Below are 131845 nucleotides of genomic sequence, written 5' to 3'. Positions count from 1 at the left end.
AGTTTTCGTTCTCCCGTCGCTCGTCGTCGTCTTTCAGCCTGCTGAAAGACAACAAGGAGCCTTATCAGGGATTCACAGCGGGATACAGCTAAATACTATTGTTTCAGCTGTATCCCGCTCCCTGATGACAGGCTGACTATGAAGAACACAGCGGTCCACCTCTGTTCTCCATACTCCGCACAGACACCCCGCTTGTATTCTGCATCCTCCGCTGGGAGCGCTTGGCTGTATGACAGATGGGCACTGCCAGCGGGGAAACAGCTGTATGCAGGACACCCCGCTTGTCTTCTGCATCCTCTGCTGGCAGCGCAAGGTGATCACTCAACTTGAGCGATCATCTTGCGCTGTAAAGGACACAAAGATGATCGTTCAAAAGTCGTTTGAGCGACATCTTTTGAGCAATTATCGTTGTGTCTAAATGGGCCTTTAGCCATTTGACAAGCACAGATCAATTCAGACTATATGGGGGACAAACAATCATACATACAATTGTTCATCGCTCATACATTTTCATCATTGTGGGCAGAACATCTCCAGTTTGATTTTTTCGACAGTTCGAAAGATATGATCAACTGACAAGAGAGCATTTGATTGTTTGTCGGCTGATCTCTGCCCTATTTACACGGGGCAACGATCGGGTGAAGGAATGTTTGAATAAACATATGTGCATGATCAATGGCCCATGTAAAAGGTCCTTAAAAGGGTTTTCCCATAGCTTGAATTTGCTTCACAACCACTCTGTCCTTTATTGTTTGTTGCTGCTGACTAGGACACGTAACTGCTGAAGCCGATGATTAGCCACAGCAGTGACCTTCTATAGCCAGTAATTGGCTTCAGCAGTCACATGTCCTGAGCAGTAATCAGGAAGGACAGAGTGGTTATAAAGCTATTTTCTGTAGCTGGAAAACCCCTGTAAGGCCTTATTCACATGGGCGTATATCGACCAGGTTTTTATGCTGCCCCTCTGATGCATTGGCTTACAATGCATAAGTGCACGTATTTCCGCGGCGTTAAAGCTCCCGACCGTGCGCTTTCACGCCGATGCCGGCAGCTGCATAGATTCCTATAGGAGCCTATGCTAACTGCAGGACAAGGGAGGGAGTTTAGCAGTGTGACTGTTAAACTCCCTCCCCCTTCTCTTCTCCGCCCCTTGCCGCTGTTTGCAATGGGAGAGGTGGAACGGGGGCAGAGCTCAGCTCCGCCCGCTCCCATTGCTGGCTGCAGACAAGGGGTGGGAGGGGGTTGGAGCTTAGCTCCGGCCCATCCCGCCCCCTCCCATTGCAAAGGGCTTGAGGGGAGAAGAGAGGAGGTGCACTGGCGAGGGGGAGGCAACGGGGAATGTCTCCCCAGGAATCATTAAAGGGTAATTACATTTAAAGAGTACCTGAGCATTCACGTTCGGAGGGCTAGTTCCTTTTATTTCCTCAATAGCACAGGGAAAATCAACTGATGTTCCATCTACTTTCTGAGGGAAAACAGATAAGAAATAGGAATTCAAAAGTTCGGCCTTCTAAACATCATATTAAACCAATTCACCATTTTCATCCTGTAAACACCCTATAGCATCTTTAACTTTTCTTTTGCTGCTTTTGGCCTCTGTTGCAAGCCTCAATTCATTATTATCTTTAGTTTTTCTGACACTTACCCTACAGTTTCTGCAGATTGCATTATATTCCTATTTAGATATCCCCCCCTCTTTCCAATATATTTAATTTCAGTCCATTAAATTCCGCCTATCTAAAATCCAACCTTGAAATCTGAGTCTTGTAAAGTCTTCCATTCTTTGTAATCCAAAATCCTTTCATCAACTAGATTATATATGACATACCATTCACATAGAGTGCCAAATATTCCCCTGGTGGCATTATTTGGTACTATTTTTCTTTATTGGAGAAATCTGAACCTCCATACCCCAATGAGTATACACACAAACATTTATTGGGTTCTGCCCCATAGTTTTTTTCGTTAGGGACCTTTGGACACCTCTAGTTTAATTATGATCACCTTGTATGTATGAGAAAAAGATAAACTAAAACTGTATTGTTACAGATCATTACTCAGTTTTACTTTTTCTATTTTTTTTTCCTAAGCCAGGAAATGTTTCATTCTTATGGCATGCCAGTAGGAGATGATACAATGCATCTGCAGCGCAACCTATTAGAAGGCAACTTTTCTCCAAGTCAATGTCAGACCTTTTAATAAGCATTGTAACAATGACTGGGAATATAAGCCAAAGCCAGAGTCTTCTCCAGAAGGAGGAGGTAATCCTGTACAGGCTTTTTGCCCCTCATCAGTGTGCAGTAGGTTTCTGGCTGGGTGAGAGGCCTATGATGCGGGTTGGGAGGGGTATGGTTTCTCTTTATGAAGAGCACTAAGTAGGTGGGAGGAAATTTTAAAAGGCCATACAAGCTTCTTTGAGAAATTTGGTATGCAATAGGAAGGTTATACAATGTGGGAAATTTACTAAGCCCATCATTTCCATCTCCAGTCTTAATTTCCCCTGGCGCATGACGCACCTAATAAGAGGTGCATGCCTCTCCATGTATTAGGAGCATCTTGGCACCTTTGTGTGTCTACATGGAAGTGTATGCCAGGTCCAAGTTAGTGTACATTTCTGGCATAACATACATCAGTTTCTGGTGTAAATTATTTAGGTCTGTCGGTCCAGGGTTGGCCACGCCCCCATCATTACAAACCCTGCCCACTTTTCAGAAAAGTGGTGAAGTATGCGCAAAAAAGTCACAACTTTTTGCTTCCCCCAAAAAATCTGTGACTATTTTGCACCAAAATTCTGGCGTAAAAGCTTTAGTAAATGTCTACGGATGTCTCTACAGCGCCATCTATTAAAAGACAGCTTGTTATTTTTTCTTTCTGGAGAAAACTCTGGTTTTGGCTTATATTCCCAGTCATTGTTACAAGGTCTGTGGAAAAGAGGTTGAACTTAGACTCTGCCTTTGGTCAGCATCTGAACAGTTAAATGGCCGCAATCGGAGCTAGAGCAATCTCGGCCGTTGCTGGTAGCTGTCAGCTGCATACAATCCTTGTAAAGTATACATACGTATGGTGAGCATGAAGAGGTTAAAAAAGTTGTCTCATGAAGACAACCCCTTTTTAAATATAGGCTAGTACTGCCATCAGCTAAACACCATCTGTCCAACTTTCTTGATTCCTAGCTGAAAGCTGTTATCGCCAGTGGAAGCCACGCCTCGGCATACATTTTCCTGGCACCAGTTACTGCTGCGGCTGCGTGGTATTACATAGCAGCCATTGAAATGACTGGCCCTTCATGCAATGGACTGGGTCCACAGGAGAGATCAGTCTTGCTCATAGACAGCAACTGTTACAGCCAGTACAGCACTGTCCTGGGGGCCGAAGTCTACATGACCGGTGTGATAGTGTTACGGCTGACCATATGGACAGTTTAGGGAAGGACTTACAAATAGAGCACTTTACCCCATAAGTCACAGACTGCTGGAATCAGTCAATACTTTATGCTATGCTCAGTGACAGCGGCATAAATGACGTGACAAGTTCCCTTTAGGCTTTATCCATGCGAGCGAATATCGGCCGATATACGCTACCATCTGATGCATTGGATCACGCAGGCTTATTCCCGTGGCGTAAAAGTGCCTGGCTTGCCAATATAGTGCCGGGCACTTTTAGGCCAGGCAAGAAAGATAGTCCTGAAACTATTTTTCCCGTCTGGAATATGGCCGCTGCCATAGGCTCCTATGGGAGCCAATGACAGCGGCTGGAGAAGGGAGGTGGGAGGGAGTTTAGCAGCAGGGTTCCATCTAGGGTTTTGTCTGGATGCTGTTTTGGCCATCTATGTAGAGTCATAGGAGACCAGGGTTTCAGTGCAATGTTAATGAGGCCTTAATGACTTTATTATGTTATGTATTTACTCTTCTATTTCAGAGAATCATTAGTTATTACTAGTTAGGATGTATCTGCACACTCTTGTCTTCCACAGCATGGCTTTTCCCCTATTTGTGCGTTTCGTGTATGTTCTCCATTCATTTCTGGCAACTAGGAGAATTGGCCATAAGTATCATAAAACAGTGTGAGACCACATTAGTCAGAAGGGCTCCATGCTACTTCTATGGGGTATTTCCGCAGAGAAAGAGAACTCATGAAACTATTGGCCATTTCAATGGCTGGGAGCATGGGTGCGTGTTATTTGTGCATGACATGCCTGGGCAAAGTGTAGTAAAATACACCAATGTGCATGCAAATATGCAACACTCATTCCACAAAGGCGTGCAAATACATTTATGCTCATGTGAATCCCGACTAAATGTGGCTTTATATGAGACAACTGTTGGGACCCTGACAGTCAACCCAAGCCTTATGACTCCTGGTATCAGTCAATGGAGGTTGAGCACGTTCTCCATTCTCTTCTGGCTCGCTGCCTTTATTCACTGTAAATAGGTAGGCGCTCAAAGATGAACAACTGCCTGTTTACACTGAGAGAGAAGTCGCTTTGTTACATTGAGCTGAAACAAAGTGACTAGCAACCATTGGGAGATTTTTCGCTCAGTACCCTATTGGGTCTCATGGTTACATGGGACAAATATCACTGAAAATCGTTCGTTTAAGCGATTTTTCGCCAATAGTTGCCTCATGTAAAGCCACCATTAGAAAGTTTTTACCTTTTGAAAATAGTAAGCAAACTGGGGTTTTTATGCCTGTTAAACGGAAGTCATAGCTGGTATAGTACAGGCAGACTGGCTGGTAGGGACCATGCCCCTGCTATGGAGGATTGTAAACCGCAGCGCAGCCAAAAAAGTGTGAAGAAGAAAGGGGGGGAAGGAGGGGAGAATTGCACCTGTAATCTATGGCTTACTTATGGCTAAGCAAAATTCTGGTATGCTTTAAGTAATGCCTACCCTCCTATGGAGTGATCCTACAGAGTAGTAAAAATTGCCAGCATCTCATGGGCATATTCATTATTGCACTCCAAGCATGCTCTGAGTTTGGAGATCATAGAAACCATTACTGTGGTTATAGGCAATGACTGCTGTCAACTCTCTTCCTCCCACTCCTGGCCGGCTGTACTCTGCCGCTTCCCTGACAAGTGAGCTCACTGGATTTGTGGGGATTAACCCTCTGAAGGCAAACACATCCTCAGAACCTGTGATCTTTATAAATGCACTCAGTACATGCACCCATCAGAGGGTTAATCCCTACAAGTCCAGTGAACACACTTGTCAGGGGGAGTATTAAAGGGGTATTCCGAAACTTTATTTTTTCTATTGATGACCAACAGAACATTAATAGATGATTGGCGAAGGCCGCCCCTTAGATCAGCTAATTCCCAGGGCCGCTGTCACTGCGGTCAGCGCAGGAAGCAGAAAGGGCTGACCATAGCACATTGGCCTGGGGTGGTATTGTAGGCAGAGTTCCCATTGGATTCATTGGGTCCCCATCGGTCATCAACAGAAAAAAATGTAAAAAGTCCTAGAATAGCCATTTAATGGTAGTGATGTCAGGGAATAGGCAGAGTACACCCAGACAGGAGTGGGAGGGAGAGCGCTGGCAGCAGTCACTTCCTATTACTACAGTCCGAGTTTGTTTTCCATGCTCCAAGCATGCTCTGAGTGCAATGATGAATATGCCTCATGTCATAAATTCATTCTGGAGAACCCCTACTAACATCCAATCGCAGTATGAAAGCAAGAAGTGGACATTCTAATGACCTACATAAATATTGAAGGTTTTTAGAGTGCTGCATGTTAGGAAGAGTTAACATAAACTATTGAAAGTCAGAAGAGACAGCAGGAGCCAGAGACAGTAAAGATATCAGACAAAGCAAGATCTGACAGTTCAAGTTGACAAAAATAAATCGGGTTCAGGCAAGTCCAAAACAAATACGCAGACTTTCAAGTGACTGCCAAAATATGTGCATAACATTGTAGTGACAGAATGATGGTGCAGACGGCAATCAGTAACCTTTATACAATGCAAGGAGCACCGCTGACTAATACCTAATACAGATGTTCGGTGGCTGATGAACAAGATGGATTATTGGACATATTCAATACAGAGGTCAGAAAAAAACTACAGTACATGGAAACACTTGAGCATCGGTATACACCACCATGAGGTCTACAATACAATATAGGCTCCCAAATCTCCAAAATGATGGCAACAGGTATGTGTTGGCAAGCAGCATCACACCTCAAATGTCTGAGGACCGTACAATGCAGACACCACATCTTTAGCTACTTTTACATTGCAGAACCCCAAATTTCTAGCCCAAACTGCACAACCTATCACCCCATCCCCCCACCCCACCCCACCCACACACTCTGCTATGATACTTCACTTTGCCTATTTTTATTTCTGGCTCTTTTTCAGCCTCAGCAACTACAATTAAAAGAAACTTGTCAGAATGTTTACTTTCTTCTCTTCTTGTGATTAACAGCTTTCTTTCTATTACTGTGCATAGGGAGAAAGCTGTCAATCAGTGTTTGGTGGGCCTTGTGAAAGAGCATATTGACTATACCAATTTCATGTAACATAGACGGCACGGTCTCTTGTAAACAGTAATACAAAGATTGGTACATCCAAATTGACAGAAGTGGTATCTTCTAGCAGGTGGTTGTTTTACACAGTCCCTTACTAGGAGGGTATAGGCAGTTAATTAGTCCAACTACATCTTCCAGCTTGCACTTTAGACCTAAGATTTCTTGCAACCCCTGCCATGTGGATAGCTGTTTCAGGTTTGGTGCCTATAGCCCAGCCACAGCCCCCTCTTCACTTCCCCAGCAAGTATCCAGTATCAGGGCTATACCACAACTAGGCCTAACCAAAGAGGGTGGAGAAATAGGACTCCTAAATACAGCATACTTCAGTCCACATGGGACATGTAATGGTTTATGCGACCAAGCTGGTATAAATTGGGCATTTTTCTGTATATGATTACACACAATTAAAAAATGCATCAAAAACCTGCATGCGGTTAAGGAAAAACAAAATGCATGCAATTTTTTATGTGATTTTTAATTGTAGTTCAAAAATGCAACAAAAAACATGAACCGAGCCTAAGGGACTACAAACAAATGTTACGTAGTGCAGGAAATGAGTCATGTTTGGAAAGCTTATGCCAAGGGGCTAGATGATGTATGTAAATACGTTTTGCAGCTGTATGCAGCACAGTTTAGGTATGGGTACAGGTACAGGTAATGGGCCTGAGCTAAAAATTTGCACCCGGGCCCCTGAGCCTTTAGCTACTCTCCTGCCACTCATCCAGCCTGCAGCTCCAGTTCCGTGGTGGCAGTGCATTGTCTGTGACCGCTGACCTTTTCCCCCACTTCCTGTGTGTGCCGTCCTGTACGCAACGAAGAAGCCGATATCTGTGGTACCAGACTCTGTTGGAATCACTATGGAGGAGCTTCTTCTTACCCTACACCCTGATCAGGGCTTCATCAGGACACTGCTCAGAGACACTTTGCAACGCAGTAAATATCTGAGCCAAATTATAACATTGGACCAGAATTATAGAAAGCTTTACACCCCCCCCCCCCCCTACACCATGCTTCTTTAAGGCAGGAGCGGCTTTAGGGGGTCCTCTACAATAGTAAGGTTGGGAACCACTGCCTAGGGGGAAAGATATCCCATTAGTGATGTCATTATTTTACTCTGACTTTAAGACCATTTTCTTACTGAATGAGAGACAGGGAGACTCTTCTATCACGTAAGTTGCTGTAAAATGGATATGACACCACTGGAATGTTTTAAGTTTGTGGTTTTCTGACTGGAATACATTCCCAGACTGCAGACTTGTACATAATGAGAATTGGACAGTCTCCAGACCACTTTTTGCATTGGACTTTTTGTTGTTGCAATAAGGGTTATCAGGAGCTCTACAAATAAAGTTGATGATAGCGCTCTTCCTGGAAGGGGGTAAGTCAGCGGTCAGCCCGCCCAGGGCGGTGTCACAGGCGGAGCTCCTAGTGGACCGCTTCATATTAACAAGCACCTTGTCTGCCGTTGCTCTAGAATTGTTGCATATAACACACTATAAATCCAATATACCTTTTATCCGCACCCTTTAATGGAGCGTTCATTGTTTCAGCAACTGATAACAGCTTCAGTTACACGTGGCAGACCAGCGGCCCAGCGGTAGAATACGGCTTCTGACGCAAGTGAAGTTAAGGTACCCTTACATGGGGCGATTATTGCCTGAATAATCACTGGAAACAGTGAATTTGGGTGATAATTGTTCCCTTGTCGGAGTTGCTTGTTTTTTTTAACTCAGCGACCATCAGCCTGTGCAAACAGGCAGTCATTCATCTACGAATCAGTGAATGGAGGCGGGCGGCCGGAAGGGATTACAGTCCCGCTCCACCACCATTCACACAACGACTAATACATTGCGGGTGTGCATAAAAAAGAACATGTTCGATTTGTCTGCATATTTGCGCACCAAAGCTCCCCATAAAAGTCAATGGGAGTGGGTGCAAATGCCTATGTAATACGCAAAAGGATGCGTGAGACACTGCGTAATTGTGCTGGAAAAGGAATACAGCGGAAACTAATTAGGCATTTCAATCGGTGCGTCTTTGTTTGCTGTGTGCAAATGAACATTTCTTGTGGGGGCAAAAAGTACCGTAAAATACACCAATGTGTGCACAAAAAAAAAACTTGTTTGTTGTGCAAGAAACTTGCGCTGAGGCGAATATAAGTGTGCATACGCTTGCGTGTACCAGCCTTAGGGCTCCTTCACACTGGCGTATTAGTGCCCACAAAATTTGCACAAGCGCATTGATTTTAATGGGCTCGGTCTCATTGTCCTTTACTGCGTTAGCAAAAAAAATAGGACATGCATTATTTTTGTGTGCATTTTTTCACCAAGTGTCCTCATAGAAGTCTATGGACAAATGCGCAATATACATGCCCTGCATGCGCAAAAAAAGTAGCGTAAAATACACCGATATGCTTGCAAATGCGCTGTACTGAAGCATGCAGAATTGTGCATACATGTGTGTGAAGGAACGCTTAGACTGAAATTTCCCATCTAGTCCTGTGTATGACTAAACACCAAGAAAGCCTACCCCACTGAAGCGAATGGAGCTGCCGAGTATCTCGGAGGAGACCCAGTGTGCATTTAGGATTTATTAGCCCCTTCCTTTTTATGCCATAACTTGTGTCCCCTGAACAATACAGAACAAAGGGCTGTCCGTACAGAAATGGCGATGATGGGATCAGATTGGTCGTTGTGGGGTCCACTAATAAGTAAAGCTTCTTCTTTTTATGGACTGACACAACTCTGCACAAAATACATTAAGAAAAAAATAGTGAACCTTTAGTGTGACATGAACCGCGGTAAACGCCATCACGTACCATGAATACAGGTGAGGGTTAATAGAGATGCGCTGCAGTGTATTATGGCCTTAGTGAATCTCTCAGGGCCTGGCAATGATTCAGGAATTTGGACAAACATTCTCATCTTCCTAATTTGGCCATATCTTTAAGATACTACCATGGAGGGACTAAAACAACTCTTAGCAGCCGTTTGGTTGAGCAGTGTTGACCTCTGCAGGACAGAAGCAGGTATTGCATGCAACTGTCCAATGCTGCAATCACACAAGCAGATCGTGTGCCAGTCTTCTGAGCCAAAGCCAGGAGTGGTAGAAAAGGAAAGATGGATACTTTTCTTCTCTTGATCCACTCTTGGGCTTGACTAAAAAAAAAACTACCACAAAAACTGCACATGTGATTTGTGTGTTGCAAGACTACTTTTGGGTGGACTTAGGTCTCCTGCACACTGACGAGAGCGATATCAGGATGTGATTGACGCCCTCATATTGCTCTCGCAATCCTTCTTAAAGCCCTGGATGCGAGGCGTGTCCGCAGGGAAACAGCTCCCCATCCCTGCAGGGCTGAAGGAACCTCCTGCTGCGGCTGTCACAGCCAATGCAGGAGATTGCGATTGTCTCTCATTGATTTCAATGGTAAGAACAGCAGTGGCAGGGGACTCTCCACGACAAAGATTTTTTGGGGGGCCCTACCCCGAAAAACAATAACTGTAGGAAAAAAAAATAAAAAGGACACATCACCTGGGAAGGAATTCTCTACCATACCTGTCACAGCTGTGGCAGACGTCCGCAATGTACTTGTGCTGCTGCCCGCATTGAGAACAAACAGTGATATCACAGAGCTTTCTCTGCCCTGCGAGGCAGTGGCTATCGCATCACAAGAAAAAATATCGCTCCCGGGTAGGCACCCTTTAGGCTATCTTCACACGGGCGAGTGCGATATGGGGCCATGAATCCCATCCCCATTTTGCGCTCCCTACCACGTGAATTCTCTGAGGATGCGAGGCGGTTTTTATGTTAAAAAAACCCTCACATTCCTTCGGGGAAGAAGCAATCCTGCGCCGTGCCCGACAGCCGCAGCAGGTGGATTGCAGAGTTTCTCCTCTTGCTTTCAATTGGAGACCATGCGCTGCTGCCGCCGGCCCCATTAAAAACTATGCGGCTGCGATGTGAGATCGCGCAGAGAGAGCGAACATGCTGCTATTTGTTTCTTGAATCGCATCACAGTGCCATACGGGAAAACATTGCTGATATGCATGACCCCCTCCAAAAGAATGGGGCTCATATTTGTGCATCTTGCAGCATACAAACCCTGGCACGGTTTTTATGCTAGTGTGAAGGCAGCCTTAGTCCTGTATGTTGGGTGGGGCCCTCATGGATTGGGACTTGTTTTCCCAGAACATCGTACAGATACTTGCTTGATTGGATTGAGATGTGAGGCCATTTTCATACGGCCAAAAAAATCTTGTGAGATTTGTGTGATGCGAGACGCACAAATCTCGCACAAATATGAACCCCATTCCTTTCAATGGGGTCATACCCACGAGTAATTTGCCCCACATTGCATCGCACTACAATGCTGGAAACAAATCGTGGCACATCCTACCTTTAGGCGTACCCTCGTATCGCCCACTGTTGTCAATGGGGCAGGTAACAGCTTCGCACCACATTCGAGAAACTTCACAATCAGCTGCACGGCGGTTTTGATATAAAAACACCTCGCATCTGCAGGAATATTGCACGCTGCTGAGCATGCCAGGTGATGTGTTTTCCAGCCTCATTGAAAACAATGGATGATGTGTTCCATGGGATCGCCCAAAGCTAGAACATGTGTATGCCCCTATTCAAAAGAATGGAGTTCATATTCGTGCGTCTTGCAACACACAGATCTCACACAGTTGTCACGCATATGTAAAATCGGCCTTAGGGCTTATTTAGACAGGCATATATCGGTCAGATTTTCACGACTGGACGATATACGCTGCCCCTCTCTGCAATGGGAGGGGGCGGGACTTAACACCGCCCTGCCCCTCCCATTGCAAACAGTGGCAAGCAGCAGAGAGGAGGTGGAAGCTCAGTGCACTGCTCCCGGTCAGGCCCCTCCCCCCCCCCTCTCTTGCAGAGAGGGATAGCGTATATCAGCCAGGCGTGACAATCCGACCAATATTCGCCTGTCTGAATAAGCTCTTAGGGTGGATTCATACGAGCGATAAAATTGCACAATTTTTGTGCAATTTGAGAATGAGTAAAAATGCTAATTATAAAAACAATGATTATCAATGGTTTTTCTTTACATTTGCGATGTTTTCACTCATGCAATGTTGCAATGAAAAAAAAATTGCAGCATGTCCTATCTTTCTGCGGTTTGCGTTTTTTTCCCATTGCCCCTGTTTCCTTATGGAGCCTCCTGTTAATCGCATTGCAATGCACGAACTTGCACTTTTTGTGCGATGCGGTTTTAACATTAGAAACTCCTATTAACTTTCGCGCTAAAAATAATTGTGAGAAAAAGCAGCGCTGATGCTCAAAAATCCCAGGAACAAAGATGTGATTTTCTTGTGGCAATATTGCTATTGCCCATGTGAAACTACCCTTGGTAGGAGAGATAAGACCGTGAACAGACATTGCAGGAGGGTGATGGACTCATGGTGCTCGTAAAATGCTATACAGAGGAAAGTGTAGGAAGAGATACTTGCACAGGCATTCCAGCAGCTGCCAGATGATTCCTCTCTAATGAAATCACATCTACACTGCTCAGTACTTCACTATTGTCCTCCATGCTGATCTTATTTTTGTGTGCTATAGAGTAAGGTGACAGGGGGAAGAAGGAATGTCTCCCCTGGCCCACAGCAGTGCAACCTCGGTGTATAATCGCCGGGCCCTTTGCCGTTCAGGCATTTTTACCGCGCTGGCGGGCGCACGTAAAATGCCTACAGACGTGTAAATGGGCCTTGAATGCAAGTTTTTTTTCTGCGTTTGTCAGTGTAGGTTATTGTATTTTTTCTGCCCACAGGGCATGTTTTTTTGCGCATGGGACACAAATCCACCGATTGAACCGGCTAATTCATCGAATGACTTCCAGATGTGTGGAATTACTCTACATATTACTCATCTCTGCACGCAATGGGGACCTTTGGTGTGCCAATATGCAGGAAAGTAGAGTATGCAGCTATTTTTGTTAACATAGCATGGCTATGGACGGCTATTGCTGCAGAATCCACAATGCGTATCTGACCGGGAATCCCGCAGCGATTATCCGTCCGTGGGCATTCGGCCTAAGTGTGTGATCCAGGTCTGAAATTCGCCTGTGTCTGGAGCCACTGCTTCCTGCATTTGAATTCTATGGCTTTTCAGTAAAGGTTTGTCTCAGTCCAAGGAGCAGGAACGGTCTCTTCTGTCTTTGCAATGATCTGTATGGTTTTAATGTATCTTTTCACTCCTCCTAGTACCAAACTAGGTTTGTAAGAATGTGCGCCTGAATCTCCAAGTCTGATCAGATTTAACAACATGCCGAGGTACATTAGACACACTACTTTTTACTTTAAGGCTGCTTTCAGACAGCAGCAGTCTGCTCAGGATCTGGAAGCCTGAACCAAAGTGAGAGTAGACTTGAAAGATTTGCACTTCTTCTGCATGTTGGACTCCTGGTTTTGGCGTACAAGAGGCCTCAGGCAGCAGAGTCAGGGCACAGCTCCAGTCATAGATTAGCACTATGCACCCTAAATGTCAAGCATGTGGAAAGACTTTCAATAAAGTTGCTGACGTTCTAGTGGTGATGCAAGATTCGGGTCGACCTCGCTGCCCTGAAAATCATCTACATTACACATACAGAAGAGATATTTAAAGCTAAACTTTTTTTTTTTTTTTTTTTAAACACCCTCCACCTCCTGAAGAAAACGTTGTGAGTCACTTTAAAGTGTGTAATAGGGTTTCATTGCTGGTTTTCAGTGCTGGAAAGAAAATAGTATACTATTTCGCATCGCCTTGATTTATTTCGTTTTCTATGTCACATTTTTTCTATAATCACCAACTCTGAAGCTGGCAGTCGGCTTTTAGCCACCTGTCAGAACCTGCCTGGCTTCTGATTAATAGAGATGAGCGAGCATACTCGCTAAGGGCAAATACTCGGGCGAGTATTGTCCTTAGCGAGTACCTGCCCGCTCGTGAGAAAAGGTGGGGGGTGAGCGGTGTGTTGTGGGAGTGAGCAGGAAGGAGCTTGGGAAGGAAGGGGGGGGGGCTGGGGGAGAGAGAGATCCCCCCCTGCCGGCACCCGAATCTTTTCTCACGAGCGGGCAGGTACTCGCTAAAGGACAATACTCACTCGAGTATTTGCCCTTAGCGACCATGCTTGCTCATCTCTAATTAACAATCTAAGTCCCATCCCTAATAGGTGACTGATGGCTATTTCCCTACAGGAATATATTCCTATTTCCACAGAGCCTTGACTGGAGACAAAGCAATAACTATCCCTACGGCTGCATGATACCAGTGTGATCCGCAAGCAATATGGCAGAAACTGGCCATTAAAAAGAAAAAAAAAAAAAAAAAAAAAAAAAAAAAAGAGTCAAAGGCATAGGGAAAAAAAAAACTAAAAATTCTTGGATACAAAAACTGGTACGTTAGAGTTATCTGGACCATCTAGCATGAAACTATTATGGAAAGGCCAGACTCACATGGGTGTATTGACATTGCGCATACGCAATACACAATGCCAAAAACTCATTGACTTCTATTGGGCCACTCACACCTGAGTTTTTGGTTTGTTTTTTTAACACAAGTAATACGTCTGACTAAATTGCAGCATGGACTGTCTTAGCCCATATTACATGAGCGTACAGACCAAGATAGTGTATGGGGATTGGCGTACTTGCTGTGTACCTCCGCACGAGGTGTGCAGCTACCCACGGCGGTGTGAGCCCGGCCTAACACTTCCCAATAATTGTAGTTTGCTGATACAGATTTAATACACATTGGAGAACTGCTATAAGTCATCCAGCCCATGGGCTACCCAGTATTGCAACTCATTTTCAATCAAGTAGAGGGCAGAGCTGTAATACCAGACACAGCCTCTGGAAAGCAGTGGCACTGTTTCTGCAGATCCTTCTTCCTATTGCCTGACACCACTTGTAATAATTAAACTTGAATACATTAGAGCCGCGACTCCTCCTTAAGAGCAAACTATAACACAATATATAGTGCTTTCTTACAGCCGCCTGGTAAAGAACCGCTATACCCTCACCGGTACGTGAGGCTGGATTCACACGAACGTATATCGGCTCGGTTTTCACGTCGTCCTCATCTGCAGGGGAAGGGGGGGGGGGGGGGGATGGAAGAGCCAGGAGCAGGAACTGAGCTCCCGCCCCCTCTCTGCCTCCTCTCCGCCCCTCTGCACTATTTGCAAGGAAAGGAGGTGGGACGGGGCCAAGTTCCGAGAATTAGCCCCATCCCAGTCCCGCCTCTCCCGATTGCAAATAGTGCAGAGGGGCGGAGAGGAGGCAAAGTGGGGGCGGGAGCTCAGTTCCTGCTCCTGGCTCTTCCATCCCCCCCTGCCTGAGATGAGGACGACGTATATCGGCTTGGCGTGAAAACCGAGCTGGTATACGTTCGTGTGAATCCAGCCTGAATCTAACAATTATCAAAGAGAAGTTACAGCAGGACTTGACTACATTTGCATCTAATTTGTGGTTTGATATTATACATTTTTGTACAATAAGTATGTTCACGAGGGCGCTACGGGGAACAGAATTTCAGAGCACAGCGCTGTCAAGAAAAAAAAAAAAAAAAAAATATGTTACAATAAAGTAATACACAAAAATATATTTTTTTTTAAAGAAATCAAAAAGGACTTTGATGCCAAACTAGTAAAAAAAAAAAAAAAAAAAAAAAAAAAACACAAAAAAACCTAACCCATCAACCCACAGGGTAATCCACACGGTTTATGCTATTGAAGAAAAAAAACAATATATTTGCCATATTCCGTTCATCCTGCTTCTTCTAAAATGGAACAAAAAGTCGTATGTAGCCCAAATTGGTACCGATGAGCACTATAGCTGGTCCTGCACAGCTGTGCCGACAGGACAACTTGTCTTTTTTTTTTTTTAAAGTTATGGCTTTTCATATGTGTAGAGGAAAAAAGCAAAACAAAAATGGACACGTCTTTAAAGCAAAGCCCCCTGTCTCCCAGTCCTGGACAAACAAAGATGGCCACACCACTGCTCTGACTACCTATCGATAGTCTAAGACACTACATACTCCCTGACTGTCCAGCACTGATCATGTGGGCAGCACTGGCCAATCAAAGCAGGTGTAGTGGCTTATACTAACTAGGCATACTAACACTGCGTGCATCAGGCAGTCAGAGAAGCTAGTGCGGCCATCTTAGTTTGTCCAGGACCGGAGGATCACATTCACTATTAAACTAGTTAAACAAACTTAGTCCTATTTCAGACGAGCGCTGTTTTAGCGCATTAGAGGCACGTGAAAAGATTGTGTCTATTAGAACCAAAGGGTTCCTATAGAAGCGTTCACATGAAGGAATTTTAGACACGCAAACTACTGGCATCCAAAGACAGGACATCTGACTGCGATGCTCGCATCTAAAGGTCCGTGGTGCAAGATAAGATAGGACGTGACCTATCCTTGGTGCATGCTTCCATAGACTCCTATGGGAGCTGGATAACATGTACCACACAGTTCCGATCGTGTGAACGGGCTAATTAAAATTGCTGGAAATCACCCGTTCACGCCGTCTTTAGTGCAGTATAGATGCAATCTTTTCACGAGTCTATACTGCGCTAAAACAGCGCTCGTCTGAACGAGGCCTTATGGTGACATCACATATGTATGGCTGATTGCTAATTAGTGTGCTGCACAGGTACTTGCATCTGGAAATTATCAGTGTAGCTTGGCAATTAATGGTAATCCACATGCAGTTATCATGGCGAAGCTGCACATGTAATAGCATCCCCAATCCGTGTGACTTAGTTGTATGTGAAGGTGTGGGAAGGGAGTTCAAACCATGACATAAATTATGCTGTGGCGCGAGAAACTGGATGAAGATGACAGCAACTACATAACAAGTCATGCTTTTTATTAATGTAGCTTTAAACAGATAGTGTGTTTCACAGAAACCAGAGATTCTGCCCCTCGGCCCCCCACAAAGGAGAGCCCTGCGCTACTACACCAGAATCTAGCTAAAAAAAAACAAAAACGAAAAACCCCAGGATTCCATTTTTTTTCCCCTCAACCTAGTAGCCTATGGGTGGCAGATGCCAATGTTAGAGCCTCCTTGTAACGTATACGGCAGCAGATGTGCCCGGGGTATATGCCAAAAAAGAAAGAGGGAAACAAAGAGACACCAGAGAACAAATAAGTCCAAGAGTCCACCATCCGTTTGTAATGTTCTTCCCTCAGAAGTCCATGGAACTGGTGGCCAGGTAGTCCTTCCTCCCAATGGTGCTGACTTGCTTGGTCTGCATGGCCTCCAACTTGGGACACTCTGTAATACGATGACCCAGGCCTCCACAAAACGCACAGCCTCGTTCCTCTAGGAATACAGAAAGCAATATTACTACCCAACCACAGTATACATTGGTCATACCGCCGTCCTGATTGTGAAGCCAGGACTGCCTACTATGGAGGCATGACTGCAGGAACTACCAGAAAAACCATTTAAAACCCAATAATGTGTATTTTGTTTTTCCTGTCCTCTCTGAGAAGGCAGAACTGGTTTACATCTTAAGGGCATTCATTAAGATGACTCAAGATGACTTAAGATATTCAATTCAGTGCAAGAAATAAGTCCTTGTCACTTGTGGAAATCCTTAAAGAATGAGTTACAAGTAGACACAGCTAACTCAGGGAGTGGTCTGTATTACTCACCTCCATTGTCCAGCATGTTCTCGTCGCTGCTGTTGAGTACTTGTAAGACAGGGGGCACTCGCTGCTTCGCCTCCATAAGTAAAGCCTTTAGGTCCATCAATACAGATTCATCTGTGGGGAAAGGGAGGTAAGTCATAGAAACGAGGCAGCATGGGCTTACCTTATCAGCCATACACCCTGTCCTACCGGCGTGACCACTTACCACATGCCTTGTTAATGAAAGTGGTTGCAATTCCGGTGTTACCAGATCGTCCTGTACGTCCTATCCTGTGAACTACAAATAAAGAAGGGTAGTTAGTGCCAACAAAGAACCCGTGTCAAAGGGATAGAAGACCTGTGTCAAAAGCCCATATGAACCTATCCATGGGACAAAGACAGGAAAACAAAAAGAAAAAGCAAAAAAAAAAAAAAAAAAGTGTCTGCCACCTGGCAACCCTGCTGATTAGCTGTTCACTGGATCAGTGTGCCTGCATACTGAGCTGGTTTCTACAGGAAGCAGAGAGCTCCGTTCTCGCTGCAGTGGCCAGGCTTGGTATTACAGGCAAAGTTGTCAATAAAGTAAATGGGTGTAATACCAAGGCTGGCCACTGCAACGAGGAAGGAGCTCTTTGCATCTTTCAGAAATCATCTCTTTGCATGAACACAATGGCCTGGCAAATAGGCGATCTGTGGGGATCCCAGTGTGGTGGACCTCCACCAATCTACTATTGACACGCTATCCTAACGTTAGGCTATCAGTAGCTTACAATTGTACAACCCTTTAAAGGGAATCTGTCATCAGGAGGAACAGCCCTGGACGTCTATGATGTGTGGCTAGCTGAAGAGACCGATTTAAAAGATGTAATTATTATCACTAAACTCACTTTCACTCCCACGCAGTAAACCAACACCACACTGCATGCTCCGCATTGTAATGTATCCCCAGGACTCAGGAAAAAAAAAATCTAAGAAATAGTACAGAGGACCCCTAGATGCTTTACACACAAAGATGATCGCTCAAAAGTTGGCTTTTGAGCGATCATTTTGCATAAACTACTACTTAGTACTAATACCTATTAGTACCGATCAGTAGCGTGTGAGCCTCTGGGAGCTGTAGTCAGAGAACAGACCACCTGCTGTTCTCTGAATACATTCCCTTTGTTCTGCCACAGGGCTGACAGCTGAGACAATGTAATCCAAAGGTAGTACAGAGGCACTACAGATAAATCCCAAGTGGGAGAGCAGAAGTCTCGCAAATAAATTGCCCGCTCTGTCAATGGATCTGCACAGAAGGATCCATGTAGCCACAGTCTACATATCAGAGTTGCAGAGCAGCAGCTGAGGTACTGTATTAAAGAATATCTCTAATACAGTACCTCAGCTGCTGCTCTGCAACTGATATATTAGCTGAGACAATGTAATCAGCGCTCCCCGGGCAGAACATAGCGTGTGGTCATTTTGACCAGCTGTTCTGCCAAACAATGAATTTTACGCCGAACTGAAATTCATCGATCGGCAGAAAAGTGAAAGATGGGCACATTTACACGCAAAGAGTATCGCTCAAAAGATGGCCTTTGAGCGAATATCATTGCGTGTAAAAGGGCCGTAACTGTCTAGGCTTCAGTTTTACTACACTGTGTAAGAAGTAAGCAGACCAATGTTAGTTTACATACATACGGATAACAAAGGCTGTAGTTTTAGAAACAAAGCCTAATATTTTATAGCTAGTATGCAGACAATGCTACTCCTTGGAGTGCTTGCATTCAACCCCAATCCCTATGATCAGCTATCAGCAGCTACTCCAAAACTCACCATAGTTCTCAATCTCTTCAGGCATATCATAGTTGATAACATGTTGGATAGCGGGAAAGTCTAAACCTTTGGAAGCAACATCCGTAGCAACCAGGACATCCTTTTTTCCTTCCCTGAAAGCCTCAATAGCTTTGGTTCGCTCCTCCTGGTCTACAAAACAATATAACAAACAGAGAACACCTCAAGATACGAGTAACCATGAGGCAGAAGGAAGGAATTGTAATACTTGTGGAAGCTCAGAAGATGTTTAATGGTGATCCATAATAGGCCATCAATGTAATGGAAGCAAGTCCTTGGTGAAGTTATGCAGGCTGACAGGAGTTCCTCTATTAAAAAATGTGCATACTGTAGAGCAGTAACCCAGAACGGATCTCATTTGCCAGTCATGAGAAAAATTAAGTATACCCTCTTTGAATTTGTTTTACATATTAGGTTATAATAAAACACACGTGGGGGAATATTTATCATTTATGACTTCTATGTGCAACATTGTGGGTACATACACGTGGGTGTTCTAGAATATATTCCTAAAAGTATCTTTATAATTGTAATGCTAGAGATAAGAAATCATTAGGCAATATTATAGTGGATTTAAGTATTCAGATTTAAATATGTATAAGATATTAGAGTGAAGGCCCGTTTACACACAAAGATAATGTTTCAAACAATTGAAAGGTTGACAGTTTTAGCGATAATCTTGCATAAAATGTTAATGGACACTAATGTCCCATTAAAACTTTATCACTTTCATTTGCGTGTAAAGGGGCCACCGGGAGCTGTTTGCAGAGCCCAGCATGAGGGCTGGGCTCTGCACACAGCTGCATTGCTCTCACACGGGCTGTCGGCAGAATATAGTCCCCGGCACCCACTGAGAACACAGCATGCAGTCTGTGTTATCTCTCTGATAAAGGCCAATGTGTGGCCGAAACGTTGCCTGAATTGGCTACATGGATCAATAAAGCTTTTTTTATGTTGAATAATTAGTTGCACACTTATAGGCTGCCGCATTTGCATACTTTGGATGACGTTGAGGTTGCAAGTTCACAACCTTTTGTGGCGTTTGCATTTGTTTGTACTAAAGAGGTTCCTCCCAACGGGGAGCTTTTTTTGCCAAGCAGCGAGTGCTGCGGGTTCCTATTTTTTGACAAGTGTGTTATCTCTCTCCGGCTGAACAATGGATTTTAAGCTCATGGCCACGTTTACACGCAACGATTATTGCTCATTTGCCATCATTTGAACGAATTTTGAGCGATAATTGTTGCATGTAAATGGGCCTTTAAGAAAACATGTTTTTGCTAAATAATTATTGGGGCATAACGAGATATAACAGCACAGAAGCTTATCTATACTACAGATCAACAGACTTATGCAACCTAAGCAAGTTGAAGTCATAGTGTGTTATTAAGCTTCTTAGGAGTGGGACACAAGAAGACCACTTTTGTTTACTTGTTTCTGATTGGAAAATAAGAACAACATCTCTAGATAGATAAGACATTCGGCACACCCTCACTAATGCTGTACTATTTGCCAGCCCATCTTTTAGCATGGACATGATCAGTGACCAAATGTCGTCTTTCAATGGATTTGTTTAGTGTTAGTTTCTCCAGGCCCTGTTTTTTTGTTTTTTGTTGTTTTTTTTTTAATGGTGACTTCAGACCTTTGAAATACAATTCCTTCCTATCACTACATCAAGATTTTATCCATAGGTATAGCGGGACAAAAGAGTCAATTTTTGAAAATATAGCCATCTCTGCTTCCATGGATGTGTAGGACAGAATAACAACCCAGGTCTGATGAGGATTCTGTTATAACCCAACTTCGCCTGTGTAGTATTTTACTGCGGAATGCTTTTTTTTAGAACTGTCCAGGCAGATCCACAGACTGGCGTTTCGTAGGATGGTCTTAATAGGATTACTGATGTAGGAAGATGCGTGTAAAAGTAATAAGAGGCGAACTTCTCTTAATATCTTGGGCTGCCCATGCGCCAAAAGAAGAAATCTACAGCTGAGGGCTGGCATAGAATTGCGGTATATTTACACCAGCCATGCCCCCAAGTTCCACCCCCTTTTAAAAAAGGCGCCAGACACAGCGTAGAGATTCAAAGAGTCATCATTTTTGGTGCAGTCTCTTGGGCCAAAGCGGCAATTTATGAATAGCAGAATTCTAATGCAAGGGAATTAAATTTCCACTCATGGTATGTGGATTTCTGGACTATACCAATGTACCCAGAAAATAAATACAACTGTATTGTATTAACGATGTCTACCTCACTAATGGCCAATTAGAACTTCATTCATTCCTAAAGTTCCTAATATGTGATTTGATAATCGCTATTTACACTATTATCAGGAGGATTCAGAAGAAAATCTACTTAGAGCAGTTGTCTGCCTTATTCCAGAAATAGCACCACACCGGTCCACAGGCTGTGTCTTGTATTGCAGCTCCGTTCCACTGACGTGAAAGGCGCTGCATGCAATAGCACACTGCCAGTGGACTGGTCTGGGGCAGATCCTGGGAGAAATCAATTATGGTTCTTCTAATCTGGTACAGCTCATTTAAATATAAGGTTGGCTAGACTATTTCACTTACCTTTCCCTCCATGTATGGCTACTGCCTCCACTCCCTTTAATAGAAGATATTCATGTATGGCATCAACATCAGCTTTCTTTTCAGCAAATATCAGCACCTGGTAAAGGATGGATAAATACAGATATATATTATATGGCTACATATACTAATATTGTCAGTGGTGACAACCTTCCTTATTAGTGATGCCCGTGGTCCAGGCAGCATGAAACTGATGACTGGACAGAATCCCTTTAACTACTTAACACAGGACGTACAGGGTTTGTATGGAGGGAAGCCGATCCCACTCTATATAATGCAAGTACCGGCTGCTCCTCACAGCTGATTGACAGCAGCACATACAGGGTTAACAGCCACAGTTTAAATCCCCCACTCGCTTTTGCGTGGTCCCAAACAGCCCCCACAATGAAATTGCGGGGCGGTGTTCAGTTTCCATGGCAGCCTGGGGCCAAGTTCAAGTCCCCAATGGGGTCTAAAGAAAAGAAAGAAAAAAAAACAAAACGCTAAAACTTAGTTTAAAAAAAGTTCTATTCGTTATTAAAACAAAAGGTAATAAAAACTAAAACCACCATTTTTCCATATTTATAATAAAAAATACAAAACATATTTGGCATCACTGTGTCCGTAAAAGTCCAATCTATAAAAGTAACGCATTTATTCCGCATGAACGTTGTCTGAGAAAAAAAATACATATACACAATGCCAGAATTGCACTTGTTTGTCACTTAATCCCTAAGAAAAACTTTTTTATACAATCGTACATACTCCAAAATGGTACCAATAACTACAGGACGTCACACGAAAAAAATGAGTCCTAACACAATTGTGTTGACTTGCTATGGTTGTCGGAAGATGGTGGCAGAAAGTTTTAGGTTTTTCCAAAGATATTTTATTTTTTAAAGTAGAACAGTAAAAGATACAAAACAAAAAATACTATATAAATATTTGGTAACATCGTAATTGAATAAAGTTATGTTATTTTTGTATGCCATAAAAACACCCTCCCGATCAATGAGGGCAAAAGGGCAGGATTTGTGTCTGTTAAACTTCAGTTAGAAATTCTGTAACATTTTTCAGTTCATTAAATAGCGCCATTGAAAAATACAACTCAGCCCGCAAAAACTCTCCCTCAGACAGCGACGTCAATAGATAAATAATAGTTTGGATTTTTTAAAAATGTGGAAAAGAAACTGAAAAAACCCCCAAAAAAACCTGTATTCTTAAAGTGAAGCCCCATATTCAGGCAGGACTCACAACTGAAAAGAAAACAAGGAGCAGAACAAAGCAATGATTATAGTATAGGCAACAGAATGACACGTCGGCTTATTCTTCCAAAAGCTGTAAGGGTTACTCACAGGAGGGGGTGTTTTCTGCAGACACTCCAGTAAATAAACCATCTTGGCCTCTTCCTTGACATATTCTACTTCCTGGAAGGAAGACAACAAGGTGATCACTGACAATGTCCAACACTCCTACTTGACTAAACAGAGAAGCAGCTACTTATGGGGTTATTCTTTCCTAGAAGTAACGTCTACAGCATCAGATATAAATAAATGAGGGGAGTTCTATCTCTGATTCATAAAGAATCCAACAGATAAAAAAACACTGCAAGTCTTCATATGGAAGCAGTGCAGTGTCATAGAGATGCAACAGGGCACATAGCTGTCACTGATGGTGACCAAAATGCTCACCAATGTGCCCATAATATTGTAAATGGCAACAATTTACAATCCTGTTGCCATTTGTGAGGGTGGTTTCACATCTGCATCTGTCTCTCGGTCTTAGTTTTCCTTTTAAAAAAAACCTGAAGCATACTGGACCCATAAAGAGCAATAAATTGTTTTGCTCTCCATTTGCGTTCAGCTTGACTCAGCACTAGTCGCTTTTAGTTTTTCTGAAAGGAAAAACACAGCTTGCAGCGTTCTTGTACCACACACTAGGCACGTCTGCTAGACCAATCTATAACGGTGAGCGCCGCCTCTGCCCAACTGTTAGAACACGAGTCTGTAGAACTTATATGAGTAAAGTAGTGGACCTTTAGTGTTCTTGAATACACACCCCTCACTTATATTGGCAAAACACTGTCAAGTTTTTAGAATGAACTGCTGGGAGTTTGGGAAATTTAAAGAGTGTTGTCCACGAAAATACTATTGATGACCCATCCTCAGGTCCCATTGATTTCAATGAGTCCCCAGACTGCAGTTACAAGCAGCAGCCACTCCACAGGGATCGGAGCAGCAGCTTCCTCTCCAACTCCAGTGTATACTGAAGCTGTCAGCAGGCACCTGATCAGTTTTTCCTACATAATGGTGGCAGACTGGGCCCGCCAACAGCTGAACACACAAAAATGAAAGGCTGATTTACATGCAACGATTATCACTCAAAATTCATCCAAACAACGGCTTTTGAGCGATAGCCGCTGCGTGTAAATGTGAGCTCATTGTGCACTCTTCGTCCATCGCTGAGTTCAGCTCAGCATGAAATCCGTCATCCCCGATAAGAGGGACGGCATGCGGTGTTCTCCACGGGCAGCGCCGATAGCATTGTAAAAGTGATGTATTTAGAGAACAGACCACCCACTGTTCTCTAAATACATGCACATAAAGCTAGTTAGTTACTAATGGTCTGATTAGCCCAAGTTCCCTGCACGAGTTGAGTGTTGGTCATGTGTATGCACAACCACTGCATTCATCTCAACAGGACTGCCCCAGATAGCAAAATACAGTGGATACATAGTTTTGGTGGGAGATAACCCTTTAAGTTGGAAGGTGCTGTGAATTAATCTTAACCCCTTAATGACGGCCCAAAAGTGTTTTTATGTCCTGCCATTGCAGGATGTGTATGGAGGAAGATAGCGCTGCTATCTCCCACCATTAAGCGCGGTCGTCAGCTGTTTATTACAGCTGACACCCGCAGGCAATAGCGGCGCAGTCGGCCGCGCAGCTATTATCCCTTTAAATGCCGCTTCTTACAGTGGCATTTAAATCCCCCGACCGATGTTCGGGTGTTGTGTATGCCCCCCCCCCCCCACACACACACACACACACACATAGCCTCTGAAAGAGGGGAGGGGGAGCTGAACTAATATGCATTCACAAGAAAGACTAGCTGATCAGTGCTGGGAATGCCACCAAACCAAAAACTTGGAGAGCCTGAAAACCAAAATTACAAGGCTTTCTAAATTATGCATAAGAAGGAAAATCCAATACAAAATTAACAATAAAAGCACTTAAGTGTATATTGGTTTTTTTCATGAACAAAGGTCTCCATAGCTTTTAAAGTATTCTGTTCTGGTGACGGATTTCCTATAAATAAGTCAAGCTGCAATCAATAATGAATTTATAGACTGTAAAAATGCAAGGGAAGCAACAAAATCTCTCACCTGTATTACATCTAAACTGGCTGCACCCGCTCGCCCAACATTAATAGTTATTGGCTTCACTAGAGCACTTTTAGCAAAGTTCTGGATCTTCTTGGGCATAGTGGCACTAAAAAGCAGTGTTTGTCGCTGACCCTATATTAAATTTAAAAAAAAGAAAAAAAGTCCTTATACAAATACGTTCCGTAAGTGAAATTGTTGAGTTACCAATGCGAGGGTACAAAGGAATGTACCTTAAAGTAAGAAAATATTGTCCTAATGTCTTCCTCAAAGCCCATGTCAATCATGCGATCAGCTTCATCTAGGGCCAGATACCGGCAGATGTCCAGGCTCACCATCTTTTTCTGAAGTAGGTCCATAAGTCTTCCTGGAGTTGCGACCATCATGTGCACACCCCTGCGGCAAAAACATGCAGATCTGTTAGATTTCATAAATGTAAACTAAGTGATCAAAACATAGTTGGCAATAACTTTTAAATGGGTTTTGTCTAAACTGCATACAGAAATCTGACATTCAGATAAAATGACATAAAGAGACTGGATGGATATTACCGGGTAAGAACAATTACACTAATGTAGGTGAAAGAAGATTGACAAGTGCAGACTTCTCACCCACAAGTCTAAGTAGACAGTCAGTTGGGTGAATAGGCTATTAAAGAGTTAAGTATTAGGTCACTATCAAGCAAAAACATGACAGGCAGAGATTTCACCCAACAGCTAATTACGTTCAGGCTTTTGCATATTTTAATGATGCGCTCAAGTATGAGCAGGTCAGCTAGCACTAGTTCATGCATGTCTACCGTTATGGTGGACTGCACTGCAACATACCGTATAGAAGACTAGTACCAGTATTTCTGGTGGCGCAATATACCACTTACTAATATAATATAGTGAAAGGGATTGGAGTTGGTCAAAATATTTCCATACGCTGCACTTGATTTATGGACTTCAGCTGGTGGCTGAGGTTATATCGTGGCTTGCTGCTGAGTCATGTAAGCTGCATTAGCTTCACGGCGGCGTTGATCCCTCTGTGGTGACATGTTTACATGACAGCGACGGTTTGTTTCAACACTGGATAACGGTTGACGATTAGATGAAGGCTGGACTGGTGTTGGCTGCATTAGCACTTGAGATAACATGATATCATGTTCAGGAGATGTGAAGATAGCGGTGAAGGACTATGCTTCAGTGTTGTTGGTCAATATGCACTGCCAGCTATGTATGTGGACATTTATGAGGCGTCATTTACTGGATGGAGTCTCCACACAGGTGTGCAGCGGTCTCACAACCAGCTACAAACTGCCAGACTGAGTACTCCTATATCCATAGCAACTGAGGCCACGGGGGTTTGTGGCAGGTGAATTCCACCTGTAATCCCTCATTCAGTGCACAGGGATGAAGGACCTGTGATATTACAGTCATGTGATCAGGGGCGGAGCTCAGATCCCCAGTGACTGATCACATGACGGCGACACCATCACATGTAGCTCACAGAGTCACACATCACTCAGACAGGTGGTAGTTAGTATTTTAATCAGCGTTCTGCCGGCTATTACCAACCACATATCTAAACAAAGCAGAGCTTGGCCTAATCCTTACACTAAGGGCTCATTCATACGGGTGTATTTGCACAGCGTATTATGCAGCGAATAGAACTCACTGATTTCAATATATTTATTCACATGTGCGTATTTTTCACAAGATGTTAAATGTAGACACTTCAACAGCAATCTGACATAAGCAATATTAACCCTTTCCAATCCACTGTCTGACCTTTTCCAACATTCTGATTGAAGCCTGTACAGCTCCGATGTCGGAAGACGTCCGGCACGATATTCTTACTGTATATTACTGCCCGCTCTGTTGTCGGGGGCCTCTCCGGCATGTCACATTCTGCAATACTGGCTCTAGCCAGCAGATGGTGCCATTGTAAAAAGGCAGAAAGAGAAAGCCCCCTAGGAAACCCTGAATCCAAAATTAGATTGCAAAGGGTTAAAACCCTAATAGTTGAAAAGAACTTTACAGTACACCCCAAGCACAGTTCAGGCAGTGGGAGCTACTATAGTCTAGTGGCACTATGCTCCGGATAGATTGCAACTAGAGCTGTAATTTTGGTCTTCTTTTAAAATCAAGTATCTTGGCTTTAAAATGTGATAGAGATTGCTACTATAGCTGCACTCAGCCAGAGCGGTAGTAGGTTAAAGTAGAAGTTGCATATACTGAACTCGCAGCTCTCATTTCAGCCTGTGAAAAGACAAGAGGCGGTAGCAGGAGGCATGCTGGCATTATGCAGGGAAAGGACGAGGATCTGTGAGTCTCCTTTAGTCCTGTAGGACTCTGGATGATTCTTAAAGGATGTAACGTGGACTTTTGTTCATGTCATTACCCCCTTACTTAGGAAGTGTATTTTTTCCAGAAAAGAAAGCTCTTGCTCATCTAATCACTCCCTTGTGCCCATTCAATCTGTTTATTGACTCTTAACACGAGTTATGTGACTACCCATTTGCTTGAGACAAAAATTAATCTAGAATTAAAAAAGTGAAATTTTCAGGTTGGTTTTTCTAACTTTAAATGTGACTGCTAGGGGTTGAGAGGGTTATCTGTTCACAATATTTTATGGGGAAAAAAAATTTAAAATTATAGTATAATCCCAGAATGCCACCATAAATACTGATGTACTGATACGAAATACACTGGCAGGTATAAGTACCACATCCCTCAGCAGACAGACAGATTGCTATATGGAGGAGCATTGCACAGGTGCATAATACTGATGAACAACCACTCACACACCTACCACATATTGAGAGGAGTGTCTGCTTAGTATTATAGTCGCACATAGATAAAGTTCAGGCATACAAAGGGGGCAAAGCCAGACAATATGTGTAGTGCATCATGCAGCTTTACAATCTATTATTGGTACCACATAGGATGCAGCCCAGCAGATTGCCCTGCACCTCAAAAGTGAAGCACACTGGCACCGATACCTTGGGTCCCCCCAGAGGACCCTTGATGTTGGCTTGCAAGCTTATGTATTTTGGCCGAAATATTAAATAATACCTTTTATTTTTTATTACTTTGCAGAAAGCAGTCTGACTTTAAATACTGGGGAAGCCCAGGGTGGCAGTACCAGTGTGGTTCACTTTTGAGATGCAGGGCAGGATTGTATGCGGCATCATTAATAGGTTGCAAACCTGCATGCTGCACTATAGATATCATTAGGCCTGACATTATTTGTATGTCTTATCTATGTGAAGTATAATACTAAGCAGCCCTCCTCAATATGTGATAGGTGTGCAGGTTGGTGGTCGTCAGTATTTTGCACCTGTGCGATGCTCCGCCGTATAGCAATTTAGCTGTGTGCATGCTGAGTGATGTGGGGGTCTAAACCACTGAGACTTATGTCAAGACAGTTGGCCAGTTGGAGTGTAATTTGCATTGGGCAGTCTCACTACTGAAGTGGATTAGAGTTTTAGAGACTGCCAATATTTTCAGTAATCCCCAGTCAGCTGAACAAGGACAGCCCATTCATATGTGGCTTGCTTGCCCATTGTACATTGGGCTAAATGTGGTTGATTCTTCAGAATACCAGGGGGTCGCAGTGATCAGACCCCATCACACAATGCTTTAAGGCCTAAAGAGAACCTGTGCATAATACTCTATAGGTAAGGAAGGCGAGCAGGACTTACTGTTTGATAGTTTCCATCTGCTCCTTGACAGACATGCCACCAATGCATAGTGCTGTACGTAAGGTTGGGAAGTTATCTTCTTGAAGCAAGCGGCAATAATACTCAATGATGCTGTGTGTCTGACGGGCCAGCTCTCTCTGCAAGAAGAAAATGGTCAGCGCTTAGTAAACAAATGATCAGTAAGATTAACGGTCCGTTTATGCCAAGCAATGTCAGAGTTCTCTCGGGCAGACTGTTTATACATCGTTGGCTCGTTCAAACGAGAAATCATTCAGTCGTTCACCTTAACTGTATCAGTGAACAAGCCAATGATATGTATCCTGCTTAAAATGAGCAACAACGAAAGGTGAAGGATTTATCGTTTGTTGTTCAGACGCTGGCTGCGTTTACACTCAGCGATTAGCTTTCACTTTTGCTCGTTTAAACTATTTTTATGAACGATAATTGTTCCGTGTAAAAGGGCCTGTACTTTACACGCTTTTTGTAGTAGTTTTCTGGGGCCTGGAAAGAAATGCCATGAAATTCAAATATTTTTTATAAGCCATTCGTCCAGTCACAAATGTTTGACATTTTTTTTTTGTGGACTTTTCTTTTCAGGCTTTTTTCCAACAGAGAAATCTATGAAAAATGGCCACACCCAGACATCTCACTTAAACATCCCCCCCCTTCCCTTCCACACCAAAACCCATCAATCACTGTCAATGCCTCCTCCACATTCTCCCCAGCCACACACATCTGCTGTCTTGGGGTAACTTGTATTTACAGGGTAAAGGACTTGGCGGAAACACAAGCCCTCAACCTCAAATCAAGACTACTACAGCATGCCCGCAACTCCTGCCTAGGCTACTGTAACACCCCTCTCTATACCCCCCAATTCATTGCTTTTGCACCCCAATTCGAGCATTCGACTCCCCCCCCCCCTCCCGTTACTCACCTGCCTTTCATCATTTCCAATCACTACACCGACTACCTGTTGTCCACAGAATCCAATTTAGAACACTACCAATGACCTAAAAGGCCATGCACAACCTGTCCACTCTATAAACATCTCTGACCTAATATCCCAATACCTCCCCACACAATCTCCAATCCTCACAAGGTAATATTACACCCCATCTAACTTGCAATTCCATCCCCAGCGCCAGAGGATCACATTAAGATTTTTAAAGGGGTTGTCCCGCGGCAGCAAGTGGGTCTATACACTTCTGTATGGCCATAATAATGCACTTTGTAATGTACATTGTGCATTAATTATGAGCCATACAGAAGTTATAAAAAGTTTTTTACTTACCTGCTCCGTTGCTGGCGTCCTCGTTCCCATGGAGCCGACTAATTTTCGCCCTCCGATGGCCAAATTAGCCGCGCTTGCGCAGTCCGGGTCTTCTGCAGTCTTCTATGGGGCCGCTCGTGTAGAATGCCGGCTCCGTGTAGCTCCGCCCCGTCACGTGCCGATTCCAGCCAATCAGGAGGCTGGAATCGGCAATGGACCGCACAGAAGCCCTGCGGTCCACGGAGACAGAGGATCCCGGCGGCCATCTTCAGCAGGTAAGTATGAAGACGCCGGACCGCCGGGATTCAGGTAAGCGCTGTGCGGGTTGTTTTTTTAACCCCTGCATCGGGGTTGTCTCGCGCCGAACGGGGGGGTGGGGGTGGGGGGTGGGGGGTTAAAAAAAAAAAAAAACCCGTTTCGGCGCGGGACAACCCCTTTAAGCCATCATGCGGAAAAAAAAAATAACACAATTTTTAACTCAATAGCAGCCACTTAGCAGGACAGATATGAAAAGGAGGGCACATAGTGAGCGCTGATGGTACCTACTGATGGGCAAATAATGAGTCCATACGGTCCTTCCCGCTTTGTAAAAGGCAATCTTTTTTCTTGCTCCAAGCAAAACATGATAACCGGTAGTGTAAAAACCAACGTTTTCCCAGAGCCGGTGAAAGCAATGCCGATCATATCCCTCCCAGACAGGCTGCAAAAAGTATAAAACACAAAACTAATAAGGACATATCATATTCTCCTATTGTAACAGCCCTACAGCTGTCAATGCATTGGGAAAAACAAGACAGCAATGCTTACATTGTCGGGATGCCTTGGATCTGGATAGGGGTGGGATGCTGAATTCCTTTCTTCTTCAGTCCACGTAGAATAGCTGGGATTACAAATCACAAACATTAAATAGTACCCTCCCCAAAACGCATCATTTACTCAATTCCTGGTTTTAGTACTAGAGGACATTCTCAGCTGAAACATTACTCTTACTGTGCTTTTAGGACTTGTACAGGCTGCATAATCTTACAGAAATATGAAGGAAGACATTTGCATCATAGGGTGTATTCAAACACAGCGGAATTAGTACAGATTCTCTGCAGCCGTAAATTTGCACCAAAATCCCCCCCATTCATGGGGACTCAGATTCAGTTGCAGATCCGCTGCACATAATGGCGCTCTTCTCACCTCCAAATACGGAGCGCTCATTGCCAGTAGCAGCTGCCTGGTGTCTGTGTGCGCTGCGCTCTTGGTGCCGGCAGCGAGTACTCAGTATTTGGAGGTGAGAGAAGTACAATTATCTGCAGGCGGAAATCTTATGCGGATTTGCAACTGAATCAGTCAAAATCCAAACAATTTGACATGGTTTGTAATGCGAGCGTACCCCTAAAGAGGCTTTTATTCACACTGCATTTGCCGTAGACTACACAACTGTATATGCCTCCACTGAGTGATTGCAAGTAAATATATAGACCATGCAGGACAAAAATCATATGCCACATTTTTTTTATGAGCGATCCACTTTATCGTAAAGCATAGTTGAGTGTAGTTTTCAATATAGGTTAAAGACAAATAGATTTTCTGGCAAACATGACACTTTTGGTATACATTAAGCAATGTAGTTCAAGTGCGGAAGGCTGCAATTGGCTGCAGCAGCTTGTGATGTCCTGTACACAGGCTGCTGCAGCCTTTACATACAATGTTGTAAGAGACCCAAGGATGCGGTGCTGGAGCTACGAGGGGCGAGTGGGATCTTTTATTATTAGGTATAGGGAATAGGAATTTATTTAAAAAAAAAAAAATTTAACTCTGAAAGCACCTTTAAGGGAACCGGCCATCACCTTTAAACCCCATAAACTAGGTTATGGGCTGCAAAGGTGTTGAAATGGAGAGTCTGGTTGAGCTGAATTTCATACTCACCGTTCCTGCGCTGTCATTACAAAGTTGGGGCGCAAACAGACAGACTAGGTGCGTGCACCCGTAATCATTTGCATGGAAGAGTGCATGAACATAGCCATTACAAAAGTCACTCCAGGCGCATGCACCAACTTTGCGAGGACACAGCGCAGGAACGAGGCACCCAGTGAGTATAAAACACCTCTTTCAGTGGTGCAACAATCCGTATACTCACTGACAAATTACATGCAATCTGTATTTTTGGATTTAGATCAGAATTCGAACATGCGCCACTTTCCAGAATTATAACGCATAGTGGATTAAACCGATATTACACAGATATCACACAAGTACTGTAAATACATGTTATTTACCTGCTGGGAATTTCATCTCCTTGAAACTCTTTATAGGAGGAGGAATGCCGTCCCCTTCAACCAAAATGTGGTATTTTTGCCGGACACGTTCATGGCGAGCTTGTGACATCCCAAGAATATGTCGCGGGGCCCTCCAGCTAGAAGAAGGAATGTGGTGAACAACTAATAACTAGACAGACAGTGAAATACAGCCAGCAGAATAAAAGGACTTGTTCATGATTTTACGGGTTTTTTTTCTGAATTTATATAAATAAAGATTGTATAAAGAAAAGTTCTGCATAGTTTTCCATTATTAAAAATGGCCCAAAACAGATGTGCCCAAAACTCGTACAACGTATAAGGCTGTATGTAAACTTGGTGCCAATACCAGTTTTAGGAGGATGCTCAAAGTGAACTAAAATTGACAGTTATGGGCACTCCGGCAAAAACACGGTTTTCCATCTCTGTTCCCTTTACTCGATTACCAGTCACACTCTGGAAGTCTCCTTTGTAGATTGCATTTACTCCTATACAGTCTGATGCATATCAGGCACCATAATATTATTTTAAAATTGTGCAATATGCACAAAAATCGGTCGTGCTGCAATAGTACATCGCATGAAAATATATGCTCATGTGAAAAAGCCCATTGAAATCAATGGGTTCTGTTCACTGCGTATTGCACATGTAATACACTGCGCAAATACGCTCATGTGAATAAGCCCTTACTATACAGTCTTATCGCTAATGCCCACGGCCGGATTTCTGCCGCGATTTACGCGGTGGAAATCAACGGCATTGCCCGACAGCTATTAGGCTCTGTTAAACCTAATAGCTCAATGCTCACGCTGCAGAATTCCACCGTGGAATTCTGCAGCATGAAATAAACCGCGGCATATTCTAAATGCCGCAAGAATACGGGCAGCTGGCTTCCATAGTAGTCAATGGAAGCTGGCTATCATGCTATACTTCCGCTGTAGCACAGTGAAGTATAGCGTGAATACCCTTCCCCGCGTCATATGACACTGCCGGCGCGTCATGCGGGACACGCACAGCGAATCCGGGGTATGCGGTCTTTAGGGGGGGTGGCGTGACGGACTCTGTTGCGGTATTCCGCTGGCGGAGTCTGTCACGGCCATGGGAATGAGGCTTTACAATTACAATCGGCCCTTTGAAGGTAGCCATAAGACTGATGTGGCCCTCGGCGAAAATGAGTTTTGACACCCCTGGTTTAGGAAAAACAATGACAAAGCTGCAATAAAGCTGCACCAATAAGGCTTTGTTAAACGTAACCCAAATCTCAAACGAAAAGCAAAAATTTTAAAGACTAAGGAAACATGGGCTTACCTGGTCTTTATGGGGTCATCATAAGTGATACCTTTGGCCATTTCTTTCACAGACATCAGAGCTTCATGGAGAGAAAGAAAACATGATCAATGAAAATAACAGGATTTTTTTTGTTACCGTAAAATCTTTTTCTGAAAATGTTCATTGGGGACCACAGCGAAGACCTTGGAAAGTTCAAAAGCAGTTCCTAGTGTTGGGCCTAAAATACTGGTGAAGCAGTCCAGGTACTGCTGCCTGCAGAATCCTGTGTCCAAGAGCAGCGTCAGAACATGGAAAAGTATGCACCCTGTAAAAGTTCATGAACGTATGAAGCGAAGACCAGGTCGCTGCCTTGCAATCCTGGAGAGCAGAAGTGTTATAGGACACTGCCCAGAATGCAACCACCACATGCATGGAGTGAGACATGACCTAAAGGACTAGAGTCCTACCCTTGGCATAGTAGGTCTCCGTAATCGCCAGCCTGATCCAGTGGGCAACGGTGCACTTGAAGGCCACCAGACTTTGACAAGGGCTGACAGAGATCATGAACAAAGAATCCGAATGGCGGAAGGATTCCATGAGAGAGATCCGCAGACTGCGTTCTGTAGGGTGTGAAGGTTACGGACAGAAGGAGGGCAGAACAATGTCCTCATTGAGGTGGAAACCACCTTGGAAAGAAAAGATGGAACAAGGCAGAGGACCGCCTTGTCCTGATGAAGCACCAAAAAGGGCTATCTGAATAAGAACACGTCGAGTTCAGAAACGCGGCAGATTGAAGTGATGGAAGGTGACCTTCCAAAATAGCGGATGGAGCGAAACGTCATGGATTGGCTTGAAGGTAGACAGTTGTAATGAATCTAGGACCAAATTTAAGTCCCAAGGTGCTAACGGGAGATGGTAAGGAGGGGCAGCGTGTATCACTCCCTGATGGAATGTATGCCTGCACCACAGGTTTGGAAGCCAGGGAGAATTGAAAAAGGACTAATAGCATGGAAACTTGACCCTTTAAGGAGCTGATCCTCAACTCCATTTCCGTGCTTGAATGGAGGAAAGAAAGGATTCTGGGAACATAAAAATGCATGGATAGGAGATTATGTTGTTTGCAGTATCTGAAGAAGGACTTTCACGCCCTATGGTCTGTGCGAGGGGATGGTGGTCTTCTGGCCCTGAGCATAGTCAAGAAAACAGTACCAAGTGGGAGGAGAAATACCACAAGGTCTTCATGGTGTCCCCCAATGACACAGCCAAGAAATAAGCAAATTAATCTGAATGCGATGGATTTCTGACTATCATCAAGCAGATATAAGCTATAGTAGTCAATTCATGGAATAGACATGGAAACGTTCATCGTCATCTCCCCAGCTCCAAGTGTTCATTTTTTACTTGTACATTAAGAGTACCATATTGTTGTGGTCTTTATGGTTTCGTGGTAATGTGCTCACCTCTTCCCTCGGTCACACTCTCCAAGATCTTCTCCTCTTCTTTCAGCTGCTTCTCCTTTGCAGATTCTTTTCTAGCTGTTAAATAAATACATTTATAAATATAGTTTCCAGCTCCTGCCAACATCAGTCTTACACCAGATCTGAAACTGACCGGCATTAATATGGCACCGCAGTTTGTTCACTCGCCCAATTCTACATTGGGCATATATAGATACTAGTTCACGCTAGGTGGTACAGTGGCCAAGAAAACCGTATTAGTTAGCAAGCACATGAAATCCCTGTGCATGGTATGGTTGTCTTGGTAACTGTACCACCAGACATGCCCAATGTAAGATTGGGCAGGTTAGCAAAGTTGAAGAGACACTTTAATGTGGTTCTGTCACCTGAAAACGCAGTCCTATGTAAAGGCAGATAAACAGCAGTCAATCAGGCACGGTAGGGAAGGAGGAGTGATCCCCTCATGAATACAGTGGACTTATAAACTAGGATTCTGCTGTATTTTTTTTCTCTTTAAAGCGCTGCAATTAGCTAAAAACAGCAAAATACATTTTGTGCCATTTCTGACCCTGTAATATACTGCACTAACATGGGGAATCATATTCGGCGGGGAGCGGGGGGGCACATAACAGATCAGATTGAGGGTGCATCCAGGCAGCGTTTTTGGACTCTGCTTAGGGTGTACGTCAGGAAAGCTCCTGATGTACATGCTAAGCGTGTCCATAGCTTTTCACTGCCAGACAGAGACTAAACGCATATCCTCTTGGTCTCTGTCTGGCAGGTATATGCAAGTATAATGCGAAAAAAAAAAAAAGATGGAGTACAGTAGTAGTTTATGCTGTTCTATCCCTCAAAGTAAAGTTAAAAAATAAATGAATAAATAATCGGATCAGTTTAACGAAGGCCATAATTGCCTATGGGGGACGGATGTCATTATGTGGCATCCGTCACAGTCCACCATTAAACAGACAGCTCCAGTGAAGTCATTACTCATATATAGACAGTTAGTCTTCAGAGGAACTCCCTGTGGCAGACAGCAGAGTAGTGCTATGGTTTTGTGCATGGCCACCTTGTCTGCACGCTCCTCGGTGCCCCCGATAGAGTCACTGAGGACCGTGCTATGGGTGCGTGCACACTGATGAAGAAAGGGGCACAGACTGGTCATGTGACCGCTCTGCACTGACTGCCAGGGAAAGGTTTTCTTCTTAATTTTTCTTTCGGGCAGGACTGGTGCCCGCATTGTCCGGGGTGCCTGATGCTGGTATATGGGACAGCTAGGAGGGGGCTGTGTAGGTAACGTAGCCCCATGCATGCCTATGCAGTGAGCTACATTGCAGTCTTCTATCAGAGGTATATGTCTGGAGCCCTCCTACTGTATACCTCTGATGGGAGGCTCAAAACCCTGTGTGAACACTCCCTTAGATAACAGATAAAGACTACTGAAAATGGAGGCAATGGTCTGAATACCACATACCTTCCGCTTTCTCCTTTAGGTGCTGATGCTGATCCAAAAGACTGACGTTAGATCGGGGGCCCAATGGAATGTCGTCTTCATCTCCACGCTGCTCACTGCCGCTGTCCTTCTGCTCCTCTTCTATGACTCCTTTCTTACGCATCTGCAGACGCTTTTGAAGCTATGAATACAAAGAGGAAGAGGTTTTTAAAGGTACATTCACACACAGCGGATATTCCATAGCAGAAAATTTGGCTTCATATAGTGTGGATTTTGTGGCGGATCAATTGAAGGAATGAAGCCGCTGTAGATCCGCATCAAAATTCAGGCCATATGGTGCAACTTTTGTTGCAGATTCACAGCAGATTTCACAAGTTCAACATAAATTCAATTGAAGAAGTTGATCCGCAGGAAGTAGTGACATGCTACTATCTCATGCGCATCGGAGTGAAAATGCATGGGAAATTCCACACATTGACAGGGCTAAAGTCGCATGAAAATGGGAACAACCACGGCAGAACAGCGTAAGATTTCTGCCCGTTTTACAGTTGGATTCCGCAGCAAAATGCGCTATGCGAACATAGCCTTAGCTTGGTTTTATATATAGCACTTTTATGAAAAGCAACGTACCCCCATCCCCCACCAAAAGGTCCTTCTCTTTAGAGGTCAGTGGCAAAATTTTCTATTTGCAGTGTTCTACTGCATTAAGGACGGCTATGGGTATGTTCACACAGAGAAAGTCACGTAGGAAGAATCCAATATGGACGTCAATGGAAATCCATGTCAGAAATCTAAGGAAGTAACTGTGGATTTGTATCACAGCTGCTGCAGAGTCATACGTGGATCATTGGTAATCGGTGGGGCCAAGGCAGAGAACTCGATGGAGAGTCTGCATCAAGAAGGACATATCAGACCTTGAGCGGGTACAAAGGTGGGCAACTAGAGTAATAAACGGAATGGGCGGACTACAATACCCAGCGATGCTATCAAAATTGGGGTTATTTAGTTTAGATAAAAGACTGCTGAGGGGCGACCTAATAACTATGTATAAATATATCAGGGGACGATACAGAGATCTCTCCCACCATCTATTCACACCCAGGACTGTGACTGTAACAAGGGGGTGCCCTCTACATCTAGAGGACAGAAGGTTTCTACACAAACGTAGAAGGGGGTTCTTTACTGTAAGAGCAGTGAAACTATGGAACTGTCTGCCTGAGGACGTGGGGATGGCAAAAATCGATAAAAGAGTACAAGAGGGGCCTGGACATCTTTCTTGAGTGATACAATATTATGTTATAGTCACTAATTACTGCAGAAGTGTCGGCGATCCGGGGATTATTCCGATCGCCAGATTGTAGTCAGGAAGGTAGTTTTTTTTACCTTAAATGGGGAAAATTGGCTTCTACCTCATTGGGATTTATTTGCCTTCCTCTGGATGAACATTGGGGGGTAATAGGCTGCCCTGGATGGACCTGTGTCTGTTTTCGGCCTTACATACTATGTTACTTGTCACTTTAGAATTTGAACGGCAATCCAATCAGGATTGTTCCGTGTGCAAACGCTGCAGATTGCAAGTCAGATCCCAGCGTGTGGGGGACGTGTCACACGTCATACAAGTGCGGCAGGTCGTCAGCGCTGCAGTACAAGCCAGAGGGACTAATAGCCACAAGCCAGATGCCGGTGTGTGGGGTACATGTCACACGTCATACAAGTGCGGCAGTTAGTCAGCGCTGCAGTACCGGCCAGAGGGACTAATAGCCACAGGCCAGATCCCAATGTGAGGGGGATAGGTCACACGTCATACAAGAGCAGCAGGTCCTTAGCGCTGCAGTACCAGCCAGAGGGACTAAGAGCCACAAGTCAGATCCCAGCGTGTAGGGGACATGTCACTCGTTATACAAGTGCGGCAGGTCGTCAGCGCTGCAGTACCAGCCGGAGGGACTAATAGCCACAAGTCAGATCCCAGCGTGTAGGGGACATGTCACTCGTTATACAAGTGCGGCAGGTCGTCAGCGCTGCAGTACAGGCCAGAGGGATTAATAGTCACAAGTCAGATCCCGGTGTGTGGGGGACATGTCACACATCATACAAATATGGCAGGTCCTCAGCACTGCAGTACAGGCCAGAGGGACTAATAGCCACAAGTCAGATCCCAGCGTGTGGGGGACATGTCACGCGTCATACAAGTGCGGCAGGTAGTCAGCGCTGCAGTACCAGCCAGAGGGACTAATAGCCACAAGTCAGATCCCAATGCGAGGGGGATATGTCACACGTCATACAAGTGCGGCAGGTCCTTAGCGCTGCAGTACCAGCCAGAGGGACTAATAGCCACAAGTCAGATCCCAATGCGAGGGGGATATGTCACACGTCATACAAGTGCGGCAGGTCCTCAGCACTGCAGTACAGGCCAGAGGGACTAATAGCCACAAGTCAGATTCCAGCGTGTGGGGGACATGTCACGCGTCATACAAGTGCGGCAGGTCGTCAGCGCTGCAGTACCAGCCAGAGGGACTAATAGCCACAAGTCAGATTCCAGCGTACGGGGTATATGTCACGCGTCATACAAGTGCGGCAGGTCCTCAGCACTGCAGTACCAGCCAGAGGGACTAATAGCCACAAGTCAGATCCCAACGTCTGGGGGACATGTCATACAAGCACGGCACATCCTCACCGCTACAGTACTAGCCGGAGGGACTAATAGCTACCAGTCTCTGGAGCATCTACTGGCGTGATACAATGTAGTTGGGATTATACATCCACCGCCTGTTGTATACTGCGGTCTTTTATCAGCTGACGTCCCACCCTCAGTATGATCACCAGTTACTGATCGCCTGGTCCGTGCGGATCTGATGTCCGGCGCCAAAAACTGTGTATAGAGGGGGCATTATTGTGCCAATTCTGCCCAGATCCCACCACATTACAGCGCCAGCTGACAGCAAGAAGAAATACAGTGCAGTTACCAGCTGCTGGCGCCGCTGCTTGAGCGGTACGTACGGCACGTAGTCGTCATCCTCGGACGTCGCCGGGTCCTCCTCCGGCTCCTGGGATCTCTGGAAAAACACAAGGAGTACAACAAGATGTCACCTCTACAACCCGCTGCTTTATCCTCTGTTTACTAGGTACGAAGCCGACCCGGCAATAAGCAGCTGCTCTCTACGTATACCGCTGATCACTGACCTTCCTGTCACCGCTTCTCTCCATGACAACAAACTGCTCACAGACCACCAGACGTTACAGGGCAGCGGCTAGAATGTACGGTGTCCTAGGAGGCGCGGGCGTCACGTGATTTCCGGTCATGTGACTAGTTTCCCCTTTTTAGTCCTGGGAGCACGTATTGTAGTTCAGCCCCAGTTGTGTAGCAGTGAGCAATCCCAGCAACCTCATTGGTTGTTGGGGACACTCCCTCCTTTTGAGATGTGAACGAGGATACACTGCGTGCCCGAGGAGGCGCTGACCTCACGTGACCTCCTCCGTCCTCGGCTCTGCCGCTAACGTGCAGTGGTATGGCAGTCGGGGAAGCGCTGCTCTCTGCTGCGGCAAGACTTGGCCGCTGTACTGTGTGCTGCCGGGTTTTCAGAACCCACCACTGTCGGGGCCCTGCTGCCTGGGTAGCGGGTGCTGACAGGGAGCTCGCGGTGTTAAGGGGAGGACTGACTGGAGGTCCTGGGTGTCACTGGGGTGGGATTATAGGGGAGGGGGGTGGATCTGATGGGGAAGTCCAAGTTGTCACAGTGGGATCTGACAAGAAGGCCTGGGAGTCACTAGGGGGACTACTTGGGTGTCATTGGGCAGGGGAGGACTGACTGGGTGTCATTGGGCAGGGGAGGACTGACTGGGTGTCATTGGGCAGGGGAGGACTGACTGGGTGTCATTGGGCAGGGGAGGACTGACTGGGTGTCATTGGGCAGGGGGGGGGGGGACTGACTGGGTGTCATTGGGCAGGGGAGGACTGACTGGGTGTCATTGGGCAGGGGGGGGGGGGGGGACTGACTGGGTGTCATTGGGCAGGGGAGGGGGACTGACTGGGTGTCATTGGGCAGGGGAGGACTGACTGGGTGTCATTGGGCGGGGGGGACTACTAGCTATCACTAAGGGGATTAGTAAGGAGCTCTCTCCCCATACACACAAGGTGAGAAGGCTGTCCGTCTCGGGCCGCTCAGAATCGGGTCATTTTACTGTTATTGAATGCACGGTACGCATGTGACAGCGCTCTGTAGACACTGAACAGACAGCGCTAGAGAATGGCGGCATCACAAACGCCGTGTGCCCCATTAAAATGAATGGGAGTGTTGTACCGCTGTTAGCGTGGCGCTTTGGACGCAGCGCTCATCACACTAAAGGCGGTGTGTATGTGGAGAGTGGCCTCAATGCGGGCGGTGGGGAGGTGCGGCGCGGCCCCCTCCGTGACTCAGAGCGCCATTCCAAGTCCAACTTCAAAGTATGTTTATTCTGAAACCTGGCAGGGTCCCGGAATATAACCTAGAGGGGGACAAGTGTCCGGTCTGCCCCGGTGACCGGCCCCGCTGACAGCTGCACCCCTCACACTCATGTATCTAATTAGTTTTGTTCTCTAATCACTGTGACGACTTGTAACTGGTTTTCATTAAAGATTTCCCATCATGTGATTTCTTTGCTTGTATTGTCTTTTAAAGGCTTGGAGGGCAACATATCAGCAAAATCAGTCAGTAGAAGGAAACTACTTGTCATTGTCCCTTATACCACTACTCGGGGGGGACCGACTGTTGTATGCGATGGCCACCAGACCATTACAGCAGTGGGGGCAGTGTGTCACTACACAGCAAAGGCAGAACTGAGGTGCTCACCCCTAGGTCTCCTGACCCTGCCCACCAAAACCGGGATTCATTGCTGAAGACATCCTGGTTCCATTCTGTAGCGTCCAGTTTCGCCGTTCATGACACCACTGCAAACTGAGGTGATGGTGGATGTCAAAGGCCGTACATGTAATGGGCAACGTGAGACCAAATGTCCTTCAGCTAAGAGCCAGGAAATGATTCTACCAGACACCAGGGTGTAACGATGGCGCCACTTGTGTCTGTATGGTGGATAACAAAACAGTTGGCATTGCTCGTGCTTGTCGGACGGTCAGACAATCCTCTCTACTGGCAGTCTGTTGAGGGCATCCTGAGCCCGATCCCCTTGCGTGCCCTCACACATCAACTGGCTCCAACACCTAACAGTGGTCAAAACAGCCCGGGTGACGGCAATTTAGCGATACAACCATCCAGCTTCTCACCTCCCAGTAATGCGCCCCTCTCACACTCTGGTAACTGGATGGAATCTCTTCTCTGTTGTAGAGGCATCTAGTGGTCAACAAGCCCTACACAAGCAGAAGAGGTCACTACACACAAGGAGCCTCTGAGGGCCTTTTATATGCATCTCAAAACGCTACCAATAAAAACTATAGTTCGCCATGCAAAAACAAGCCCTCATACCGCCATGTCAACGGAGGAATAAAAAGGTTATGGCTTTTGAAATTGGAGATGAAAGTCCCCAAAAAATTCTCATGCCCTCATGCCCAAAAAAGGCCATGTCCTTAATGCCTCATGTTCCACACGCGGGAGCCCACAGCCAAATCCGACCCTGCCCGCGGCGGATGACCCTGTGTAACTGTCTGGGTCTTCTTTTATTTTTAAACTCCTGCTCTTTTCAGCACGTTGCTATACGAGGCACATTTCTGACCCCTTTCTCATATACTTATTTAAAAAGAAGGTTTCTAGTCCCAGATATTTCAGGTCTAATGTTAGAATAAAAAAAACAGCAGGTGGCGCTATTCTATGTCCACATCCGTAAGGGTGCGTTCTCACATTTAAAAAAAAATGCTTGCAGCTGAGACTTCATGCAGCTGCCAATAGCTGCATGATCTAGATGGGCATATCGGGCTTCAATTGGCTGCAGCAGCTTGGTGGAGGCTCAGTCGCAAGCAGTTCTTGTTGCGCGAGAACGCACCTCAACTGTTCCAAGGTGGTAACACCTACTCAGTCTTACTTCTATGCAGCGCAGTAGAGAGAAGTAAGACTGGGTAGGTGGAGCAATTACAGAGGTGGACATAGAGTACAGACAGCATGTAGCACTATTGTACGGTTAGTCCTGGGATATCTGGGGATAGAAATACGTTTTTCATAAATGTAAATACAAAAATGTTCATTATTTTGGGATGGATATAACTGTGCCTACACAGGCCTGTACTGCAATTTCTGGCGGTGCTAAACTTGCCATATACCTCTAGCCTTATGCAACTTATTTCCTGCATTTTTCCCCTCTGCAGGCTCCAGCTCTAATTTTCAGTTTTCCCTGAGATGGGAAGTGTAGACTAGCTGCTATGATCTCTTCTGTGCACTACGCCATGAACAAAATAGGAGATTCTGCTTCCTCTTTTTGTAGCACAGGGACATAACAGCGTCCTGGAAGAGAGTGTACAGCATCACTGAGTAGTGTAGATTGGATCTTAGTAGCAGTGGCAGAGCTCACTATTAGCACTGTGTGTCTCTGGAGAGATGAGGAGGAAGCAAAGACTTCTATGGGCCCCATGAGACGAACACCCCTCCTGTATTTCCTGGGTTCTGTCTCCCTTCTAGTTTACTGTCTGTTCTCACATCACTGACAGGGAACACCAGGCCGGCAGAGCATGGGGAGGAGTCATCATGTTCACTATATGCAGAGATGGGGTGGAGGGACGGACCTGCTGCAAGAGCTAATGTTGAGTTATCGGCTTCTGTTTATTCACATGTACACTGATAAATCTCGCTGTACACTCCTATATGATGGTCTTATATATCTCTGTGTGTTACAGACAGTTAGAAAGCAGCACATAAAAGACAGCAGACCAGTCTGGCTCCTCCCACCAGTCCTGAGAGGATGGAGAATCCAATCTACACGCTGCAGAGAGGAAAAAAAAAAAATACAGGAAGCAAGTCATAATGACTAGAAATCTGCTTATTCCTCATGTACACACACTGCAGCCCTAGTGGTAGCCAGGTAATGGCAGCTTTAGGTTAATTTTAGACAGGCAAACCAAATCTATTCATGCTGATGCAGGCAACAGGAAGTTTGGAGTTAGTTTAAAAAGACTTTACAGGACGAGGATCACCTGGACAAACAGGTACACGAACAATCACTTACCACTTCACTGCAAAGGCACTATTATATGAGTGATGTTGCACCTGCACTTGAAGGTTCAGCCCTGCAATTGTCTGGAAAAACGCAAGCAGTAGCACAAGAGGGGATGTGCCAAATGAGTATTCTTCTTCCTGCATAAGAGATCTGATCAGCCAACATATGAGTGTTTGCTCTTGAAAGGAGGAAAGAGACTTGTTATGTGTATAGCGCCAACTTATTCCTATTTCAGGTAATTTATCTATTACCCCCCCCCCCCCCCCCCCCACCAAGCTGGGTACTCATTTTATGTTTCAACGGCTTTTATTGAGATAAAATCTTAAGGGTGGCAACACTCTGCCACAATTTCCCCACGCAGGGGGGTAAAGTCTTGACAATGAAGTACAGAGTTATTGGCCTGTTTGTAACTTATAAACTATAGATAACAATTAACAGAACTATAATACTTATTCCGTTTGCATAGATAGGGTTACGTCATGGTGTTATGAGTCTCACATGTTTTTATTAGAATGATAGGGGGGTGAGGGGGTAAAACAGATCTCGATGTCCTCCAGCTCTGGTCATGACTGAGAGAATCATTATTTTTTGGATGTCTTTACCACCTTCATGGTGGGTATTTTTAGGTTAGTGAATATAAATAGATGGAACTGGCAGGATCTTCCACTTATGTTCTCATGTGGTTGTATAGATTAGGGATGTTGATGTGCGTTATCCAGGGGTTCCATATCTTCTCGAATTGGGGGGTTGTGTCTTGCCGGATGGCAACAAGCTTTTCGTTTACAAAAATCTTATTTATTCGTGTTATGCAGGCTTTGAAGGGTAGTGTAGGTTTTCTCCATTGTTGTGCTATTAGTATGCGAGCTGCCATAGTTATATGTTGGAGTAACTTGAATGGCGGGTTGCGCATTCCTGTGGGTTTATTTCCCAGTAATAGGATGAATGGGTCTAGTCCAATATCTGTCCCTGTTACCGAGGCTATGAGATGAGAGACTCTTTTCCAGAAGTCCTGGGCTTTTGGGCATGACCACCATATGTGTCAATGAGAGCCCGTGTCATTGCATCCTCTAAACCATAGTGGTGAGATATCTGGGTATATGTTGTGTAGTCTTTCAGGTACTAGGTACGCTCTGTGTAGTACCTTTAGGGAGGTCTCGGTTAATGATATTTGCCAGCTATTCTTGCTGAGGGTTTCACAACAATGGTGCCAACGGGCTAATGATAAGGTTGTGTTAAAATCGGTTTCCCACTGTAGCATGCAAAGTAGCTTGTGATCTGATAGTGTGTTGTTTAGCATGGCATAGAAGTGGGATAAGGTTCCCGGATGAGTGGGGCAAAATTTACATATGGCTTCCATCCGATTTAGTTCTATCTTTGTTGATAGCTTTAGTTTTGAGGTCCAAAAGTGGAAGATCTGCATTTTTCTCCACCACTCGCTAGGTGGTGGGTTGTAGTGGCTGTTAAAAGCGGACATCGATATCAGTTTGCCATGAATCAAAGTCATACAAAGTATTCAGATTGTTTGTTTTCCACCATATGAATTGAGACTCTTCTAGCCCGGGTGGGAAATCCAGGTATGGCACAAAGGTGTCAATAGTGATGGGGTAGCGGGTAAGTTTATTTTAAATCTAGTTTGTCTCCATAATAATATGGAGAAGAAAGTATATGGAGAGTTGGTTTTTAAATTGGGTGGGAGGGGGACTTTTGTCCACAGTAGTGATGGCCAGGTGTATGGCTTAAATTTGGTTTCCTCTATGGTGGTCCATAATGGCGATTGAGAGCCTGCATATACGGGGGGTATTTGGGCCAGTCTCGCGGCCTTATAGTATTTTATAATACAGGGTACTGACAATCCCCCATGTTTCTTATGGAGGTGCATTATGGGTTTGGATATTCTGGGGCGTTTGTGTGCCCAGATGAATGAAGATATTTTCTTTTGGAATGAGCGTAGTTCTGGGGTTGGGACTGGTATGGGGAGGGTTCTAAAGAGATATAGCAACTTTGGAAGTAGAGTCATTTTAATGCTGTGAATGCGTCCGATCCACGATAAGAGTGGGTTTTCCCATCTCTCCAAGTCAAGAGTTAGTTGTCTAAAGAGCGGAACGTAGTTCCATTTGTGTAATGTAATCGAGTGAGTTAGTGAGCTTTATCCCTAGGTATGATATGTAGTGTTTTTGTGTTTTAAATTGGAAATTTATTTCAATAGTTTTTGTATATTTGGCGGTGTGTTGCAGTAGAGGATTTCTGACTTAGACTGGTTTATGTTGAGGCCCGAAACGCTGCTAAATTTTTCTAGTATCATCATTAAATTTGGGAGTGAGGTTAATGGGTTGGTTATAGTAAGGAGCAGGTCGTCGGCAAAGAGACTAAGCTTGTTGTTAGTGCCACCAATCAGTATTCCTTTGATATTAATGTTACTACGAATGGCAATTGCTAGAGGTTCTATTGCGAGGGCGAATAGGGCTGGTGATAAGGGGCATCCCTGTCGTGTTCCTCTCAGAATATGGACCGGGGAGGGGTGGGTTGAGGGGATTTTAAGGTATGCTGTCAGTTTAGAGTAAAGTACGGATAATAGTTTCACGACAGGACCTTTAAAACCCATCTTCTGGAGGGATAGCTGAAGGTAGGGCCAGGAAAGGGAATCGAAAGCTTTTTCTATATCTAGTGCCAATATTGACAGGGGGGTTTTATTTGTGTTTGCATGGTTAATGAGGTTGAGAATTTTTCTTACGTTATCTGGTGCCTGTCTGCCTGGGATAAAACCCACCTGATCTCGATGTATTAGCGCAGGGAGTAGTCCATTTACTCTGTTTGCTATTATGGATGTTAGTAATTTTAAGTCTATATTAAGAAGTGAGATTGGCCTATAGTTGGAGGGAAGGGTTTGGTCTTTCCCTGGTTTGGGTATTGTTGTAATAAGTGCTTGTAAAAAATCGGGGTGTATGTGCCCTTCTTGGATAATTGTTGAATAATTGTACTAAGTGTGGTTTTAGGGTCTGAGCAAATTTTTTATAGTATAGTGCCGTAAAGCCGTCCGGGCCTGGAGCTTTTCCTCGTTTAAGTCGTTTGATCGCCCAGTCTACGTCTTCTTCAGTGATGGGTGAGTTAACATTTATTGAGCTTGATTCAGATAGGCAGGGAAGCTTAAGTTGGTTTAAGAATTCGGTTATTTGTGGTTCTGTGGCTGTTTGTTGGTTATTGTATAGCTTTTAATAGTATTGATGGAATGTTTTGTATATTTTTTCCGGGTTGGATGTTAGCTGGCCGCGTCTGGTTTAGATTTTATAGATTGTGTTAATAGTTTGCTTTTCCCTAAGCTTTCTAGCGAGGAGTTTGTCAGGTTTGTTTGTGAGTTGATAGTATGTGGCTTGAGTCCAGGCTAGGGCTTTTTCTGTTTTATGGGTTAGCAGCGTGTTAAGTTCTAATCTAGTGTCTTGGATGGCTTTTCTAAGATAATTTGAGGGGTTCTGCGTCTTTGCTATCTCAAGTTTGCGTAGCTTGTATTCTAATGTAGCTTGTGCTTTGTTTTTTTCTTTTTTTCTTTGTGAAGCTATAGAAATTAGTGCTCCTCTTATCACTGGTTTATGAGCTAGCCACCTTATATCAATTTCTGTGTCGTCTGGTCCATTATGTTGAAAGTACTCATCTAGTTTTTGTTGTATGGTGTTTCTTATTGTGGGGTTGGTGAGGAGAGCCTCGTTAAGTCTCCATGTGTAAGGGATTCGTGTCTGGGGTGAAAATAAGAATTCGGACAGAACAGCATCATGATCGGACCAAGCCATTATTAGGTAGCGGGTAAAGGACAGTAGTGGCAGGGTCATAGAGTTGGTGAGGATCCAGTCTAGTCTATAGTGTTGTTTGTGAGCAGGGGAGTAATAGGTGTAACCTCTTTTATGTTGGTTAAATTCCCTCCATGTGTCTGCTAAAGTTAGTAAGTTAAAGGCTTCTTTAAGTTTGTGCCTTAGTCTTTTCTCTCTTGGAGGGGGTGTTTGTGACGTTGAGTCAATTTTGGGATTGATAGTAAAATTGAAGTCCCCGCACCATATCAATCTGGTGTACTCCAGTGGTAGAAGAATATCACAGACTGTTAGGAAGAAATCTATTGGATTTTCATTCGGTGCGTATGTATTTACGACACAGAGCTTGTCATTGTAGAGTTCACCTATGAGGATCAGGTATCGTCCCTGCTCATCGGCCACAGTGTTGTTTAGTTTAAAGGGGAGAGAGTTACGAATAAAGGTAGAAACTCCTCTGCTTTTAGTGATGTATCTGGCGTGGAGATGGGTTTGATATCTTGGGTTGAAAAAATTAGGGCTAGATGTAGTTGAAAAATGAGACTCTTGTATGCATAGAATATCTGGTTTATGTCTTTCGTAATCAACGAACGCTTTTCTTCGTTTGTTTGGGGAATTAAGTCCCCGTACATTATGGCTTAGTACTCTACACATGGTGACTTATCTGGGTGAGGCTGCTGATGTATTTGGGTGGTTTTTGAGATGTTTTTTTGGGAAGGATTGGTAGGGAAGGCTTTAGTATCTTTGTGAGATTAGAGATATTTAAATTGGATGATGGTAGTGTAACCCTGAGAGATTTTAAGTAGTAAAAGAACTTGACTAATAACTTTTTGATATGTTCTAAACATCAACAAAGTAGTAAGAATGCGATGGGGGTCCTTGTGGTGGGCCATCCGGGATCGCATATTCCAATTGGACTGCATAATACCCGTGGTGGTAACAGTGATATTTCAAAGAATTATTTGTGGCCTATAGGCCACTTATATTGCAACAAAATAACTTGTTTAACTCTACTATTCTTGAAGAAAAACATTCGTAACCAAAGCAAATTTTACTTCGCTTTAAAGGAATTTTGTAATGTTGTAATGTCTCTAAATAGTCTAGTTTCTTCAGTGTAAATTGAAGGAAAATATACATTACAGTTCCTGAAGAGCTGTGGGATCCTGATGTTTATACTTCGGGATCTTGTGAGGATCTGGTGCTGGGTCTTCGGCGTCTGTTTTCCCAAAGTCTTTCTGGGCATTGGGTGAAGCCAGGTTGTTGTCTGGTTGTTGTGGGGTCCTCTATTGGTATGTTTGCGGCTTGGAGAATTTCTTGTCCTTCTTCTAATGTGCGAATGATATGGGCTTGGTCTTCAATTTGGAAGGATAGCATAAATGGGAAGCCCCATCGGTATCTTACTTGAGCTTTTTGTAGTGCCAAGGTGATGGGTCTTAATCGTCGTCGACGTTCAAGGGTAGATGGTGCTAGGTCTGCATACAGTTGCACTCCTTGTTCGGTTCCCGGGATTGGAGATATGTTTCTAGCTGCTGCGAGGATCATGTCACGCGCTTCTGGGTAATGGAATTTTAGGATCGCGTCTCGGGGTTGGTTTGGATTACGGGGTTTGTTGAGTGCTCTGTGTATGCGATCCATTCTAAAGAGATCTGGGCTTGCCTGCGGTAGTAAGGCTTGGAATATATTTAGTGCCGTTTCTTTTAGTGCTGTGAAGCGTTCCGACAGGCCTCTTATGCGAAGATTCGCTCTTCTGGATCTGTTCTCTTGATCTTCTAATTTAAGTTCTAGTTGTTCTATTTTCTCTTGGTTTTCTTTGATAAGGTTTCTATCCTGATCTAATGCTTCTATGACTTCCTCGGTTTTATTTTCTATCTCCTCGACTCTTTGTCCGAGTTCTTCAGTTTGTTTGGAGAATTCGGCCACAGCTTCCAGCAATTCTTTTTTAAATAGTTGTTGTATATTTTCGTATAGATCTTTAATTTCTTGACTTGAAAATTTGGGGTTGCTTTGCGGTAGGCTTTTTGGGGCCTGGTCTTGCAATTGTGACGTGGTTGGGTGGTCTTGATCTTGGGTCTCCATTTCTGTGGTTTGTGATGGGCGGAAAGTTTTTGGTATTGGTTTGGATATGGAACGAAGAGGAGTTGATTTTGAATATTTCCCGTACTTTGGCATAGTAGAGGATTTTTAAGGTAGAGCGGGCTAGATTTTCTTGTGGTTATATTTGTTGCAGCTTGATTGTATCACTTTCCACCTTCCGGTCGGAGGCTAGTGTAATAACATAGAGCCTCCGGGTATGCGTTATTTGGGTAGGTGTTGTCTTGATTACTCCATTTGGCGTGAAGGGGTGTTAAGGTCCTTCTTTACTAGCTTTAAATGTTCTATGTTTTTTTTGTTTTTGTTTTTTTTTAAATTCTTTATTTTCTCATTTTCAATTTCCATTTCAATGTTTATCACAGTTTCATTCAACAAAAAACGTTTTCTTTAAACATTTCACAACCTTTAAACTAACCAAGTTCTGGTAACCTGGGGAGACCTCGTCCGCCTCTTGTTACTTTATCTGTGGTCTATTAACTAGGATGAACCTTTTCTACGTTGTGTGCTTGAACCATTGATACTTCCCACTTCACTGTTATGTGTAGAGCATCATATGGTCCAAGAACTGTCATTTAAGCTTGGACATAGTAGGAGAACAACCTGACATTTAAGGAGGGGGGGAGGGGGGAGGAAAGAAGGGGAGGGAGAGTAGGGGTGGTGGTGAGGGGTGCGGTATCTTATGTGCGTAGCAATTGCCGGTATTCCTCTGAGCTCTGAAACATTATCCAGTGGGACCAAGTCTTCCTGAATTTCTCCTGTCGCCCTTTGAGGGATGCCGTAAGGTCCTCCATCTCCATAATCCGGTTCACTGTGCTAAGCCATATGCCCAGTGTGGGCGGGGCTGTCTGCCTCCAAAGTCTGGGGATGCAAGATCTCGCTGCACTCACCAGGTAGCACGTCAACGAGTTTTTGTATATTGCTAGTGGTATATCGCTATGATGCAGGAGAAAGAAAGCGGGGGCCCTCGGAAGCAACCGGTCCGTAAACATTGACGTAATCCGCCAAACCTCTGACCAGAAGCCCGCCAGGTCCGGACACTCCCAGAACACGTGCAGCAGTGTACCTTGTCCAGTGCCACTTCAACATAGATGTGAGACCGAGGGAAATATTGCGTTTAGGAAGGAGGGCACCCTATACCATCGCGAGAGAATCTTAAATCCTGATTCCTGTATCTTGCTAGAGATTGATGAGGAGTGTGCGATTGTGAATATTCTCTCCCTTTCTTCCGGGGAGAATGTAATCCCGAGTTCCGTCTCCCACCTCTGTATGTAACCTGGTGGTGGCGCCTCCGACTGTGTGTTGAGTATGTTGTATATCCTTGATAGCGTATGTCTGGAGGGACCTTCTTCATTACAGATGAATTCGTATTGTGTTTTCGGACGCGTGAATGTGTTGGGTCGGGGGAGAGATAAAAGGAAGTGTCTTAATTGGAGAGTTTGCCACAGTGTCAATTGTGCTTTGTCTGCCATTTCTAGTAGGGCGCCCGTCGATAGCCATTGGCCATCTTGTAAGAAGTGTTCTGCTCGGTATACGCCCTCCGAAAACCAACTTTTGAAAGCCCGCTCTTCTACGCCTGGGGAGAAGGAGGGATTACCCAGGATTGGGAACATTGGGGATGGCTTAGGTGATATGTTCGTCCTGGGGTACATTTGCGCCGCTACTGATAGTGTGGGGCCGATTGTGGGGTGTTGGGTTATTTCTGAGGGGGCCTTCTCTTGCGTCCAAGGTAGCACTACAAGTGGTGTGGGGGTGTGATGTTGCTCTATGTTTACCCATTGTTTAATTGTTGAGTGTCTGTGCCAGTCAATAATACGTGCTAAGTGTGCTGCTTGGTAGTATCTTTTAAAGTTGGGGAGGCCTATCCCCCCCCCCCTCATTCTTTGGTCTGGAGAGCGTGTTCCTTGCTATCCAGGTAGGTTTATCTGCCCAGACAAACTTGGTCATCAGAGAGTCCAGGTTTTGGAAAAACTGTTTTGGGATTCGTATGGGGAGGGCCTGAAGCAGGTATAGCACCCTTAGGAGGATATTCATTTTAATTATTGCCCCCCTACCAAACCATGAGAAAAGGCCCTTTGACCAGGAGCTGAGGTCTTGCCTTATTCTACTTAGAAGTGTTGGAAAGTTCGCCGCGTATAACCCCTCAGTTTCGGGCGTCAACTTGATGCCAAGATATTGTATGTGGTCTCGCGCCCATACGAAAGGGAAAGAATCTCGGAGCTCAGATACTAAGGTCTGTGGTAGTGATATGTTGAGCGCCGCTGACTTGTTATAGTTGATTTTAAAGTTCGATATAGCAGAATATTGGTTAATTTCTGCTAGCAAGTTAGGTAGGGATATTCTTGGGTTTGCGACATAAAATAGAAGATCATCCGCATATGCTGCAATCTTGTGCACTGTTAGACAGCTTGATTCCCTTTACGTCAGGGTTAGCGCGGATATGTCCCAACAGCGGTTCCAGACAGAGGACAAAAATCAGGGGTGACAGTGGGCAACCCTGTCTAGTACCGTTGCCAATCGTAAATGGCGAGGAGAGCTGGCCATTCACTCTGACAGAGGCTGTTGGGTTGGAATATAGGCTCTTCAGCCATGAGATCATGTTTGGCCCGACTCCCGTGTGGGACAACGTAGCAAATATGAAGTCCCAGTCTACTCTGTCAAAGGCTTTGTCCGCGTCTGTAGATAACAGACAGGTGGGGAGTGAGCTTTTTTTTGTTAAGTTGATCAAGTTTATTGTTTTCGTTGTATTGTCCCTAGCCTCTCTTAGTGGGACAAAGCCTACCTGATCTTTGTGAATCAGGGCTTGTAAGAATGGGGAGATTCTGCTGGCTAATATTTTAGAGAACAATTTCAAATCTGCGTTTAGTAATGAGATAGGGCGGTAACTCTGACATTGCGATGGATCCTTCCCTTCTTTTGGGATTACCGTTATGTGGGCTTTTAGGGTGTCTCTCCCGGCGCCTTCCCTGTTTTGGAGTCTGACAGGGCCCCTGCTAGTTCTTCTGGCGTGATTGGAGATTCCATTGCGCTAATGGCCTCCTGTGAGAATTTGGCTAGGTTTGAGCGTTGGAGGTAGTCTACCATCTTCGCCTTTCTAGCTATCTTTTCTTGGTCCGACCTTGAGGGGGCTAGATTGTATAGGGCATGGTAGTAGTCTCTGAATGCTTCTGTTATCTGTTGGGGGATGTTTCGTACTTGGCCATTAGTATTTGTAATGTGCGGTACATATGTCTTGGATCTGGTGTCACGGAGAGCGCGGGCGAGTGTACGACTGGGTTTGTCTCCGAACTCAAAAAAGTTACGTCTACATTTTACTAAGTTCGCCTTTGCATGACTTAGGCAGAGCGAGCGTACCTTCTCCCTAAGTTGCGTCAGTTCTGCTCCCCTATCGTCTCCCTGAGGGGTTTTATGAATGAATTCTAGGGTTTTGATTTGGGAGAGCAATCCCCGGAGCTGAGCACTGCGCTCCTTTTTGAGACGAGAGCCAAGGCTGACGCATACCCCTCGGATGACACACTTGTGTGCCTCCCATGTCGTTAACGGGTCTACATCTGGGGTATTGTTATGGTCAAAGTACTCTTGTAGTGCCTTGCTGATCTCTTCAGAGGTATTTGGATCACTGATTAGGGATTCATTTAATCTCCAGTGCCATATTCTGTTGTGTATGGATGGGAGTGCTAAGGATAAGGTAATCATGGCGTGGTCCGAGACTGTTATATTATCTATGTCTGCCGAGACCAGGGTGGACAAGGTCGAATGGTGTATGAGAAAATAATCTATTCTGGAGTAAGAGTTATGTGGTGCTGAGAAGCAAGTGTAGTCTCTGGTAGTGGGGTGTACTATCCTCCATGCATCTACTAGTTGGTGCTTATGGAGTGTTTTCCGGAACGTGCGGTGCGTCACTAATGGTAGGCTGCTACTGCTTCTAGATGTATCTATGTGTGGGTCTAAGGTGATATTGAAATCTCCCCCTAGTATCAGGGTGCCCTACTTGAATTCCTCTAAGTCCTCCAGGGTCCTTTCCAAAAAGGTCACCTGGTTGGAGTTAGGGAGATACACTGTTGCTAGTGTGACCGGTGCATTGGCTAGCTTACCCTTAAGAAAGATGTATCTGCCTCCTGGATCACAGCGCGTCTCCACATGCTCCCATGGCACCGAGTTGGCGATGAGGATAGAGACTCCCTTTGATTTGGACTCGTGATTCGTGCCATGGTAAGTGTTCGGGAACCTGGTATCTGAGAACTTTGGGAGTGCGTCTGTCCGGAAGTGCGTCTCCTGGACGAAGGCCACCTGTGCTCTTCTTTTCCACAGAAGATGGAGGATGGAGGACCTTTTCTCCGGGGTGTTCAGTCCCTGTACATTAAGAGAAACAACCGTGAAGTTAGCGGGGCGGGAGACCATGTTTGCTCGGATGGAATAGGGTTGTGGTACTCCTGGAGCGTAAGAGCGCGTATTGGAAAGGGGGAGTAGGTAGGGAGGAAAGTGGGGGGAGACAGGAGGGTGGGGGATGGACTCACAGGGTTGTAGACAGACACCAAAAGTAGCTGTTTAAATGCCCTTGGGGTCCGTGCTAGCTATACGCTAGTAACTATAAACTAGTCAGAGGGTCTGTTCCCCCAAACTTGGGGGTTTAATCAGAGCCTCTGAAGCCCTACTTGGGGAACGTGAGACTGCGTAGGGTCTGCAAGGGCGCTCTTGGACTCAAAGCGCGTTTAAACGGTTAACAGAACAACTTTTCCTATTCTATTAGTTGTTCAACCGCGAACTGCATAAACATTCGGCTTGTCCGCTTAGCCGCATATTGTGATGTCTGTTCTGAAAGGAAACAAAGAATATTAAGGCAGAAGAGAAAAAAGGAGAAATAAATGATTGTGGTTATAGCGGAGAACCGGCCGCTCCGTTTACTTTTTTGAGAGTTCGAAGGTGTAGGCTTGTCGGGTCCAGTAGTGTTGTTAGGTAGTGTTCTGTGTCCTTGATCGGTATCGGGGAGATCGTGGCCTAGTCTGGCATTGAAGACCGGGGGTTTGAGACCCCCCCATGTTCAGGTCCCCTACGCATTGGGGGGGATTGGGTCCATTGGGGCAGTCCAGTCTGAGATCGGGACCGCCGGTACCTCCAGGAAGTTGAATGCCCCCTCAAGGTCTGAGGGTGATCTGACCGTAAAGGTACGGCCACGTCTGCATAAAATCAGGTGGAACGGGTGTCCCCATCTGTATGTCGCATCTGTTCTACGAGCCGCATCTAGTAGTGGGCGAATTATTCTCCGGCTGTGTTAGTCTTGAGACGTCCGGTAGGATTGTAATCTCTGCCCCGTTGAATCTGACTGGTCCCTGTTCCCATGCAAGTCGCTGGATCTCCTTTCTGTCTGTAGAAGTGTATGCGACAAATGACGTCTCTGGGGACATTGGGGTTCCGCGGCTTCCCGCCCATCAGACGGTGCACTCTGTCCATTTCTATTACTCTGTTTTCCGGGCGTTGCAGTAGTTTGTTAAAGATGGACGTTACACATTCGTATAGGGCATCTGGGGGTACGTCCTCCGGGATACCTCTTAATTTTAGGTTGTTGCGGCGGCCCCTGTTCTCTATGTCATCCAGGTGAAAAGTAAGATCTCTAAGCTGCTTCTGTTGCTTTTCTATTGTGAGGGATAGTTGTTGAAAGTCCATCGATGGCACAGACGGGGTCTGCTCTAGTGTGGTAACTCGCTCCGCCAGGGTCTGTATAGAGTGATTAACTGCAGATATGGCTCTCTCATGTTTGTCTTCTATGCGTTGAAGTTGCAGTTCTAGGTCTGTCTTTGTCGGTAGGGCACAGACCATGGTCCACAGGGCTTGCAAGGTTTGGGAGACGTCTGATGGCGGCTCTGGGGGTCTCTGTGTTGGGCCATTTTCAAGTGGTAATGGGGCCCCTGCACATGTGAGAGTGGGTTCGTCGGTCAGGTTGTCCCCCGGGAGAGCTGTCTTGTGATGTGCATGGGTCTCTGTGTCTCCGTTAGGTGTATCTGGAGTGTCTGTGGGGGCCCATGTGGGCTGCTCCATCCTACCTTTCAATCTGCTCTCTCCTTCCCCTTTGCTGTTCATCCGGCCTGGGGTGGTGTCGGGGCTCTGTCTGGCTGTGCTTGGAGCTGGTGCCGTGTTGGAACCTGCTGCAGCCTCTGGAGCCTGTGCCTTTTCTCCCGCACTACCCCTCCCCGAGGAGCGCGGGGTTCCGTGCGAGCGCAGGCTTCCTGCTTCTCCTCCGCTCTGCAGTGTCGGCTCCACGTGGCTTCCCGGCGCCATACTGGCCGGGGGACTCCGTCCTGCAGCAGCTGTTGCGGCGCCCGCGCCGTGGAGATAGCGTCGCAGCGGGGTCCCGCTGGGTGGAGGGGGGTCTCCCCTCCGCTTTCCTCCTTTCTTCATCATCCTGCCGGTGAGTGGCGTCTGGTTGTCGGCAATCTGTTTGTTGGCGGCCACGGAGCTGAGAGCCGTGCTTCCTCGCTCTCCCATTGCTTCTTGTTTTTGTTTTTTTGTAGTAAAGTTGGGAGCTTGTAATATGATAGGTGGCCAGTAGATGGCGGTAGAGGTTTATAGGGGAGTTCCTTGTAAAGGGGAATTCCCCTCACTCATAGTTAGCAGGACTCTCCTTTTATCCTGAGGCCCCTCTGCTGGATTGTTGTTGGTCTCAGTGGGGAGCTGTGCAGGACTGCACCTGCTTATGTGCTATATAGACCCTGCTTTGCCTCCCTGTTTGTCCTTGCTCTCATGCAATCTCCTTCCTCCTGGGAGGTTGCTGCTGATTGTAGGCTGAGCTGCAGGCTCTCTTCCCGATGCTCGGGCTCTTCTGCCCTGCAGGGCTTTAGATTTGTGGGGTCTCTGGGGCAGAATCAGTCAGGGGTGTCTCTGTCAGTCCCCAATTCCCACTTCTCACCCTCTGCACTTGGCCCCCCCCCGCTGTGCTGTATTCAGTGTGTGCCGGAGGAGGCGGGGGATGGGCGCAGCGCCCGCGCTGTATTCTCCCGCTCCTCCGGTTTCTGAGGCTGGCAGGAGGGGGTCGGGGGTGGTGTTGGGCTCTCCGGTGTCTTCGGCGGTGGGTCAGATGTTCCCCCTGTGCTTGGTCTGCCGCCGTTCGCTCTTCCGGCTCACGCCGACCCGCGGCGTCCCGAAATCTAGGCCGGGGATGCAGCCGCGGCAGTAGGCCTCAGTCTGCGGACCTCACGGAGCGTGTCGGGAGAGGTGTCTTCATGCTCCTCTTGTGCCGGGCAGAGCAGCGGGACAGGTAAGCGACTCACCGGAGGTGCAGGTAGGGCTGGACGCTCTGTTTTTCTTTCGCTTGATGCGGAGCCCAAGTAATGTCTGGGTACTCATTTTACCAACCTCAGAGGGATGGAAGGCTGAGCTGGCTGGAACCTTGAGCTGGATAACTGAACCATGCGATTGAACTCGCAACCTTCAGGTTGTGAGCGAGAGCTTAGGACTGCATACTGCTGCCCTAACACACTGCACCACACAAGGCCCCTTAATTAGACAAATGAGCATATTTACACTGGGCAATGATCATGCAGGAATATTTATATGAATATTCTCTAAGCTGATCATTTGCCCATGAAAAAGGGCCTTTACTGAAGAGAACTCTTACCCGTGAACTGAGTGTGAGTGGTCAGTGCAGGAGAGTAATCCGATGAGTTGTAAAAGCAGTAAGTTTCTCACCCCCACTTGAACTATTGAATTATGGGAAAAAAAATTCAAACAACAGTTACTCTTTAAAGTAAGCCTATATATTGTTTGTATGGAATAACTAAATGAAGGAAAGAAACACCAGACTCAATCATACCTGTGTCCAAATGTCATTTAATCTTTCTGAATGAAAGATTTTCACAGTATAAAAAACGTAAATAAAAACAAAAACAAAAAAAAAAAAAACACAGCAAAGCCAATATACACTTGGCGAACAGAACATTAATAAAATCCAATGTCGAATGCAGAGGACCTGCTTTATCCACAAGGCCAAAGTCCTACAGTTTATTCGAGCATAGCACCAGCTGTCAGGTAAAAAGAACGTGAAAAGGAAAAAAGATACAGAATAGGAAAAAAAGACAACTTTTCTGTTTCATTCTAGTGAAGCCAGATATATTATTTTGGTTGGTAAAAAGATGCAAGGGAAATACACATAGCGAAGGAATAGGGACTAGTAAAAGGGTGCTCTAGTTAAAAGGGTCAAGTACCTCCCATTACACCCTTTCGAAGGTTTCACACAAGACGTAAAGTGGAGAAATAGGAGTGATGCAAGTGCTTGGAAAAAAAACAAAGGATGCGTATCTATGGGAATATACTGTATTCTGCGCTACTGTGGCTTCCGATCAGCTTCCTGTAAAACGCGATAAACTTATAACCAGAGTGCTTGTCTTGTAACGCATCAAGTTTGTGGCTTCCATCAGCCGTTGGTCTAATCGCATGTTATGGAATATTTTAGCATTAGTGAAATCATGTTTCGACCTCTGAATGTGACCGGACTCACAAGGCAGGCTGCGGAAAAAGTGTGTCACCCATCGCTGTAGAGGTGGCAATGATCAGGCAATTGAGTCTGTAACAGTTCCAAGTCCACTTATCACCTGAACATAAGGTTGGCAGAAAATAGGACATCACATGCTGTTAGTGGGCATGTGCAAATATAAAATTTATTTACAGAATGGAAACCGAGTCAATGGGTTAAAAAACTAAAAAAAAAGGTAATTAAAAAAAATGCAACGGTTGACATTTCAGCTCCAATAATAATCATTTGTAGCTATTAATTCCTTGGCTGTGTTCTTGGTTTGAAGTCACACTTAAACCTAAATATCGCTCAGTCTTTACAAAAGGTACATATTATATTATATTATTGCCTACGTTGACCTACGTTAGAATTCTGGTGACTGAAAAGACCCCAAAGTAAAAGATCTTAGAAAAGAACGCGGTTATAGACAATCATGGCAAATAAAAGGTGTTTTGTTTTTTTCCCCTAGCAGAAGAGGCAAAAGTTCACTAGTTTCATCCCTAAATTGGGAAAAAAGTCAGATGTTGTTTCAAAAACAGTGAGGACTAGAAGAAATGCACTGGAAAGGTTACTTTACCGATTTTCTCATAAAAAGAAAAAAGAATGAAAGAAGAGGCGGAGACATTATTAAAATCCCTCAAACGCTTGTGACAGTGCAAAACAGAGTAGCGGGGAGCTAGAGGTCAGTCGTATGGGATAAAAGGTGTATTGGTGAGTTAGAGAAGGAAAACGTTGGAAAGTGCAGGCATCACTGGGCCACGTTGGAAGTGGTTTTCTTCAGGCTAAAATTGGTCCAATTTACAGCCACTTTCTGGCGGGTTTGTTTGGCGGAGTCCAGACAGAACCTAAAGAGAGAACAAGAATGGATGAGGAAACAGAATGGAGACATTTTCTACCCAATCACATGCAGAGTCTCTATTTTACACTCAACTTATTCATTCAGCTATCAGGTTTTCTTCAGTTTTGCCCTTTTCTAACTCTTTAACTAGTCTTTTTTTGAAGTAAACTTGATTGGACTGGAGAGCAATTGTAAACACTGAACTTAGTACAAAGGTTTGGCATATTATTAACCATTGTCCCACCGTGGATTGTGAGCGAACCAAACCCGTAGAACCAGAATTCTGGTCAAACTTTTCTAAAAATGTGGTGGGATTGGAAAACTCCATGCAGATGTTGTCCTTGGGCAGATCTGAACCTAGGACTCCGGTATTGCAAGACAATACCACTAAACCACCATGCTCCTTCTCCGGAGGAGGAGACAAAAAAACCAAACATCTGCATTAGGCTTATGACTAACTTTTTTCAAAATATTAATTTTCCTGATGTTGCATTTCATGAACTTTTGCCTATGTATTAGTTTTCCGGTGTTATTTTCTTTTGGTCATGTAAAAACCTCCTGCACTGAATATCATTTCATTTTTGCCATATTCGGTAAATAACAACAAATAGGAGTTTATAAGTTGTAAAACATAATAAAGAAAAGAAGCCTATCCACTAGGAAAGGGTTAATGCAAGCTTGAATACAAGAATGCCTGTCAGCAAGGTTACTAGGTCATGTGCAGAGGATGGATAAGTGAGGGATAGTGATGCTCTAAATTCAGTTTATTATTTAAAATTGGTTTAAATATTGTTAGCATCGTCTTTTTTGCCCCTTCTTCTCTGGAGAAGGCAGCGGAAAAGGAAAAAAAGAAGGTGAAGATCCTTTCCTCCAGACAAAGCAGCAGAAGGAGGAAGAAAAGGGATGAAGGAGCATGTTGGGCTCAGTGGTTAGCACTGTTGCCTTGCTGAGATGGGATCCTAGGTTCAAATCTGACCAAAGGCAACATCTGCATGGAGATTGTATGTTCTCTGTGTTGGTTTCTTCTTGTTCTCCTTCTCAATATAAATAAGGAGGAGGAGAAAGAAAGAAGCAGCAGAACAGTGGTTATTATTATTGACTCATCACTGGAGACCTAGGTTCAAATTTGACCACAGACAACATCTGCATGGTGTTTTCCAATTCCATACAAATATTGTCCTTGTTCAGATTTAAACCTAGGACCCCAGAACTGGAAGGCAACAGTGCTAACCAGAGACGTAACTTGAAGCTCCCGGGCCCTGATGCTAAACTTGTAACAGGGCCCCCAACTATAATGCTTTACTCATAGTACTGGGTTCCCTATATGGAGAAAAGAGGCCTTATGGGCCCCCTATGTCTCCTGGGCCCGGGTGCAACCCCATCCCCTGCATCCTCTATAGTTACGCCCCTGGTGCTAACCACTGAGCTACATCCATTGAAGAGCTACCACCACTATCATGCTCTTAGAATGTGTTCGGTACTTGTTTTAGGGGTTTTATGAACTTCTGGTTTGGTTCGCAACAATTTGGACCAGACTGAACTTTTTGATGAAAGTAGGCTACCCAGTTGAACCACATTTTTGAGAAGTTTGCTCATCTTTACCCACCACCTATCAGAACTATTACATGTTTGATAGATGAGAGAGATGGGATACAGTAGCCCTCCATCAGGCACTGGAAAGAGCATTGCCCACTCTGGATGACCCGGAGTGACCATGCCCGTTGCAGTGTTGTTTCTAAGGGTGGCTTTACATGGGCCGACTATTGTCCGGATAATCACTGAAATGAACAAATACAAAGACAGTGGTTCTGTGTAGACACAGCCACCAATAGAATGATGTGGGATAATTCGCTCACTAGTCTTTCTGTTTCAATTCGCCTAAAAAAAAAAATTAAAAAAAATTTCAAAATAAATATATATCATATAATATATATTTTGCTCTGTGCTAAAGCAAACAACCAACCGTCATTCCTAGGCTTCAGGGACCGTTCTGAGTGACTGTGTAAAAGGTACATTAAATTATGCGCCGTACATGAATACCACGTGCTTCTCGACTGTCTTTACATAATTCAAACTCACCTTTTAAAATACTCTACTTCCCTGTCAATTTCATCCATTTCCATGCTGTCTAAATCTTTTGGAAGAAATACATCATCTAAGAGAAGACAGAACAATCAGTTAGGGGTCATTCACACTAGGTTTTGCACTGCATTTTTTCCATCAAAAAGGACAAAAAAAAAAAAAACACCAGTTACAGTTTTTCAGCTTTTCCCCATGCACTATGTAAAAAAAAAAAAAAAATTTTTTTGCATCAATAGAAACTCAGGTTCTCCTTTTCAGGGTGAATTTACCCGGGCAATTTTCCCTGCACGTTGCGAGATGCATAGAGATTGCACGGTACTGTGGTTCCCTGTGATATGTTTGCACAATTCACCCATTCTATTCTATGGGAGCATAAAATAAATAAATCTAACACTTCATGCTCGACGTACATGTGTGTTTCATGTGAGTGCGATGCGTTTTTTGCTCCCACGTGAAATGGGTGATTTTCATGCATGTTTTTCACAGCCAGGAAAATCTCAAATGCAGTTATACGAGAGCGATTTTATAGCAAAGCGCAACACACTCATGTAAGCAGTGCAGTTGCCCGTGTAAATACATGAAATATCATTAAAGGGGTTGTCCCGCGGCAGCAAGTGGGTCTATACACTTCTGTATGGCCATATTAATGCACTTTGTAATGTACATTGTGCATTAATTATGAGCCATACAGAAGTTATCAAAAGTTTTATACTTACCTGCTCCGTTGCTGGCGTCCTCGTCTCCATGGTGCCGACTAATTTTCGGCCTCCGATGGCCAAATTAGCCGCGCTTGCGCAGTCCGGGTCTTCTGCTGTCTTCAATGGGGCCGCTCGTGCAGAATGCCGGCTCCGTGTAGCTCCGCCCCGTCACGTGCCGATTCCAGCCAATCAGGAGGCTGGAATCGGCAATGGACCGCACAGAAGAGCTGCGGTCCACGGAGGGAGCAGACCCCGGCGGCCATCTTCAGCAGGTGAGTATGAAGACGCCGGACCGCCGGGATTCAGGTAAGCACTCTCCGGTTTGTTTTTTTAACCCCTGCATCGGGGTTGTCTTGCGCCGAACGGGGGGGGGGGTGTTAAAAAAAAAACAAAAACCGTTTCGGCGCGGGACAACGGCTTTAACTGACTCTTCTGTGCGCTGCCACAATTGCTCTGGAGGCGGCGTTTTACCTGAAGCGCTCTCCAATGTCCATGAACTTGCCCAACACCTCTGATTGACAGGTACAGCGGTCTCCTGGCTGGATGTCATATTGTCAGTCAGAGCTGTTAAGTAGCTCTATGGACAGAAAGGAAAGTACCAGGCAGAAAATTAAAACTCGGCATATCCTCCACGAGACCGCTGCCCACACTGACGTGCGCCAATATACTACCGCCGACTTCTGAAGTTGTAATATCTCCTAGGTCATCTCCCAAATAGCTCATTCCAATGCAACGCAGTAGTCTAAGAGAAATCTTGCTACAACTTAGTAGACACCACTCAATGGAACGGTAGTGTTCACATAAGTTACAAATACATAAATGACACCCAATACAATAGAAAATACATAAAAAGACCTCATTTAGGTACCGTGGTGCTTGCAAGTTTGTGAACCCTTCAGAACTTTGCATATTTTTGCTTATATGTAACCTAAAACTATATCATATTTTCTCACGAGTGCTAAAAGTTGACTAATAGAAATAAATCAAAAGAAAGGAGCCAAAAATATTAGATGTTTGTAAGTGGCAAAAGGATATGAAGTTTTCATTTCAGTATCTGGCATGACCTCTTTGTACAGCAATAACTACATCTAAACGTTTCCGGTAATTGTTGACCAGTCCTGCAGATCAGCTTGGAGGAATTTTAGCCCATTCCTCCATACAAAACAGCTTTAAACTCCTATGTTGGTGGGTTTCCTCCCATGAATTGGCCGTTTTAGGTCCTTCCACATTTCTATACGATTAAAAAGTACTTGCACTTTCAGAAAACTTTTGACATGTCAAAAATATTATCAGTGGGGTTCCCACTGCCGAGCCCCCTGCTGATCACTAGAATGATGTGGCTACAGCGCTCATCTGAGCACGGTGCCCCCTCTGCTACATTCACTCGTTTTAGTAGTTTTTTCCTTACAATCCTGCTATGCACACCATTGTCGTTCAGTGTCTTCTTGATGGTTTCAATTTCCTCCATTTGTACAGTCTTGTCTGACTCTGGATTGGTGGAGTCCAAACTCTTTAGAGATGGCTTTGTGTCCTTTTTCCTGCATCATTAGCATCAACAACTCTAAGGTCCTCAGATATTTTCTTTGTTCATTCCATGATACACTACCACAAGCCTGTTGTGAAGACCAGATAGATCCCTCTTCTTTAACTAAAACAGTCTGCCCGCTCATACTTGACTGATGGTAATCAATGAGTGGAACAGGTTACTACATGAGGTGCTGAGTTCCTCTTCAATGGAAGTGTTCAAACAAAGACTGGACAGACCTCTGTATGGGATGATTTAGTGAATCCTGCACTGAGCAGGGGGTTAGACCCGATGACCCTGGAGGTCCTTTCCAACTTTACCATTCTAGGATTCTATGACTCTAATCTCACCTTCACATTATCTGCTAATCCTAAAGGGTCACTAACTTTTGCCATTCACAGATATGTGATATTGGATCACATTCCTCAATAAAGGACTACAGCCAGTGTCACATAGGCGGAAGCACATTTGAGCACGCATTTGCATGTTTTACTGTACTTTTTGCACATCATGTGTATTAGTACAGACAAAAAAAAAAATAAGGAAAGTTCTGAAGGGATCACGAACTTTCAAGCACCACTGTATGTCAAGTGATTTGAATATCCCAAATCTTGTAAAATAAAATAAATAAATTAGTATTACAATAAAGCCATGTCAAGTTAAACACATTTCAGGTAAGTTAGATACAGGTAAATACTACAACTCACCAACTGAGACACCAGGTTTATCCATCTTGTTCCGGCTTTTCCTGGATTTGCTTTTATTAGCAGTGCTAAATTTGATATCAGTCCTCTCAGATCCACCTGGTTCACTCTTCTCTTTTTCAGACCTAAAATTCAGACAATTCACAGTGTCTGGTCCTTGTCTCGTAATGTCCTCTGTTTTTTCAAGTAAGGGCCTGTGTTGGGCTCTTGCTCCTCGCATAGTTGTCTTGGCCAGTAGGGCCTCTCCATTATGTGGCTCACACCTTCGTGTCTGGAGGCTTTGCCTTTTGCTCTTCTTCACACGGCTTCCAGTTACTGACTGCCCCTGAAGTCTCTGGTTTTCAGAGCTGGAAAGAATCATGTCTGGAGCAAAACTGGGTGTGGCGTCGGCACTTTGCCCCAATTCAGAGTTCTTCTGAGACTGAACCCAGATCATGCGAGAGAGATTCGGAACAGCACTTAACCTTTTAACAACACCATTTTCTGCAGGTTGCGAAGGAAGGTTGACCTCATCCTCGGACAGTTTTGTTTCGTGGCCTTTTGAGACACTTAGAGTAAGAGGCGTAAGATCTAAGTCAATCTCTTGGAGATCAGAAGAACCATTAAGGTGAGACAGCAAGTTTTTCTGCTCCAGCACAGCAGCTTTTTTGGGGAAGTCATTGACATCAAGGTTCAGATCATAAACACTAAAACTAGCTCTTATAGAGTCTTTGATAGTATTCTTGATTTCTTCAAGCCGACTGGTCAGGAAGCTGTTCACCCTTTCTAGCTCGAGCTGAGGCCATTGGAGTAGCTTTTCTCCAGAAGACGGAGTTCCTGCTTCTTCACCATTTGAACAATAAACATCAGATGATTTCTGACTACCAGCCTCCTGAAGGGCCTTCTCCTATAGAAAATACAGGCAGTCATTAATATATTTTTTTAAATAGTGCTATGGTAATAAATCATATTCCAGAAGATTTCACTGGTTTGCTCCAGATTAGTTATAATGAGAAGCTTCACGCATGAATATATGTATTTGAACTCACATATGCTCTCCGTCAGCCCCCATACTCTTCTGGTTTATTCAAAGAAAGTACAATACAGTTATACTGAATATGACGCACGAATTACATGCATACCCCTCCCAACATCATAACAACTCATGATTGGCCTAGTATGTAATGATGATAATGATTACCATATGTTTACACCCCAGGTGTATGTCGCTATGTGAACATGTAATTCGTATATACCCAAGCAGCATAGACTTTATTAATATTCCAATCTGAACCGAAAGTATGCGGTCAGAGATAAGAAGTTCCTCCCCTTGATAGCTAGCTCCGGGAACCAAAAGTGGGAGGTTTAGCTTCAACGTCTACTTGTACAAACCAGGGTAGAATATTGAGCTTGTTAACTGCTAGCCAATATATATATATAATTTGCCTAGGCTGATTTAAGAAACACATTTATATTATTACTACAACAATAGTCACTGAGTATTCAACAGACTTTGCATAACTCAATAGTACAGTTGGATATAAGAAACTTGGTGATATCAAAAATGTATGTTTCTCCACTTATCAGGCTGCTTTAGCCCTCCTCCCTTCTAAACTCTTCACTCACCCTGAGAAAACTGCAAAATTCATTATAAAACAGACAAAAAATAAATAAATAAAACTTACTGACAAATCAGATTACATGCTGCCCATAAAAGTATGGAGAGGAGAGGGAGAAGGGGCCAAGTCAGTTAGCTGCTGTAGCTCATCATGTCTACTTTCTCATACCTACTAGAATCACATCTACACTGCTCGGTACTACTGTATAATGTCCTCCATGCTGCTACTTCACTGGAAATGAGAGATAGGGGAGCAGGATCTACTCTTCTGTGTGCAGGATACATCACAGCAGCTGGTGCCCACTCACCAGATCAGGGGAAACTAAAAATTACAGATGGAACTTGCAGAGTTGCAGATAATATGTCATTTACATATTCCCATATGATACAACCTTTAGGGTGGTTTCACACAGTTTTGTTTTTGTGTTTTTGCAAAAACACCACTAAAATTTTTTAGAGCCAAAAACAGATTTCTAGTGAATGTGAAATGTAAAAAGGAAGAATGTATACTTCTGAGGCACAGCCAGAAGTGGAGCCAGCAGGAAGAAGACTGCAATAAAGAGATCCTCTGTGTAAAGCCACCTAAATTTGATCCCAGCAGAACCCCTGACACATAAGAGCACAAGATGTACTGGTCTCATAATATGCATTATGCACATAGTGCCCAGGGCATTGCTGTACATGAGATCTTAGTCATGCAGATTTGGTTTTCTCCTCTTTTTAAGGTTGTTCATGATGGCAATTAGTGTCTGTAACACAAGAGCAGATCACTAGACCCTATAGAACAGACAGTACCGCAGTCACTGCCCCTATGCTGCAGCTGTATGCCAAAGCGAATTTCATTCAGTGCCCATAAATCTCTGATTCTACAGGACAGGGGCCTACAAGCTTCTGTAGACAGGCGTGTCTCCTGGGCCTGTGCCAAGGGAAGGGGTAAAACAATTTCTTGATTCATCTAGGAAAGTTTTACCATAATTCTGGACTTTTAATTCCCTTTAATAATCTTTCTTCTTAGGTATTTTACCTTTTTCTTCAACTTATGCCGCGCTCTCTTGGCGGCTTTGTTGCTGCTAGTGCTCTTAGGTTCAGTGCTGTTGATGAAGTCAAGGAGTTCATCTACATCTCGATGGTCCACGGCCTGCTCCCCTGGAGGATGTCTCTTCTGCGGTACCTCTTCTTTTCTTTTGGTCAGACGTGATCGGAGTTTCTCGCGCATTTCTGGGTAATTTCGACTAGTTGGGGCTGGAGGTGGCTGAAAAGACAGCAAACATATACATTTAGAGGATTTTCACTTTGTATTAGAAATAATATATAATAATATACACAGACACACATCAATCTGGAATCTTACATGAATTAGGAGAGTAAAAGAAAGGTTTAAGTCAAGTGTATCTGCACTTTCAAAAGAACAATCTTCTGACATGTCATAGAGACAACTCAAAAGTGGTGATCAGTGGGGGTTTGAGTGCCGAGATCACCGCCGATCGCTAGAATGGATTAGTAGAAGTGATCACCTGAGCATGGTCTCTGCTCACCAGCTGAAAAGGGATCATAGACTTTCTATTGAGTCCATATTCCATTAGTGAGCAGAGACAGCACTCAGGTGAGCACTTCTGCTGCTTCGTTCTAGCAATTGCTGGGGAACTTGGCACCCAGACCCCCACTGATCACAGCTTTTGACATTTTACTGTGTTTTCATACTTGCCTCCATTCATCCAGACAGGCTCTCAGGTGCGGCTTTTGACACTGTGAATCTGACAAGTGGGTGGTCCTTACTGCTCACCGTCAATGGCTGACACCAGACTTGATTAAAAGTCCAATGTCTCCCATTGGGCACTGCTCACTTAAAAAAATTATTTATCCATCAAAGTAGCTGTATGAGGGTTTGTTTTTTGTGGGACGGGCTGTATTTTTTAATGGTGCTATTTAATGTACCATATAATGTACTGAAAACCCTACACACTGCAACAAAAATGACATAACTTTATTCCGTAGGCCAGTACGATTACTACGATACCAAATTTATAGTTTTTTTTATTTTTTCCCAAAGAGATTATATATATATATATATATATATATATATATATATATATATATATATATATATATATATATATATATATATATATATATATATATATTATATATATTATATATATTTAATTACTTTCTGCTGCCATCTTCTGACAGCGCCAGAAGCCTGACCTAAGGAAAGCCCATCCAGGCAGACAGTTAGGTATGAATTAACGCAAAACGGGGATAGAGTTAGCAGGGCCACCCTGCAGAGTTATACGGGCAACTTTACACCAGGACAGCTCCACTCTAAACAAACGTTTCATACATACTGAAGCTTAAAGAGTCATCTGGGCTTTGAAAATTGATGGCCCATCCTTCCCAATATAGATGATGTCTGACTCTTAGAATGTTTCTTGGGTATTGGAAGCTCTGCAGATGTGGGTAGTGTCACAAAATAGTCTCCCATTTCAGCATTGAGAATTAAATCCATGTATAGAAGCTCACAATATACTCTAAGACAGTGCAATGTAAAGGTCCATTTGCACACACAGATGATCGCTCAAAATTCATCAGAAACTGGCAGTTTTGAGTGATTATTTTGCACCAGCTACTAATGGGCTAATCAGCTCATTAGAAACCAACTAGCTTCATTTGGATGTATTTAGAGAACGGCGGGTGATCTGTTCTCTAAATACATCACTATTGTTCTCCAGCAAAACAGCTGCAGAAAGAATCTTATCAGCGCTGCCCAAGGAGAACCCAGCGTGCGGTCTGTCTTATCAGGGATGGTGGATTTTAAGCTGAGCTGAACTCAGTGATGGATGAAAAGTGCACGGCAAGTGCACGATGGGCACACATTTACACACAACGATTATCGCTCAAAAGAAATGTGTCAAGTGGCCTTTAGTCAACAATCTTCTGAAAACTGGATAAGACGACAATTTGATCATTACTTATGCTAAAAGGTACTTCCAACTAAAATTCTATTCATCGAAGAGAAAACTTAATATACTTCTCACCGTGTTATGGCCGAAAAACTCGCAGTAGCAGCAGTCACAGAATTTGCCATCTCTCTGGTTGGTGGAGGAAGAAGTGCATGAGCTGCGCTCCGAACTACTATCTTCATCTTCGCCCAACCCCTCGTCCGCTTCACAAGGTTGCGTGGCCAGGCAGTTCGACACACTGGAAAATTTGTGTCCTCTGCATGTGGCGTCCCTACAACATTAAGAGCAAACTCTGCAGTCAACCAGAAAAGCTTGGGTTTCCCATCACGTCTAGACAACGCTCCCATTTGTGTTTTGGCTGCTATTCAGAAGGAAAGCCACAACATTACACAGACCCATCAACAAGCCAAGGTGCCTGGCGTTCTGACAGAATCTGCAACGCACATATGCCTCCGACACAGACGTGAGCAAAGCCGTAATAACACATTAAAAACACAGTAAGTAAATAAAGCTGAGCTTAATGGCCGATTGTTTATATGCAGCGCAGGTAGGGTTTGTATCACCGCTAGAGCGTGACCAGAGGAAATACACTAGGGCACTTTATCAGAGATTCCCTGTAGTCAGGAGGACAGAGGTAGCAGTCATATCAGTAGATGGGGGGGTTCTAATAAAGTAGTCATTCAGTGTAATTTACTTAGACAAATGAAAAAAAACAAACAAAAAAACCCACAATGTTAAAATATACAAAAACAGGAGCCTTTAGAAAGTGCGTTGTCCTATAGCGTATCCTTCACTTACACACCTGTTAGTGGTCCCCGAGCTGTTTCCTCCTTGAAGTGCATTTGTTCCACTACAATGTCCGTTGCAAGGATGGCTACAGGCAGAGAGCGGCGGTGGAGGGGGATTGACTTTCAGGAGGGATGGGCTGGACCCCGTTAGAGGACTACCCCTGTGAGCTCCGGTGGAGGCGCAGACAGTGGCTTTAGAAGGTGTAGTGTGAGAGGAGAGACCTGTGGCCGACGAGAGGTGTGGAGGGGGAGGACTGTGAGGAGATGTTGGCTGCTGTGACGATAGCCCCGTTGGGCTGTTGGGTGGAGCACTAGGATCAGAATGGCGATGAAGCTCTGAAGAATGATATGCTTCCCCTGTAAAGGCAAGAGGTGGTAAGTTTGGGTTCGAAGAACACAAAACAATGCCATGACAGGGACGACAAGTCCATCCTTGCTCACCGGGGGACAGCGGCCTGTGGCACATGGTCTTAAACTGCTTGGGAGATTTACAGAAGTTGAGTGAGGTAGGGAGTGTTCCTGTACTGGCTCCGGAAGGACTGTATGGGCACACCTTTAGGCTGGAGAGCTTGGAAGCCTTGCTGACATGTTCTGGCGATGCTGACAGTCCGCTGACTTTTTCCCCTGAAGTATACAATAAGTGATCAGATTTATCAGAAGAATTATAAAAATAAAATAAAATAAATCTTGTCATTTGTATAGCGCCAACTTATTCCACAGCACTTTCAAGTAATTTATTTATTACCCCCCACCAAGCTGGGTGCTCATTTTACCAACCTCAGAGGGATGGAAGGCTGAGTCAACCTTGAGCCGGCTACCTGAACCAGGCATGGATTGAACCCGCAACCTTCAGGTCGTGAGCCAGAGCTTAGGACTTTTTTTTTTCTGCCTTGCACCACACGAGGCCAATTAATGGAACATGGATGCAAACAGAGGGATAGGAAGATGTGAAGCTAATAAGGAACATACAAATGCTGACTTTCATACCCGTATCACACATACGAGATCGGTCATGTCACATATATAATTTTTCAGCACACTTCTCTAAACATTTTATAAATAGTTTTCTTAACGGTCGGTAGCGGAAAACGTAATGTCTTGGAATAACCCCTTTAACAGGTTTTAGAGATGCTTTACAGCATGGGCTATTCAATGGGCAGGAGGGAGCCCATTGACTTCTATAAGAGAATATTCTAGGCATGATCTGCGCAGGGAGGAGGAGGAGATCTGTGACCATCACCTACTGTGAATGGTGGATCCTGTGTTATCCCCTTAACCCCTTAGTGACGGAGCTTTTTTGCTTTTTTCCTACTCCCTTTTAAAAAATCGTAGCTCCTTTATTTATCCATCGACGTCGCTGTATGAGGGCTTGTTTTTTGCGGGATGAGTTGTATTTTTCAATGGCACTATTTACTGTACCATATAATTTACTGAAAAACATTTAAAAAATTCTTAGCGCAGAGAAATGGAAAAAAAACGACATTCCACCATCTTTCGGTGCGTCCTGTTTCTACGGCGCACAAACTCCAACAAAAACGACCTGATATTTTTATTCTATGGGTCAGTATGATTCCTACGATACCAAACTTATATTGTTTTTTTTTTTTGCTGTAGTACTTGTATTTTTTTTTTAAGGTATTTAATTTTTTTCAATTCTTTTCTGCGGTCATTTTGTGCGCGCAATAACTTTTTTATTTTTCTGTCGACGTAGTTGTGCAAGGGCTCATTTTTTGCAGGATGTCCTGAAGTTTCCGATAGTATCAATTTGGAATACATACAACTTTTTGATCGCTTTTTATTGCATTTTTTCTGGCAGAAAGGGTAACTAAAAAAGTGTATTTCTGGCGTTCTTTATATTTTTTTTAAGACGACGTTCACCGTGCAGGAAAATTATCGCTTTTTATTGCATTTTTTCTGGCAGAAAGGGTAACTAAAAAAGTGTATTTCTGGCGTTATTTTTTTTTTAGACGACGTTCACCGTGCAGGAAAATTAATGCACTACTTTGATAGATCGGACTTTTACGGACGCGGCGATACCAAATACATATTTTTATTTTATGATTTAGATTTTTTCATAATTGATATGGCAAAAGGGGGCTGATTTAAACTTTTATAACTTTTTTTTTTTTTTTTTACAATTTAAAAAACTTTATTGATCTTTTTTCTTACTTTACTTTGAAGTCCCCCTGGGGGACTTTAACATGCGATGCTTTGATCGCTCCTGCAGTATGACATAATGCAATAGCATTACGTCATACTGCTTTTTTACAGGCAGTCTATCAAGCCACCCTGTGTGGATGGCTTAATAGGCAGTCTGCTAAGGCAGCCCTGGGGCCATTCATTGGGCCCCCGGCTGCCATGACACCTGCACGGCTCCCCCGATCTCACCGCGGGGGGGGGGGGGGCGTGCGGGACCCCCAAACAGCGTTCTGGGCATTTAAAGGGTTAACCCCTTGAGTGGCGGGTTTCCTACCACCCTGTCGTGCCCACCAGGGCAGGTTTTTTAAAATGGTCTAATCATTGAATTTCAACTAGTTTTGCAGTTGCGTCTCAAGAGCCATAACTTTTTCATTTTTCCATTGACATGGCCATATAAGGGCTTGTTTTTTGTGGGACAAGTTGTGATTTTTTAAACAGGGGGGAGGAAAAAAAGAAATGGGGAAAAAAGAAAAAAAGGGGCCATGTCATTAAGGGGTTAAATAATGTATTAACTTCCTTCTCTGAGTCATTATGACGCATGGATACCACGTGTGATTGTATTTTTGATTTTTTACAAAGTAAAGGGAGACAAGTGTTTTTATTATTTTTTTTAATAATTTTTTACCTTTTTTTTTTTTTTTTTTTTGTTTCTTTAGGGGACTTCCACAGGGACCCATCAGGACCCCTGATCACATTCCAGGGGTCCGATGGTGACAGCCCTTTACATGCTGCAGTGACAGCCCTTTACATGCTGCAGTGACAGCCCTTTACATGCTGCAGTCACATAGACTGCAGCATGTAAAGGGTTAACAGCAGAGATCGGAGGTTTTCTCTGATCTCTGCTGTAAGAGCAGGTACCTAGCTGTCCTCTGACAGCCAAGCACCAAGCTGTCCCTGCCACAGAGACCATCGCCGATGGTCTCTATGGCAACCTGTAAACAAAGCAGGAGGTTGCCGACATATCGGCAATATCTTCTGCTGGTTTTTCAAAGCCCTTGCTTTGTTCTCTGTGGGTCTGTGCAGGCAGAGCACACTGTCACAGCTTGTGGCATTGTGCTCTGCAGCTCCCATAGTGATACATAGCCCGGAAATCTTCCGGGCTATGTCACTATGAGCAGTGGAGCTCGTCCCGGAAAATTTCCGGGCGTGCCACTCAAGGGGTTAATAGCCACGATCGGCCGAGCGCGGCTATTGCCCGCAGGTGTCAGCTGTAATAAACAGCTGACGCCCGCGCTGTATGGAGGGAGATAGTGGCGCTACCTCCCTCCATACACGTCCTGCAACAGCAGGACGTAGTTTTACGATAGCGCCGTCACTAAGGGGTTTAAAAAAAACAACAAAAAAACCCGATACTCACCTCCAATTTGGCATCTGTGTCTCCGCTGTCATCCCCTGCCATCCTCTTTGCTCGGCTGTGTCATCCTCAGCCGTCAGCACTGCGTAACTAAGCGCTGTGGTTGGATCGAGCATCAGCCAATCACAGCTGGTGCTTGATCATTCACAGCCAATCAAGCTACTTTAGAATTCTCCCCGCTGTCATCTCCCTGCTCGACTTTCAAATCCCCTGCCGTCAGCGCTGTGTAAGTAAGCACTGTGATTGGATCGAGCGCCAGCTGTGATTGGCTGGTGCTCAATCCAATCACAGCACTTACACAGCACTGATAGAGCCAAGCAGAGAGGACGGCGGGGAATGACAGCGGGGAGAATTCAAGCAGCTTGTCGCACAGACACAGACGCCGGCTGGGAGGTAAGTATGGAGGTTTTTTACCTAGTATATACTCTAGTATAGCTCGGCTTATACGTCAGTCAATAAGTTTTCCCAGTTTTTTGTGGTGAAACTTATTGTCTCGGCTTATACTCGGGTCAGCTAATACTCGAGTATATATGGTAATCACTAAAGGATGCGACCAATTCCTTTTTTTAATTAATTCTCCTCTCAACTTTCAAAAAATCATAGCACTTATTTTTCCGTCAATGTAGTGGAGTGAAATTGAAAAAAAGAAATGCTATTCTACCATATTGGGGGGGGGGGTATTGCTTTTATGGTGTACACAGTGCGACAAAAATGACATGATGACTTTATTTTGTGGGTCCGTACAATCACAACAATACCAAATTTATTTATTTTTTTGTATAGGTTTTCTTTCGCCGTCTTCTGACTGACGTGATTTTTTTGTTTTTCTATCGATTGTGCTATGTGAGGGCTCGTTTTTTTGTGGGGCAACCATTTGGCACCATTTCGGAGTACACATGACAGATTGCTTCATACTACATTTTTTTTCTTGGAAACAGAATGACCCAAAAAAAGCAATTCTGGTGTTGCGCATTTGTTTTTCTGCCAACATTCACCATAAATTTGTTATTTTAACAGATCGGAATTTTATGGGCGCAGCGATATCAAATATATTTTGGGGTTTTGTTCCCCACCCCAAATTCCCCACCTTCACAATTTTAATATAGGAATGAGTGGAAAGGGGTCTTTAAATGCTGCTTTCAGAATTAACAACGGCATTTAACCCTTCACACCACAAGACGTACAGTTACGTCCTGGGTATGCAGGGTCTATATGGAGCAGAATTGCAAGGCAATCACGCTCCATACAAGGCATCTGCCGGCTGTCTGCGGTAGAATCTAATATTTTGGTACTACATTATACTATATGAGCAATCGCAAGTTCAAGTGCCCCGTGGGGAGTGAAACAAAAGTTTTGATTATTGGAAAAATAAAAAGAAGTTAAAAAAAAAACCCCACAACTTTTTCCCATATTAAGAAAAGATAAAAGCATATTTAATATCGCCATGTCTGTCAGAGTCCGACCTATCAAAGTAACCCGCATGTTAAACAGTGTCAGGGAAAAAACTGTTGATCACAAAAATTAATAAATTAATCACATAAGCTTCAAATTGGCACTAGTAGAAACTATAGGACGTCCTGCAAAATATGAGGCCTCACACAATTATTGTAACTAAAAAAATTTTGGCCGTCAGAAGATGGAAATTTTACTTTTTTTTAAAACGAAGTGCAGCAAAACTATATAAATTTGGAATGTTGTAATCATACCGACACACAGAATAAAGTTATTTTTGCCACAACTTGTTCACTGTGAAAACAAGAGTCCCTCCCACCCAATTCAAAGATGGCGAAATATATAATTTTTTTCCCCCCATTTCACTCAACTTAGAAATTTTTTTAAGTTTCATGGTACATTATATAGCACACTAAGTAGTACCAATAGAAAAATAGAACTTCAAAAAAAAAAAAGAACCCTAACAGCTACATTAATAGAAAAATAATAAAGTTGTGATTTTTGAAAGTGAGGAGGAAAAGAACGAAAATACAAAAAAGGAGCGTCGTCAAGGAATTGAAGGGTTAACAGCCAAGATTAGCATGACTTTGTGTATGCACAAGCACAGACTTGCTCTACACGTGCCGACTTTGCCGAGGGTCACCGCAGGAATGGGGGACTGGGTAAGTATGAAAACAGGCTTCCCAGACTCACCTCAACTAAACTACCCCGTTTCCCTGAAAATAAGACATACCTTGAAAATAAGACATACCATGATTTGCCAGAATTTTTTAGGATGCAAAATGATTTTTCAGGCTTTTTGAGGATGCTTGAAATATAAGCCCTACTCCAAAATTAAGCCCTAACAGTTAATTTAAAAAGTCAACTTAAATAGTGTCCAGGCAGCTATACATGTAAAAAAGTTAAACCTTTTTGAACAAAAATTAATATAAGACACTGTCTTATTTTCGGGGAAACACTGTATAAGCACCAGAACTTAGTTTATGGCGCTTATAGTCGATGACAGGTTTTAGCTTTTTAAGTAGTTACCTATAAGATGGCCTTACATCAGCTCAGAGCAGAAGAACTAGTGTGTCACAAGTACAAGCTATAAAAGTAGACTTTTTCTAACTTTGCAAACTGTAAGATGTTATTTTAGGTTTTAATAGGTTTCCAATCCCTAATGCAGGCGTGCACAACTTCAGTCCTCAAGGGAGCCTAACAGGTCATCAAACTACTAACGGCCACTTGTCTGCTTGTATGTGAGCGAGTCTCATAGCTTGGCTCCCTGACGACATCACAGCCCGCCCCCCTGGCGCCGTTATGGCAGGTCATAACACACTGAGAATACAACTAAGCCATTATTATGTCAGACACAACTCAGCGGTGATGACAGGAGACACTGACCTACCGCTACCACAGAGATTCGTCGGGCTGAAGGACCTGTGGTGACATCACTGCTGTGGGAGGAGCTATTCTGGAGTTTGGTAGTACTGCATACTGGATAAGCTGGCAGAAAGTACAGGACCTGTGATGTCACCATCATGTGATCACATGACCAGCGTTTCATCACTGTATCCAGCAGCTGTGTGTGTCATGTGTGCAGCCCGCATAAATGTAGTAGAGCTGCGAGTGGCTGTTTGTCTAATGTGCTGTGCGTGTAATGTGTATAGTCAGCATGGATGTATGTCATGTAGCACAGCTGTGTTTGTGACGCGCATGTCATGAAGCAGAGCTGAGTTTGTACCATGCGCATGTCATGTCTGTGAGCCACCAAAGCTGTGTCTGTGATGCCCATGTCATGTAGCAGAGCAGAGTTTTTTAACATGTGCATGTACTGTGGCACAGCTGTGTCTGTCACGCACCCATAATGTAGCAGACCTGTGTTTGTACCATGCGGATAACATGTCTGTCAGGCGCATGTCATGTACCAAAGCTGTGTCTGTGACGGGCATGTCATGTAGCAGAGCTGTGTCTGTCAGGTGCATTGCATGTAGCACATCTGTGTGTCCGCACACGCCCATGTACCACAGCTGCGTATCTGACATGCATGTAGCAAAGCTGTGTGGCGCATTGCACCACCAGAAACACTGGTACCATAATTTCCTAATGATTACTGATGTTTTCAGGATTTCCTCAGTGTTGCACAGGTGATGTAATTATTATCGGTGCCTCAGACATTGCCACAGGTGTTCCTACTATATGATACCCTGAAAACATGACCTGTTGTGGCCCTTGAGGACTGTAGTTGTGCCCCCCTGCCCTAATGAGTTGGGACAGCGGTCCCGGTAGGCACATCCTTCGATGGGCTCATTACTACTTACCTGCAGATCCAGCTCCGGGGTTTCCATTTGAGTGCTGCGAGTTCCAGAGTCCCGATAGCTTGTGAGCAGACAGAAAGGAACTAGGGTCCCAGTCCCCAGAGTTTCCTTGGCAAGAAGATGAAGAGGAAGAGGATGAAGAAGACGATGTAGAGGAAGAGGAGGAGGATGACGAAGATGAGGAGGAGTGTGAACCACCACCACAGGTCTGGGACTTGCAGGATGTGTGCGACAAGGACACCTGAAAAAGGAGCACAAAGAACAGTTTTACATCGTGCGACAGTAAGACAACAAAATTAACCCCTTAACATTACAGGACATAAGTTTACGTCTGAAGTTTCTTAAAGCAACAGGGCGTAAATTACGTCCTGTAAATGGCATGGGATCAGAAGTGAGCTTGTGCCATCCTGCAGTAGGAGCCGGCTGGGACTGATAGCTGACCGCCCAGTGCAACAGCAGGAATCGATAAGAACTGCGATCCCCACTGGTAACCCTCTACATGATGCGATCAGTGTACATCATGGCATGTAGAGGGCTCACAGAGGGAGTACGGTCCCTCTGTGACGTAATTAGCCCACCACATTGTAATTGTGGAGCGCCAATGTGCTGCTTTGGCAACTGGACACAAGACCTATAAATCACCATAATAAGCAATAAGGCATTGCAGTACAGAAGTTCAAATCAGGGACATAAAGCATAAATATAAAAAAAAAATTGTTTAAAAAACACACATACACAAAAATCAAACTTTCACATTTGTATTTGTATATACTGTATATATATTAGTTAAAAACATCACATATTTGCTATAATTTTATCCATGATGACAGTACAATAAAATAGAACACGGTATTGATCCTGCACGGCAAAGACCATAAAAAAAAAAAAAAAAAGACGCAAAATCCTCATATTGGTTGTTTTGCCTCCCAACAAACAAGCAATAAAAGTGATAAAAAAAAAAAAAAAGCAGTATGTACCCCCTAAAATTGTACCATTGAAAACTACAGCTCATCACATAAAAACGCCCTCACAGAAAGGGCTAATAAAACCCTCATTGAAAGCTTCAAAAAAATTATGGGGCTTTGAATACAACAATGTAAAAAAATAAATAAATAAAAATTTCCCCCAAAAAGTATTTCATTGTGCAAAAATGGAAAAAAAACCTTAAAAAAAGTCATTGATGTTGCATGATTAACACTAAAAAAAACAAAAAATATTGGCACAACTAGTGTTTTTTCTCCCTGCCTTAGGCCATTGCACACGGCTGTGACGGGGTCCGCCGCGCAATTCCGCGGCGGAGCCCGTCACAGCGCCCCCCAGAAGACCCCATACTTACCTGCGGATCCGGTGTCCTCGCTCCCGCATGACACTTCTCCACCCACCTCCGCCGCATCATGTGACACGCCCACTGTGTCACATGACGCAGTGGGCGGGGAAACGTTTTCACGCTATCTTCCGCTGTGCAAGTGGTGTTCCTAAGGGGTTAATATTACCGCACAAAAAAGCAAAACACAGAAAGCACCTCCAATTCTAGATGAATAATTGTACTTCCTACAAGCATGCAGTGTGCAGGCTATGGCGGTAAGAAGTAACCCGCCCTCTGGAATTACCTGGATTTCTTCACGGATACTAATAAAATGTAGTCTGATTGTTACCCAAGTCACAACAATAGACAAACACAATCCAACTAGACTGCTAACTAGAGATGAGCGAGCGTACTCGGAAAAGCACTACTCGCTCGAGTAATGTGCTTTATCCGAGTATCGCTGTGCTCGGGTCTGAAGATTCGGGTGCCGGCACGGAGCGGGGAGCTGCAGGGGAGAGCGGGGAGGAACGGAGGTAAGATCTTTCTCTCCCTCTCTCCCGCCCGCTCCCCCCTGCGACTCACCTGTCAGCCGCAGCGGCACCCGAATCTTCAGGGACGAGCACAGCGATACTCGGATAAAGCACATTACTCGAGCAAGTAGTGCTTATCCGAGTACGCTCGCTCATCTCTACTGCTAATATAGAACACGCCAAACCAGTGGATAGCCATGTAACAGGATGGTAACTCCTTGTGTAGAACGTCTGCATTACTGCTAGCAAGGCGTGAAATCATTATTATTGGGTTTATAAACGCTGAACATCACAAAATCATCTGTTCGCGTCAGGTATTTTAACTGAGCGCTCCGAGAAAACATCCAGTGTGAAGAGACAAAGTGAGCCCTTTAATTTAAAGGGGCTTTCTGACATTAGAAAGAACAACAGATAATGGTGTGAAAGAAAATAAATATGAGACTCAGCTTTCCAATGGTCTCCACTGTCCACAGCTGCCCCTCTATCCTCCTCTGACATGATCGACATTAGCTTTATAGTTGAACGGCCAGGGTCCGTCGCTCAGGACCCTGACCGATCAGCTGAGCGGGGGGGGGGGGGGGGGGGGGCATGCTGTTAGCACCGCAAATACACAAAAGGGTCAGAGCGGAAGTCTCAATGCCAACCTCTATATATAGTGGCCGGAGCTTGTAACTACAGGCTGGGGTCTCATTGAAATCAACGCGAGCCGTGCTTGCAGTTACAAGCGCCGGCCACTACACAGAGGTCGGCACGGAGACTTCTGCTGCTTCTGCTCCGAACTCTCTGTATTTGCGGTGCTGACAGCATGCCCCCCGCTCAGCTGATCGGTCGGGGCCAGAGACGGATCCCAGCCGATCAACTATTGACCTATCCTGAGGATAGATCATTAATAGCATTCTCCCTGGAAAACCGCTTTAAGATGGTGGCTGATAAGCATCAGACAGGGGGCTGCACATCAGGGACGTGGCTGGAATACATGAAGGGAACCTCCAGAGTCTGACAGGCAGTCAAGTAAAAGGGCAGGGATGGAAAAAAATTTGTTTTTCATCAGAGTAGCCCTTTAACGGGGAAGATTTATGACAACTATCATAAAGAAAAACTACCTTTCTTGCATATGGCAACCAATCACAGCACAGTCTTCACTTTCAAGAACAGAACACGAAATGAAAGCTGTGCCGTGATTGCTTGCATTGGGCAAGAAAGACAGGTTTTCTTTCAGACCATTGTGATAATCCTGCAGGGCACAGAGTGTAGTCAGAGTGCTGGTCATGTGACCTGGAAGTGGGCAGAAAGGTGCAAAATACACAGCTTGGAAGGGGCGAGCTACAGAACTGGATCCTTCACAACACGGCACTGAAACTGGGATGGCTTTCTTTAACAAAAACCCCACAACAACCCGAAGTGCTTCTTTAAGGATTGATCGATCTCCAACCTAGAAGTCATCAGTCTTACCGCTAACGGTTGCTCTGGGACCGCCTGTCTCTCCTCTTCCTCTACGCTCTTCCGGCAACTTTGGCAAATCCACAGTGGCATCTCCCCCAGAAGGTTCTGTGCTATAGAGGGCATGAAGGAGGCAGGAATTTCATCCACTGGCGACAGCAAGCCATTGTGCGGAGCAGAACCCAACCAGTCCTTCTTCTCCCGATGACACAACAGGCAGCACGTCTGCACAAAGTCACTGGAGGACGGCAAGACCTAAGGCACGCATCAGCCATGAGGAGGCAAGACAAGAAGACATCAGGGTCACAATGTGGTTCATCATGTAGCAATCAACAAGAGGAGGATATGTTACTGCATACATAACAATTCCCTAAAACGTGTATTTACATGGGCGATTTTCTTTCGTGATTTCTGTGTAATAATCGCCTATTCTTTCCTATGGGAGCAAGACATAAAAAAAATTGCGCTTGCATGTCAGTTTTATGCAATTTTCTTTCTTACTATTGGGATGACATGGATCACAGGTATACAGGTGCGATATCTCGGACCAATATTGCACCTGCCCGTGTGAATGCACCCTATAAATACCCTCCAGTCCGATAAATCAGCAAGAAGTTACAATGTTGGCGTGTTCTTTGGTAAATAAATCTTGGTATTTGTATAGCGCCAACTTATTCCGCAGCGCTTTCAGGTAATAATTACTTATTACCCCCCACCAAGCTGGGTTATCATTTTACCGACCTCGGAAGGATGGAAGGCTGGAAGGCTGGAAGGCTGAGTCAACCTTGAGCCGGCTACCTGAATCATGCGGGGATCGAACTTGCAGCCTTCAGGTCGTAGGCGAGAGCTTACACTCTGAGCTGGTAACTACAAGATCTGTTACACAAGGCCGTAGCATGTAACCTAACAGAACACAGACTGACTAAAGTTGACGGATGACCAGGATTTGGTAATGGCTGAAGGTGCTGGTAGATTTAGGCTGGGTTCTCACGGGACTGAAATCCCACGGAAATCTCATAGCTTGGCCGCACCGCAAAACCACGGAATAAGCGCAGCTTCAAACCCGTGGCTGCAGACGAGGGTTTGGAAGCGGCTTCACTGCCTGCATCTCCGCTGCGGCCATATCTCCCCATAAAGAGGCCACTGCGGAAATGAGAAAAAAGAATTGACATGCGGCATCTTTGTTTTCCGCGTGGCATGTCAGATTCAGTGCGCCTTGGCCGCGGCATGTGGCGAGATTTTTGCTAAATCTCGACCACTTTGCTGGCTAATCCCGGGATTAGGAGCTGCGGGCGGAATTGCCGTGCGAACATTCCGTCCCGTGTGAACCCAGCCTTAAAGGGCTTTTAATGGGCAAAATGGAAAACCCAGCACGCTGTTTCTGATCACCGAGAGCTTCAGCCCAGAACTTTTTGCGTAGCTCTTGTTAAAGTGAATAAGCGCTATGAAAATAGCGTGCATAGCGCGGTACGTTGTTTCCATAGCGCCAGTTCACCTCAATAAGAGCTACTGAAACAGCGCTGGAACGCTCGGATGCTTTCGTACTCTCCTGCCGGTTGGCCGGTAACTGTAGGAGCAGTTTCCCATCTTGGCTATGCAAAGTCAAGAAAGGCCTAGCTGTCTTGACTAGTAAGACACTACACAGTGAGCGGCATCAGTGTACGATGCCGAGCCAGAGATCTATGCCCATTACCAGGAGGGAATGTGTTTTTCCCAAATTGATGGCAAATTGCCTCTCTGCCATCTAAAAAGTGATTTTTTTTCCCCCCCTTCCTCTGGACAACTGGGGTTTGTAGGTACAAAAGGCTGAACTTGAAGGACTTTGTTATACAAGTCTTGTCAACCTACTATGTGACTTATATCGGATTCCACCTGAGAGCCTAGTATTGGGAGGATTTGGTAAAATTGTGATTAAAAAAAAGGTATCCACAAGGAAAAGCCATATACGGAGGGGCGGGTGTCTCTCCTGAAGTGTCTGGATTAGTGACTACTTCAGGAAAGAGCAATTCCGAGCGTGTTTTCTTAGCCCTCTGTATAGTGATTGAGGGTGAATACGCACTTGCGTTTTTCTTCACGCGATTGTCAATGGGACAAAATTGGGACATCGCACAAAAATTGCAAAGCACAAACTTGCGATTTTTGTGTGATGCGATTTTAACATTAGAACGTCCCATTGAAAAAAACGCTAGTGGGTAGAAGCCCTCACATAGCATACACGTGATATAACAGTAGAAGGGGATGTATAACAAAGAAGACGGGATTGATCAGTAGTAAATGCTGTATAACACAAAAGACATGGGATATAACAGTACAGGGTGATGTATAATACAGAAGCCAGGGGCTATACCAGTAGAAGGGGATGTAGAATACAGAAGCCATGTGATACATCAGTAAAGGGGATGGATAATACAGAAACCATGTGATACATCAGTAAAGGGGATGTATAATACAGAAACCATGTGATATAACAGTAGAAGGGGATGTAGAATACAGAAGCCATGTGATACATCAGTAAAGGGGATGGATAATACTGAGGATATGTGATATACCAGTAATGCATAGTACAGATTGGAAATAAGGTATCTGTAGTGTGGATATATCAGTAGTGTATAATGCAGAGGACATGTGACAGATCAGTAGAGGGGATGGATAATATAGAAGATGTGATATAACAGTAGAAGGTGGTGTGTGATATATCAGTACATGAGATGTAAAATATAGAAGCCATGTGATATAAGAGTAGAAAATGATGTAGAATATAGAAGACATGTTATGTCAGTAGAGGGTTATGTATAATACACAGTACATGCGATATATCAGTAGAGCTAATGGATAATACAGCAGACGTGATATATCAGTAATGCATACCGCAGTACAGAGAACATATGATATCTGTAGTGTGGATATATCAGAAGTGTAAAATACAGAGAGCATGTGACATATCAGTAGAGTGGATGGATAATATAGAAGATATGTAATATATCAGTAGAACTGATGGATAATACAGAAGGTGTAATATATTAGTAGAACTGATGGATAATACAGAGGATATGCGATATACCAGTAATGCCTAGTACAGAAGACAAGGTATCTGTAGTGTACAACACAGGGGACATGTGATATATCAGTAGAGGGGATGTATAATATAGAAAACATGTGATATAACAGTGGAGGGGATGTATTGTACGGAGGACATATGATGTATTAGTTATGTATACCGTAATACAAAAGGACATAGGATATCTGTAGTGTGGATATATCAGTAGTGTAAAATACAGAGGACATGTGATATATCAGTAGTGAGGATGGATAATATCGAGGATATGTGATATATCAGCAGTGTGGATACATCAGTAGTGTATTACCCAGAGGACATGTGATATAACAGTATAGGGTATGTATAGTACAGAAGATATGCAATATACCAGTAATGCAAAGTACAGAGAACACAAGTTATCTTTAGTGTGGATACATCAGTAGTGTAAAATACAGAGGACATGTGATAGACCAGTAGAGGGGATGGATGATACAGAGGATATGTGATATATCAGCCGTGTGGATACATCAGTAGTGTATTACCCAGAGGACATGTGATATATCAGTAGAGGGGATGGATAATACAGAGGATATGTGATATAACAGTATAGAGGCTGTATAAGTACAGAGGATATGCGATATACCAGTAATGCATAGTACAGAGGACACAAGGTATCTGTAGTGGGGATACGTCAGTAGTGTATACCACAGAGGACATGTCATATAACAGCAGAGCTGATGGATAATACAGAGGATATGTGATATATCAGCCGTGTGGATACATCAGTAGTGTATTACCCAGAGCACATGTGATATATCAGTAGAGGGGATGGATAATACAGAGGATATGTGATATAACAGTATAGAGGCTGTATAAGTACAGAGGATATGCGATATACCAGTAATGCATAGTACAGAGGACACAAGGTATCTGTAGTGTGGATACATCAATAGTGTATACCACAGAGGGCATGTGATATAACAGCAGCGCTGATGGATAATACAGAGGATATGTGATATATCAGCAGTGTGGATACATCAGTAGTGTATTACCCAGAGGACATGTGATATGCCAGTAGAGGGGATGGATGATACAGATGACATGTGGTAGTACAGGGGGTGTGTGGTATACAGGGGACATATACTATGATATTATCACACTGCTCATTACCTGCCCCCCTTTGCCCATCTCTTCGGGGCTCTCTCTTGCATCTGTCTCTGGTCCATCAGAAGAGGGGGACCCCTTCCCCGGCCTCTGCTGCCCCGGCGCCCGCTCCCTCCTGATGCTCCCCTGCTTGTTCCGCCTCCTGGTCATCGCTTCTTCCTTCTCGCGGCCTCCTTACTTTCTACACTTGCTCCCGACGCCTAATTTAATTTCCAAAGACAATAATCCAGAGCTATACCCCTTGGACAGGACAACAGGCAATATGGCGGCTTGCTGGGGACCATTACCACGCCCCTTGCCAGCAGGGTAAAGGTTATAGCGCAGCTGGCATCTATCCTAAACCTGATGTTACGGCCGCCATTTTTCTTACTGGCAAACTCACGTCGTTGAACTGTGAATGGAGGCTACGCCATGTTTGGTGTGGGCAGAAGGGTAAGCGTGGGCGCTAGTAATAAAAGTAGTGATGGGCGGGTGATAAGCAGTGGGGCTAGCGCTGTAGTCTGGTGGTCCTGAGGAGGGCACACAGGTGAAGGGTCAAACCTCTGCCGGGGCAATGCTAAATATTGTCAGTCCTTACACTACATGTCTTATATAGCCATTTATACCACGCCATGTGCCCTGAGGCAGAATGCTGCTGGTACATGAAGCCGCCCTGCATTACTGGATGTGTTTTATACGCCGCAGCATTTTTAATGGGGGATTTCCAAAGTGAAAATACATGCGCAGCTTTCTTTAATATTAAAGGCGCACTTCTTTTTCTCTTTTAAAACTGGCTCCCTCTGCTCAAACATAATATCCGTATACTGTGCCCGCGGTGGTCCGCGCCGCTACCAGTCTGCCCTGTAATCCTGTTTACAGACTGCAGCAGTCTGTGTATGGGAAGTCACAGGCAGACTACAGCCAATCAGATCGCAGCATGTGACTAGTCTGATTGGCTGCAGCAGCCTGTGACATCCCATACACAGACTACTGCAGCCTGTAAGCACAGCATTACAGGGGGGGACCCAGAGCTGCGGGGACCACCGTGGGCAGAAAAGAAAAAAAATTAAGTCAGACAAGTGACAACCCCTTTAAGGATCATGCCCACGGGCGTGTGGGTCATGCAGCGTCTTACTGCTGTGGGAGCCGTAGTGCATTGTGCAGGACAGCGTATCGCATGCACCTTGTCATGCGCAGTGTGACAATTCCCCACCGTTTCATAGTGGCGTCGCCACGCCGCCCATATGCCATGTATTGTGTATGGACAGCGTTGAATAAGCTACCCATAGAGAATAATAGGGATGCACGGGCGTAATCCACAATGAAAAAGAACATGCTGCCATCTCTTTCACATGTGTAGCTACACGCGATGTATGTGCGTCAATGTAATTTCACTGACTCCATTCACCGCGTGCATCACGGGGTTAATGCGTAGTAAAATCACACTCATAGGCCATGCCTCTAACCCTGCCCAATCCTCTTTGTGCCCCTATGTACTAACAGAACCAAGCTCAGTACATAAGTCCGGCACCAAAACCAAGAAGATGACCTAAGTCATCCTGCACTAGAACCAAGGTCAGAAAACACGGCGGCTCACCTCTACTATACTTCTAAAAATTGCAGTCATATAATCCAAAACTAGCGCTACAGAGTGATAGTGATTAGAGTGCAGTTACCTCCAGTGATCATGTCCTCTTAATGCAGTCATATAATCCAATATCAGCTCTACAGAATGATAGTGATTACAGTGCAGTTACCGCCAGTGATCATGTCCTCTTAATGCAGTCATATAATCCAATATCAGCTCTACAGAGTGATAGTGATTACAGTGCAGTTACCTCCAGTGATCATGTACTCTTAATAGTCATATAATCCAATACCAGCTCTACAGAGTGATAGTGATTAGAGTGCAGTTACCTCCAGTGATCTTGTCCTCTTAATGCAGTCATATAATCCAATACCAGCTCTACAGAGTGATAGTGATTACAGTGCAGTTACCTCCAGTGATCAGGTCCTCTTAATGCAGTCATGTAATCCAAAATTAGCTCTACAGTGATAGTGATTACAGTGCCGTTACCTCCAGTGATCATGTCCTCTTAATAGTCATATAATCCAATACCAGCTGTACAGAGTGATAGTGATTACAGTGCAGTTACCTCCAGTGATCTTGTCCTCTTAATGCAGTCACATAATCCAATACCAGCTCTACAGAGTGATAGTGATTACAGTGCAGTTACCTTCAGTGATCATGTCCTCTTAATGCAGTCATATAATCCAATACCAGCTCTACAGAGTGATAGTGATAACAGTGCAGTCACCTCCAGTAATCATGTCCTCTTAACCCTTTTCCTTCTCTATCTGGAACCAGAAGACCATGAGGACTTCTAGCAGCCAGAACTCCTCTCTGCACACTCTCTCCATCCTGCTGCTACTAGCATTTCTCAGTGCCCCCTATAGTAAACATGCCCCCTTAGTGACCCTACTAAATAGTAACATCCACTCTGTGGGCCCTCTAGCGGGTCGGACTCCACATGCGGGAGGTGCGCAGCGGATTCTGCTATGAGCCCCGCCGGTAATCTTGTCCACTTAACTGTATTGAGTCGATCATGCACAATACAGTTTTTTGTTTTTTTTTGTATTTCCAGCGCCGTTGCTTAGCGATGCAGCGGGTACCTACAGCCCATACACAATGTTAAGCCCAATGTCCATGGGAGGATTTTAATAATAAAATCAACAAGTGGTCCCCGCAGGGAGATCCACAGATCTAGAAGCCCATAGGGATGCATTAGCATCCACAGGGCAATTTAATGCATGCGGATATGATTTTTTCCCAGGCTGCGGATCGCATGCGTGGAAAGAAATCGCAGCATGCTCCATATTTTTGCGGATCCTGCAGGGACAGCTTCCATTGAAAAAAAAAAGGGAAGCACGGCGCATGCGCATGGACTGCCGCTGGCGTGCCGAGCGCATCCGCCAGGCAGAAGAAAGAAGATCCGGCTACGACAGAGGAGAGCCCCGCAGCATCCGGACAGGTGAGTAAATGTCATTTTTGGCCTCATGGCTGCGGGCACAGGTGGAAATGGCTGCGGGATTCCACACTTGGAAACTGTGCATGCCCGTGGACATGAGGCCTTAATGGTGTATGGGCTGCAGATCGGACACTTCCATTGAAATCAATGGAGGCCATCCGTGCAGATTCCACGGTAAAATAGAGCATGCTGCACTTTTACTTCCGCTCACAGAATACACAATTTGTATCCACGAGTGTAGAGGAAAATTTGAAAATGCATGCTTTTCCATGCCCGCGTTTTACCACGGAAAGTCAGCGGACGCTAATCGCAGAATCCACAATTCAAATTTGGTCGTGAGCCCGGCCCAAGTGTCCCCCACCCCCAAAACCTCAGCCACCAGCAGTAGAAGTTTCAGTATTACTGGTTGATGCCACACAACTCTCTGCACAGCCCATCCTGACTTCTCCCGCTCTCCGTGTACTGTATGTGCAGGAGACAGGGAGGAGGCAGGATGGGTATCCTTGTGCCTCATGTCCACTAGCAAAATTGAATTGTGAAATTTTGCCCATAGGGAATCATCGGCCATCTGCATTCAATTACCATATATACTCGAGTATAAGCCTAGTTTTTCAGCACATTTTTATGCTGAAAAAGCCCCCCTCCGCTTATACTCGAGTGAGGTAAAAAAAAAACCAAAAACCCGCAATACTCACCTCCCAGCCGGCATCTGTGTCCCCGGCGTGATTGTCTCCCCGCTGTCATCTCCCTGCTCAGCTTTGAATTCCCCCGCCGTCAGCGCTGTGTAGGTAAGTGCTGTGATTGGATCGAGCACCAGTCAATCACAGGCGATCATTCACAGCCATTTAGTGAATGACATCACTGAATGGCTGTGATTAGTTTATCGAGGGCCGGCTGTGATTAGCTGGTGCTCGATCCAATCACAGAGCTTACTTACACAGTGCTGACGGCGGGGAAATTCAAATCCGAGCAGGGAGATGACAGTGGGGAGAAGTCTCAAGCAGCTTGCCGCACAGCCGGAGGCACCATCGCTCCGGGGACACAGACGTTGGCTGAGAGGTGAGTATTGCATTTTTTTTTTACCTAGTGTATACTCGAGTGTAGCTCGGCTTATACTCCAGTCAATACGTTTTACCAGTTTTTTGTGGTAAAACTTACTGCCTCGGCTAATACTGGAGTATATACGGTATACTGAATTTTGCACCTGCGGATGGCATTTTAATCGATTTGCGTTTGTCACTCGTGGGAAAAAAACGCATATCCGCATGCAAGAAAAAAAATCCGATTTAAAGCAAACCTGCAGCAGATTCTGCGCGGATTATATTTTTCTAGTGGACGTGAGGCCTAAGGCTGAAGCAGAAGAGATCGACCAGCTTAAGGCATCCTACACACGGCTGAGCGTGATATCGCTCTTGTGCGATGTGTCGGCAGATGTGAGGTGGGTTTTTGTTTTAACAGAAAAAAACCCCAAAAAAACCAAAACCGCTTCAGTGCGTTTGTAATCATCCAGGGTGGTTTTCAGCCATGTTGACGGATGGGCAAGGGGTTCCCCATTGTTTTCAACGGTAAACCTCATATCATACACCGTTTAATGTGTTTTCCGGCCCCATTAAAAACAATGGGCGAGGCGTTCTAAGGGGACATACTGCGATTTGGTTTCCACACCGCGATGCGGAAAAAATAAAAATTCAAAAGACTGAACTTCACATTCGCGTGAGTTTTGTGCATCTCACAACACATCAGATTCTCGCTCGTGTGCATGTAGCCTACAGTCAGTGTCACAGTTAAAAGTCTCGCGTGAGATTTGCGCGTTGTGAGACGCACAAATCTGGACCCCATTCCTATGAACGGGGCCATACACATGAGCGACTGCGACGCAATGTTTACCATTGAAAACAATGAGAAACACTCCGCTATCCCCTGCCACGGGGGAGGATCGCTACTTCCTCAAAGTGACGCAATGTGGCCTTGATACAAAAATGCATCGCCTCTGCGGCAAAGTTGCGTTTTGAAGTTAGCCTCAAACAGAGTCTGTCACAAATTAGGGCAGCTGACATTCCTTTTTGTGGCAGGCACACAGGACTTTAAGCAGATGCTCATGAGCATGCAGCAAGTTCGCATTGACATACCACAAATCCCCATGCACTATCTAGACGTGTATGGGCGTGTTTTCTGTGCAAGTACTGCGCATGCAGAGAAAAACACAAGTGCGAGTGGGCCAATAGAAATCCATAGGCAACTAGCATCATGAGACACACAATAACAAATAAGGGAGATGGAACAATACCTCTGCAGCGCCACCTATTGGATGGCACCATTCCTACAAATCAATACTGGTCTGTAGAGCAATGACCTGTATAAAGGGTCCAGAATTGATTTGCAGGAATGCTGCCATCCAATAGGTGGCGCTGCAGAGGTATTGTTCCATCTTCCTTATTTGCATATTTCCTAGAGGAGTATGGATGGTCTTAGAAGTATCCTCACTCACCTTCTTGGTGAGTGAGGAGAGCCACACAATAACAGTACACTCCCGTGAGAGAGATCTTAACCCATTAGTAACAAAGCCAAAAAGATTTGCTTTTCTGTTGCTGCATGCCAAGAGCTACAGCATTTTTATTTTTCCATTGTCAGAGCTAGATGTGGGCTTGCTTCTTTCGGTATGAACTATAGTCTGTTAATGAACTCTATTAATTCCGCAGACCGGTACGATTAGTCTAATACCAACTTTATATTGTTTTTAAAGTTGCAAAAAATAAACTAAGAAAAAAAAACACCACGTATTTTTGTTTATCGACCCCTAACATTTTTCTTTTTTTTGTCAACGCCGTTGAGGGTTGATTTTTTTGCGGGACGAGTTGTACTTTTTAATAGCACTATTTGTTGATCCATGCAACGTTTTGATCACTTTCTATTCATTTTTTTTGTAAGGCGAGATGGTAAAATTAGCTAATTTTGCCTTTTTTCTCCCCAAGGCCTGCATTGTGTCTGTATGAACGCACTGATACGCCATGTGTGAATTTTTTATTTCATTTTTTTACATAGTAAATGGGGAAAGGTGGAATTGAGCCTCATAGGCCACTGTAGCTGGGAGACTTCTAGGCTATATCCAAGCATCTGTGTGTCATAGCACCCCACCGTGGGGGTCCAATGGGTAACCAAGTGTTAGAGAGTGGGAATCAAATGTCTGTTCAGTTGCCGCTATTAAACTAGGTGCCCATCTCTCTTCCCTCGGCGCTTTCACGTCTCTTTCATACGAGCAGCATGCGTTATAAGTGTTGACAGGAATTGGTTACCATGATGCAAAAACCTTCAAATTAACTTTTGAGAACTCTATGAACAATCCCCACTCCTCAGTACGGTCTTAATTTACAAAAGCTTCCACAAGAGAACAAACATTACAAAAATTTACACCTTTTTCCCTTTAAAAAAAAAAAAAGCCAACAGTTTAAACTCATTTTCGCGGCTACGATATCTGCATATTTGTACGTGTTTGCGGAGTAGATTCCATCCTTTGAGCCTGGAACCGTGAAGTTCTGATTGTTCTTTAAACAAGGTTAAAGCCCAGATAAGATGTGAGGGTGTGATGAACAAATGTAGGATCCCTTCTCAAATTGCTATAGGCTTCTTCAGCACCAGAGGTGCCATTTACAGCCACAAAGTCAGGACCCTGTGGTGCAGGATACTCCTCCCCGTGTAACGGGCCAGTCACACAGGACAATTATCACTCAAACAAACGACAGTTTGTTCAGTGTAAATGCAAAAAAAGCCGTTTACTATTCGTTCACTATAGTTGTTTATAAGCAAGACGTCCACGATCCAGTGGCAAAGTCCGTCAGTCTAAACGCTCTGGGCGAGTGCTGACGGACTTAGCGGTGACGTCAGCCCTCATCCATTCGTTTAGCCGACTGACTCCCAGATTGGGATAATTAACTGTATATTTTGTTTTGGATTTGATCCCTTTAACGCCATAGGGACCAAGCTTTTTTTCCTCCCCAACCCTTTTAAAAAAGCGTAACTCTCACTTATCTATCAACATAAGTTGTATGGGGGCTTGTTTTTTGCGGGACGAGTTGTACAATGTACCAAAAAACCTTAAAAAGAATTTTAAGTACAGAGAAATAAAAAGGGGGGGGGGGGGGGGGGGGAGAGGAAATTCCACCATCTTTCAGTGCATCTTGTTTCCATGGCGGATAAACTGCAACAAAAATGACACGATAACTAATCTATGGGTGAGTAGGATTACTACGATACCACCCAGTATTTTTTTTTTCTGTACTACTGTTATTTTTTTTTAAAGATATTTAATTTTTTTAAAATTATTTTCTGCTGCCATTAATCTTTATTTTTCCATCAACACAGTTGAGTGAGGACTCGTTTGTGCAGGACGTCCTGTAGTTTGCTCCCTTGAAAAAAAAAAAAAAAAAGAAGTTTAACTCTTTGCAATCCAATTTTGGATTCAGGGTTTCCTAGGAGGCTCTCTCTTTTTGCCATTATACAATGGCGCCATCTGCTGGCTAGAGCTAGTACTGCGGTATGGGACATGCTGGAGAGGCTCCCTTGACGACAGAGCAGCCAGTAATATACAGTAAGAATACCCTGCCAGACGTCTTCCAGCATCAAAGCTATACAGCCTTCAACCAGAATGCCTGAAGACATCAGACAGTGGATTGGAAAGGGTTAAGGTCACTCTTAAACAGCTCGTTTGACAGTGGCCTTAACCCCTTAATGACATGGCCTATTTTGGCGTTGAGGACCAAGCAATTTTTTGGTATTTTTCCATCTCCATTTTTCAAAAGCCATAACTTTTTTATTTTTCCGTGGACGCGGCCGTATAAGGGCTTGTTTTTTGCGTGGCGAGCTGTAGTTTTTAAATCGGTGCCACTTTTGGGTACATAGACAATATCGTAAAATTTTTAAATTTTTTTTTTTATGATAACAGGGAGAGAAAACGCATCAATTCTGCCATAGATTTTTTTTTTTTTTTTTTTTACAGCGTTAATCATGCAGCATAAATGACACTACATTTTTTCTGCGGGTCGGTACGGTAACAACGATACCAAAATTGTTATATTTTTTTTTAGGTTTTTACACTTTTTTGCAATAAAAGCCCCTTTTTTTTGAATTTTGTTTTTCCTCTATAGCTGCATTCAAAGTCCTGTAACTTTTTTATTTTTCTATGTACGGAGCTCTATGAGGGCTTATTTTTTACGAGACGAGCTGTAGTTTTTATTGGTACCATTTTGGGGAATGTACGGCTTTTTTGATCACTTTTATTGCATTTTTTGGGAGGCAAAATGCTAAAAATTAGCATTTTGCCTCTGTTTTTTAGCGTTGTTTTTTACGCTTTTTATCGTACAAAATAAAAAAAGTGTTCAACTTTTTGTACACTTCGTTACGGACGCGTCAATACCAAATATGTGGGGTTTTCATTTTTTTTCCCTTTTTTTATGCTAATATTAGAAAAAGCATAAAAAAAAAGGGTTTTTTAAAAAACTTTTTTACATTTTTCTTTTTTTTACACTTTTCTTTTTTTTTTTTTTTTATACTATTTGAGTCCCTCTGAGGGACTTAATGTAAGCCGTACCCCGAAAGTAAGACATACCGTATATACAGTGGAGAAAAAAAAATCATTACTCACCTCCCCCGGCGTTCTGTCGCGCTCCGGCAGGATGTCGCTCGCTCCTCGTCCCCGGCGCAGCATTGCTTTCTGAATGCGGGGCTTGAAATCCCCGCCTCCAGAAAGCTAATACACACGCCGTCAGCCAGTTATAGCCATTCAATGACAGCATTGAATGGCTGTGATTGGCTGAAGGCGCACGTGGCTTCAGCCAAATCACACCCATTTAATGATGTCATTGAATAGTGTGATTGGCTGAAGCCACGTGCGCCTTCAGCCAATCACAGCCATTCAATGCTGTCATTGAATGGCTGTAACTGGCTGACGGCGTGTGTATTAGCTTTCTGGAGGCGGGGATTTCAAGCCCTGCATTCAGAAAGCAATGCTGCGCCGGGGACGAGGAGCGCGACAGAACGCCGGGGGAGGTGAGTAATGATTTTTTTTATTATAAGACATACCCCGAAAGTAAGACATAGTGGGGCTTTTGGGGATAAAAAGAAAGAAAGACACTGTCTTACTTTCGGGGAAACACGGTATCAATAGCAACCAATCACAGCTCAGCTTTAATTTCTTATACTGCTGAGATAAAATGAAAGCTGCGCTGTGATTGGTTGCTATGGGCAACACAGATTTCTTTTGGACAGCTTTCAAAAGAGTGCGGTGCTCATTCTTGTGGCCTACTTTGTATATTCATGGACTGCCATTCATAAAATCTCTGTGCAACGCACCGGTTTATCACCTAGTGGAATATAAATGGCCAACCATGTAATGGTTGGATATACCCAGGTTTGCCAAAATCAGCTAATGAAGCTGGCTCAGAGGGGGTGGATCCTCAGGAAGTGACTTCACCCGATCGCAATTCATATGCCCTAATTGGAGATATGAGCAGGAATGGTTGTTACACAAAAATACTGCTAGCAGGAAAGGTATATGTCTATATGAATGCCTTATATGACAGAGCGTAGAATATACATCTCTTAAAGCCCTTTAAAAGTAGATCAAAAGGAGTTAAAAATCAACTTGACTTACCCATCCTCAGCCCCAGCAATCCAGTGCTGCAGCCCAACAATCCTCCGATCTGTGTTCACACCAGATGTCACATGACTGCTGCCTGCCAATCAGAGGCTGCAGCATCACTGCCTGTTCTCCTGGCATCAGCGCTTACATCCAGGGTGCCATGATGCCAGGCGTTTGGAAGGGTGATGCTGCAGACTGAATAGCACACAGCAATCAGCTGTCTTCTGCTGTCACAGACTAAGAGGATCACAACGCTGCAGCGGTGGATTGCCAGTGCCAAGAATGGGCAAGTACTATATTATTTTAACTCATTTGGATCTAATTTTAAAGAGTCAGTAAGCTGGACACTCCTTTTAAGCATAAGTCAAATATAATGGATCCGAAGTCATTGCAATGGATTTCATATCATTGTATTGCAGTAGAAAAGGCACGCAGTGTATGGCAACTTAATGTTGCTTTTAGAGGTCAGTGTCGCAGAGATTAAAGTCCTATTGTCTCTGTTGCCTCCTTTTCAGAAGAGTCCTTATGGTTTCCAGTAGAATAGAAGGTTTGATGGATAAGATCACGTACAGCTGAAGCGTCGTTCACATCTGAAACACAAAACAATAACAATTTATGAATATATAATGATATTTTCCTATTTTTTGTAATATAAGGCCCCATGTCCACTTGCAAATTCTAATTTAAAATCCGCAGCGTTTTTCCTGCACGCGGATCCACGCCCCATAGGGATGCATTAGACACCCGCAGGTAGTTAAATTTTTCCCTTCAGGCGCAGATCCGCGTGCAGGAAAAAATCCGGACCATGCTCCATTTAGGTGCGGGCTCCTGCAGGCTTCTATTGAAGCCGTCCGGATCCGTGGGAGACCTAAAATCAGAATATACTCACCTGCTGCGGGCCGTGCGTGTCTTCCCTTCTTCCTGGCCGGATCTTCTTGCTTCGGCCCAGCGGATGTTCCCGGAACGCAACCGGCGCACCGAGCACATCCGCCGGGCTGAAGAAAGAAGATCCGGCCGCGAAGAAGGGAAGACACGCACGGCCCGCAGCAGGTGAGTTTATTCTAATTTCAGCGCTCATGTCCGTGGGGCAGAAGGGACCCGCTGCGGATTATCCATGGAGAATTCGTAGCGGGCCTAATTTTCCCCGTGGACATGAGGCCTAAAGCAATACATTTTCTTTTAGTCCCCACAAGGAACTTGAACTGACCATTGTCTGATCGGTTATACAATATACTGTAATACTTCAATATTGAAGTATATTGTATTTCTGAAAGTATTTTAAAAGATAAGCTACAGGCTCGTCTTATTTGGCAAAAATATATGGCAGTTCTGGGGGTCTCTATAACGCCCTGGGTTGTCATAACACCCGACTGGCACCCCCTCCCCCTGCAATCTCCTTCGTGGGGTGGCTGTTCAGAAAAAAGGGGACTTTTTGGGTCATTTAAATGCTGCTGTTAGATTTAAAAGCAGCATCTGAATTGTTTCCAATTGCAGCTGTAAACATCTCAGAATGCGGCTGTTATGGGCAGGTGTTCGCTGTCAAAGCAGCCGACATCCGCTGTGTATGCAGCAGGCTTATCTCCTGAGCCTACTCCATACATGCCCTTCCACTGGAGCATACATGTATGCCTTTTAGCTCTAGGGGGTTAAAGGAGTGATTTAGACAGAAGATATTTTGTTATACACCACAGAAATGCACGTACCTATATTCAATTTACTAAGCAGGGATGCAAATTCCTCATTTCCATCCAATACACGCAGAAGGTTGGAGGATTCTATTCTCTCAAGAGTTATGGACCAATATACATAAATTTTCTGACTAAACCCGACATAAACCAAACATGGACTATTCTGGTTTCCCCTGCAGGCATAAAGTCCTAATGGGAAGATAAAAAATAATTTATAGTAAGATGACGATTCAACTACACAGTAATGTGTCTGCAATACCTATCAGTTTACTTACCAGCACAGAAAGCACTGACATTCTCATCAACTTGGAAGCGAAGGACTGTGCGGTTGTGATCGATGATGTATGTCTGCCCATCCCATGCACAGGCCACAACTTCTTCTTGTCCATTACCCTGAAACAGAGAAGCAAGTGGTTGCTTTCAATTGGTTTCCCCTGTACTCCGGAATACGTAGAGAGATTGAACTACTGATTCAACAACTCTGAATGATGCCAGTTTGTTCTTAAAAAAAATATTTTTTTTAAATCGTAACTTCATTTATTTATCGACATCGCTGTATGAAAGCATGTTTTTTGCGGACCGTATTTTTCAGTGGTACTACTTAATGTACCATATCAAGTCTTTTATGACTCAGATTTTTTATTATAGATATGGCAAAGGGGGGGTGATTTAAACTTATTTTTTTACAATTAATAAAACGTTATTGATCTTTTTTCAACTTTTCTTTTAAGCCCCCCAGGGGAACTACAATATGCGATGCTTTGATCGCTCCTGCAGTATGATGATGATGATAATAATAATAAATAATCTTTATTTGTATAGCGCCAACTTATTCTGCAGCGCTTTCAGGCATGAATAAATGCAAAACAATACAACAATTACAATGTGAGGTACATTGGGTTAGACACAAATGGGTTGAGGGTGGTACAGGAGGTGCAGGGGGTGGGAGAACACAGCCAATAGGAAATTTCATGTGTAGATCAATTATTAGAAGGCAAACTGGGTGGAGCACCATAGGGAGGGGCGAGGGACTAGGTCAGGAGATTTGGTAAGCTTCCCTGAAGAGGTGCATTTTTAAGGCATGTCTGAAATTTTGTGCATCGGGAATTGTCCGGATGCCTTGGGGTAGAGCGTTCCAGAGGATGGGTGCTGCTCTGGTGAAGTCCCGTAGGCGAGCATGTGAGGTTCGTATTACAGGGGTGTTTAGTCTGAGTGTGTTAGCTGATTGGAGTGAGCGGGCTGGGTGGTGTACTGACAGTAGGGAGGCGATGTATGGTGGCGCAGCGCCATGCAGAGCTTTGTGAGTGAGGTAGAGGAGTTTAAATTTAGTTCCGCAGTGAATGGGCAGCCAATGCAGCGACTGGCATAATGCAGAGGCGTCTGAGTAACGACTGGATAGAAAAATGAGTCTAGCTGCTGCATTTAGTATAGATTGGAGCGGAGCGAGTCTAGTGCGGGGGAGGCCAATGAGTAGCGAGTTGCAGTAGTCAAGCCGGGAGTGGATGAAGGTGACCACGAGTGTCTTTAGCGTATCCGTGGTTAGGAACGGACGTATTTTAGCAATAATTCTGAGGTGCATGTGGCATGTTTGGGCCAGAGATTGGATATGAGGGGCAAAGGAGAGGTCAGAGTTCAGTGTGACCCAAAGGCATCGGGCATGCCGTCTGGGGGTTATGATGGTGCCAGACACTGGAATCGAGATGTTGGTGAGGTCGGTTAGAAGGTGGAAAGACAAGGAGGTCAGTTTTAGAGAGGTTTAGTTTGAGAAAAAGAGAAGACATAGTGTTAGAGACAGCGGACAGACAGTCGGTGATATTTTGGAGGAATGGTCCAGAGATCTCACGAGAGGAGGTGTATAGTTGGGTGTCCTCAGTGTAGAGATGGTATTGGAGGCCAAATCTGTGGATGGTTTGTCCAATTGGGGCAGTATAGATAGATAAGAGGACCAAGGACCGAGCCCTGGGGTACCCCAACAGCAAGAGGAAGTGGAGCGGAGATAGAACCAGCAAAGGAAACACTGAAAGAGCGGTAGGAAGAGAACCAGGAGAGAGCAGTGTCCTTTAGACCAATAGAGCGGAGCATAGTGAGAAGGAGGTTATGGTCGACAGTGTCAAATGCAGCAGACAGGTCAAGGAGGATTAGTAGGGAGTAATCACCTCTCGACTTTGCAGTCATCAGGTCATTTGTTACTTTTGTAAGGGCAGTTTCGGTCGAGTGTAGAGAGGAAACCAGTCTGGAGGGGGTCGAGGAGTGAGTTGTCAGAGAAAGCGTGTGAGGCGGGAGTAGACCAGGCGTTCCAGTAATTTGGAGATGAAGGGGAGGTTTGAGATGGGTCGGTAGTTGGCAGCATCAGTTGGGTCCAGGGTTGTTTTTTTAAGCAGAGGGGATATGCTTACATTACATCATACTGCTATGGATATGTATGCTATATATATGGATATGCTATAGCATTACCTCATACTGCATTCTGACAGGCAGCCTATCAAGCCACCCCACGGGACACGGGAATGGCTTGATGGGCAGTCTCTCAAGGTAGCCCTGGGACCTTTCAGAAGGACCATGGCTGCCATTACACCAGCACGGCTTCCCAGCCATCATTCGGGGAATTTACATGCCGCTGTCAGAATTGACATTGGCATTTAAAGGGTTAATAGCCGCAATCGCCTGCACGGACGATTGCAGCTATTGCCCACAGGTGTCAGCTGTAAGAAACAGCTGACGCCGATGCTGTATGAAGAGAGGTCATGGGGCGACCTCTCTTCATACAGCATGTGCATCAGCTGTTTAGAGAGCATTTATCTATACCTCTGTAAATCAGAAACAAGATACAGAAATTTTAGTTCCACATGTATATTCTAGAAAGTCATTATGGTTAATAAACCTTCACTGATCCATAATATGGCAGGGAAGATTTTTACCCACGGTAAGTAGATGATAGTTTCCATTGAACACCTACAAGTAGAAGTGTTGATACAGAAAGTACATTGAAGGAAAAAATAAATAAATAAAAAATATTTATAAATATATATCACACACACACCTTATCTATATAGTTATTTTTTTTCTTTTTTTTGCTGAAATTGGAATACCCCTTCCAAGCAGTATTCCCAAAATATCTTTGATGGCTCAATTAGTCATATGTGTAAAATGAAAGTTCCCGGTACACATTTTTTAAAATTTATTTATTTTTTTTAAGTTGAACAATTTTTTAATAAATTGCCCCTGGAAAAAAATCCCAGACAATGATAGTTAATCTCTCATTGCAACTGGACACAACCTCCAGTAGTTTTGTTCCAGTGGTTGAGCATGCGCGGTTGGGTTTAGATATTCTTATACCATCCATGCCAATTCTCCCTGTGCTGGAAACCAGTTTCTCAGTCCTCACAGGCTGGCGTATGCAGCAAGGACAGCAGTGAGGGTAATTTCACTGCACTAAATGGATTGCCTGCACGCACCTGAACCACCAGCCTCAAACAAGGTTGCGTCAAACGAGGTTGCTGTACCCGTATCTACTTTGTTGATTACTATTAGCTCCTTTCCTTACTCTAAGCAACCATCAAATATCAATCAGCGGTGTCTAAACTCTCTACACCAAAATGCAACCTTGTCTCCTGAATGTTGCATTTCTCGCTACTAAATAGCAGAGGAGCTTTTAGGGCAATAGCAGAGAGAGGAGGGGAGGCCGGTGCCTGCAGCCGAGGTGGGTGGAAGGTGCTTCTAGGAACCGGAGCTCATAAGAAAATAGTCTGCAGTCGCATGAAATAGTTGTAGTTCCTACCATTATATCTTATGTGCAAATTTACAACACAGAAGGCTGACGAGTTTCCATGGAAACTACCTGCAAACCGTGCAATGGTATTACACACTTAAAGGGGTTGTCTCGCGAAAGCAAGTGGGGTTAAGCACTTCTGTATGTCCATATTAATGCACATCGTGCATTAAATATGAGCCATACAGAAGTTATTCACTTACTTGCTCCGTTGCTGGCGTCCCCGTTGCCATGGCTCCGTCTAACTTCGGTGTCTTCTTGCTTTTTTAGACGCGCTTGCGCAGATCTATCTTCTCCATTCGGCTCGTCTCGGCATCACCAGCATTTTGGCTCCGCCCCCTTGTACGCGTCATTGCGAAGCTCCGCCCCCGTCACATGTGCCGATTCCAGCCAATCAGAGGCTGGAATCGGCACGTGACGGGGGCGGAGCTTCGCGATGACGCGTACAAGGGGGCAGAGCCAAAATGCCGAGACGAGCCGAATGGAGAAGATAGATCTGCGCAAGCGTGTCTAGAAAAGCAAGAAGACACCGAAGTTAGACGGAGCCATGGCAACGGGGACGCCAGCAACGGAGCAGGTAAGTGAATAACTTCTGTATGGCTCATATTTAATGCACGATGTATATTACAAAGTGCATTAATATGGCCATACAGAAGTGTATAACCCCACTTGCTTTCGTGAGACAACCCCTTTAAGGTATGCCTAGGCAGCCGATTAGGCCAATATTAGACCCCCAAATATCAATACATAACCATCAGCTCTGGCAATTCATTCCAGGGCATGTAATAAAGTGAAACCCTCCCCTTGTCTGCATTTCAAGATGAACGGATTGCTGTTCCTTAGGGCTTAAAATGGCTGGGATGTGCGTTTTCTCTGACCCAAGCTGTTAATGCAGGAGTGTAACTCTCAAGCTGGTGTGATCACAATGGTGCACATGCATGGCATTATATAGATATCGCCTGCCATCGATGATCTATGTGCATGTCACTTTTTGCAGAAAGGAATTAGGGGTATTAGAGGGCATATCCAAAGGATATGCCATGAAAGTCTGACCGGTGCAAGTCTCTCCCCTGGAGCTTGCACCCATCTCTAGTTCCAAGTGCCCTGGTGGTCGGACCTTACAGAAACAGCACAGCAAGGTTTGCTATACAGTTTCAGTAACTCCCATTGAGTTTTATAGGAGCTCTGAAAACAGCGTATACATTTCTGTGAATCCCAGCCACTGCATTCAGCTGAATTAAAAGTAGAGAAAAAAGAAATAAAACTCTAGGACTTCACATGAGCATAAGTGCAAATACATTCGCCTCAGCGCAACGCATTTGCGCAATAGGGAGGTTTGATAAGGTACATTTGTGCGCATGTCTGCATATAGCACTATACTTTTTGCTAAAGCAGCGTTTGTTGACACGCATGCACAACACATCCCTTCCTTGTCATTAAAAGGCCATTTAGCTTAATGAGGTCAAGATGTGCGTGCATGTTGAGGATGTATTTATGCACCTCGTAGACTTGAGACCCTTGGTGCACAAATGTGCATGAAAATATATCAGCACCTATTTTTTGCTCATGGGAACGAATCCATTGATATCAACGGGTTCTATTCTCTGTGTATTGCTGCGCTTATAGTTTACATGTGCAGATACGGTCATGTGAAGAAGCCCTTAAGTGCAAAGCACACACAGAAGGCAGACAAGTTAATTTCACCATCCTTTACCCTCATGTCTGCCTTGCGTTTGTGGTTTGCGCCCAAGTCCTAGATAGTTTTGCACTTCTACTTTACGCTTTCAGCGCCCTTATAGCCTTTGGTCTACCAGTGGCATTAGGACGCCAGCAAGCTCCTCGCTATTGTTCACATCCTGCCGTGCGAACAAGACATAGAACCTTTGTTTGTTAGGGTCCTATATTGCATTCAGTTGGGTTGGGGGTAGTAGGGGGCCAGAACTAGAAGTCTCAGTGATGGGAACTGCACCTATCAGAATTTCATGAAAGTCTCCGATGGGAATATCACTTTAATGCAGCTCTGGTGGAAAAAATAATAAATAAAAATAAAAAAGTGTTCTGGGATTTTAAGTACTACAACATATCTGCATGCGTGTTTAGTTTTACCCCCCGCACTCTTCACATATTGATCTGTAGGGGTGCATCTCTACCAAGTGGAAATAAAGTCGTGACTGCCATTGAGCAGAACATTCTGCACAATATAGGCACTGGCTCACCGTCACATCAAGTTTCTCCAAAGCAAAGAGCTGATGATCCACCTGAACTGACCACAAGAGCCGGTCAGATCCCTGCATGAGCTTTAGTGTTCCTAGAGATGGAGAAAAAAAGTTATTAGATATAAAATCAGCCATTAAATTGTCGGCCGGGCTGAACCAAATCACATTCTCACAAAACACAGCAAAATAAAAAGCTGTGACATTTGAGCATGCTGCATCGTGGCTCTTAAATTGCCATATACAAGACAGGGGAGATTGCTGTCGTCTAACTCCCCCCCCATAACATGCATGCTGACTACCCCCAGGATGAGAGTATGATTTTCGCACAAAAAAAAAAAAAAAAAATTACAAACCCCATGCTTTTCAATGGTTTCATTCACATCTGCAATGTTTTCACTCATGTGGTGTGGCATAAAAATAAAACTAAACAAATTGCGTCATGTGTCATCTTGCTACGATAAGTCGCCCATGTTTTCTTATGGGGACTCCAAAATATATGTGATGTTCGTGTGATGCGAGGAGTTATTAACATTAGCAACTCCTATTGTCTTTTATGCAAGAAAAAAAAAAAATTATCACAAAAATCACAAAAGTGGCAGCAATGTGAGATTTGCAGAAAAAGCATTGCTGGCGCTCAAACATCTCAAGCACACAAATGTGCTATTGCCGCGATTCACCCGAGTGAAACTAGCCTAAGATGTATAACCAGCTCTTCTACCCGGGTGGTGTGAATTCTAAGGCATAAAGATGACTTTCGGTATGGAACACCAGGATGAGCTCCAATACATATCCATCCTCCAAACTACTTGTAGAGAGCGGTACTACATGTTAACAATGTTGTCTCTGTAGGACAACCTCTGTCCATATGCCCTATGGAGACTATTTATTAAAAACAAACCCCCCCTTGAAGCTCCTCTATTAACCAGAGCAGGTCAAATAAAACCTTTTACTAGCAGCAGAGGTTTCTCCCACAGCTTCAATCGAGAAAAATTTTGGGGGGGGGGGTTTACAAACTACAACTTTTATAAGCAGTAAGAAAAAATAAATAAATAAAAACTCCTCACCATCCAGGGTGCACAGCGCAAACAGACCAGGTTCTCGGTTTCCAACACCAGGTCCTAAGATAGAAATAAAGTTTTGAAGAGGTTATACATATTCCTGTTATAATGGGCTTTTCTATACATACAAGTTCTTTTCATGTCAAAATGATACATTTATGTCCAAGAACATTGAGTAGCTAGCCAATTCTAGGATATCTGTTTTAATTCCACATATATTGAGTGCACTACTCTCACCAGGGATTTTCATTGTTTTTTTTTTTTTTTTACTAAATATATAAAGTTCTACACGTGTGTTTACTGCCATAAGGTAACAGTAAATGGTTGTCAGACACATCTGGCAGAATGTATGATGTTAAACAGGATCAGTCACTCCACCATGTTTTATTTGTATGCCCCATAAAATAATTCCCAAGCATCATTCCTTAGTACTGCGCATTGAGCTGTTCCTCTGGTATGCCACCTGGAATTGTACGGACACATTGACCACGGGGCGTTACCATGCCACTTTCTCACAGGGTACATCCATACACAACCCAACACAGTCAGTACTGAGTGGGCAGGGTCGGCATAAGAGGACACGTTTCAGTGACAAGGTATCTCAGTTGTCAACTCATTCATACATTCTGAGGAGGAACAACAGAGGAAAAGCACAATCCAGAGTTGATGAAAAGGTGCTCCAGAATTATTCCACATCAACCGGACATAACAGGAATGCTGATAAATACTCTTTCAAATTTGAGTTTCTAAATACCCCTACACACAAACTATGGAGCAAGACCATCAAAATCAATTGTGCCTGAAGTAGGCTGCCTGTCCGCGGCCGTTGTGGATCTCTGCCACGGGAGCCGCCGCCAGCAAATGGATCTCCGCGGTCAGCCTATCTGACAGATAGGCTGACCGCAGGAGAATTGCGGCAAATCGCAGCATACTGCGATTTGCCAGACGCGAGCAGAGAATCGCAATGATTCTCAGCTCGTGGACAGGGCGGCAGCGCTCTCCATAGTAACGCTATGGCGAGCTTTCACTACGTCCCCCTGCGGCCGGATTATTGATGCGGGGAACGCAATTCAAACTCGCCCGTGGACAGGCAGCCATAGGAGTACCCCACCGTGATTAATACCAGACATCTAGAGCAAACGCAAAGAATATGCCATAAGTGTCCAATTGTTGCACCTCTGGGTGGAGTGGATGAAGTGGGGATATGGCCATGCCTGCAAGTCCCATAGACCTGAACGAGTCCCTTCCAGACAGTTGCCATCGCTTGGCCTGATCACCAAAAGGGGATTGGACGTTTCATTACGCTGGTACGGAGGAGAAGGAAGGGGAAGGGGGGAGATTCCCAGAGATCTTGTTGCTGCATCGTTAAATGTCATTAAGTACCAGCCTTTTAGTTTATAGTTGTAGTGTTGAACATTTGGACCAGAGCTAAAAAGCTGGCCTTCACAGCATTGAGTACAAGCACTTCAGGAAAGAAACCCTCACCTTGTTTGATGTTTCCCATCAGATGTGTAGAAACATTTTTATTATGTATCCGGCCAGAAGTTTGATGAAGGATGACATCTCGAGCAGAAGTCTCTCTATTCAATGGAATCAAGTTGTGAGAAAATTAAGTTTAGACTTTAGTATTGCGAATATTTTACTATAATACACATTTCACCTGGAAGCATATTTACCATTAGATGCAATCATAGATTTATCGATTTACCGATTTCTCCTTCCATTGAGCTCTGGGGCTTCGTAAGACCTCCTCACCTTGCCTCAGCAGCACCTGATCCCTCTGATCCTAGGATGGACTCATCGCCCCAGGTACATCGGAGAATTGCATATCCACATCCAGGCTGGGAAACCATTAACTCCGGTGTGCCATCTGCACCAGGGTTTACTGAGAGACTGTCAACCTGCAGTGGAGAAACGTACAAACCAATGTGCAGGTAATAACAGAAGTCCCAATAAAGAATTCATTGTAGTTACTTTTAAATTCATGATATAGCTCTTCCCAGTATATACAAGTCAGCTAGTGATACATTGGTTAGTTGTTTCCTTCTGTCCAAACTCCCTGCCCCTTTTCCTCAGATGGTCATATGATCTCAGTTCTGAGCAGCATGAAGTGCCAGGCCACCAATGCAGTGTGAATGGGATAGTCAGAGAAGTGCACTTTGCAATGTTTTGCCACAGTTTGCCAATAGAGGGCACCAGCTATAACCCTGCATCCCCCAGGTCTAACTTCAAAACTTGTCCTAGGAGCAGAGGGTCACTTATGACTGGCATGTTATACTGCCAGGTCCTCTGGGCTATTACCTAAAACAGCACACAAGCTTATATACATATACTGTATGCGTTATCTGTTGGCACTATATACGTTAAGCAATACAATACAGTCACCAGTGATATATGCCGATTAGTCTTGGTATTATACATTGTACTTTACCTGACCCTCCAGCAACCATTTCTTTAGGGGAACGAGCTGCCCACACGCCAGATCAGATTCTGGAGGACTCTCCCAGCGAAAGGCTCGGACTACACGGTCTGTGTAGCCTAGAACTAACTCACAGCGGCCATCTCCATCTGACATGGAAAATTGAATGCAGGATGTTAGAGACGTGGTCTTGTAGGTATGAAAAAAAAGGTATTAGATATGTCCCTACCAGGGGGCCTTCATAGAGAACTTCTCGCTCGGTTTGACAACAGACTTCTGTTCCATCATTTAGTCCTGAACTCCTCAGATTCCGTCCAGTGACAGCTATACCAACCTTGCATGCCCAATTCCCTATGATCTCTTGGAAAGTAAACACTTGTATATATTTCAGCCAAGGAGTGACGGCTTCTACACAAGTTCCAAGAATCTTCCCAAGACGACATTTGGTTTGTCTTCTGTTTAGCAAATCTCTAGAAGCTGCCCCAAGCCTTTACTTCCTAGTACAAAATCCAACAGCTACTCTGCAGAGAAAGCAAGCTCTTGATGCTTCTCAGTGTCAGGCGGGTCTTCACGAGCACCAGGAGCTTAGACAACATTAAGCACCTGAAGGATCCACAGAGCATCCGTCTATTGTTGGGCAGTTAGAAGATGGTTGTCACATGACAGATACCCTATAATTTACATCAGGTCCACATATTTCTTGTGCAATATACTAAGGATATAGCCCTCATTGCCACTCAAGAGGCTTTACCTTACATGGTGACTGGGTGGTAACAGCTCATGCCTTTAGGGGAGTTATATAAGGAATATGGATTTTAAAGCATAACCCCCCAGCTGTCTGCCAGCTTCTATGAGAATCGTATCATCCACAGATGGAATAAAAGGCGTAATAAGCCTGTATCCCCTGCTGTTTGGTCTTACCTATATCACTGATCAGGACAAGCTTAGTATTTGCCGGTAAATGCTGGGTGTAAGTTGCTTTCTGTTCCTCTCCCAATGTAAGGTCACCTGGGACATCCAATTTCGAGCTCAAATCAAAGAGATGAAACCAACCCTCTGCACTGACGGCCACCACAAAATTCTGCCAAAACGAGGGAAAAAAAATGATTCCTAGTACTGCTCATAAATCACCATTTAGAAGATAAAGAAAAGAGTTCAAATGTTACTGCATAGCGTGTACCGTGAGCATTAACCCTTTGCAATCCATTTTTGGATTCATGGTTTCCTGGAGGGCTTTCTTTTTCTGCCATTTTATAATGGCGCCATCTGCTGGCTAGAGCCAGTACTGCGGTATGGGACATGCTGGAGAGGCCCCCGACAACAGAGCGGCCAGTAACCTACAGTAAGAATACCCTGCCGGACGTCTTCTGACATCGGAGCTGTACAGCCTTCAATCAGAATGTTGGAAGATGTCAGACAGTGGATTGGAAAGAGTTAAGGTGGAGAATACTACTGATGAGGTATCCTCAGACTAAGTCATCACTAGTTGATCGGCTGGGGCCCGTCGCTCAGGACCCCGACCCATTAGCTTAGCGGGCACATGCTGTCAGTGCCACAAATACACAGAGGTCGGAGTGGAACTCTCTGCGCCGACCTCTGTGTAGTGGCCGACGCATGTAACTGTGCGTTGATTTCAATGAGCCCCCAGCCTGCAGTTACAAGCACCGGCCACTACACGGGGGTCGGCGTGGGGGCTTCAAGCCTGTAAGTATTAGATTAAGCTTAGCGTTGGAAAACCCCCTAGTCGTAATAAATCACATTTCCATAATATCTGCACCTACCTTCCCTTTATTGCAAACATCACCAACACCTACACAGGTGAGCTGTAAGACACAAGCAGAACGTCACGTCTACACAGGAGCTCTGATTTTAGACAAAGTCTAACTTACTTGGTCAGTAAACCCGTTGTGTGTTACATTAGGGGTCAGTACCCAGTGCAGATGTTCTGCCGCTAGTTATTCTTACACTGCCACCACTAGGGGGCATCATCCGCCTTCACTTGCTACATGGCACAGACATACACCAGGTTACATCCAGCACAGAATACTGTTAGAGATGGTCCTGCATGCACAGCTGATCAGGAGCCAGAAGGACCCCCATGTCAGTCAATGGGGACCGTCATACACCCACCCATCACCCAGGGCATTCCCCTTTCTTGCCCTCATACCACATGCAGATGTGACGGCAGCCTGAGGCCTCTCTCACACGGGCGCTATTTACTGCGACAGTTTGTTAATCGCAGTATACGGCTCCCATTGAAGTCAATGCGGCCTCACAGACATGCATTTGATCGCAGCGCTGGACGGGGCTTTCCAGCGCTGCGATTTTCGAGTGGAGTCTGTTCTACTTGTCCGTTCAGCGCCCCTCATCCCCATCACAAGGATCGGGTGCGCTAAAACAGCTGCGGCCAAAAGTCAGAGTAAAATCGCGGCAAAACACCACGTTTGCAGTCGCTGCACTTTGTGGGGTCCATGTGTGAGAGCGGCCTCACAGAAACCAAACCTGATAGATGGGATACCTCTCAGGCCAATTGTGAGTCTCAGAAGCCCAGGCCTCCATACTTTACCCTGCAGGTTATCCCCCCCACTAGTCACGCCCCTCACCATGCCGGAGCAGCTGCGGCTCAGCCAGGGCTTGCTGTGGTCATTCTTGTAGACGTGCAGCCGCCCGCTGGTGTCTCCCAGGACCAACTCATTCAGCTGCGGAGACACAAACACAGGGCGGTCACTGCCTGACCCCCGCACGGCCCCGCCACCCCGAGCTCCCCGTCATTACCGAGTCGTTGTCCGCGTCCCCAAGGCACAAGGCGTGCGGGAAGAGCGACCCGCTGAACTCCAGCACGGCCCGCTGCACGTAGCTGAGCGAGCGCATCACCGCGTCCGGCGCCCGCAGCGAAGCCACGCCTACTGGTGACGTCACGCCGGCAGCCGCGCGACACCCAGGGAGAGAAGGGGCAGGCGGCAGCTGCTGCTCACCTAGAGGCCGGAGGCAGTCAAAGGGCTGCGCTTGGGATTTGTTCTTATCTGTCCATCATGCAGGTACTCCCCCCACTTTATAGAAGTGGGCTAGTGAAACCCTGGGGACTTATTCTGCCTGAAGCTCCCAGACTTTTCCCCCATCAGACAGTCATAATAATCACAGTTATAATAGAGGAGATCACAGCTCACCCCCCATGTCTGTACACTTATGGGTTGTAGCTTAATAAGGTGACTATTGAAGGCCATGATCGGAGCGAAGTCAGGCTGGCGACCCCGCGCACCCACAGAATCTGTAATGCGGATGACTGCGGAGGCTCACAGTCGGTCAAGCGCAGTACAGTTTAAAAAAAATATTTGCATTCCCAGCACTGTTGCCAGGCGATGACATGGGTACCCGCGCCCATATGTAATGTCAATGGCATATAGGTTGTGGGTTGGAGGGCCTCTATTGACTTCAATGGAGGCCGTCTGCAACAACGTAGAGCATGCTGCAATTTTTCCTCCGCACATGGAATACGCAGTTCGTGTCCGTGAGTGTGAAGGAAAAAGCCAAACTACATGCCTCTCAATGCGTGCGACTTGGTGCGGGTGCCAACCGTGGATTCCGCAATAGGAATCCGGTCATGTGAAACCGGCCTAATGTAGGGCTGATGCATCATGGGATTGCTTGAAAGTGGAAGAAAAAAATCTTACTACCCAAGTGGTGGCTGACAGGGGGCTGCAGTGCAGAGAAGTGACTAGAATACACCGAGGAGACCCCCAGAGTGTGACCGACAATCCGCTGAGGGGGCAGGCAGAGAACAATGCTTTTGTTTTTTTTTGCCTAAGGTGCCTTTTAAGTAAGAGCTTATTCAGACGCCCGTATATCGGCCGGGTATTCACGCCAGCCTATATACAGCATCTCTCTCTGCAGGAGGAGGCTGGAAGAGCCGGGAGCAGTGCTCTGAGCTCCCGCCCCCTCTCCGCCCCTCTGCACTATTTGCAATGAGGGGAGGCGGGATGGGGTGGAGCTAATTCCTGTATTTAGCCCCGCCTCCTCTCATTGCAACTAGTGCAGGGGGGTGGAGAGGAGGCAGAGAGGGGCCAGAGCGCAGAGCACTGCTCCCGGCTCTTCCAGCCTCCTCCCCCTGCAGACAGACGCCATATATCGGCTGGGCGTGAAAACCCGGCCGGTATACGGTCGTCTGAATAAGCCCAAAGGTGGCCTTCACACTTGCGATAAAATCATGTGATGCAAGAGTAAGTAAAAACGCACAAATATGAAACCCAGGATTTTCAATGGTTTCCCTACATTTGCGTTGTTTTCACTCATGCGACGTTACGTAAAAAAAAATCGCAGCATGTTTCATCTTTCTGCATTTTGCTTTTTTTAATCTCCCAGGTTTTTCCTATGGAGCCTCCTTTTTATCGCATCGCAAAGCACAAACTAGCGATTTTCATGCGTTTTTAACATTAGATACTCCTGTTGACTTTCGCGTTAAAAAAACTCTACAAAATTACAAGAAAAATCAGCGCTGGCGGTCAAGAATCGTGGGGGGAAAAGACACGATTTTCGCAGCAATTTTCTCATGGCAAAATCGCTATTGCCAGTGTGAAGGAGCCCTAAAAGGAAGCGGTCAGGACTTTTTTCTTTACAGATTAAGGGCGGCTGCAGACGACTGTATATCGGCCGGCGTCTCTCTCTGCAGGGGGGGAGGCTGGAAGGGCCAGGAGCAGGAACTGAGCTCCCGCCCCCTCTCTGCCTCCTATCCACCCCCTCTGCACTATTTGCAATGAAAGGAGGCAGGATGGGGGCGAGACTAAGTTTTGTGGAATTAGCTCTGCCCCCATCCCGTCTTCCCTCATTGCAAATAGTGCCGAGGGGCGGAGAAGGGGTGGAGAGTTGGCAGAGAGGGGGTGGGAGCTCAGAGCACTGCTCCTGGCTCTTCCAGCTTCCCCCTGCAAAGATGGACACCGTATATCGGCCGGCGTGAATACACTAAGGGGCTGATTTATTATGAGAGCACTAATTAAAGTCAATGGGGCACATTTGTTACTGATGTTCTACCAGAATTTTACTTTCACTTTCAACATTCTGCGCTATCAGTCCCATGATGCATCAATACAGCATTAGGGTGGATTCCCATGAACGTATATCGGCTCGGTTTTCACGCCGAGCCGATATGTCGTCCTCATCTGAGGGGGGGGGGGATGGAAGAGCCAGGAGCAGGAACTGAGCTCCCGCCCCCTATCTGCCTCCTCTCCACCCCCTCTCCGTCCCTCTGCACTATTTGCAATGAACGGGGGCGGGGCCACCTCTCCCCATTGCAAATAGCGCAGAGGAGCGGAGAGGAGGCAGAGGGGGCGGGAGCTCAGTTCCTGCTCCTGGCTCTTCCATCCCCCCCCCCCCTGCAGATGAGGACGACGTATATCAGCTCAGCGTGAAAACCGAGCCGATATACGTTCATGTGAATCCAGCCTAATGACTGTGTCACAGGAGCTGTTTGATCATCAGCAGTAATCATGGTAGGACTACCTGTGCCCCCCTCTAAAGAGCTTGTAGGGTGGAGTCCATCACACAGAAATTATGGTGACTAAAAAACTGATTAGTTTTAGTACACATACATCCAAGTAGATCTGGTCAGAATTGAGATCACATGAGCCACCTTAGGCAGGGGTCACACAGGGCGGATTTGCCGCGGTTCTGCCGCAGCAGATCCGCCCGCGGCCGCTAATCTCGGGATTAGCCAGCCATGTGGACGAGGTTTCCCCGAAACCTCGTCCACACGGGACAGCTAATCCGCTGCAGTAAATCCGGTTGAAACCGCAGCTGCGGCCGCCGCAGCCGCGGTTTCAAAAGAAGCAGCATGTCTGTTTACAGTCGGTTTTTTATTTATTTATGTTACAGCCGCGCTCTCCTCTATGGGAGAGCCGGCCGCAACGGAAAAGCATGCGGCCGGACCGCTTCAAAGCCGCCGCGGCGGTTCTCCCGGCGGAAATCTCGCGGTTTTTGCTGCTGCCAAACCACGAGATTTCCGACGAAAATCCGCCCCGTGTGAACCCAGCCTAAGGGCTCCCACACACTTGCGCTTTTTTTAACGCTGCTTTTTTTTTTAACGCAAATGTAAATGGCACATTCTAATGTTAAAAACGCATCGCACAAAAATCGCAAAGCACAAACTTGCGATACGTTTTTATCATTAGAAAGTCCCACTGACAATCGCATTAATAAAACGCAGCGATAAAAAAAGCCAAGTGTGTGGTTGCCCTAAGAAGGAGGCCATGAGCTTCAGGGCCCCTGCACACTGGCGAGAGCGATATTGGGCTGGGTGCCGCTCTCACAAACCTTCTAAAAAGCCCTGGATGCGGGCCTTTTCATGTGAAAACAGCCTCACATCACTGCAGGGGTTCCCTTCATCCCTTTGTTTCCAATGGGGCAGCAGCAGTGCTCGCCCCACTGAAAACATAGGGAGAACATCGCAATCTCCTGCCGCGGCTGTGACAGCCGCGGCAAGGGATTCCTTCATCCCCACGAGGAGTCCACTGAACACCCTACTGCTGTCACAGTGTTCAGTGATGAGAATGCCGAAACATTGGTGGCCAGCTTTAGTGCGCATGTGCGATATCTCGCCACTAGTGTTTCATATAGTATACTAGCAGTGAAACATCGCGCTTGTACAGGCGCACTAAAACAGGCTGCCGGGGATTCGGCATTCCCTGCTTGGCAGTGAACGCTATGTCACTAGTGACGTAACTTACACTGACCTGCAGGAAGCAGAATGCTGGCAATGTATGCTTCATCACCAGAAGAAGATGATCCAGACGGCTGGAAATGGTGTGACCTGGGGGACTGGAGGAGCCAGGAGAAGATCGGCCAGGTGAAGATGCTGTAAGGAGACTGCCTGGGGAGGAATAGGTAAGTATAGCCAATCAGGGGGCAGGTCTGACTCACACCCCCTTCACACCCACTGCAGGCCGGCTGCGCGGAACTCCGGTTGCCGGGAGCAGGTGAGTATGTATATATTTTTTATTTTAACACTTTTCTGGATGAATTGCAGGGAAGGGCTTATATATTTAAGCCCTTCCCGACAATTCATCCCACACTCGCCCGCAGCACATTGCTTTCAATAGAGTCGGCTGTATTGCCGGCTCCATTGAATGGAATACGCTGGACAGCTCCAGCCCGTTTCTAATGAAACGCGGCTAGGAGCAGATTTTCGGGCGATTTTCGGGCATCGGTCACGCGATTTGCGAATGCGCATCCGTCATGCGATCCGCAAATCGCGTGAAAAAACGCCCGTCTGACTAAGGCCTCAAACTGATCCGGAGTGATGGTTTCAAACTGTTATATGGATGGAACACTAAACAAAACAGGGCTCTATGAGTGAAGACCAAGGAGGATCCTACTGCTTAACCCCTTAGTGACGAAGCCTGTTTGCGCCTTAGTGACGGAGCCAAATTTTGAAAATCTGACATGTGTGACTTAACATATCATAACTCCGTAAGGGCTTTACATATCCAAGTGATTCTGACATTGCTTTTTCGCTACATGTTGTACTTCATATAGGTGGTAAAAATAGATTGATAGAATTCATGAATATTTATTAAAAGTGCCAATATTGGGAAAATTTTGAAAAAATTGTCATTTTTTCAAATTTTCAACTGTATTTACGCAAATATGTGCAAACATACTGTACAAATTCTTGCTACGGTATACATTTCCATCCGTTCACTTTATTCTGGATGCACATTTGAAAAACTTTCGTGTTTTTTTAACCATTTAGGAGACGTACAAGTTTAAAGGGGTTCTGACATGAAAAAAAAAAAATTGTACTCACCTTGCCTGGCCTGGCCCGATCGCCAGGCATGTCCCCTCCAGCCGGCATCTTCTTCTGTGCCTTTAAAGCAGAGCAGGAGCGGTCAAAAAGACCGCTTCCTGCTCTGGTCCGTCCGTCAGGCACTTCCGAGGTCAACGGACGGACCGCCACAGCAAGCACGTCACAAGCAGTGCTTGCTGTGGGCTGCCCGTCCGTCCGGCTGAACTCCGGAGTGCTGCGCATGCGCAGTGGAGACGCAGCCCGTCCTGACTCCTGTCAGAGGGCACCTCTCCACTGCGCATGCGCGCGATCCCGGAGCGGCGCGGCTGCTGGAGGAAGAAGACTGCCCGCCGGGAGGCATACTAGCACTTTCTGCTTAGGTTAAGCAGCGCTGCTGATTAGAGCCACCTGATTGGCTCTTCGGCACCACGTGACTGCACAGCGTGCACCAATCAGGTGGCTCTAGTCAGGCTGCTTAACCTAAGCAGAAAGTGCTAATATGCTGCCGGGAGATGACCCCCCGATGTCAACAACAACAGGAGACAAGGTAAGTATAAGATTTTTATGCTTTAGCAGCCATTAACCCATGGGTTCCCTGGGTCCATTAGGCAGACCAGGGAACAATGGCTGCTAAAGCATAAAAAAATTATTCATGTCAGAACCCCTTTAACATTACTTTTCAGCATTTTGAGGAACACTTTGTTTTCCTGCAACAAGCCAAGTTTAAAAAGGCTCATAGGTGTCAGAATGATAGATATCACCAAAAATGACCCCATTTTAAAAACTACACCCCTTAATGTATTCACTGAGGGGTGTCATGAGTATTTTGACTGCACAGTTTTTTTCAGGAGTTAATGCAATTTAGAAGAGAAAAAATAAAAATTCACATTTTTGCAAATATGTCATTTTAAAGACATAATTTTGTTTCTATAGTGCACATGAGAATAAGGAGTGATACCCCAAAATAGATACCCCTATTTGTCCTGTTTCCAGAAACATACCCATTGTGGCCCTAATCTTATGTCTCGATGCACAACGGGGCCCTAAATGATAGTAGTCTGTGGCTTTCAGAGCAGAAATTTTCCTTGAAGGCCTTTTAGGCCCCATAGCACACTTGTAGAGCTCTTGAGTGGCCAAAACTATTAAGGAACCCCACAAATGACCCCATTTTGAAAACTAGACCCCTTAACGAATTTACCTATGGGTGTACTGACTAGAGATGAGCGAGCGTACTCGGAAAAGCACTACTCGCTCGAGTAATGTGCTTTATCCGAGTATCGCTGTGCTCGTCCCTGAAGATTCGGGTGCCGCTGCGGCTGACAGGTGAGTCGCAGGGGAGAGCGGGTGGGAGAGAGGGAGAGAAAGATCTTACCTCCGTTCCTCCCCGCTCTCCCCTGCAGCTCCCCGCTCCGTGCCGGCACCCGAATCTTCAGACCCGAGCACAGCGATACTCGGATAAAGCAAATTACTCGAGCGAGTAGTGCTTTTCCGAGTACACTCGCTCATCTCTAGTACTGACCATTTTGACACCACAGTTTTTGAATGAATTCAAGCAAAGCAGAAGGAAAAAAATGTGATTTTCGGCAATTCTGTCATTTTAAAAGCAGCTTTTTTTCTTCAGCACACACATGAATATAGACTTGCACCCCAAAAGGGATAACCCTGTTTCTCCCATGTTTAGAGACATACCCATTTTGGCCCTAATCGTATGTTTGGATGCACGAAGGGGCCCAAAATGAAAGGAGTAGTCGGTGGCTTTCCAACACAAATTTTGCTTGAAGGCCTTTTATGCCCCATTGCCCACTTGTAGAGCTGTTGAGCAACCAAAACCATAGAAAACGCCCACAAATGACCCTATTTTGAAAACTAGACCCCTTAACGAATTTATCTAGGGGTGTACTGCCCATTTTGACCCCACAGTTTTTGAATGAATTCTAGCAAAGCAAAAGGAAAAAGATGTGATTTTCGTTTTTTTGGCAATTCTGTCGTTTTAAAAACTGCTTTTTTGGTACAGCACACACATGAATGAAGACTTGCACCCCAAAATGGATACCCCTGTTTGTCCCGTGTTCAGAGACATACCCATTGTGGCCCTAATCTTTTGTCTGGATGCACAACGGGGCCGAAAATGAAAGAAGTAGACGGTGGCTTTCAGAACAGACATTTAGCATGAAGGTGATTTAGGCCCCATTGCCCACTTGTAGAGCCCTTGAGCAGCCAAAACCGTAGAGAAACCCCCAAAATGATCCAATTTTAAAAACTAGACCCCTTAACGAATTTATCTTGGGGTCTACTGAGAATTTTCACCCTACAATTTTGAATAAATCTAAGCAAAGCAGTAGGAAAAAAATTACGATTTTCATTTTTTGGGCAATTGTGTCAATTTAAAAACTTTTTTTTTGTACAACACATATATGAATGAAGACTTTCACCCCAAAATGGATACCCCTGTTTGTGCCGTATTCAGAAACATACCCATAGTGGCCCTAATCTACTTACAGGACACATGGCAAGGCCTATAATGGTAGGAACACCCATTGGATTTCAGGGTACAACTGAATTAATTCCTGGCCCCATTGCCCACTTGTAGAGCCATTGAGCATCTAAAACGATAAAGAACCCCCACAAATGACCCCACTTTGAAAAGTAGACCCCTTAACGAATTCATCTAGGGTTGTACTGCATATTTTGACTGCACAGTATTTGAATGAATCTAAGCAAAGCAGTGAAAAAATTACGATTTTCGTTTTTTTGGCAATTCTGACATTTTAAAAACAGTCTTTTTTATACAATGTACATAGGAATGAAGACGTTCACCCCAAAATGGATACCCCCATTTGTTCCGTGTTCAGAAACATACCCATTGTGGCCCTAATCTACTTATAGGACTCATGGCTAGGCCTATAATGGATGGAACACCGTTGGATTTCAGGGCACAACTGAATAAATTCCAGGCCCCATTGCTCACTTGTGCAGAAAAAAAAATTGACTCCCTAAAAATAACCCCCCCCCCACACACACACACTCCGCGCTCTTTTTCGCGTTCCCCTAAATATTAGATAAAAGTAACAATGTGAACTGTGTGGTTTTTTTTTCAAAGACATGGGTAATTAAGGGGGCCTGGTTGGGATGGGTACATCGGGCAATAAAACCGGGTATCCCCCCTCCTCTCATGCTTTTTGTGGGGTACTTCTTGACCTCAGTGGCAGGGATGGGGTGTAAGGCTGGGTTCACACTGGGAAGATTTGCCGCGGAAATTCCGTCTGGGATTTCGCTGCGGCAAATCCGCCTGCGGCCGCTAATCCTGAACTTGTCCAGCCATGTGGATGAGATTTCTCAGAAATCTCGTCCACACGGGACGGCAAACCCGTCCCGCTTCTTCCGCTGCGGCCACGCTCTCCTGTACGGAAGCGCCGGCCGCAGCGGAGAAGCGAGCGGCCAGGCCGCTTCAAAACCCGCTGCTAAGTGCCACGCGCTTTGAAGCAGCGGATTCCCGGCAGAAATCTCTGAAGCAGCGGATTCCCGGCAGAAAGGTTCTTCGCTTGGGCCAAACAGCGAGATTTCCGCCCGGAATCTGCCCAGTGTTAACCCAGCCTAAAAAGTGGCGCTGAGTCTCCGCAAGCTTGCAGAGGTGCGGCGGTCTCACACAGAAGACACTCAACAAGCTGCTCCTGGAACTGCAAGAAGGGAAGCGTTCCCGGGGCTTCTTGTAAATTACGGACTACAAGTAGCGGTCTGAATAACCCCGGGTTCACACGGCCGAAAGTGAAATCTGCTTGCGGAGGCCCGCAGCGGATCCCAGCTGTGAGCCCGGCCATGGCGCTGCATAGGGACACCTAATGTACTGTGCATAACTGCCTACTCACGCAGGATGTCATGCGCAGTACAGCTTTTTTTAATTTTTATTTTCCGCACCGTCGCTTAGCGATGACACGGGTACCAGCAGGTGGTACACAATGTAGATGCATATGGGCTGCGGGTATATCCACGACCATGGAGCACAATGGGCTCTATGTTGCAGATATCCGCGGTAAAATAGAACCTGCTGCATTCTCTTTTCTGCGAGTGGATTACACAATTCCGACCCGCTAATGTAAGCGGAATTGTGTAATCCAATGCAATTGATCTGCGTATTACCGCGGATCAGATGCATGCGGAATCCGTAATTGTTATCCGGTCACGTGAGACCGGCCTGACGTAGATCACTACCTTTTTATCACATGACCGGGGACCGCTCACCGCTCCAGGCTATCGGTGACCGTTGGTTGCCGGGAGCAAGGAGACTTTAGGTTTCATGGGCTCCCCGCCTCCTGCGCATGTGTCCAGCATTTTGCCGGCGGTTGCATGCGCAGAATGTCGGGAAGGTCCACGGGGGAGGAACCCGTCGGGGTTCAATTACGGAGGCCTCTGGTAAAAAGTTTCATCTCCTCTCACCGATCGCATCGGTGAGGGGAGATGAAACCAACTTTTTAAAAACTTTTACGTGACCGCCATTATCCATTGGATAACGGCAAACACGTGATCAGGAACTGCTCACTGCGGCCCCCTGTGAAATCTCCAGGCTCTTGGCTAAGTTTTGTAGCCAAGAGCAGGGAGATTTTAAATTACCCTGGCAAGCCACGGCTTTTGCGCATGCGTCTGCCGCCTTGGCGACGGGAGCATGCGCAGAAGTTGGGGTAAGGTCTGTGGATAAATCTGGGGGCCTTAGGTACGTATTTTCATCCTCCCTCACGGATATGATCTGTGAGGGGAGATAAAACGTACGCTTTTTTACCTTTTTTTTAAACTTTTTTACACTTTTTTTTACTTTAAATGATCACTGTTATCCATTGGATAACAGTGATTATGTCCCCAGTGACATCCCTCTGCTCCTGGCTACACATGGCAGCCAGGAGCAGAGGGATTTTAATTTCTCGGGGCCTGAGCCCCTCTGTGCACGCGCTCGCATGCACAGAAGGGGACTTCAGGTCCCAAAAGATCGGGACACCGCTGAGGACCGGGGGTGAGTATTTTCACCTCCCCTCATGGATCCGATCCATGAGGGGAGGTGAAGTTAACTTTATTTTAACTTTTTAAAAACTTTTTTGTGATCACGGGCTCGGGGACATCTGGTTCCCGGCTACCTTCAGGAGCCGGGAGCCAGAAGATTTTAAACTTACCGGGGCCTTCTGCGCATGTGTGTGATATCATTCGTCAGGCTCGCATGCGCAGAACAGTGGCGCCGGGTCCCAGAGGACCCCTTCACAGCGGCATACATCGGAGAAAGCGGGTAAGTACTTTCAGCTGCCCTGATGGATCTCATCCATCAGGGCAGCTGAATCTTTACCTTTTTAAACTTTTTAAAAACTTTATTGCGATCGGCGCTATCCGTTGGATAGCGCCGATCACAATGCCGGGGGGCACCGACAGCATGGAGCTGTCACGTCCTCAGCTAAAAGGGCTTTAATCCAAAGAGGATGTATGTTTTTACATCCTCTAGAATTAAAGCCCACTTAGAGAGGACGTAGAAAGGCAATCGGGCCGTCGCTAAGGGGTTAAAGCAACCCTCTGAGCCTGGACAAACAAATATGGCCAAATTGCTTCCCTGACTACCTGATGCACACTGTACATTAGTATGTATTGCTAGTCTAAGGTACTAAATGATGCTCCGACTGGCCAGCATTACTCAAGTGAGCAGCAGAAGAATGGATAAGAATAAAAAAAATAGCAGCAACAAAAGCACCTTGAGGGCGCTGTGTGCTCCTCGTGGAAGCAGGAGAGATGTAGCTCTGTATTTCCATATTAACATTTTTTGGTGGGGAGGGGGAGGGGGGTGGAGTAGGAGGAGGAAACATTGTGGAAACAGAAGGAGAGAAACAGCACCATCACCACCAGCAACAACACCTTGAGGGCACAGTGTGGTATTTGATATAAATCTTTGCTCAGTCATATGTAAGTAAAAATTGCCATCGTGCTAACTAATCAGTGGAATCTGCCATGGGGGGTGCAAAAGTCAAGTGAAATGCATGCCTGGTTCATTTTTATAAATATCATTGTCTGTGCACAGGCGGATGCGTTTGTCAGTTATCACACCCTTTCTTATAGTATACTGGCAGCGGGGCAGGCTAGCAGCTCAAAAACATGTTGTGTAATCTCTGGCTACTCATCTACCTTCGACACGCAGAAGTCAAAGGGGCCAACGCCATGCCTGAGTACATCCACACAGGAGCTGACATACTCTTGGACCATTATGGATAAGTGCTGCCCGTGACTGTTACTCTGTGCTTTAGCTGCAGGCTGCAACAGGCTGGAAAAACTCTCAGATCTCAATATTTCTCCTGCCACTGGTGGTGGTGGTGTTGCGGCTTCCTGCTTGTCCATCTTTGCGTATGCATCCCCGCGGCCATGCGGCGATGCTCTACTCAAACTGCTTATCAGTCTTTCCCTGGTAGTGCTACATGTTGAGGTCTCTCTCTACTAGCAGAAAGAATTTTGACACTTTGGCCTTGTAGCAGACATGAAGTAGTGTGGCCTCTCACTCTTGATCTGATGTTTTTATGTGGGCAATCCGACGGTCTTTCTGCAATTCTGCTGTATAAAAGCACTCATATGCCTCAAAGTTTCTAAGGGTGATGGTCCATATTCCTCAGGGTCAGATCTAAGAGAGTCCTCCAGCTGAACCCATTATCCATGTAGAATAACTGGGGTTAAGAGAAGGAATGTTGCATAGCATGGACTTATATTTTCCCCTTCCTCTTCTGCTTCTATATTCCTCCTCTATACTTCTCCCATGGGTGGAGAAATGTGTTGGAGAAAATGCCCCCTTTCTTGCCCAAAGCCACCTTCCCTGTAGTGTTGAGTTATGGCGGACTGGCCAGACAGTTGGGAGAGGGGTATCCCTTCCTCCTCCTCCTGTGACAACACGTCATTGTTCCTGAGGTCCTGTAGCATCTGTTCCAGCAGGCAGACAACAGGGATGATCATACTAATCAGTGTGTTATTAGGACTGACCATTTTGGTCACTTCCTCAAAGCAGACTAAAACGGCACACACAGGCTTCAAGTGACCAATCTCCAAACAGCATCTAGTAATCTTTGTGCTTGAAAAGGGAGATATAATCCTCTGAAACATGTCACACTGTACTATATCAATTTTTTGTCTATAATAAATATTTTGAATAATTTACACAACCTTGTGTTTGAATAAGAATACCCTTTGAATTTTGGCACTCCTGGATATCAAAGGGGGGTGAATCTCTGGAACCTACCGCCCACCGAGTGAGTAGACACTTTGAGCACAGGATTTTATTGGTTGCTGTTGCTCTGGAAACTACATGTGAGCAGCGACGCATAAATATTTCTGTATCCAGATAACTGGGGCCACACAGAATGGCATTGATGGCTGCATGTGGACCCCGGACCACATATTGTGCACCCCTGTTCTAGAGCATTGTCTACCTTCTTATGTCTTTGACATGTAGCATGCCATTGACATGAGATACACACATAGGAACCCACATCCATCTACAAGACATGGCCTACTCTCAAGAAGCAAATAATAAATTGGAGAATTGTCTTGTGTTTGGTACTCCAGAAGTAAAAGAAAAATGCCACTGAGTGTTTTTTGCCACTGCTTCCCTAGCAAGGTTTCACCTTCTTCTTATTTTCCTTTCGACCTTGGTCAGGTCTTTTCTTCAACCCCTTGACCTTGCACATGTCTGAGGAAGAGTATACCCGAAACGTTGCGCAAAAAAAGTTTGTACACTAGCAGCATTATTTTGTGGATATAATAAACTTCAACTATTCATTCAAGTAATGTGTTGTTCTTTTTGCTTTTAGTAGGTCTGTGATCATTATCTCACTAACCTCAGAAGTATGCCAGAAATATATTGAGGAGGACTCCTTGTAGCATAGCTGGTGGGTCATTTATGACTGGCACTCTTCTATCATGTTCTACCTTCTATCATCTTCTACCTTCTACTATCTTCTACCTTCTACCATCTTCTACCTTCTATCATCTTCTACCTTCTATCTTCTATCATCTTCTATTTTCTGTCTTCTATCTTCGACCTGCTATCATCTTCTATCTTCTATCATCTTCTATCTTCTACCTTCTATCATCTTCTATCTTCTGTCTTCTATCATCTTCTATCGTCTACTATCTTCTACTAACGTCTGTCTTCTTCTATCATCTTTTATCATCTATCTTCTATCATCTTCTACCTTCTGTCTTCTATCTTGTATCAACTTGTATCTTCTGTCTTCTATCTTGTATTAACTTGTATCTTCTGTCTTCTATTATCTTCTACCTTCTATCATCTTCTATCTTCAGTCTTCTATCATCTATCTTCTACCTTCTATCATCTATCTTCTGTCTTCTATCATCTTCTATCTTCTACTATCGTCTGTCTTCTTCTATCATCTTTTATCATCTATCTTCTATCATCTTCTACCTTCTTTCTTCTTCTACCTTCTATTATCTTCTACCTTCTATCATCTTCTGTCTTCTATCATCTTCTGTCTTCTATCATCTTCTATCTTCTGCCTTCTATCTTCTATCTTCTGTCTTCTACCTTCTATCATCTTCTATTTTCGATCATCTACCATTTCTTCTATCTTCTGTCTTCTATCATCTTGTATCTTCTATCATCTTCTATCTTCTGTCTTCTATTTTCTACCTTCTATCATCTTCTATCTTCTATCATCTTCTATCTTCTACTATCTTCTATCATCTTCTATCTTCTGTCTTCTATCTTCTACCTTCTATCATCTTCTATCTTCTGTCTTCTACCTTCTATCATCTTCTATTTTCGATCATCTACCATTTCTTCTATCTTCTGTCTTCTATCATCTTGTGTCTTCTATCATCTTCTATCTTCTGTCTTCTATTTTCTACCTTCTATCATCTTCTATCTTCTGTCTTCTATCATCTTCTATCTTCTGTCTTCTATCTTCTACCTTCTATCATCTTCTATCTTCTGTCTTCTATCATCTTCTATCTTTTATTATCTTCTATCTTCTACTATCTTCTATCATCTTCTACCTTCTATCATCTTCTATCTTCTGTCTTCTATCATCTTCTATCATCTTCAATCTTCTATCATCTTTAATCTTCTGTCTTCTTCTATCTATCATCTTCTATCTTCTGTCTTCTATCATCTTCTATCTTCTACCTTCTATCATCTTCCATCTTCTGTCTTCTATCTTCTATCATCTTCTATCTTCTATCTTCTGTATTCTATTATCTTCTGTCTTCTATCTTCTATCATCTTCAATCTGCTGTCTTCTATCTTCTATCTTCTGCCTTCTATCTTCTGTCTTCTATCATTTATTATCTTCTATATTCTGTCTTCTATCTTCTATCATCTTCTATCTTCTATAATCTTCTGTCTTCTGTGTTCTATCTTCTACCTTCTATCATCTTCTATCTTTTATCATCTTCTATCTTCTACTATCTTCTATTTTCTGTCTTCTATCATCTTCTATCTTCTACTATCTTTTATCTTCTATTTTCTATCTTCTACCTTCTATCATCTTTTATCTTCTATCATCTTCTGTCTTCTATCATCTTCTATCTTCTACCTTCTATCATCTATCTTTTATCATCTTCAATCTTCTGCCTTCTATCATCTTCTATCTTCTGTCTTTTATCATCTTCTATCATCTATCTTCTGTCTTCTATCTTCTACCTTCTATCTTCTGATTTCTATCTTCTACCTTCTATCCTCTTCTACCTTCTATCATCTTCTACCTTCTATCTTCTACCTTCTATAATCTTCTATCTTCTGTCTTCTATCTTCTACCTTCTATCATCTTTTATTTTCTATAATCTTCTATCTTCTGTGTTCTATCTCCTACCTTCTATCATCTTCTATCTTCTGTCTTCTATCTTCTATCTTCTGTCTTCTATCTTCTTCTATCATCTTCTATCTTCTGTCTTCTATCTTCTACCTTCTATCATCTTCTATCTTCTGTCTTCTATCGTCTTCTATCTTCTGTTTTCTATCATCTACTATCTTGTATTTTCTGTCTTCTATCATCTTCTATCTTCGGTCTTCTATCTTCTACCTTCTATCATATTCTATCTTCTATCATCTTCTATCTTCTGTCTTCTATCTTATATCTTCTATCATCTTCTATAATCTTCTGTCTTCTGTGTTCTATCTTCTACCTTCTATCATCTTCTATCTTCTGTCTTCTATCTTCTTCTATCTTCTGTCTTCTATTTTATACCTTCTATCATCTTCTATCTTCTATAATCTTCTGTCTTCTGTGTTCTATCTTCTACCTTCTATCATCTTCTATCTTCTATCATCTTCTACCTTTTATCATCTTCTATCTTCTACTATCTTCTATCTTCTACTATCTTCTATTTTCTGTCTTCTATCATCTTATATCTTCTACTATCTACTATCTTCTGTCTTCTATCTTCTACCTTCTATCATCTATCTTCTATAATCTTCTATCTTCTGTCGTCTATCTTCTACCTTCTATCATCTTTTATCTTCTATCATCTTCTATCTTCTGTCTTCTATCTTCTACCTTCTATCATCTTCTATCTTCTATCTTCTGTTTTCTGTCTTCTATCATCTATCATCTTCTATCTTCTGTCTTCTATCATCTTCTATCTTCTGTCTTCTATCTTCTATCATCTTCTATCTTCTGTCTTCTATCATCTTCTATCTTCTGTCTTCTATCTTCTATCATCTTTTATCTTCTGTCTTCTATCATCTTCAATCTTCTGTTTTCTGTCTTCTATCATCTTTTATCTTCTGTCTTCTATCATCTTCAATCTTCTGTCTTCTATCATCTTCTATCTTCTGTTTTCTATCATCTTCTATCTTCTACTATATTTTATCTTCTACTATCTTCTGTCTTCTATCTTCTACCTTCTATCATCTATCTTCTATAATCTTCTATCTTCTGTCGTCTATCTTCTACCTTCTATCATCTTCTATCTTCTATCATCTTCTATCTTCTATCATATTCCCTCTTCTGTCTTCTATCTTCTACCTTCTATCATCTTCTATCTTCTGTCTTCTACCTTCTATCATCTTCTATTTTCGATCATCTACCATTTCTTCTATCTTCTGTCTTCTATCATCTTGTGTCTTCTATCATCTTCTATCTTCTGTCTTCTATTTTCTACCTTCTATCATCTTCTATCTTCTGTCTTCTATCATCTTCTATCTTCTGTCTTCTACCTTCTATCATCTTCTATCTTCTATCATCTTCTATCTTCTACTATCTTCTATCATCTTCTATCTTCTGTCTTCTATCTTCTACCTTCTATCATCTTCTATCTTCTGTCTTCTACCTTCTATCATCTTCTATTTTCGATCATCTACCATTTCTTCTATCTTCTGTCTTCTATCATCTTGTGTCTTCTATCATCTTCTATCTTCTGTCTTCTATTTTCTACCTTCTATCATCTTCTATCTTCTGTCTTCTATCATCTTCTATCTTCTGTCTTCTATCTTCTACCTTCTATCATCTTCTATCTTCTGTCTTCTATCATCTTCTATCTTTTATTATCTTCTATCTTCTACTATCTTCTATCATCTTCTACCTTCTATCATCTTCTATCTTCTGTCTTCTATCATCTTCTATCATCTTCAATCTTCTATCATCTTTAATCTTCTGTCTTCTTCTATCTATCATCTTCTATCTTCTGTCTTCTATCATCTTCTATCTTCTACCTTCTATCATCTTCCATCTTCTGTCTTCTATCTTCTATCATCTTCTATCTTCTATCTTCTGTATTCTATTATCTTCTGTCTTCTATCTTCTATCATCTTCAATCTGCTGTCTTCTATCTTCTATCTTCTGCCTTCTATCTTCTGTCTTCTATCATTTATTATCTTCTATATTCTGTCTTCTATCTTCTATCATCTTCTATCTTCTATAATCTTCTGTCTTCTGTGTTCTATCTTCTACCTTCTATCATCTTCTATCTTTTATCATCTTCTATCTTCTACTATCTTCTATTTTCTGTCTTCTATCATCTTCTATCTTCTACTATCTTTTATCTTCTATTTTCTATCTTCTACCTTCTATCATCTTTTATCTTCTATCATCTTCTGTCTTCTATCATCTTCTATCTTCTACCTTCTATCATCTATCTTTTATCATCTTCAATCTTCTGCCTTCTATCATCTTCTATCTTCTGTCTTTTATCATCTTCTATCATCTATCTTCTGTCTTCTATCTTCTACCTTCTATCTTCTGATTTCTATCTTCTACCTTCTATCCTCTTCTACCTTCTATCATCTTCTACCTTCTATCTTCTACCTTCTATAATCTTCTATCTTCTGTCTTCTATCTTCTACCTTCTATCATCTTTTATTTTCTATAATCTTCTATCTTCTGTGTTCTATCTCCTACCTTCTATCATCTTCTATCTTCTGTCTTCTATCTTCTATCTTCTGTCTTCTATCTTCTTCTATCATCTTCTATCTTCTGTCTTCTATCTTCTACCTTCTATCATCTTCTATCTTCTGTCTTCTATCGTCTTCTATCTTCTGTTTTCTATCATCTACTATCTTGTATTTTCTGTCTTCTATCATCTTCTATCTTCGGTCTTCTATCTTCTACCTTCTATCATATTCTATCTTCTATCATCTTCTATCTTCTGTCTTCTATCTTATATCTTCTATCATCTTCTATAATCTTCTGTCTTCTGTGTTCTATCTTCTACCTTCTATCATCTTCTATCTTCTGTCTTCTATCTTCTTCTATCTTCTGTCTTCTATTTTATACCTTCTATCATCTTCTATCTTCTATAATCTTCTGTCTTCTGTGTTCTATCTTCTACCTTCTATCATCTTCTATCTTCTATCATCTTCTACCTTTTATCATCTTCTATCTTCTACTATCTTCTATCTTCTACTATCTTCTATTTTCTGTCTTCTATCATCTTATATCTTCTACTATCTACTATCTTCTGTCTTCTATCTTCTACCTTCTATCATCTATCTTCTATAATCTTCTATCTTCTGTCGTCTATCTTCTACCTTCTATCATCTTTTATCTTCTATCATCTTCTATCTTCTGTCTTCTATCTTCTACCTTCTATCATCTTCTATCTTCTATCTTCTGTTTTCTGTCTTCTATCATCTATCATCTTCTATCTTCTGTCTTCTATCATCTTCTATCTTCTGTCTTCTATCTTCTATCATCTTCTATCTTCTGTCTTCTATCATCTTCTATCTTCTGTCTTCTATCTTCTATCATCTTTTATCTTCTGTCTTCTATCATCTTCAATCTTCTGTTTTCTGTCTTCTATCATCTTTTATCTTCTGTCTTCTATCATCTTCAATCTTCTGTCTTCTATCATCTTCTATCTTCTGTTTTCTATCATCTTCTATCTTCTACTATATTTTATCTTCTACTATCTTCTGTCTTCTATCTTCTACCTTCTATCATCTATCTTCTATAATCTTCTATCTTCTGTCGTCTATCTTCTACCTTCTATCATCTTCTATCTTCTATCATCTTCTATCTTCTATCATATTCCCTCTTCTGTCTTCTATCTTCTACCTTCTATCATCTTCTATCTTCTGTCTTCTACCTTCTATCATCTTCTATTTTCGATCATCTACCATTTCTTCTATCTTCTGTCTTCTATCATCTTGTGTCTTCTATCATCTTCTATCTTCTGTCTTCTATTTTCTACCTTCTATCATCTTCTATCTTCTGTCTTCTATCATCTTCTATCTTCTGTCTTCTACCTTCTATCATCTTCTATCTTCTATCATCTTCTACCTTCTATCATCTTCTATCCTCTATAATCTTTTATCTTCTGTCTATCTTCTGTCTTCTATTATCTTCTATCATCTTCTGTCTTCTAACTTCTACTATCTTCTATCTTCTACTATCTTCTATCATCCTCTATCTTCTACCTTCTATCATCTACCTTCTATCATCTACTGTTTTCTGTCTTCTATCATCTTCTATCTTCTGTTTTGTCTTCTTTCATCTTTTATCTTCTGTCTTCTATCATCTACTATCTTCTGTTTTCTGTCTTCTATCATCTATCATCTTCTATCTTCTGCCTACTATCTTCTACCTTCTATCATCTTCTATCTTCTATAATATTCTATCTTCTGTCTTCTATCATCTATCATCTTCTATCTTCTATCATCTTATATCTTCTACTATCTTCTATCATCTTCTATCTTCTACATTCTATCATCTTCAATCTTCTGTCTTCTATCATCTTCTATCTTCTATCATCTTCTATCTTCTACTATCTTCTATCATCTTCTGTCTTCTATCATCTTTAATCTTCTATCTTTTATCATCTTCTATATTCTGTCTTCCTTCTATCATCTACCTTCTATCATTTTCTATCTTCTGTCTTCTATCTTCTACCTTCCATCATCTTCTTTCATCTTCTATCTTCTGTCTTCTATCATCTTCTATCTTCTGTCGTCTATCTTCTACCTTCTATCATCTTCTATCTTTGAAAAGTGATGAGTAAGGATTTGGCGCTCACTGGAAGGATACTGAAAAGTGTAGTAGGTGAGGGGTCTTGATTGCCAGGTAAAGACGAATATTCCTAGGTGCTGTAAACAATCTCATAAGAGAGAGCGGCTAGAGGGAAACTCCGATCATGGCATGAAGGAGGAAGATATAAATGAGATAAAAGGGAAAAAAACCTCAGCGCTCGCACCGTAGAATATTCTACGGTGCGAGCGCTGAGGTTTTTTTCCCTTTTATCTCATCTTCTATCTTTTATCATCTTCTATCTTCTACTATCTTCTATCATCTTCTATCTTCTGTCATCAATCTTCTACCTTCTATCATCTTCCATCTCCTGTCTTCTATCATCTTCTATAATCTTCTATCTTCTGTCTTCTATCTCCTACCTTCTATCATCTTCTATCTTCTATCATCTTTAATCTTCTGTCTTCTAGCTTCTATCATCTTCTGTCATCTTCTATCTTCTGTCTTCTATCTTCTATCTTCTATCATCTTCTATCTTCTGTCTTCTATCTTCTTCTATCTTCTATCATCTTCAATCTTCTGTCTTCTATCATCTTCTATCTTCTGTGGTCTATCTTCTACCTTCTATCATCTTCTATCTTCTGTCGTCTATCTTCTACCTTCTATCATCTTCTGTCTTCTATCATCTTCTATCTTCTGTCTTCTAGCTTCTATCATCTTCTGTCTTCTATCATCTTCAATGTTTTGTCTTCTATCATCTTCAATCTTTTGTCTTCTATCATCTTCTATCTTCTGATTTCTGTCTTCTGTCATCTATCATCTTCTGTCTTCTATCATCTTCTATCTTGTCTTCTATCTTCTACCTTCTATCATCTTCTATCTTTTATCATCTTCTATCTTCTACTATCTTCTATTTTCTGTCTTCTATCATCTTCTATCTTCTACTATCTTTTATCTTCTATCTTCTACCTTCTATCAACTATCTTCTATCTTCTGTCTTCTATCATCTTTTATCTTCTATCATCTTCTGTCTTCTATCATCTTCTATCTTCTGTCTTCTATTATCTTCTTTCTTCTATCATCTTTAATCTTCTGTCTTCTATCTTTTATCATCTTCTATATTCTGTCTTCTTTCTTCTATCATCTTCTATTTTCTATCATCTTCTATCTTTTATCATCTTCTGTCTTCTATCTTCTTTTATCTATCATCTTCTATCTTCTGTCTTCTATCATGTTCAATCTATCATCTTCTATCTTCTGTCTTCTATTATCTTCTATCTTCTGTCTTCTATCTTCTACCTTCTATCATCTTCTATCCTCTATAATCTTTTATCTTCTGGCTTCTATCATCTTCTATCTTCTGTCTATCTTCTGTCTTCTATCTTCTTCTATCTTCTATCATCTTCTATCTTCTGTCTTCTATTATCTTCTATCATCTTGTATCTTCTACCTTCTGTCTTCTATCTTCTACTATCTTCTATCTTCTACTATCTTCTATCATCCTCTATCTTCTACCTTCTATCTTCTTCTACCTTCTATCATCTACTGTTTTCTGTCTTCTTTAATCTATCATCTTCTATCTTCTGTTTTCTGTCATCTTCTATCTTCTACCATCTTCTATCTTCTACCTTCTATCATCTTCCATCTTCTGTCTTCTATCATCTTCTATCTTCGGTTTTCTGTCTTCTATCATCTATCATCTTCAATCTTCTGTCTTCTATCATCTTCTATCTTCTGTTTTGTATCATCTTCTATCTTCTGTCGTCTATCTTCTACCTTCTATAATCTTCTAACTTCTGTCTTCTATTATCTTCTATCATCTTCTATCTACTACCTTCTATCATCTTCTATCTTCTACCTTCTATCATCTTCTGTTTTCTGTCTTCTATCATCTATCATCTTCTATCTTCTACTATCTTCTATCATCTTCTATCTTCTATCATCTACCTTCTATCATTTTCTATCTTCTGTCTGCTATCTTCTACCTTCCAGCATCTTCTTTCATCTTCTATCTTCTGTCTTGTATCATCTTCTATCTTCTACTATCTTCTATTTTCTGTCTTCTATCATGTTCTATCTTCTATCATCTTCAATCTTCTGTCTTCTATCTTATACCTTCTATCATCTCCTATCTTCTATCATCTTCAATTTCTATCTTCTATCTTATACCTACTACCATCTTCTATCTTCTATCATCTTCTATCTTCTGTCTTCTATCATCTATCATCTTCTATCTTTTGTCTTCTATCATCTTCTATCTTCTATCGTCTTCTATCATCTACCTTCTATCATCTTCTGTCTTCTATCTTCTATCTTCTATCATCTTCAATCTTCTGTCTTCTATCTTATACCTACTACCATCTACTATCTTCTATCTTCTGTCTTCTATTATCTATCATCTTCAATCTTTTGTCTTCTATCATCTTCTATCTTCTATCGTCTTCTATGATCTACCTTCTATCATCTTCTGTCTTCTATCATCTTCTATCTTCTACTATCTTCTATCTTCTACTATCTTCTATCATCTTCTATCTTCTACTATCTTCTATCATCTTCTATCTTCTACATTCTATCATCTTCTATCTTCTGTCTTCTATCATCTTCTATCATCTTCTATCTTCTGTCGTATATCTTCTCCCTTCTATCATCTTCTATCTTCTGTCTTTTATCATCTTCTATCTTCTATCATCTTCTATCTTCTGTCGTCTATCTTCTACCTTCTATCATCTTCTATCTTCTGTCGTCTATCTTCTACCTTCTATCATCTTCTATCGTCTTTTATCTTCTGTCTTCTAGCTTCTATCATCTTCTATCTTCTATCGTCTTTTATCTTCTGTCTTCTACCTTCTATCATCTTCTCTCTTCCATCGTCTTCTATCATCTACCTTCTATCATCTTCTGTCTTCTATCTTCTACCTTCTATCATCTTCTATCTTCTGTCTTCTATCATCTTCTATCTTCTACCTTCTATCATCTTCTATCTTCTGTCGTCTATCTTCTACCTTCTATCATCTTCTATCTTCTACTATCTTCTATCTTCTACTATCTTCTATCATCTTCTATCTCCTGTCTTCTATCATCTCCTACCTTCTATCATCTTCTATAATCTTCTTTCTTCTATCATCTTTTATATTCTGTCTTCTAGCTTCTATCATCTTCTGTCATCTTCTGTCTTCTATCTTCTTCTATCTTCTATCATCTTCTATCTTCTGTCTTCTATCTTATACCTTCTATCATCTTCTATCTTCTACCTTCTATCATCTTCTATCTTCTGTCTTCTATCTTCTACTATCTTCTATTTTCTGTCTTCTATCATGTTCTATCTTCTACTATCTTCTATTATCTTCTGTCTTCTATCATCTTCTATCTTCTACTCCTACCTTCTATCATCTTTTATCTTCTATCGTCTTTTATCTTCTGTCTCTATCTTCTATCGTCTTCTATCATCTTCTGTCTTCTATCTTCTACCTTCTATCATCTTCTGTCTTCTAACATCTTCTATCATCTTCTATCTTCTAACTTCTATCATCTTCTATCTTCTGTCGTCTATCTTCTACCTTCTATCATCTTCTGTCTTCAGTCTTCTATCTTCTACTATATTCTATCTTCTACTATCTTCTATCATCCTCTATCTTCTACCTTCTATCATCTACTGTTTTCTGTCTTCTATCATCTATCATCTTCTATCTTCTGTTTTCTATCATCTTCTATCTTCTACTATCTTCTATCATCTTCTATCTTCTACCTTCTATCATCTTCCATCTTCTGTCTTCTATCTTCTATCATCTTCAATCTTCTGTCTTCTATCATCTTCTTTCTTCTACATTCTATCATCTTCTATCTTCTGTCTTCTACCATCTTCTATCTTCTGTCTTCTATCTCCTACCTTCTATCATCTTCTATCTTCTGTCTTCTAGCTTCTATCATCTTCTATCTTCTATCATCTTCTATCTTCTATAATCTTCTATCTTCTGTGTTCTATCCTCTACCTTCTATCATCTATCTTCTGTCGTCTATCTTCTACCTTCTATCATCTTCTATCTTGTCTTCTATCTTCTATCATATTCTCTCTTCTGTTTTCTTTCTTCTATCTTCTGTCTTCTATCAACTTCAATCTTCTGTCTTCTATCATCTTCTATCTTCTTTCATCTTCTATCTTCTACCTTCTATCATTCTATCTTTTCTGTCTTCTATCATCTATCATCTTCTATCTTTTGTCTTCTATCATCTTCTATCTTCCATCATCTTCTATCTTCTACCTTCTATCTTTTACCTTCTATCATCTTCTATCTTCTGTAATCTTCTATCTTCTGTGTTCTATCTTCTACCTTCTATCATCTTCTATCTTCTATCTTCTACCTTCTATCATCTTCTGTCTTCTATCTTTTATCATCTTCTATATTCTGTCTTCTTTCTTCTATCATCTACCTGCTATCATTTTCTATCTTCTGTCTTCTATCTTCTACCTTCCATCATCTTCTTTCATCTTCTATCTTCTGTCTTCTATCATCTTCTATCTTCTACTATCTTCTATTTTCTGTCTTCTATCAAGTTCTATCTTCTATCATCTTCAATCTTCTGTCTTCTATCTTATACCTACTACCATCTTGTATCTTCTATCATCTTCTATCTTCTGTCATCTATCTTCTACCTTCTATCATCTTCCATCTCCTGTCTTCTATCATCTCCTACCTTCTATCATCTTCTATAATCTTCTTTCTTCTGTCTTCTATCTTCTATCATCTTCTATCATCTTCTATCTTCTATCATCTTATATCATCTACCTTCTATCATCTTCTGTCTTCTATCTTCTACCTTCTATCATCTTCTATCTTCTGTCTTCTATCATCTTCTATCTTCTACCTTCTATCATCTTCTATCTTCTGTCGTCTATCTTCTACCTTCTATCATCTTCTATGTTCTGTCATCTATCTTCTACCTTCTATCATCTTCCATCTCCTGTCTTCTATCATCT

At 43.9% G+C, this 131845-nt stretch overlaps 3 protein-coding genes across 3 annotated transcripts; all 3 read right to left on the bottom strand.

Annotated features, from left to right (window-relative positions):
* Positions 1-16392: 16392 nt before the first annotated feature.
* On the bottom strand, positions 16393-39699 carry DDX41 (DEAD-box helicase 41). Its single transcript, XM_066591157.1, has 17 exons — positions 39563-39699; positions 39346-39435; positions 36404-36563; positions 34933-35007; positions 33512-33572; positions 32186-32322; positions 30726-30798; positions 30465-30618; positions 28649-28785; positions 25194-25356; positions 24964-25095; positions 22937-23008; positions 21585-21681; positions 18996-19145; positions 17407-17478; positions 17205-17315; positions 16393-16869 (listed from the first exon to the last, which is right to left on the bottom strand). Exons 1-17 carry the CDS (start codon positions 39584-39586, stop codon positions 16733-16735), a joined length of 1845 nt encoding a protein of 614 aa, XP_066447254.1. The 5' UTR covers positions 39587-39699; the 3' UTR covers positions 16393-16732.
* Positions 39700-57204: 17505 nt separating this feature from the next.
* Positions 57205-84150, bottom strand: FAM193B (family with sequence similarity 193 member B). The gene is made up of 10 exons (XM_066591156.1): positions 83885-84150; positions 79690-79932; positions 76405-76642; positions 69538-69720; positions 69111-69453; positions 68384-68579; positions 66373-66600; positions 63755-64637; positions 60822-60897; positions 57205-58749 (listed from the first exon to the last, which is right to left on the bottom strand). The coding sequence occupies exons 1-10, from the start codon at positions 84026-84028 to the stop codon at positions 58653-58655; spliced, it is 2631 nt and encodes an 876-aa protein (XP_066447253.1). The 5' UTR covers positions 84029-84150; the 3' UTR covers positions 57205-58652.
* Positions 84151-93914: 9764 nt separating this feature from the next.
* Positions 93915-107569, bottom strand: ITFG2 (integrin alpha FG-GAP repeat containing 2). The gene is made up of 12 exons (XM_066591155.1): positions 107446-107569; positions 107274-107369; positions 106452-106493; positions 105592-105751; positions 104683-104819; positions 104007-104152; positions 103737-103831; positions 102258-102311; positions 101194-101285; positions 95484-95601; positions 95224-95397; positions 93915-94110 (listed from the first exon to the last, which is right to left on the bottom strand). Exons 1-12 carry the CDS (start codon positions 107539-107541, stop codon positions 94001-94003), a joined length of 1320 nt encoding a protein of 439 aa, XP_066447252.1. The 5' UTR covers positions 107542-107569; the 3' UTR covers positions 93915-94000.
* Positions 107570-131845: the final 24276 nt, after the last annotated feature.

The sequence above is a fragment of the Eleutherodactylus coqui genome, chromosome 2 (assembly GCF_035609145.1).
Source record: "Eleutherodactylus coqui strain aEleCoq1 chromosome 2, aEleCoq1.hap1, whole genome shotgun sequence".
Classification (NCBI taxonomy): domain Eukaryota; kingdom Metazoa; phylum Chordata; class Amphibia; order Anura; family Eleutherodactylidae; genus Eleutherodactylus; species Eleutherodactylus coqui.
The sequence above is the reverse complement of the archived record's forward strand: the minus strand, read 5'-3'. Positions and strand labels throughout refer to the sequence as shown.

Bases quoted from the DNA above. Each gene is read 5' to 3' on its own strand.
- ITFG2 (XM_066591155.1), bottom strand. From the start codon at position 107,541: ATGCGCTCGCTCAGCTACGTGCAGCGGGCCGTGCTGGAGTTCAGCGGG. The intron at 95,398-95,483 runs GTAAGTAAACTG...TCTTCCCATTAG, and splicing joins TGTCAGTGCTTTCTGTGCTG to GACTTTATGCCTGCAGGGGA. The intron at 94,111-95,223 runs GTACGTGCATTT...TTTGTGTTTCAG, and splicing joins GCTTAGTAAATTGAATATAG to ATGTGAACGACGCTTCAGCT.
- DDX41 (XM_066591157.1), bottom strand. From the start codon at position 39,586: ATGGAGAGAAGCGGTGACAGGAAG. The intron at 30,619-30,725 runs GTAAGCATTGCT...TACTTTTTGCAG, and splicing joins ATCCAAGGCATCCCGACAAT to CCTGTCTGGGAGGGATATGA. The intron at 16,870-17,204 runs GTGAGTAATACA...CTGTATTCCTAG, and splicing joins GAACATGCTGGACAATGGAG to AGGAACGAGGCTGTGCGTTT.
- FAM193B (XM_066591156.1), bottom strand. From the start codon at position 84,028: ATGACCAGGAGGCGGAACAAGCAGGGGAGCATCAGGAGGGAGCGGGCG. The intron at 69,454-69,537 runs GTGAGCAAGGAT...TTGCCTTTACAG, and splicing joins CCACAGGCCGCTGTCCCCCG to GGGAAGCATATCATTCTTCA. The intron at 64,638-66,372 runs GTAAAATACCTA...TATTTTCTATAG, and splicing joins GGCATAAGTTGAAGAAAAAG to GAGAAGGCCCTTCAGGAGGC.